Below are 144,179 nucleotides of genomic sequence, written 5' to 3'. Positions count from 1 at the left end.
ACACATACAAGTCATACCCTATTACACATTCAGTGGTGCGGCTTAATTTATGATAAGCACTTTTTTATACAATTTTGAGCTTTTAGAGAAAAGATTCAATACAATGGGTCGGACATAAATGGTTGCTATGAACTATTGCATGTCCCCAGTAATTCTTTGACAAAGAATAACTGGGCGAGTTGGTACGTTGGTAGTCTTTTAACATTTTTTTCATGCTTTTGCTTTTTCTAACTGTTCTGCCTTTTGTAGCGGCTTTCGCCGCCACTAAAAAACGTGACATCCAAACTCACTTTATTCACAACACACAATCGCAAACTTGGAAAGCGTGCCGCTTGGGCATGCGCAAAGAGATCGTCCGTCTCTATGGCACAGGCATCAGCACGGGCAAGAAATCATGCTGCTCGCTCTTGTAACGTTTTTTTCGCTCCCGCTTTATGAAACAAATCGTTGGCGAGAGACTGTTCGGACCACACGTCAGAACTAGCATGACCTGTGATTGCTTGAACTGCCGTCAGACTGTACTTGAACGCTCCGCAAAAGCGTCGTCGGGCGACCATCGTGGGGACGGCGCCCAGGACAGGCCCTCGGCTGGCCCTCGGTTCCGCCGCACGCGAATCATTCTCACTCTGCGGAGAGAGCCATAAATTTTGAAAATACGCTCTTCTCAAATAATGAAATACAACCGGGTAGAGCATAGTGAGAGTCAAGCATAGCTTAGCAAGCACACGGTACACGACAAAGTTTGAAACAGCGGTGCACTTCGCAGAAACAAAAGAAACTTCCTCACCTTCGCTTGCACCAGTCGGCCGTGACTGTCCGCCACTTGCGACGCTGCGTGTCACAGCTCTCTGTAATCACTTGCTAATATTGAACACGATATTCGTAAGTAAGCTATCTAAAATATCCGCTAAAACGGCTACAACGTAAAAAGGAAGCGATGCTCGAACCCCCCCGGAACTCCAACAGCGGCCGAACGGAAGCTGATTGCAATAGCGATGGTCTTGCGCAGTTTTCAAAAAGTCTTTTCTTTTTTTTTAAAGACAAAACTAAGCAAATCAATATATTAATAATAATAATGTCACTTTATTATATTCATAAAAAATTAACAAACCGTTTAGTCCATCTTAGGTTTTATCTAAACTTTCGGTTTCCTTTTTCAGTGTAAAACCGAAACTATCTCAAGCAATTTCTCCCTTGTCGCCAAGGCTATTTTTATTCATCAGCGCATGCTGACACTGCTGGTATTTCGGCTTTTCTGGAAGGATCGGCTCTCGCGGCAGGTAAATAATGAGGGCAACCTCGTGTTTTGAAACAATGAGCGTGCCCGTCTTTTTTGACGAGGGAAAGACACGTTAAATTCACGTAGATTTTTTACAGTGTGGAACTCTGGATTGACGGTGTTCTTCGTTGTTGCAATTCTCAATCTCTTTTCACGTGAATTGAGATGTCTTAGAGTTTTGCAACATGGACTTACACCATGAAACACTTTCGGTGAAAGCTTGAGGTCGCTACATGAAGGCGCCGATTTCTCCAGCCAATTTCAGAGCGAGCTTCCGTTCATGACACCACTTGGCATACGCGGTTCAGAAGTTGATTTGCGCTGCATGCGAGTATGCAAGGTGGAGCATCTTATGTCCCCATTATTAGCCGTGGTTTCTTTTGCCTCCCGTTATTGACAATTATTGACAAGTTAGATAACGCTACTTTCCGTGGCGTACAATGTAGCTAATTTTTCTATTTGTGCTTTTTTTTAGGCGTAAGTCCATGTTGCATTTGCGACGTAAGTATGCTATGACAGTGCCCGTCGTTTCCCCGGGGAACTTTTGGACCACGTGGTCTGCAGTGAAATGAGAAATGAAGCATCTCTTTGTCACATTATGTCAGCTATACCCGGTGATAATTTTTAATCAACTGGTTTCAGGAAAATTGGGGGCTCACTGTCATGTTGATGCACTCTCCATGTGTGTCGTGCGACTCGGCGGACATTACATGGTGAATAACCGTGGCAAAATTTTTTTTAAGAAATTAAAATCCGTAAATTTACTTTTTTTATTATTGCTGTCCTAGAGGCAGTCGTTATTAGAGCCTAACACAATCAAAACTATTCACGAAACAGCCAAGGGGCTTTCAGATATTTATTTATCAAATTTCGCACTTTTTTCCCTCGATTCAAGAACCACACACGGCAGGGGCGGGCAAAGTGGAGAGTGACTTAGCGGTTTTGACATGACATATCGGTGATGGCATGTTTGTTTGTGTTAGCGAGAACTTCTCATACTGGAGTTCTATGCATTATTTAATTTTCTAGTGAAGTTATAACCCTCATAAAGTGCTGTCGCATTCAGCATGAACGAAGTTGCACACTTTTGACAGCGTGCCTTTGGCGGATGCACCAACATCATACTTCCAACGGTTCGACTGAAGGGAATACGTAAGAATAGCATCCTGCGCTCTGTCCGGCGCGCTGTTTTTAATCAGGCGACGAAAGGCAGAGTTTTAGCTAAGAATAACCCAAAACTCGTCAGCTTTTCGCAAATTGTTCCAATTGGGCTAGTGTTTATTCATAGCCCCTTTAATATTGAAGATTCAACATGGTCAATTTCACTGTCAATTGAAAAAGCTAATTAGACAACGTATACTGTAACGTTTTCTTACTCATCTAATGTCCGCCGAGCCCCATAAATATTCTGTGAAAACGGCATCGGCCTATCTATCGCGTTTTTAGTGTGTGGATGTTAAAAATCGCAATATATATATATATATATAGATAGATAGATAGATAGATAGATACCCGTTATTATAATTTGAGTGCACCGACTGCAAACACTGAAAGTAGACCTTTAGTATATTTAAGTGCACTTTCTGCATACTGATTTTGAACTACTTTTTACCGCGGGCACTACGATTCTACTACATGTACTAGTTTTGTACGGACGAGTATACTTTCAGTTCACCGCCATTTTTACTGGAAGTATACTTTAAGTACACTTAAAGTATACAACCAGTACAAAGACTGCACTGGAAGTATACTTTTAGTATACTTCAGTACACTTCGAGTGTACTGATTTTGAACGACTTTTCGCTAAGGGTAGGGACAAACTGGGATTTTGAACGCTACTAACAAACGTCATGACGCATTAAAGGGGAAACAGAAGTGGTTCTGTATTTAAGTAAAAACATTTAAATCATCTTCATTTGGCCTCCAGGATCACAAATATCGAGATTATTTTTCTACAGAAAATCATAAAATTACCACTGAAACCCCTCAGTCACGGTGCGTGCCGTCATATCCAGAGTTTTCGAAATCTCCAATCTCCTGCATCTTCAGCGCCTTTCAAAGCTATGCACGTGTACTCTTGCTATATTCAAAACGGTCAGAAGAAGACGTCACGAGTGGTGTAAGTGCGAGGGAATGTGCCTCGTAAGCTCGCAATTGCACGTGCTGCCCACACGAGCGACACGCGCTTGGCGGCCGAAGGATCCTAGTATGACCTAACCACTGGTCGGAGGTTTTTCGTGCATTCTCGCGTTTAGTTACATCTTCGGCAAAAATGTACGTGATATTTATATGCACGGCATAAAGAGACACCAGAATTCACCTCTAACTCGTTTTCTTTTATCAAGAACCTTTTCAGCTTTCCTTCAAAGGGATGCTGCCACCGAAATCTGGATTCCCCAAAACACGCCGCAAAAGTGTGCAGCGGGATGCTACAAACACCAAAACATCACTCATACAGCAATATATCGAACGGATGACCGTATTTTTCTAAAAAAGAGGTGCATTTGGCAGGAATGTTGACGTCATGTTTTTCCGAGAAAAAGAGGGAACGGCCTCGCGTCTTCTCCGCCTCGCGGCCTTGAGGGAGCGAAGCGAAGAGAGGAGGAAACTAGGTATCTTGACGGTCACGCGTCTCGTCGGCCTGGTTCAATCTCGACTCCTTTTACAAAAATACGGCCGTCCATTTGAGATATCGCCTTACTAGTGGTGTTGTAGGGATTGTAGCGTCCCACCTACATCTCCAGCACTGTTTTTTTTTTTTTTAATTCCAAATTTTGGTTCATCATTCCTTTAAGACATAGTCCGAAGAAAACATAGCCCAAAGTCGGTATGCCGTCTGCCCCTCCTCTAGCCTTTAATAGTATGCGATGAAGGAACAAAAACTAGAAAAGCGAGAATATGGAACAAAATACGACAGTAGCAAAGCGTTCTACCTGAGCTGCGGACGAAATGCCAATCATTATAGATTAGGCATAGATAAACGTCTCCCAATACCCACCATGTAAATCGTTTTAACAAGTAAACGAAGTTTTCGGTTGAGTACAATGAAAGGTCTTGCGGCAATCAATGATTTTCACCAATACAATTTTCTCCCTCGTGTTGCGTCTGAAAAAAAAACTGGAATCTTCAATAGTTTCACACTTTAAGATATCTATATTTCATCATTAAAACACCTCCGCCACGCATTGTCGCATAACTTCAATGTCAATTAGATTGAGGCAAGTGGATAATATAATAAAAATAAAATTCATCTAGAATTACCACTGTCGAAGCTGCGTGGCGTTTTTTTTCTGGTGTAAGGCGACGGAATATTCTGAATTCGCTCGGAAATTCATACTTCAAGCCAAGACAAAGCAAAATAGAACAATTGACACAGACACAAACGCACACACACACGCGCGCGCACACACACACACACACACACACACACACACACACACACATACACACACTGTCTTAGGCTTAGCAGATAATTTGTTTCACAAAATTGTCAAAGGAACAACAAAGGAACACATCTAAAGTTTTTCGTGTCCCCCTCCGCTCAATAAAATCCACAAAAACGCCACACAAACATCATCAGAGCCAGAGCAAAATGTAATTAAATTATCTTGCAAATTATCGTAGACAAAAGATACATTACATTACAATTACTTTTTTAAAAGTAATAAAATTACTTCAAAATTACTTTTGAATTCGTTCAGGCAGTATTTACTGCCCGTGACGACGGAAGTGTTAAAGGTACGTAATGTAGAATATGACAAAAACAGACAGCTCACCGGTTTCGCGGATCATGCAACGGTGAAATTTAACTGTTAATGTATTATGCGATTGCGTCCTCCTGATTTTGGAGAAGGCCTCCTCTTCGGTTGGTTGCGCCATAGCAGCTCGTTTTTACATGAAGTCGTAACGACTGTTGTGACATGGTGTAAACTTATGAGGCCCCTGCAAAACGGGATCCATCGTTCCCGAATCCAAATTCAACAAGGTTGAGGAAATGCCTAAAACTTCTTTCTTCTGACTCGGACATAGTCGCATTGTTTTCTCTCAAGACCACTCGTCGACACATTCTCGGACATTCTTCTTGAGGAGTATTCTTCCCTAACAACGGGAGAGCGCGAATTATCACGCGTTGTCCCGCAGGGTGGACGGGTGTTTCCTGGGAAGAAACGCCGCCAGAGAAGGAAATGGGCGGCGGGCACCTTCCTTCCCCAACGAACCAACGGTTATATCTGCGCATTTGCTTTTCTTTGACTTAGAGGTGCCCTAATGAGGTTTCTGAGATCGCCTAAATATGCAGATAACTCACTATGGGGTCATTCCATGTCAAACGTCCCAGACGTTGCGCTCGACCCCTTCCGATTTTTAAAAAAAGAATTCATGGCCTTTTGCCTCAATGTCCATAGCCATGCCCTGAAATATTTTTGCCGAAAAACTTTTTTTGATGATGTGAGCGCGGTTATAACTTTGAAAAACGGCGTGAAACAAGGCATCACTCAATAATTGATGAAATATATGCGTTTTAGTAAAACACCGAACAATATTTTTTTCTTAATTTTGCACGGCTTTCGACTTACAATGTGGTTGGCTTGTAGAGTTTTGTTATAGTTAATTTTTTTTAAACTAAAAAACTGAAAATTTTAACATGTTTGTTATTTTATTAAAAAAGAGCTAATTGCTCCCGGGACTTAACAGAACTTTTTACCGGCTGCCCCTGCAGGTATATAATCTATAAAAATGTTTAAACCCGCTCGATGAAATATCTCGCAGTAAGTAAAAATCGTGAATTTGTGCAAAATTGCGTTTTAACGCATAAACAGTTGTTTATTTCACCCTGAGCTGGTTCAAGTAAAATTACAAAATATGGTGGGTTTGGAAGAACAATCGATAATATTTTGATTCTGAAAGTTTAATCAAAGTAATTTTTATTTAAAGCGTGAAAACAATTTTTGAAGTTGAACTCTCGCACCACAACCCGGCGTCGTTTCTTAACGCCTCTTCGAAGCACGGCACGCCATGTGCGACGATAACTGACACGATTAGGTCCAAAGTTTCTTCCCTTGCAGCCGTCTTTCCGGCTGCAAGGGAACAAACGACGGGTATCGTGTAATAATCAGAGGTGCCGCCAGCGCGTAGCAATAGCAGGCCCGTTGTGCCCTTTGTACCCAAGGGCGGCTCGAAACGCGATGCCTAATACGGGCGGCATCAGCTGACGTGGACTTCTCCTAAAAGGGAAACGCGATAATATCGCCGCGAAATCTAGCTGTCACGTATGCTGCGGTGAAAAGGGGAACTATCCAGCGACGCAAAAATTTACCGTTTCAAAGCCGATTTAAACACAAACGAGGCGTGAGCCTCCAACTGCGCGCATTCGTTAAAGGGACACTGACACCCCCCAAAATTTTTTTTTCATTTTTTGCCAGGCGCTTCATTATGGTGTCGAAGGACTACCCGATTAATATTTTGCAACGGAGTAGCGTATTTAAAGTTTCACAGGGGATCGAACCCGGTCCTACCGCGTGTGAAGTGAACGTCTCTCCAACTGAGCTACTGGGGCATCTCTTTACTCGTGGATCTCTTTCCTTAGTAATATTGCAGCCGGTAAACTAAGTTGGAAAGTTTGCCGCCGATTTCCCTCTAGCAAAAGCACTCCCGGGTCGAAGTCGGGAAGCACCACGCATTGGCGACATTCGCACCTATTAAAGAAATCGTACGCGTGCATATTGAACTCGAAGTAGACACGTCGAGCTTGACGTTTGCGCGAGCGATGTCTTCAGCCACGAGAAGGGAGCGACGGCTCGGCGACGTCTTCGTGCAAATCGGCTTGGTGGTCGGGCGTGTCGCACGGGATGAATACCAATTCTTTTGATCAGTCCCAAATTTCTCTTTTAAAGGTAGACAGAATTCACCGGTACCGCGAACGACAGTTCTGATATAGAGGTCCCACGCCCGTCGTCCGCTGCCATCACCGTCCCCGCGAGTCCCACGATACGCGAAACGACGAACGCACAGAATGCTTCCGGTTGTCTGTGGAACTTTTTTTTTTTTTCAATCAACGTATTTGCAGCTTTTTAGAAGCCACAAAAAATGGGTTTTATGTTTTTTTTTTATTTTTAATATTGAGTGTGTGCCTTCAGTGACCCACGACTTTGATTAAATTTGGTGGTCGCATCGATACCTTAGAAAACGGCCCGTGACCGCGGAAAAGAGAGTGAGCGAGACTCGAACCGGCCGGTTCTTGATCGGCGGTTTTCGGGCGGAAAGAAACCGAATTTCGAGCCTCAAATTGTGTTCTGGGTAGTTGAGCTCTCATATGTCACGTGCAACTAAAACCCTCGGCGAGCGTAAATACCCTGTCAGTGTCCCTTTAACACCACGTCGATTCGTCGTTTGAGACTGCCCGTTCACGCGGCTTTTGTGTTGCTGTCTACATCTGCCCTGACGTCAAGAAAAGAGGGTGATTGCGATGTGTACGTAAGAAACAGCTAGCTTACTAGTGGATGCTCTTACCTGGCAGCGCTAAGCATTTGCTGATACCAAGACAGTGGAAGACCACAGGAGGACACAACCGCGCAAAACGATCGAAATAGGAAAAGCCATAAATCAACAACAGTAGAAAAAAGCCTCTTCCCACCCAGATGTACCCGACAACTCGAGGTCCTGCTGTCTACTTGCGTTCGCACACCGTGACACCGTCGCACGCTTTGCCGGGCTCGACGGTGGCGTGCTGTGCAGAGAAGAAGCTCAAGGAACGACGCCAGGTTGCAGCGCGAAAGCTCAACTTCAAAATGTTTTTTTCCTCGTTAGAACAAAATTTTTTTGATTAAACTTTCAAGACTAAAAGGAAGTAAACTCTTTTGTAGAAGTCACCATGTTACGCATTTTTCTTTGGGCCACCTCAAAGTAGAATTGACGGCTCATTAAAGGGCAAAACGCAATTTTTCACAAATTTAGTTGTTCTTTCTGCAAGATATTTAGTTGTACGGCCTGAAACCTTTTGTTTTTGTGCACAGTGTACCTACAGGGCTGTCAATAAGAGTATTTACAGTCGCATGCAGCAATGCCATAGTTTGTAACAAAACTAAAAATATGCTAAAATGCTTCTATATTCCTTATTTTTTAAAACTGCTTCAAGCATATCAAATTCCAGGACCATGATCCTTATTACATAACAATCCAGATGCCGTATGGCTTTTAGGCAAAAATATTCCGGTGTTCCGTAAAAAAAATCTTACTCTTCATCAATTATTAAATGACTCCTAGTTTCACTCCCTTCTTACGAGTTCAAACCGCCATCACCCCATGAAATTTGTTTTTCGTCAAAATATATGTTAGAGAGGCACCACAAACGTTACGGTGAAGAGCCATCAATTTTATTTAGGAATCGGAGGTGGCCGTGGGACCTTTGGCATGGCATGGAGAAGTCCTGGTCACGTGATGCCGCCCGTCTTTTAGGCATCGCGTTTTGAGCCGCCCTCGGGTACAAAGGGTACAACGGGCCTGCTATTGCTACGCGCTGGCGGCACCTCCGATTAGTACACGATACCCGCCGTTTCTTCCTTGCAGCCGGAAAGACGGACAAGGGGAAGCGGCAGAAAACTCCGTTCTTTCTTTTGACCTGATCGTGTCAGCTACCGTCGCAGGTGGCGTGCTGTGCGGCGAAGAGGCGTTAAGAAGCGACGCCGGGTTGTGGTGCGAGAGTTCAACTTCAAAAATTGTTTTCTCGCTTTAAGCGAAAATTACTTTGATTAAGCTTTCAGAATAAAAAAATTATCGATTGCTCTTCCGAACCCACCACATTTTGTATTTTTACTTGGACCACCTCAGGGTGAAATGAACGGCTGGTTATGCGTCAAAACGGACTTCTGTGCAACTTCAGGATTTTTTGTTTACCGCGAGATATTTCATTGAGCGGTTTTAAACAATTTTTATAATGTATATACCTGCAGGGCAGCCGGTAAAAAGTTCTCTTAAAGGGATACTACAACGAAATTTCGGCGCTCATTTTTTGGTCTATATGTGTTCAAAAAAGCGCCATCAAATCGAACATACCAATATCTTGTTAAAAAAGTCGCGAAAAGGAATTTTAAAACGAATTAAACGATTAGCAAAGAGCACCTAGTGGATGTCGCTAACGCCTCGGTTGTAATGCCCGTCTAGCAACCTTGGCAGCTAGTGACGGCGGTTGTCTCGCCTCCGGCCAAAACGAAAGAAGAGGGGCAGGAGGAACTCTCCTCTTCCCGAGAATGCCTTTTGTGTGTCACAGAAGTCGCTATTGTCCCCCTACAAGATTAGAGGAGATTAACCCGTCACTCAAAATTTGTACAAAAGCAGCCGCTTCGGTGGCTGGACCGACTAGGCCATCCTGTCGACGTCAGCCTCGCCGTAGCTTTGCTCGTCTTGAGACAACCTACGTCACGAATGCGTTGGATGTCACGTGGTCTCCGCAGGGGCCTTCTCCGAGCGCTTGCCAGAGTGGGCCGTTTATAACAAAAAATACAGCCACTAGGCTCAAAATACAAACGTGCGATTGTCATTTACAGATATTGTGGGTCATATTCAACCTATTTTTGAGCACGACGGGAATTTTTCAAACTTCGTTGAAGTATCCCTTTAAGTCCCGGGAGCAATTAAATATTTTTTTTTTTATAAAATAACAAAAATGTTAAACTTTTTAAAAAGTTTCGGTTTTTTTTTAATGTTTATATTAAACAAAACTTCACAAGCCCAGCCACATTGCAAGTCGAAAGCCGTGGAAAATTAATAAAAAAATATTGTTGGGTGCTTCACTAGAAAGCTGATTTTTCATCAATTATTGAATGATGCCTAGTTTCACGCTCTTTATAAAAGTTAAAACTGCGCTCACGTCATCAAAAAACTTTTTTCGCCAAACATATTTCAGGGCATGGCTACGGACATTGAGGCAAAAGGCCCTGAATTGTCTTAGAAATCAGAAGGGGTCCAGCGCAACGTCTGGGACGTTTGACATGGAATGACCCTATGCTGGTTCTAAGCATCCTAGAAAATCCTAACTCATGACGATCCGCGGCCGAGCTCCGTATTAAAGAAACAACCCAAGGTCGCAACACACCGATTTTGTCTCTGGCGATGGAAGGAGCATGTTGGGCATGTTCCGAAACCAGGACTACTGTCAGGATAAAGCAAGCGAAGGGTTCTCACGCCTCCGACCGGTGGAACCGCGGAGTGATATCTCGAACGCGCGCGGCTCGTTGCCCATACACCCCGGACTACGATTCAACTACAGTGGCCTTGAATGGAGGAGCAGGCACACCGCGCCTGCTTGCTGAGGCGGTGCATGTCTAAATTGAGAGATGGCGCTCCTGTCGACTCCTGCTGAAGCTTGCCCGCGCGATTCTACGATCGCATGCGTATCAGGTAGTGATGCAAAAACAAATTGACTATCGTTAATATCGATAGTTTTTCCAAAACTATCGATAGTGCCGCAGAACTATCGAGAGTCGACAATCGATAGAACTATCAGTAGTTTTTCGATAGTCGACTATCGATAGTACTATCGATAGTTTTCCGATAGTCAACTATCCATAGTTTTTTTTTACTATCGATAGTCAAATTTCTGACCAATATCGATACTATCGATGGCACTACCGATAGTTTGGCACCAGTATGGTAAGTTCTTAAGCTAGTTGGTGTCCTATTTGGAAAAATCAAGCGAGAAAAAGAAGAGGGATCGACGCAAACTACTAGTGTCGCAAAAATATCGATAGTAAACCGTCGACGGTACTATCGAAAAGTTTACGATAGTTGACTATCGATCGTACTATTGATAGTTTTTTCGATAGTGGACTATTGAGTACTATCGATAGTTTTTTTAATATTGATAGTCAAATTTCTGGCGACTATCGATAGTACTATCGATAGTTTTGCACCACTAGTATCAGCGCGTGTGCGCGTCGGTGTTTTCTTCGTCAGATATCTGGCAAGGTTCGGAAGAATCGTAGCAACTGCCTCGGCCGAAAGCATTGGTTTGCCACGCTGAACCTGTACCTCTTCGGCGTTGATGACGTGCACGTAATTTCCAATTACGCACAGTGGTTCAAAGTGTTATTCGCACACAACGGAAGTCTCATCCAACGTCGTGTCCGTTCGATGCAAGTTCTTATCCCACAGTTTTCGCCGCTCCTCGTGTCCTTCACGCGAGCGTATCCTGTTCTACAGCTAGGTGCAAAACAATGGTTTCGCCGAAAATTGGCCATTTGTGCATTTGAGCCGAAGAACAAAACTGCAAGACAGCAGTGACCACAGTGACTTCACAGCAAATGCACGGAGAAGAGCACACGCGAACTGCTGTAACTCACTAAACGCCAACACCGAAGCCGAACGCAAACACACGCGGCCGGGAGTAGCCGGGATGCAGGACGCTTCAGGATGGGTGGATGTATGCATGGGTTCGTGGCAGCTATTCGCTTTGAATTGTCCGGTGACTGTAGGAGTCGATAGCAGCGACCCCGTCGGCCTCCAAAGCATCCGACATAAACCGCCTCACTTAGAAGCATGAGCGAGAGTGTGCGGTGGAGCTCAATAACCCATTCAAGGTTATTGTAATTCATTCAACCCAGCGACAGAGCGCTCGAGCGCTCGAGAGCTGATGACCGGACACATCACTCTCCCGGAAGACAAAAAAAAAAATAGTTTTCTCTTTTTGAAACGAATATTGCAGTATTATGCCCCCCTCCCCCAAAAATTACCATTTTTCGACTACTCTTACTTTCTTCCATCGCCTGAAAAAGCATGTACACTTTGTAATTACAGCGTTTGCAATCTCAACGAAATGTTGAGTTTTCATTAGTCGCATGCCGTCCTGGCTGCGGGCACAATGCTCTTCTCATCGCTGGAGATAAATTCTATCTTTGATTGCGTTTTTAATAGAGAAATCGCCCTCGCATCGTTATTATATCTGGATTTCTAGGATGCTTAGAGCCTGCAGAGTTCTTATCGCCATGTTTAGTCGATCTCAGGAATTTTTTCAGGGCACCTTTAAGCTCCCAAGGTAAGCCTGCTTTGCTCGCTTTTTGTCGTTTCCGACTGTATTTCGTTCACCTTTAAGCTGATAGTGCGGTAGTAGCAACCTTCTCTTTGAACCTGAAAACCGTCTTCATTTCATCACTTGACTTCGCTCCCTGCGCGTGGGAATTGGCGAGAGTTTGATAAAATGGCGAAAGATCGACGCACGACTGCTTCAAAGAACACGTAGCCTCCACCGCACTGTCAGTTTAGGGTTGAATGAAGCATTCAAAAATCATCTTTACCCACAGAGGACAAGGCAACGCACGAGAACTTCTGGATCCTTGGCAAGAAATTTAAGATTAACTCCTGATTCCTAGTCTCAGGTTGGTCTGTTGGTCCTCTAATGAGCTGCCCTCCACACTGTAGCCTGGAACGGTTCCCGATTACTTTTCGCCGTGAATCCGTCTTGGCTAGAGTTTCTTGAACTATGACCTTCCAGCTATGCCTTCATTTGAAAACTTTGATTCATCTACTTTGCTTTTTATTCTGTCTTTGTGTGCTTGTCTCTCTCTCGACTCCCACGTCACAACTTTTCTTTCCAGATGGACCTTGAAAAAAAGTAATTACGAAAGGAATGAGTAATTTCCTTAAAATTACTGCCTGACAATATTTCATTGCAATGCTAAATTACCAGCGTGTAAACGTACATCATTACATTACTCATTATAGCAAAAAGTAATTTAATTAAACTAAATTCTTTAGAGTAATGTCAGAACACAAACTAACCTCGACTACTAACTCCACCAGACCCCATTCTTGAAAAGCAGAAGCTTTCACGCTTCTTCACTCACGAAAAAAGAGGGTTGAGTGACACGTTTCAGAGTCTGCAATACACATTCTTTCTCTCAGCAGTCTTCTGTAAGGATATGTTGCTTTACCTGAGACCTCCATTTTCTAAGTTGTGGCATTCGTAAAAGCGTTAATATTTTTTTTCGAATTAGGTACTTTGCACAACACAGACATCTTATGCCTCTTAGGTATTATCATTAAAAACCATACATTCCTACCAGTCAAGGCTACGAGCGAAAGCCAAAGGAATATCATGCACAACACTATATTTAAGTGTATATAATTTCGTTCATCACTAAATTACATTTTTATATCTGTAAATATTTATATGCTTGAACGTTTTGATTTTTTTTTTTTTCACTCTGTTGCTGTTGTGCTTTTGAACTCTGCTGGAAGATTAATGCCGCCTAGCCAGGCGGCATTAATCGCCCACTTCCCCATCATCCTAGACATTTGTCTGGGTAAAACAATATTTGAAAACTTTTAGCACTGCTGACTGCTGCATAGTTTATATGCTTTTTGGACGTTGCAAATATATTTTCAAAAAGGATGTTCATTTCTCGAGCTTGTTCCACAACTTAAACAAGAGAGGTATATAAAACTTGGTTGAGGATGCATTCATTTTTTTGCAACCCTTGTTTATAAAGGTCCCCTATTATAATAATTATCCTGCTTTGTAGTTAACATCAGCACACCGCAGCGCTAAGTTGAACCATTTCGGAACACGGAGAGGGCCAAACACAAAACAATAAGCAAGCCACTAGCGAAATCCGCATTCTCAATGCCAACAAATAAACAGAAGAAAATGTGTAGAGGACACTAAAAGGAAGCCCGTTTCCTTTGTTGCTTGTGTTGTTGTTTTGCTCTTTTTTTTTTTTTTGTTTGGCTTTGCTACGGGAAAAATGTCAGTTCTTTTCGTCAGACTTTCACGTATGTCTCTCTGTAAGACTTTCATTAGATTAAAGGTTACCACGCGAGAAACCTTTACAAGATCAAAAATTTTTAGATGAAAAACGATCTACGGGCATTGTGAGCTCTCAAAATGCCAACAAAATGTCATCCCGAAGTTTTACGCCTTTCTGAACGCGCAGACCTTAGTATACAGAAGAAAAGAAAATTCGCAACCCAAAGGAAGAGAGCGATGTTTTTTAGCGTTTCTGATGCACTTTCTTTTTAAGTTGTCACCTTGGATACTGTGTTTAGAAACATCTCTGGAAAGCGACTTGAGGAACGCGCGACAAGTGCCATTCTTACTACGCGTGAGTCATCTATGTTATTCACTAATTATGTTGCATGCCTCAAATTTTCTTAACATGAATTCCATAAAAAGCGACCACAGCACTTACTGGAACGATGCGTCAAGGTGCGCACTATGAAAAAATAACGCGATGTAATTTTCAGCAATGTGACTATAGGTAGAGTGGTCCCTCTTTGATATATTTTTCCTAAAATATCCTGTCACATGCACCAGTGTTACGATGTTCCTTGTACTGGAACTCTATAGAATATCACTGCGAGTGTTTTTTATGTAATTGTTTGCATGCAATTCATGTAATCTGGAAATATTTTCGAAAGTAATCAAATTTATTTTTTATTTATTTTCCATTTTACTCAAGACAGATAGTAGTGAAAGCAACTTGAGTAGAGCTCTAAATACTTTATAAAGCGGGTGGTTAGAAACGTATCTTCAGTATCCTAGTCGAGTATCTTCTTCAGTACTGCTACTGACCAGTTGTGGAACTAACACGTTACAATTAACGACGCTACTGGTAACGCGTTAGTTTCTTGACTAACATGCTAACGCACTTGTTAGAATCCCAAATGACTAAGGAGGTGAAACAGAAAGTAACGGCAACCTAACGTAAAAGTAACGTCCGTTAGTCATGGCAAGTAACGACACCGATATTTCGTTACATTTGCAAAATAGAAACGGAGCTCTGTAACGCGTTAGCTTTTTTCCAAGCTAAGGAGTAACGCTATTTTGTTACTTATTTTCGGTAACGGGCGCAACACTGCCATTGACTAGCCTAGCTTTCCACCGACGAAGAAGAAAAGTAAACAGAATATAAACATATTTCATAATTTTCTTAGTCTACAATCTTTGAAACTCTCCCCGTGACCTTGGTAAGTATCCTCTTAGAATCTTAGGCCATGTTCTACTCCCTATCAATAACTCGACTATACTTCACATCTCGCCTCAAATTAAATACCGCTTACGGTAACACACTCTTAAGAATTTATCCATAAAATGAGGCAGTATCGTAACCAAAAATAATTGTCAAAATGGGTAAAAAATAAAAACAAACGGGGACTTTCCGAAACAACAGTAAAAGGGGGGCAGCCGAAAAAATGACGCCACATTTAAAATTACCACATATAATTATTCGCTGATGTGTTGTCTTTTTAATTATTTATTTGAGACGCATGTTAAGAGTGCATATCGCGTGTCCATATTGTACGTCTATTCATGTGTAGTTTGTTCATTATAACACGCCTTCATAGTAAAAATATTCAGAAGAATTTATCGCACTGGTGAAATGGGAGTGAAGATTGTGATTCTGCCGAAAATTATTAGCGATTGGAGCCGGATCCAAGTTTTGTTTTTGGTGGCTCAATTACCTTGATTTTCTTGTAGATCACTATGAATATTCTTTCACCAGCATATTTTTACTATGTACACTATAGAAACTACGATTAAATTAAGAACTTCGTGTTTATATATTAAAATGATCTAGTGTTGTGCGAATATTCGATTTTTCGAATAGTAGTTTCGAATATTTCATGATTTGATATTCGCTTCGAGAGCACTCGTAATATTCGTGCTTTTCGAAGTGTTGGCAAACTCACGGTTACGAGTTTTTTTACTGTCTGAAATCAGTAATTAACAACTTCTAGATTCAAAACTATACTCACACGTTCGAGAAAATGGTATAAATATTATGGTGGGACCTTTCAGATATATTTATCGTAGTCATTTTAACAACTTTGTTTAATTACGGGCGAATGAAACCGGGCAACGAGCTCCAGACACATCGGCGCCATCTTTGTCAATCTTGGCGCCCTGGTTGCCAGCACTCTTTTCTTACCACCGCCGTGTCCAGACAAAAAGTTAGAAAACAAGTTTAGGATAAAAATAAATACCTTTAAAATATCTCACAACCTGCATAATTGCTCAGAAACTTTTGTTTGCGAGAAAACTCATAAACAGCGTTTTAAAACATTTAAGCTATAATATTCCGAAAGAATATTATATTATTACAGCGACAAGACGAGTGAATGACATCGACATTGTCGAAATTGCGGAAGCTCGGTCGGTCCGCAAGATGGACTCGAAGAGCGTGAAAAATCCAGTTTGGAAGTATTTCTCTAAACTTTCCTCTAAAAACAAAGCCCGGTGTGAACAATGCAATAAGTTACTGAAAACGCCAACCGGAACAACAACCCTTTCAAACCATCTGAAAAAGCATCCGATCTTGTATGAGGCCTACGAAGAAGAACGCGCTGCACGTGAAAAACAAAAGAACTCTGCCGGGCAGTCTACGCCGCAGCCGTCAGTGTCATCACATTTTCGGCCGACAATGAAATCGACTGCACCGAAGGCGAGACAGGTGACTCAGAAGATTGCAGCTTTCATCGCGGGCGGCTTGCACTCCTACAGTGTCGTCGAGGAAAATGGCTTTATCGAAATACTGAGGTGCGTTATTCCCGAGTATAGCGTGCCTTCAAGGACCACGTTCTCGAGGTCGGTGATTCCCGATTTGTACGCCGCGAAGATGGCTGAAGTGATAAAAGCCCTCCGATCAATCTTGGATGCTGGAGTCGAGTGCTATTGTTTGACCACTGACAGCTGAACCTCGCGCGCTTGTCAGAGCTACGTGAGTGTGACGTGCCACACAATGGACAAGAAGTTCGTGCAGCACATACACTCTCACATGTGGCCAAGCGACCGAAGACTGCACTGCAGAGAACATTCGCCGGTTTCTGCAGAACGTGATAAAGGATTGGGAACTTCCAGAAGATTTGCAAACCTATATTGTCACTGTCAATGGGAGGAACTTCGTCGCTGCTGTGGAGCATTCACGGTGGCACAGGGTTCAGTGTTTTGCCCACACCCTACAACTTTGCATCACTGATGCAAATAAGCATGCACATTAATTCTTTCAACTGTGTGCAAAGGCACGTCCAATAGTTGGCCACTACGAAAGAAGCACCGGAGCACGTGCCCGACTCCAAGACATGCAAAGAAATATGCAGATAGAACCTCTCGAAGTCATGCAAGATGTGCCAACGAGGTGGAACAGCAAACATGCCATGATATCCAGGCTCCCTGAGCTTCGCACTGCCATCTCTACAGAACTTTCTGCGTCGGACAGTGTGGAAAACCTGTCATCCGCGGAGTGGAAGTTAATGGCTGGGCTGGTCAGTGTACTTCAGCCCATTCAACAACCAACAGCAGAACTCTCTGCGACCAAATACCCAACACTCTCGCAGGTGATTCCTCTGCTGGAGTGCACTGAGATTACCCTGAAAGAGTGCATTTGGAAGCCAATGAAGTAGCCTCCTTTGCAATCAGCCTGCTGCGAAGTCTCAAGACCAGGTTCGTGGATGTGAAGATGTCTCCGCTATTGGTACTGGCAACACTGGTCGATCCTCGTTACAAGGCAGTCTTTCACTCCGCAGAGTCCACACCAAGCCAAGAGTTCTGGGCGAGTAGCCTGCTTCTTTTGGAAGTTGAGAAAGTGCACTCAACTGGAACAGCGGAAACCAGAGAGCATGGAAGTGCTGCAAGCACCACAGAAGAAGCATACTCTGTCTGGACTGCATTCTTTAAAGTCAAAATGGCTTCGGAAGAAACACGGCAGTCGGCTGGCATATCTCAATGCCAGAAGCAAGTGAATGAGTACGTGAAAACACCATTGCTTGGCCGATCAGAGGATTCCCTCCTGTGGTGGTGGACCCTGGGCATCCAGCTTTACCCCGCTGTGGCTACAGTGGCGCAGAGGTATCTGTCCATTCCATCTACCCAGGCGGCCAGTGAAAGGGTGTTCTCAACCGCAGGCAATATTCTGACGACCAGGAGGGAGCACCTGCTTCCGGAGCATGTCGAGCAACCTCTTTTTTTCACGAGAACTGATCGAACTCGGCTCTCATTGGAAACTGCAACATGTTAGAATACTAGAGTGTGCAATATATACTGAACAGACATAGTTTTAGTTCATCTCTTCTTTCCACAATTTTTTCCTCTGTAAACCCATTGAGGTTTTTTTAATGTTTGTCTTCCAATAAATAAGTCATACTTGAACAAATTGTTATCTCATTCTCACAAGTCAGTCTACTTAATAATTGCACGTATGCAATAATTATCTTGCACGCCACTTTGCGGCCAAGTTTTTTTAATGGTAAGTATTCGTTATTCGATTCGAACATATTCGGTCAAAATCCCTATTCGCTTCGAATTCGTTTCGATCTCAAAATCCACTATTCGCACAACCCTATTAAAATCTCCTTTTTTCGGAGTCTTTGTTTTCAATTTGTTTTTAGGTTGGCCAACTGCTTCTGCTGCTTCTCTCGTGTCGCAGTAGCAATTTGTGATGCCCTTTGTTCGAGGTTTGTTTGCTCTCATCTACACAGTGTAATTGGTAATACATGTTATTTTATTTTGCACTTGACAGTGGTTGCCAGGCTCTAACACCTGCTTCGTTTTCGCTCATAGAGAGGGAGAGAGAGAGACAAAAAGAGAGAGAGAGAGAGAGACGTCGACAAGACGTGAAAGCTAAGATTCGAAGTTCATTTCTCCTGAACTTTAAACGGGTACGGAAACCAAATTCCAGCTCTCATTTTTTAGCGTTACTATGTTTTATGTTGCAGCATAACCTCAAAAATACCAGCCTTTCGTTGAAAGGCACAAGCAAGATAATTTTAAAGCTAATTAAACGACGTTTCAATCTGCAGCTGGTGGATGCATGTGGAGCCTATTTGGGAGGTGATCTAGCAACGTTGGAGAACTTGCTACGTAGTCACGACACAGCAAGTTCCATCGGAGCAGCGCCGCTCCTTGGAATTTCAATATTTTCCCTAGTAAAGTATTTGATTTTCCTTCTTAGCTTTCCTCCTTAACTTACAAATCACGCATTGTACCAAACAGTCCAAGAAGACGGAAAGGAGGGACTCCCCTCTTTCGCGGATTCTTGTTCGTGCAACCAGACACAGCCATTCTCCCCTTAGAAGATTAGCCCGTCGCTCAAAACTCGGACGAAATTTGCTTTCTCCACCCCGTTCAGCCCCAAGATGACAGTGTTGTGCAAGCTACGTGCTCCTTGGGCCAGCCACACCCTCGTCACCCCACGGGTACTTCGAACGGCTCGGTTGTAACGCGCTGAGGCTATTGACACCACCACAACGCTGACTACGCCACCAAGGGCAAAGCTCATAACCACGCCAGCCTTGCTACGTCACAAATGCGGGGAATCTTTTCTTTCTGTTTTTGTTTGCACCGGATATTCCATGACGCATCGCGCTCTCCGTTCGCTTCTCTTCGAGCGCTTGCTCGGGTGCACCGTTTGGAACGAAAAATATAGCCAGTCGTTCAAAATAAAAACGTGCGATTATCATTGACGGTTATTATCCGTCATGCTTGACTCATTTCCGAACGAAATTTGAATATTTCACTTCTTGTTTCTGTACCCCTTCAAGAATAAAATGATGTGGCCGCTTTTGCAATCATGGAACACATGTTATTCGACATTTCTTTAGCAAGAGCATAAATCTTTACCAACCAACAAGAACGAAAATAGCTCCATACAGAATTGGTGGAACATCAGCTGCTAAGAAAGTCTGTCTACAAGTAAGCGCAGCGTTTTCCCTATATTGCACAGTGAACAAACATATTGCGCCAGTATGCATGCTAAAAAGCGTAATTGATTCTACAAAATACGACCGCTCAATATGGTCATGATGGCGCTAGCGACACGTGTTGACAATTTAAAAAAAAAATACGGGACTCAGTGTAATAAATTAACTGTTTACAACGCAGTCCCTGGACTATCGTTTGCATTTGTGTTTAAATGAATGTGAAATAATTTTATTGTGTGGTATATCTATTCTTGTTAAAAAGGTTTTTTTCTGTGCAATGTGAAAAATGGCTTCGTACGCTTTTTTTTTTTTTTTGATATATTGCTTCTTGTTAACCGCATTTCTCTTTTAGAAAATGTTATATATTGTAGATATTATGAACAGAAGCTGTGCGTATATTTTTCTGGTTTGTGCGCTTGTGTGCGACCTTAGTATTTTTGGTAAATATTGGTATTTTGATTTTGGTATTTTGTATAAAAATATTTTAGCGTGTTTTATTTATTTTTTTTTTGAAAGTTAGTCCTGCTGCCAATCTCCAAACGGGCCCCAGACCCCGTCAAGCTGCCTTTGGCCGCTTTTTGTATGGGGCACCATTGGCTGAAAGGCCAAAAATAAAGATTGATTGATTGATTGATTGATTGATTGATTGATTGAGTGATTGATTGATTTAATCTCCCAACCGACTGGAACATTGGACCCCCCCCCCAAAAAAAAAAAAAATAACACAAAGAAAAGAGATCGATAATGCCTGCAGTGTGGGATATGATTGCGCTAAAGTAGAACATTTTCCGCTCTTCAGTTGTTTGAGAGCTTTGCTGTATTAAAAGGGTACTCCCCTATTGGAAAAACGTACAAGAAACAAACCTGCTGCTTGTACAGTTCTGGTATGACACCACCATAATTTCTTGTTATTATGTATGCAGCTAGTTTGGTTTGGCGTTCTGCATAACTGGAGATACCGGCACCGCTATGGCTCCGGGTCTGTCTATACTGGCAGTCAGTTTGCTTGCCGATATGATTCGGTGTGGCTGGTAGGATTTTGCGTCCGATGACGTAGCGACCGCCATCTTTCCAACAAAAACGCTTATACCACAAGACCACCGGTATCACCAAATCATACATGCAGAAAGACGACCGCCATATTCCAACAAAAAACGTCCATCGTTCACCACCGGTATCGTTACATACACAATGAATGTCGAAAAAGAACATAAGCCGCGTTTACATGAATGCAACTTAGTCGCATTGAATCCAGTTGCCGCATACAATATGCGGTCATGCAAACGGCATAATGCGCAAAGCGCATCGCATTTTGGAACGGGGAGGATAATCGCAAGGCGCTCGCTGCGGGAGCGAGTGAATAGCTGAGAACATGGCGGCGGCCAACCTCGTAGGCGGCGCAGAGAGCAGTCCCGCAATTTTTTTCCCGAGAACAAACGCAAGCTTTTATTGCGATCATAAGTAAGCGGAATATAGCAGAGCTGCTCGGTGAGGGCGGCTCCGTCCAAACCATTGCGAAGTACGACTTGCGCGTCCGAAGGGGTCACAAAGGCTTCGGTGCAAGCACGAACGACACCGAGAGCTCCGAGCACTGTAGAGCACTGCATGGTAGCGCAGAACGAGCAGCTCCTACCTCGGTGCCGTTCCTGGCTGCGCAAGAGCCTCTCGGACTCGGGGTCCGGTTGGTCCGGTCGCGATCGGCGACGTCTGGCGCGGCGAAACGCGGAGGCTTCCTCAAAGCGTGCGCACACACGTCGCCTCTCGTTCAGAGTGAACCGGCGGCCCAGCCTGGAGTCCTAAACGCCTTGGTCTTGATGCTTATTCCGTCTCGCAACTTCTTCCACAGCACCGAAGACAGCGGGCACGATCTTTACTTTCGCCGAATGCGTCGAAAGGCCTCCACGTGCGATGCACCGGAAAACGCGGTGCGGCTGGTGCCGGAACGGAACTGCACAACTTCGAGCTTTGAGTCAGCGTGCACGGCAACAAACCGATCGTGACACCAAGCCGCGGATACCGCATCGCCGGTCGACAGCAGCAAACGGCCCGTTGCTCGTATCGTGGGCCGAGACTCGTTCTCGGCCAACTTGGCGTCTTTTCGTGGTCCCTCGCGTCGTCGCAACCAGCCACAAACCCGACAAACCCACCAGCCCGAAACCGTAGCAAACGTAGCCTGCGTTGGAGAAAAGCGAAACCGAAACGTAAAGCTTCCGCCCGGTGGCTTCCGCTGCCGCGCCTTTTCTAATTTCTCGGCTTCCACTTCCGGTCGTCGCGGATATGACGAACAATGGCGAAGATAGAGTGGTGTGTGGGGTCGTTGGCTCGTTTACGGTTACGGGACAGATGTTTTGCGGTCCGTTTCTACTGCGTCTCTGGTTCTAAACTTGACGGCGCCTCTCATAGTTCAACCAGGTGTGGTCGGCCTGGGTCAGCAAGGCCGGCTCGCCTCGTCCGATTGCCGGACCGCCGGCGACTTCCGAAATCTTTAGGCCTAGGATCCGAAGGTCTCCGTGAAACGGTAAGCGAATCTCGTCCCGTTTTCGTTCTACTTTTAAATTACGTTAGGTGTGTTCGTGACAATTTTGAACTAGAATAATTGTTCTTCATTGTGGTTTGTCATTTACCGAAAATGTAAATCGAGCAATGAACGAGGAGCCATGCGTGAAAACGATGTCTGTACGATGTTAACTTCTACCTGGGCGGCTAAAAAAAAAAAAAAGTCAAGACTGGTTACGGTTGGATGCGAGGCTGCTCCCAATGCAATGGTAAGCACTTAATGCGCCTTTCTGGACGGCATGTAAGCTATATAGCGATCAACGAGACGAGTGACGGCGAGAAGCTACGAGTGCCGGCGACGAGCGACGAAGATTTCTCACTGTCGCTGCTTGCGTCCCTCGGTTTTTGGGTTTCGAGAAAACGTCGCTCATCGCCTTGGTCGCTTGCACCAATCGCTTTCATAATGTGTGTCTCGTCGCGCGGCTGACTACCGAATTTATTCACATATAAGTCGACCTTTTTTTTTTTTTTTTTTGAAATTGTGATTAAAGAATTTCGACCTCCATTGGCGACCAAATTTTGCGACGCTACCGGAGGCATGAAGCTATCGAGTCACCGAGCCGGCTTGCCGTAGAGCCGCGCCGCTTCTTGTTTCAAAAAGCTTTTGGTAAACAACAGAAATTGCCCGCCCGCGGTGGCTGGTGCCGCTATCGCGCGCACCGCTCCTACGTCGGATTTCACCATCGCGCCTCTAGTGTTCCCCTTGCTGGGCAATGGGGAAGGAGAGGAACGCGATGCGCAATGCACTTTGCCCTCCATCCTCGCTAAAAAAAAAAAAAAAAAAAAAAAAGATGTTTTTGTTAGTTGCTTGAGGCGGCTCGGCTCGCGTGTTGCTCATGGCGACACGGCGGCTTTGCTTGCGTCTTTGTAGCTTCTTTCCTCGCTTCGCACCTTTTTTCGTTTCTTGTCGTTTTACAACGGTGTCAGTGAAGTATTGTTGCGAATTTGCGAGGATATCTACGAAGCTGACGAAGCTTCGGACGACGATGACATGCCCAGAAGTTCTGACGGTGATTAAGTTTTTGGCATCGCCCCGTTATTTAGCTGAGAGTTATGTAAATAAAGGTTTGTTTCTTTCTTTTGCCCAAAATGTCCCCTGTGTTAAAAATACAAAAAAAAAGGTCGACCTATATTTGAATTTTTTTTTTTAATTTATTCTCGGTGGGTCCAATAAATATGGTTCGACCTATTTTCGAGTAAATACAGTAACTTTAATTCTTATTTTGGGTTACGTCGGACGCAACTCGAATGGTTGACAGTTAGTTACGTTGGGCGTAACTCTAATTTTTATTTCGGGTTCCGTCGGACGTAACGTTAGACACTGCGTTACACTTAAGCAAAATAGGGGCTGCTGGTTCATCATATAAACCAACCATTGGTGTTTAATTAAAACGCATCACTGGCCTAAAAAAATACTGCTATCCTAGAGTTTATGCTATAGGAATGTAGCGCTTCAGATAAATTTGTTAATTTTTACTTTTAGTCCCTGCCCCACCAGATACAACATCTGGCCTAAAGCAATGTTCCGGATCTCCTTCCAAGACCACAGGCGGGTCGTCATTCAATCCAGGAGTCGGCGGCGTCTCATGGGCGTGTTGCTGGTGCTTCTTACTGGATGGTGCTACCGAGGGAAAAGTGGTCGTGCTTGGGAAAGGCAAGTATGGCCGCCGTAAGTATACATATTGTTTTTACCTTTGCTCGAACCTACTTTAAAGAAATGCACAGTTTGCATGTGTGCATCTCTCAATGCTTCTACAGTCGGCTGTTATTATTTGGAGTGCTCCAACTCTGTCAGCGCTAGTTTCTCTAGATCATGCAAATGGGATGCAACACTAAACCACATATGCTCTCGCAACAAACAGTGCTGTGCCGAAGCGCTGTGGAATTTACTCTAGCTTTACAATGCAGCACAAAATAAATGACGCCAAGTATAGCTACTTTTGTGACTCCGTTTTACCAAAAGCTCTGCCGAAACAAACTTGCCGCCTTATAGGTAGTGCAAAAGAACCTCGCGTGCCTAACCTGGAGAAGGGCATTTTTTTTCATAGGTCAATTTTTTTCTTAAACGAATACCTTCAGCCTCCTTGAAATGTTAACATCATGTGACACACGGAAGTACAGTAAACCCCTTAATGTTGGCGAACCTTTAATTTTCGCGGCCTTTAATTTTGTGGAATTCAGTGGCTTCGATTATGTCCTCTGTGACCGATTCGAGAAGAAATAGGGGCCACGAAGATAAGGGGGTTTTACTGTACGTCGGAGGAAAGAGGAAGTCACTTTTGTTTGTATGCAAGAGTAAAACCAACAACAACAATTATGGTGTTGACACTTTGTGAGCCTATCTGTGTCTATTGGATGATATCAATTTTGTTTTAGTTCGTTAAACCTTGTTGCCTGTACATTGTGGGATGTCGTCTTCAACACGAGCAGTGGTTTTCCTCTGAAGCAGGCAGCATGGACGCGTGCCACAGCACAACATAGTTCATTTGCAGGTGGTACCGCAGGTTGAAGGATGGTTGGCACAATATGGCGGAATCACAATTCAATGTTCTACCTCGAGCGTAGACAAGATTTGCTTATTCTAAATCATTTTGTCTAAAAATCTGGGATTTGCGATGAATGTACCCGCATGGTTGGAAGGGCCAGACAAGCCTTGTGAGCGCTTTGTTTTCTAGCCTCTCAGTCCTGAACCCACTCACGCACCACATGTGTAAATGTTCCGATAGGTGGGATCACTTATTTGGAAAATGGTGAATGGCAACTGTTATCTTTATCAGAATTCTGTATTATGGTCAAAGTTGGACTGCATATTTGCAATACTTTTTCTCACTTAAAAATATGTCATACTAAAAATATGTAGAATAGCCGATGACAAAAAGAGAATGGCTGGGCGTCCTCCAGTACGTTCGTGTGCTTTTCACCCCACTTTGGACAGATGTGTTGGCTCCAGGCTCATGAGGCGCTGAAACGTCATCGAAGGTAGCAGACGGGCTGGTGGTGGAACAACGGAGACTTCTCCCTGCCTTTCTCATGCTGTCAGTCAGCGTGTACCTCTATACTCTAACTTAGCTTAACCTGCACAGAGCTGAGGAGAATAGGCTTTGCGAGTGCCCTTAATGCATATGCATTTGTACAGCTGAGGCACTTTCTGAATCAAGAACAATGTGTATCTTACCTTTAAAAACACATCATTTTGGGGGTGCAAAAGGAATTATTTTTGTTTGTATTGTCTTATTACGCATCGCAGGCACGTAGCCAGGGGGAGGCCCATGGGGCCCGCCCCGCCCCCCCCCCCCCCCCCGAAATCTTGCATTTTGCATGAGTCGTCCTCTTCCCCCTCCCCCTCATACAGCATTTTGTCATGAATGGGCCCCCCCTGAAACAAAATCCTGGCTACGTGCCTGACGCATCGACTCCTTCAACTTAATGCGGAGTCGACCTACGCTGTTGAAAAATTTAATGCCTGCCAGGTAATTGTTTTGCATTTAGTTAATATATCAGTATTCAGTTAGGTATCCCAAGTCATTAGTCGCTGAGATGCACTCTCTCTGTAAGTCAGTCATGTTTAACATTGATACAACTGCTTGTCAAATAATGGCACTGTCGAGGACATGTACTCGGCTCGAGCAATCGCTGTGCACAAGCTGGTCGTGTGGATACAGGCAGCAAACATCCCGGTTGAAACGTCCTTCCTCGCAATGTAGCTCAAGACTAGGTCAGGGTCCCACTCACAAACGTCTATACTTTGCATCTCTTTAAGCTGGACCACTTTTGACACTACAGGCCATTGCAGCAAAAACAGTGTGACACATGATTATAAGCTCGACGTACCATGGCATCTAACTAGAAGGTCACATGGCTTGCAGATTCTGCCGTGGTTAACTTTAAACTGAGATAGTTTGGAATAATGCTCTCGGTTTTTAGTGTTGCCCGGCACGGTTAACAATTTGGTGATATAGTGCTGCAATGAAAATTCTGCATTCGTGACTGTATCACCTTCTGAATGCATACTAGCTATTAAACTCTCCATTCTGCAGAGAAATGAAATGCACTTTGCTTCCAATTGCAGCTACTTCTGGAACTTCATGGTATGAAGCACCTTATGGCTGCAAGCTCTGACCGATATTGTTCTCTGGTCTGCGCAGGCCCATTGCAGGGAGTCACTCCGAGAGCCTCACCAGTGTTCCTGCCCGTGGTCGTTCTAAATTTTTTTGTTGTGGGTATGCATCCTTTCTGTCTTTCCCTTAATTGTACTCGGGCGTTTTCTTTTCATTATCGCAGATTTGCCTCAAAATTGGTTCAGCACACAAATGGATGCTGTACAACTGTATCCCACATATGTTGTTCAAGATAACTTTTCTTTGCGAAAGTTAGATTTTTTTTATGAAGGTTAGTCTTTTTTTGTTTTTATTTAGAAATTTATGCGAGTTTCCATGGGCAACACTAAAACGTTATGCCAGGAGCAAGGGCAAGTTTACTGCTCTGATTTGTTCTCAACTGATTGCAAGAAATTTTGTTACTGTTCTGAAACCTCCTTTCAGCGCTTGCTTTGCAGCATAAAAAAAAATTATACATAGGACATACTTTGTTTTTTAAACTGCTTTCTTATTCTGCAGGTCTGCCTGCCATAGATGTCGCACTACTGGAGAGTAGGCGAATTCGATTGTTGGTTTTGCCATTGCTTTCTTTTTTTTTAGCCGTTGTCTTAATAGTTCTTGTAAATTTAGAGATTTTCCTAAAAAGCAAGCTGGGAAGAATATTTAGTTTGATTAGGTAGCTGAAAATAATGACTTAGTACCCCTTTGTCAGTAAAATAGATACTGTGTGCCGCTGTTAGTGTCAAGCCTAGATCCTCGCTTTTTTGGCATTTTGCTCAGAGCAGTACCCATTTTTATTCATTAGCCTCTTGGTGCACCAACTAAACTCTTTCTATCCAGGAGCAAGTGAGTGTACCAGACACCTGCCCTCTGCTGGTACACTCTACCCTCACGTTCAGCGAGTGTATGGACTGGAGTTGTATCCCCAGTCGACACTCGCTGAGCACGAGGGCAGGAAAATCTTTCCATTGCAGCAGAGCCATTATGGCGAGAGTCTGGCAGTCTATGATTTCGCTGCCGTAACGTCTCCCTTCCGAGGGAGCTAATCAGCCCGCGGCACAGAGAAAGAGGTGTGAGCGCGTGCGCATGAACTCTAGGCTGCTCCCAGCTGAGCGGGGAGGGCCGCCATTTTCATTCATTCGCCTGGCATGGGATCGATATTTAAATTTCGGATCTTTCCTTTTATTTGGCAGGCTCCGGCAATAAAATGATATAGTGTTATTCCTCGGTGGCTTAAAAACCTAAAAAAAGAAGTTCCTTCATGTTTGAACGCAAACTTTTATTCAGGAAAAAAAAAAAAAAGAAATAAGCCCGTAGCAGACGACGCATAGCCTCAACAGTGCTCCGTGCCGACAGCTTTGTGTCAAAATGGCGGTCGTCTCGTCTTTGCCTCTTTGCTGCCTTCTCTCTCCCTCCTTCGGCGCTCTTCTCCCTTTCCTCCTCTCCGGCGCCTTCGTCACCACACCCACTGGCTAAACTCTCCCACTATACGGCTCTGCATTGCAGTAGTAGTTTTATTTATAGTCTTTACAGTTGAATGTGAATATTTGACAGAAATCTCACAGGTTGGGGGAAAGAGGGTTAAATGAATGCATTTGATCATTCGCCTTAATTCGGTACCCATCATTTTAACGCCTACGTGGCCTTGTCCTGGGGGTGACTATGACTAAAATAAAAGGATCTATGTGCTGATCACGAAAGAATATGCTAGCCATTCTAATGTAGCTCTGCCAAGTACTTGATTGTGATTTGTTTTTATTTTCAGCTATTGGGTGCCTCAAGATCTGGAGATCCTAGTGGCCACAAGCTTGGACTCAATCTTCTTCTGTGGTCTGGCCAGGACCATGGGGGAGGTAGTCCGAGCAACAAGAGCATCGCAGTATCTCCCTGCCTGTGACTTTCGATCAGCGTCACGACGGGGGAGTCCTCTTGCCACCAGGTGTTAGGTATGCCACTTGAAATAAGCATTCTTCTTACCTATTAATAGAACAGCAAAAGCACTACGAAGCCTAAAATGCAAAAAAACATATTTAAATCTTGGGTTGGATGGAGTTCCAATTACAAAAAGGAGTCTGCAGACATGATTAACATGTGAACTTAAAGCCCGCGGATGTAGGTTCGACGGTGTCACAGAAATAACTTCCCGCAGATGGCTTCGCTAATGCTATACCCTAACAAGTTCTTAAAATAATCATTGTGTTACATTGGTGTCATCAATCTTATGTACCTACCCCACCCAGCAGTCGGGAGATGTGAAATATAAAAAAAATGTGAACTTGCACATTGTCAGCTCTGCAAAGATAATATATTGAACCGAGCATAGCGCGTTCAACTTAAGAAAGCAATTCAGTGCAGGCCTAGTTTTGAGGTTCACATATGTGTTATCGCCCTTCATAATGAAGTAAAAACTGTTTAAGTTGTAGCCCACTACAGGCTTTCTATTAGTGTTAAAAAGTGTTATGGCGTTTTAAACAGCTCGCTCTAAATATTTTCTTGAAATACATAGGTTTATGGAAATTATTATGTGGACGTTTGCAGACAGTCATGGTGAGACCAATCTTTAGTGCCAAGTGTTCCACTTATTCAGAGTTGGTTGAGTCTGTAAATATTGTAGGTCGCAAATTATAATTTTATGGTATGCGATGGGCACAATCATCCGTAATGACTAGCTCTACCTAGGGGAACTTTATACGTTTCCTACGGCAAGATGGTTTCGCAAAACTAAGTATTTAGTTTATTCAACTCTTGCACTAACCTTATCTCTAGAAACTTTTTATATTCTTTACGATGCTGAGATAGGATTCTGGAAGTAGTTTTTCTAGAACTACGCTAGACATTTCCAATTCATCATTTTTCTCGCAAAGCATTCGAGAGAGCCAAACCCTGTAATATACGGATGGAACTCGCAGAATGATGCGACTGGCAGTTTGAAACATTCGGCACTGTAACAGTAATAATGACATGTCACTTGCCTATGTAATGCTCATTGTCGCAGATCAAACTGCTTTTTCCGTCTACACTAATTTTCAGTGGACTCATTCAGCGAACTCGCACCCGAGACTGCAGCGCTGGGTTCTGCGAAGTAATTTGCATGAATATAGATGCAACAGGTTTCTTTGAGTGTGCGGCTAACACGTATTCTTCATATTGAATCTGCTAACTGTATTCATGACCATGTCCATAATTGTATCCACATTCCAGCTTATTTTTATTTTGACATTTGAGTTTTCTTCAGTACTTTTCTCAACATCTGTGCTTGTTGAGCCGTACTCAAGTCCATACATCTTGTCTTTCGCTATTACATTAATATATAAAACTGTTGATGCCGAGTGAGAATTCAAGGTACCAAATCTGTCTTGAGAGTTAAATAAGAACCAATAAAAAGCTTTACAAAGAAAATTTTGATAAAGGATGCTGTATGGTCATTAGAATAGCACATGCCATGCTAAAAAAATACAAATTCTTGTTAGTTATGCAAGGATGACAGTGCTGTGCTGTTTCTGATGTGTCACAAAAAAATCAGTGCCATACAGTGTTCCTTATGGAAGTACAAACTGTTGAATTCGAAGCCCAGAAGTTTCATTCAAGAATGTTCCTCAATACAAATGTATTTAGAGATCTGAGCCACTGACTTATACATGACTATGTGGCGAACATTCATTTTCATGTGCATTATAGTTTACAAGGTCTAGTCTGCATTGATTTATTGCATTCATGCTGAAACTGGGAGGGGTTCTCTGGGTATGAATAAAGAGATATAAATTTCTTGAAATCAAAACATTTGAGAACGGACAAAAGGAAGGATCTGAGAACGGTATCTTAGGTTTTCTTTTCTTTTTCTTACAGTATGCTCACTTTATTTCACCTGATGCATTTAGTTTTTAGCGCAGCTCTTAGCACCCGTTTCCACGTTTCGCTGCGTCGCTGTCGGCCTAACCGCCCAACTGAACTTGGTAGGAAATTGAATTAATGTTGCGGTCATGTGACGTTAATATTTCCGCTAAGTCTAGCTGAGAAACTGAATTTTTTTATGGATGACGTGACACGGTCATGCGACGTCATTTTCCCTGCTACTTTTAGCGGGAAAACTGCATTTGTGTTGAGGTCATGTGACGTCAATTTCCGCGCTAAATTTAGTGGGAAACGTAACCCGCTAAATTTAGTGGGGAAATTTTCCCGCTAAATTCAGGGAAATTTCCCGCTAAATGGGAGGGAGCAGAAGAGGAGGAGGGGAGGGGGAGGAGGGGCATACCCTCCCATCCTCCTCTTCAAGGTCTGTGCTCATATTTCATCTCACGTCTCATATTTCATCTCATGTTTATTCAACTTTTATATTGCAGGTGCACTTGCAGCACAAATCTGGGTTGTGCTGATCCTCTACGCACAAGTTAGGAACTCCTGAGTGGCAAGAGTGGGAGTTCGGTCTGACAGCTCAAGGGACACCATTGTTCAGTATTGAATTTTTAATTATCTTTTGAGCAAAGTTAAGCTTTGCTGCTTGCAGTTCTTCTAAAAATAAATACCTGCAACCAAATTTACCAGGTCACAACATTTTGCCTCTGCTCTTAGTGCTCCTGGTGAGCCTCGGATAAGAGCTTACTGGTGTGCAAACATCATGCTTGTTTGAAACCACTCACTGATGTAGACTAGCTGACATCCAGCATTCCAATGAAACGCTGGATGTCCACAAGTCTTTCTTGAACAATGCAAGCGGGAAAGGAACCATACAATCGTATCGTATTGGGGGATATTCTACACAGTGTTTTTTGTATGTTTTACAGACTTTTTTTAAAAAAGCCATAAAAGCTACATTTACGCGGTCTGTGCACGTGAGTTGCATGGCCAGGGCGGCATAGTATAAAAGGCTAATTTGTAATGATCAGTCGGCTTATTACAGAGATGTGCCAGACTTCTTTCAGAAAACTGGATGGAGGTTCATTGTAGCGTAGTTTTATCCCGCAAGCCTAAATATCCCGTTCGTTTTCCACAAAGATATAACTAAACGTGAGAAAACACAAAAAAAAAAACCTCCTACCAATAGTGACATCGTAAGAAGACCTTTCGGCCGCCAAGCGTTTGTCGCTTAAGGGCCGCACGTCCAGTCGCAAGTTTTCTAGGTATATTCTCCCGCATTGGCACCAGTCGTGACACATTGTACTGCCCTTTTAAAAAATGACATGTGCGTGCATAGCTTCGATAGGCGCTGAAGATGCGTGAGCAAAGGTTTAGAAAGCTGCTTTTGTGATGTCGCTCTCTAGGGAAGGGCTTTCACAGCGCTTTAAAAATGACTCCATGCAGCCTCGATTCATCAAATTACCAAATAATTTTGATATTTGAGATTCTGGAGGTCAAATGAAGTTTTAAAAGTGTTTTCTCAAATACAAAACCGCTTCAGCCTCTCTTGAAGTACAAGAATTTTTAATCAGTGAAAATAGACCCATGGTTCCAATTAGAAACTTGCTAACCGTCATCAAAACACACTAAATCAACTTTCTTTGTGAAGATATAAGACAAGAGAAGCATTTTATGGCATTCTAAAAAAATGGTCAATTTGGACGCGTTTCCAGACTTCGGTTTCTTACCAGAGCGCATCTTTGCACCTGCGGTCCTGCTGCCCGGTGGCCGCAGTGCGAAGCCACCCCCTCGCCTCCCTCGTAGGATGGAGGGAAGCAAGGCGCACGTGTGTTTCGCGTCTAAGCCCCTGGGGAACAGGACTGTGGGCGTAGAGATGAGCTCTGATAAGAAACTGAAACCTAGAAACTCGTCCAAATAAAGCGTTTTTACAGAATGCGTAAAATGCTACCCCTGCATTATATCATTCTAGAAAGTTGATTTTGTGGTTTTCAATGACTCGGCAAGTTTCTAATTAAAACCATATTTTCATTTTCAATAATTAAAAAGTTATTTAACAAATTGTATTTAATTATCTTACTGATTGTTATGATTAGGCCCCTATACTATGTACGCCTGGCCATATAACTCGCCTGCACAAACCACATTAATTTAGCTTTCACGACCTTTCTAAACATATATGTAAAGCTTAAAACTAAATCGCCCTGTACAACAGTGACAAGGCGAAACCAGCACGTTGGAGCCATATGGCTCCACCATGCTGGCATTGCCTTTTCGCTGGTATAGGATGTCCCATATTACGTCATGCATGTATGGTTCTATCCACCTACATGGTTCCGCCGTAATCCACTACGCAGGTATAGGATGTCCCATAATACGCCACGCTTGTATGGTTCCGCATACCTGTATCGTTCCGACGTAATCCACTATACTGGAGCCGCGGTTTCGCTTGTATAGGATGTCCCATATTACGGTTATGCTTGTATGAGCCTTTTCCATCATCTTTCCAACATCGAAATTTTCCAACAGGGTCCGGCGATTTCTTCATGGTCACCGATTTGTCTGAAAATATTCTGAACACACCAACAAACATCGCTGAAATAGTTTCTCAAATACTAGGTCAAAATATTTGTTTCGGAAGTTATTGAATTCACAGTTTTGGTCCTCACCGTGTTTTTCAAGCTGAAAGCCTCCACTGACAACAGAGGAAAGGTGACGCTAACGGAAGGCGGGGGTTCACTCTTCGGGCACTAGAATTTGTTCCCCACTGATTCCAAGCGGTTTCATGGTGTCAAATGAATGCTTTAAAAGAAGCTTCAGTACTCGCTCACCAGCACAAAACAAATGCTGACATAGTCTATATTTAGACTGCTTGCTCAACTGGCGAGCCTGCCTGCCACTGACGTCAGGGCACTGAAAATTTCGGGTATATTTGAATCCTGGTTTTTGCATCATTTTCATTTGACGATTTCACAATAACTAATATGAATTTCGCGATACTAAATAGCATAACAAAATGGGTAAAGGCCGGGGATAAAAAAAAATGTAGTCAGTTGGGTTAGCTAAAAAAATCGCCGGAGTACCCCTCGTACCACTCATTCATTCATTGCAATACAGAAATCAATGAAGGGAAACTGATTGGATATATATTTATTTCTGGGAGCGTTGTAGGTACCTCGGCCAAGGAAAACAAGATAACTTCTGAATTATTTTCAAGACGTGTGGCATTTATTATTCGTAATAAGAACTTTTTTGAAGCGCTACAAACATTGAAAGTTGAAATGGGCGTCGTCCTTCTAATAGAGCAGTTACCAGATACCTTTTCAATTACACATTTTATACGTACGTGCCTATTCCACTAATAGTTCGTGGTCATTAACCGTAGTAGTCGCTAAACGAAAACTATCTGATTTAAATGGTACTTACACGTGACTTTTATAATATTTCTCAGTCACAGAAATGCTCTCGAGGGCAAAACGTCTTACGTCTTACGTTTGCGAGTTTCTTTTCTTGTTTATAATAAACGTATTTCCACAGCATGAAAGAACTATACTCGTTAGTCAGGATTTCACGAAAGGAGACAGCTGGCACATAACCCACTTCGAAAGTCATGAGGGACCTGGAACATGAATAAAAATAAAATATATTCGGTCGGGAAATCCCCAAGAGCTGGATCTGTATTAACATGGCGCAGGCTTCTCGCGCGTGGTTTATGAGAGGTTCAATAGTGTCCTACTAGGCCCGCTTCCGACGTGCAGCGTTTCCCAGCAAGCTCGAGATTACTGAAGAATTGTTCCCTATAGATCCCCGCGCTGCAACACAAATTTCTGGGGTCGGGTCCGGATCGAAAAGAGCAAACAACTCAAGCAACTCGAAGACATTTGAAGCAGCTGAAGCCACGCAGTATTTTCACTTGACCCACCCGTAGTGTTTATGATAACTGAAGAAGGGGTTTAACATTGTTCTGGTTTGCAGTGGATTGTTAATGTGGCCAAATGGTTTCAGAGGGATCAGTTAGTATTTTCAACGTCATTAAAGACGCAAAAACACGCAATTAACCCGTAACTATACGTCTGCATAAAGGGCAAGAGAATTTAAATTTTTAATGGTAACGATGACAAAACCTAGCATTTTGAGTTCCAGCGGTTGCTGCGTGTGAAAGCTGGGGGACCGTCTTACCGCTGTAGCGACATCAAGGCGCTGGGAAAAAGTTTCCCCGAAGCGGGCCTTAGGGAAGCCTAGGAAACAGCGCTCATGTTTCGCCCTATTAAAACTGATTTTACAGACCCACATAAGATAGGCATTTTGAATTATTCGGTTTTAGTTAACACTGACCTTGAAACCAGTAGGCGAGAAACAATAAATGAGTCTTCTGCAGGAAGCAAAAGTATGGATACGAGCTGATTAGAAAATATCATAATCTAAACCCTGAGACTCGAAAAAATAAAGTAACAAACATACGTTATTTTAAAATATTTTTGCTTCATGATAAATTGTGTCATCGCGAAGGTTAAAGAGGCATCGACCGTGGTAAATTTTCGTCACGTATGAAATATCAAACACTTGGTCTAAGATGGTCATGGTCACGAAAGTTTATCCGCGTTCATGCATCCTTAACATTTCTGAGTTTCAAAAGGTCAGAACAATATTAGAGCAGGGCTCAGTCTAATAAAAGCCGCGTTAATATTCGGCAAGCGCAAAATGTCTTCACGACGTCTGACTATTCGCCAACGCATAGATATCTCCAATCGTGGAAGACTGGCTCTCTTTGATATAAAAACATGCAACTAAACTTTAAAAAATCCCAGATCGTATTTTGTTCCACAAGGTATTTGAAACTTCAATCATCGGTCTAGTTTTAATCAGTAAAATCAATACAAAAGGCGGTCAGTATCATGCGCCAATGTTCATCCGGGTGGTTTTGGTAAGTAAATGGAAAGTAAAATGTGTTGTTTTTTTGCCCTTTGAGCTTCTGTCTATGCTTAAAGGGGTACTCCACCGTTTTTTTCATTGTCTCCGATTTGCTTGAAATTTTGCTAAACTAACCAGCAAACATTGCTAAAATAGTATCCAAAATACTAGGTCAAGATATATTTTTTTCGCGAAGTTATTGAATTTACAGTTTTGGTCTTCACCATGTTTTTTTCAAACTGAAAGTCTCTACTGGCAACAACAACAAAGTGACGTCTGTGGAAGGCAGGGGTTAACTTTTTGGACTACACAAGTTGTTCCCAACGGATTTGAAGCAGTTTCTTGGTGTCAAATGAGTGCTTTGGAAGCTCGCTCCCGTATCCGCGCTCCAGCACGGAACAAATGATTGGCATATTCTATTTTTAGACTACTTGCTCGACTGGCAAGCCTGCCTGCCACTGACGTCACGGCACTGAAAAGTGCGCGAATATTTGAATATTGGTTTTTGCACCATTTTCATTTGCCGATTTCACAATACCTATTATGAATTTCGCGATGCTAAATAGCATACCGGAAAGGTTAAAAACCGGGGAGTCAGAAAATGTAGTTAGTTGAGGTAGCTCAAAAATCGGTGGAGTACCCCTTTAATGTGGATAAACAAATCATGTCCAAAGGGCGACTCAGCAAACGAAACCAAACTCTAGATTTACAATTTTTCACGCACAAATTCACGTGCCTCATTATAACTACTATTGCGGTGGAATGTGTGGTGAATCATTGTCAGTTGTGAGAGAAAAACACGAAAGACACTCGGTCGCTTGTGTGTGTTAACTGTCATGCTCATTTCTAAATAAACGCCACAGGTCAGTTTCAGATGCTCTTATCCCTTTTCTTGTTCATTTCTTGTTGCGTGTGTTTTATCTAAGTCCTCTTACACCACTCTTAGGTATATATACATATTGGTAAGTGAGTACAGTAGTTTGTGTAGATTTGGACATGCTTGTTTATGTTTATGCAAATATAGCTAGTGTAATCTGAGTGACACTAAACCTCTATTCTAATATGACGTTAGGGTCTACCTAAACAAAAATCTTAGCACAAAGTGGTTTCATGCCAGTAACCATTAAATGTGTGCGTGTGCGTGTGTGTGTGTGTTTTCGTGTAATGCCGACATTAAAAGGCATTTCAGAAATACAAGTTATAAAGCTTGCAGATTAATCCAAAGTAATTTACACTTTACTTGCTAAGCTTATTAGGGAACACGAACGCAAATATCAAATATAGAGTTTGTCGTATTTAGGTTTAGACAGCGAGTTGTTAGACTGCCTCAAAATTGGGTCTGGCGTTTTCGCCGTGTTAGGGCCCATTTGGTCAACCTACTAGGAGCCTAATGTACGTAAGAAAGTATCTCTATTACTGCATCATTAAGTGTTACAGCTGCATAAAAATAGGCGTATATGCGATCTTTACATGTCTTCACTCAACAATACTCCTTTCCGCCTTAAAGTGGACAGTAGTGGATGCTGGGCCATACTAGCCAATCCAGCACTGTGGACGCAGCACGTGACTAAGCGCCCCGCGCCTGGCCTGCGCCTCTCTCAACTGTCACGTGACACTCGCACGGCATTAGATTGGCTCCGATTGCTCCTCCGCTCCGGACCACCGTAGGCTGAAACGGAGTATTCCAGCAGTACCCTTTATTCATATATGTATTCTCTTACAACATATTTCAGGTCTTAGCGTTAAAATTTAACTATACAGATTTTTAAAAAATGGTGCCTTCTTGTTGTTGTTTTTTAATCATTCCTGGAATACTGCATTGAAGAATTTTAAAAATATGGGGAACGCCACTTTACAAAATGTTTTATATTCTTTCTAGAAACGCTTCCTTGGATACCAGCTGAAGGAAGCATGTCAAACTAACCGGCTTACCTCCGGGCTGTCACAACTTTCTAGAGACGTTCATGGCCAACATAGCGAGGTTTTCCGAGCGCGCGACAGATTGCGTCGTAAAAAGACGTACAATTTAGAGTTAGCAATTTTCCCGCTAACTTTAGCGGGAAAATTTCCCGGTAAATTTAGCGCAGAAATTTACCTGCTAGATCTAGCGAGAAATTTTCACCGCTAAATTTCCTGCTGGGCAATTGTGTTACACTTGAACCCTTCCGGTATCGCTGCGGAACGGTTAACAGCAGTTCCTGGAATGAAGATACTGGCGCTAGTTGGGTTTTAAAGCCTGGCAGTTCGCACAACCTCCCATACTCTCTGGAATCGGCCAAACAGCGTTGATCACGTGACTTTTCTACCGGCCAATCTGCTGCCCCCCCCCCCCCCTAAGACGAGCCAAAGAACGTTTCAAGTTAAAAGAAAGAAGAGGCCTTGATATCTGGAGCCTTTTTTACTTCAACGTATATTCCGCAGATTTTGTGGCCTTTTCACAATTGTATAACATTTCCCATTTTGTAGAGTCGTCTAAATCAAAACAGATGCCATCTAAGGCCCGCTTCAGACGGGGCAACTTTTCCAGCAATTTTGAGGTTTCTGGCGGGTTGTTCCCTAGCTTTCCCTAGATCGACGCGAACTGCTGGGATCGGGTCCGGCTCGAACAAGCGAGCTACTCGGAGCAATTCGAAGGCGGTTGAATCGGCTGCAGCCAATCAGAGACGCGATATTTTCACGTGACAGCCCTGTGGTGGTTATGATGACAGCTAGAGGCTTAGTTCTGGTTTGGAATGGATCATTTTCGGAAATAAACAGTTTTAGAAAAATGAGTTAGTATTCTCAACGCCGTTCAAAGATATAAGACGCCCAGCTACGCGTTTTTAGCGCGTAGCTGGGCGTCTAAATAGTAAAAGAAGAATCAAATTTAATGATGATGATGGCAAGTCGGAGCAATTCGGTTGCTGCGTGTGAACGCGGGCGGCCGGTGTTGAAGGTGTTGCGACGTCAAGTTGCTGGGTGAAATTGCTCCGTCTGAAGCGGGCCTAAGACTGTTCAAGGTCTCTATGTGCTGTGTGCCATGAAAGTTTAAGATGGAGGCTTTCCTTTCATATCGTTTCATTTATTTTCCCTTAAATGCCCTGAAGGGCATTACATAAGGCGGGCGAAAGAGCGTAACGCTGAGCGTGACGATATATATTTGCTGGTATTGCTGCGTTGCACTATTTTGGTCGCAAAGGGCCGCATGCGTACAGTGTGCTCAACTGTTAAATATAACACAGGAGCGATGGCCGAAACTGATATCAGCGCTGTCTTGCGATTAAATCAATGACACGGCAAAGAATAAGGCGGCTCTTCTTGCGATTGTCGCCCCTCCCCGATGCAATTATCGCATGACATTCTCGTTCCTTTCTTTATCACCCACCCACGCTTTAAATTTTACTTGCTTGTTTTGTTGTTTTGGCCACCCTCTTTATTAACACCTAGGCATTTATCATGCGGGGCTACCATATCTCGCTGAACTTTCATGCAGTTTCTCTGATAAAGGCCACTTTCTTTAAATAACATAAAACAAAATCGAAGAGACACATGTTTTGTTTTTATAGCCAAGTCACGCATTGGTGATTGTTTCGGTGCTGGGAGTGTAACTACAGAAAAAAACAGCGGCATAAGCTGCCAGTGAGGCGGTAGATGACGCATGCAGTCTCTCCTGCCACCGCTTTCGCGTTATATTTAACAGTTGAGCAGACTGTACATTTCATAGATTAGACTAACTAAAAGTTCCATCCTTCTGTTGCAGATTATTGTTTCTTTGAGGCCCTCTAAGTGAACTTGTGACAAAAAAATAGAGAGGAACTTATACGTCATCAGATAAGAATTGGCTTGACTCTCTGAGAAAAAAAATGCAGCTCAAGTGGATATTTATCCTAACAATGATCCTTCTTTTGAATGCAAACATCGTTTTCTCAGACCCTGGCTTCAAACTACTACATTCTCGCAGTGGTACTGATACTAAGCAGAAACCCGAACCAGACCTTTTTATGGTATGTTGCGTGAGGTAATCTTCCCACACTCCAAACGTCTGACATGACAATTTGTATGTTTCATTCGTGGATCTGTACCAATATCACATTCAAAAGGTTTATAAAATATGTCCTCCTATTGTGTGTTTTATATTTCTAATGACCCGTTTTCGGGATCCTCCTTAATACTTGTGCAGCCCCAGCCCCTCTACGTTTATGGATTAGTATGATAATATCCTGCGCAAGTATGTCTCACCTCAGATTTTACTCTGCTAAAGCATTTTTCACCCTACGTTGCTCAATCGTATCAACTAGAATTGTACGCAATTGGGTAAATGTGAACCTCATACATGGCTTCTAGAGATGTACGTTTATTGTCATGCAAATCTTATTATGTTTGAATAACACGTGCATTTCAACTGATATAGGTCTTTAAATGTGAAACTACAGCATGTAAATTAATGAAGTTAATGCAAGGAACCAGGCGAGCTGACTGACGATGTTTTAACCCTGGAGAGTGGAACATGTAAACTAATGCTTTTAATGTACTTTAGACGGCGGGCAAAACTCGATTTCTCAGCATATCCTACTGCGAGTTACTGCAGAGGTTCAAGCTGATGGTGGAAGTTTACAGTGAAAAAATCAAGAAGTAAAAGTGCCTTGCTCAAAAAAAAAAAAAAAACAGAAACCTGTTATGGGCAATTTACGCCGCCACTTTTCAGGCGACGCACGCGTAGTCAGAAGTGCCGCCAGCAGATGGCGAGATGGCGGACGTGGCGTCGAGGGAGCACGGGCAAACTCAGGTTCTTTTGCGGAATCGTCTGCTATCCCCCGAATCGGTCGGCGCCCCCTCGACGCGGCGAACGCCATCTTTTAGCAGTACTTCTCTCTACGCGTGCATCGTCTGGGAAGTTGCGGCGTTGATTGGCCATATATGTTTTTTTTTTTTTTTTTTTTTTTTTTTTTTTATTGAGGTAAGTTTATTCCTTGATTTGTTCACTGTAAACTTACAGCACCTGCTCGCATTTCTGTAGTAAATTGCAGCGCGGCACGTTGAGAAACCCGTTTTTGCGGGCCGTCTAAAGTGCCTTAAAACCGTTAGCTTACATCATTTACAATTAAACTCAGTCCGATTCATAGGGTTATTGAACACTAACTTATTTTAAAGTGCACACACTTATAAGCAGCTTTATCGTTTAATAGATACTGTAATTGAGATTTTGGGTAGCAAAATAAAATATTGATCTTTGGTAGTAGGTGCGATCTTAGTTTGATACGACTTATAATAAGTTCCCTAAAATCTAGGCATGTGTAAAAGGCCAGATCGTATTGCTTTAAAAGTATTGTAGTCTTCTGCTAAACTCATTATAGCCTTAAATCCGTATCTCCTTCCATATTATTTTAAACCACTCCATCGATTGACTCATCGATTGACTCATCGATTGACACATCGATTGACTTACACCCCAGCCAAAGTCGTGTACTTAAGCGCTTAGAAGTACCTCATTCGTTGCCTGAACATAAATAACAACCTGAAAGTGTTTCTAGCATATGAAGTTCTCGAAGAATATAAGCTGCATAATGAATATTTATTTAACCACTAGATGTTGGCATCTCTCTATGAGAAAAAAATGTTTCTGGAAAAACGAACATCCAACACGCCACCTCCGCTAATTGGGTTTCACACTTCGTGCATGGAAATGGAGATCATTAGCGTTGAAGAAGATTCAAAAAGCGCATTGTTGCTCTTGTATTACAAGGACAGTTATAATGTAAGGTAAGCCCCACTGCATTATTGTGAGGACGCAAATTTGGTGACTGTGTGTCATACTTTGATGCTTCTTTAGAAGCAAAACCCCCGACGCGCTTTGTGTTTTTTTTTTTTCTTTTTGGGGGGGGGGGTGGTATTGCAGTGTTGTCACGGCCGACAGTCTCTACGGAATATTGTGAAGCAGAATGTTTGTTTTTAGAAAATAATCAATTCCTCTAGCCAAGCGGACTATGGGCTGCAAATAACTAATTAATATATGCCATCTAAAACAAAGCCAAATATTAATGAGAAAATTCAAATTACTGTATTACTGTGCCAATCCCGAGTATAGTCTGCATAAGCAAATTTTAAATTAGAAAAATAAAGCTCTTTTATGTAGCTTGCGCACCTAGTGCAAAATGTGCACACGAGGCATAATTTGCATTTCGTGCCTAGTCGGCACATATAAACATCCTCATATACAGCACATCTTGTCAAAAGCCCTCCCTTTTAGCTCACAAAGATGTTTGTCTCATACATTAATCATCATTAACATACACTGATATTCACAGAATCCATCACGTCAGTGTTTCAACTAACGACCTAGAAAAAAATACTTCTTCTATAAGCCGCATCTGTAGATAGTCCACACTGCGTAAAATTTCAAATTTTAAATATGTATACTCCGTGAGCTATAGTCCGGAATATAGGATAGCTAATTCATTAATTTTGACCTTACACTCACTTCCGGATGTCGATCATGAATAATGACGTTATTAATAAATCAAAATATGTATAGCAGGTATGTGTTCATTTAATCATTAAAAATACCCGTTCCAAAGTGTATAGCATTGGAGTGCAGATCACTTGACTGCAAAGAATGTACGATACTGTTACGTTATGCTCACTGCATATCTTCACAGAAAGAAATTGTGCGATTAATGTGTGTGAACCTTTCCAGCCAGAGCGAGCTACTGAACGTCACGGCAAAGAGATCTAAAAAGAACCTCCCTGTTCTGGAATTTCGTTTTGAGGAGCCATTCAACCCAAGTAAGAGTTGTAGGGTTGCCTTGCTGCATGCCCCTCCGGGAGGAACAACACGAAGCCGGGGTTTCCAAAACAAGAAACTACATTTATTAAAGTAACAGCAAAAGGTTGTTAGTAGCGAAGTATAACAATGCCAGGCATTCGAACTACGCGTCTCCGTGCCTTCGATACGTCTCCCCCTTCTGTGGGAGTGTCCCCTCTTTTATATCCTCTCGCGCCTGTCCTTCGTGCGCTGTTGCGCGGCCCGGACGTTGTCCACCCTGGGTGGTCAGCAACGGCCTCTGGTCGTGGTGGCCGACCCTCGGTCCCACATCCCCCCCCCCCCCCCCCCCCCCCTAAGCGTCAGGCATATCAATGACAGTGTCGTCGTGGTCGTCGCTGCGAGGGGGTCGTCGCAGAAGGTCTGGCCGGCGGCACTGTTTCAGCGCTATGGCACACTCCAGGTAGCGGTCGTCGAGATGGGCATGCAGCGAGGCAACCCTACCACATGGCCCCACGTTGGGCGCCATGTGGTAGGGTTGCCTTGCTGCATGCCCATCCGCATTACGCGTATTGCACGTCTGTACGCCTGTCCGCTACGGCACACTGGTATCTCTCGTCAATCATTCCGCTACGTTTGCTTTGCACGACACGATGCCCGTGACGATAACTGTACAATCAGAAGCAAGAAAGAAGCAGTAGTGACAGTGGTTCCAAGTAGTTCCGTTTATGTAAGTGCGTCACGTGAGGCTGAAAAAAATACTATGCTTTATTTTGTTTTATAATAAGCCGCAGCACACGCTGCGGTTGATCGTAATCCAAAACCAATCTATGGCCATGCGAGTGCCAGGCGATCTTCAGGAGGCAAGCAGTGACACGCGGGGCGCGTAAGCACGTGAAAGATTCACGAAGCTGGCTTAGCTGCCGTGACCCGTAGCGTCCGCTGCGGTCCATCTTGAGGTGAAACCGAGTGCAGGGGTGTACGAACATCGCTTCAAAATAATTTTAAAATCCAATCGAATACTACAGAGTCCCAAACCTTGTGTACAATACATGAATAATTAGATGTGTTGATATTACAAATTACTCAATTTAAAATGTAATGTGTTACCATTAATAATTTTTCCTTACAAATGTAGCTGATTACTTTACTGGCGACGTTACAACTTAAGTTACTGAGTAAGTTGCAGCTTACAAGTTACTCTGGTTTCACGTTACTTTGCCCGGGTACTTCTTCATCCATAAACTTCAGAAAACACTCCGAGGACATCTAAGCACCTCTTATGAGTTGTGATTGCGAAAGCATTCTCGTCGCCGAGAGGAGCAGAAGCGGCCGCAGCGCCGGCAGGGCTCAACCTCCCAAACCTGAAGAAAGCTATCGGTCGTCCTGCAAATCAGTACTCATCCGTTTTCTTTTCTGCAAAGACTCACTAAGATGGAATTCCGTTGAGAAGTATCACCTCCGAAAGGGGCTGTTGCCAAAAAACAGTTGGCCTCTATTTGCAGAAGCACCTTTCTGAAGTTCGCCTTCAGCAACCGTTCAGGGGTTCCAGGTCCATGGCATTGATTTCACGCATCAGTCCTTTACATTCCTCTTCCACGCCAACTGCCATGTTTTCGCTTGACATAGAAGACATGTACTATATATTAGACCTAAAAGTACTCCTAGACTACGTTTCTCATGTTATTTACGAGCTTGGGATTTCTGATTTCCAGAACTCATCCGGTGTGTCAGTGGCACGTTTCGTAGAATTAATAGCCATTTACCTTCAATCCACCCTGGTAGAATATGAGAGGAAGACCTTCACACAAAAGAAAGGAGTCTGCATAGGGTGCAGTTTAGCCCCAATCCTCAGTGAAGTTTACCCTTCGTTTGTGGACAAGCCCATAAAACAGCGACTGGCCATAAAGCCGCGTCCATAAAACAGCGAAACTTAGCGGAACAATTTCCCCGTTAAATCTAGCGGAAACATTTCTCCACTAAATTTAGCGAAAATTTTCCCCGTTAAATCTAGCGGAAATATTTTCCCGCTAAATCCAGCGGAAAAATTTCCACGCTAAATCTAGCGGGAAAATTTCTCCGTTAAATTTAGCCGAAAAATTTCCCCGCTAGATTTAGAGGAAGAATTTACCCGCTAAATCTAGCGGACAATTTTCCCCGCTAAATCTAGCGAAAAATTTCCCCGCTAAATCTAGTGGAAAAATTTCCCCGCTAAATCTAGCGGAAAAATTTTCTCGCTAAATCTAGCGGAAAAGTTTCCCCGCTAAATCTAGCGGAAAAAATTCCCCGCTAAATCTAGCGGAAAATTTCGATCTAGCGGAAAAGTTTCTCTGGGGGGGTCAGGTGACCTGGGTGTCACGTGACCCCCCTCGAGGTCACGTGGCGCCCCAAGGTCACGTGACCCCCCAGGTCACGTGACCCCCCACGTGACCTCGGGGAGGGGGTGACGTAACTTGGGGGGTCACGTGTCCTGCACCCCCCCCCCCCCCGAGAACATGTGACCCTCAGTACCCTTTTCTCTTCCTCCTCAAGAGCTGCGCTCTAATTCGGCATTACAGGGAGTTGTAAACGGCTTTAACTTTTTTAAATTGCAATTAGTGATTAGTTTTGTTCATTTTCGTGATACCAACTCTTTATTGCTCGTGACAAAAAGCGCGTTCTGAGGTGTGCCACATGACCTAGAGATGTCACTTGGTTTCATCTTTCAGATCTAACAGGGAGAGCAGTTGAATATTTGGTCATTAACACAGATTATACTTCTTGTTATATCCTAAAGACGTCAACTAGGAAAGGTACGAACATCTGTCTGTATGCATTTATTGGCGTAAAGTTCTGCCTCTTTTTTTTTGCGCCTGAAATTAATATTTTAATATTTTCTCAAGCCTTTCTTCTGCGTATTACATGTGATTTCGTTCCTTTCATTCCTAGATAATAGAAAAACTGTCGTTAAACAAACTGCAATGTCAGAAACATAATGCTCTTGTTTCATGCCTACTACAACTGTTGTCATTTAGTCATGCTTCGTTAGGGCCTCCAAAACGGCGTTAAGAGAGCTGCTTACAACTTTTCATATCACTGGAAACCAAACTGAAACGACGCATATTAAACAAATATAGTGTCACTCGTAGACATAGTAGTAATAAATATCCTCTACTGTAAACTCAACAATATGAGAACCATGCATATTTAGGGGGAGAGTGAGGAGGAATTGGACAGTTTTTACACAATAAGTTTTGTGTAGTCTTTAGCAGTCACATAAAAACAAGTTTAATGGTCCTAAATGCAAGGTAAAAGATCCTTCACATCGGTTGAAAAGCACTTTGTCATAACACTTTCCTAATTCATAAATGTAAAAAAATGCAAGAGCGAAAATGTGTTTTATTCCACCCTTCCCCCAAGGAGAAATGGGGCACATGCAAGGTTGCGCTAAAAATTTCACTAGTGAATGTTATAAGCAAACGGGGCTTCATCAGGCATGAAGCCCGGTCGCAGTCGTTTTTTTTTTTTTTTCCTCCGATTGTCTGTGGTTTTGAACCGGGGATTAAGAATGCGGTAACGTTTTAAAGAAACCAAATAATTGGAGCTCAAATTTAATATGAAGTAAAATTAGAAGAACCAGCATTATTACGAGTTCACCAGTCAGATCACCAATCTTTATAAAAAGAGAACTGAGACACTGTCCCTTCCCTTTCACTATCTCAGTGTCCCATTCCTCCCAAACTGCCTTACACACGGTAAGTTGCCAATTGTGGCAACAAGTGAGACCTTAAGCTTAAATAGCGGTGGTTAAAAGCAACCTACTAACACATATTTTCAAGGTTAGCTTACTACTACCGTTGGTCAAACCATTTTGATTCAGAAATCAAGAAAAAAGAATATGTGCTACTTACATTTGAGTGCCGAAGTGGCAACAACTTACTCAGATCGTGTACACCACGCTAAGCAGGACGCCATTACAGTTGAAAATACCACAACCACGGCGTCATGAATATAGGAGTTAACCTTTTTGCAACTATTCACTGGAGAAATATATTGACTGTCCCATTTTACCACACTCTACCCTACCAAATTTAGATTCGAATTCTGTTTGTTCGTCCTCTAGCAGATGATAACTAGCAATCCAGAAATTATGGAAACGCATTGTTTTAAGATTCATATTGCCGCGTCCACGACCGAGAAGGGACGTTTCTTCGTACTTCCAGAAGATCCAAATTTACTCTTATCCCGAGTGTGAAAGATAAAGAAACCAATATGACCTTGCCGAGTCAGTCTCGCCCTAGCTCACTCCCGAGCTTTCAAAATCAAATATTCGAGATACCGAGTGTAGTACATAGGGAGCCGACCATGGCCTTGCCGATTCAGTCAGTCTCGCAGCCTCGCTCAAGCCAACTGTCGCGCCGACGCTGCGACGCTCGCTGCAGCTGTTTGGACGCTCATTCTTTCTTTTGTTTCTGACACAAATTCGCTGATTAAACATTCATTTTCAATTTACGCTCATCGAGCCGTTTCCATCCACGACAATGTGCTCACCACTTGCTTTTGAGTGCATATGGTACAATACCTACAATAGCTTCCGTCAGACAAGTACGCCATATTTCGAATGTGTTAGCCCTATTCGTGAATTTGCTTGCCTGTGGAGCTCTAAGCGCATTTAAAAAATATGAAAAAACGATTAGCATTTGTTTAACATTGTCGCTTTTTTTTCTTCTTCAGAGTGCACATTCTGGATTCTACATACAGAAGGTGACGGAGAAGCCCCAAAAAAATGCAAACCGCCGGAGCGTCCTCCCTGTGTCCAGGAAGTCTACGGTCTTCGTGAAACTACCCAGTGCAGTCATTCAAATACGGTACGAGGGACGAGGTCGGATGTTCAATGAATACAACACTATAATTAACGAGCAAGAAAAGCACTCAATATCGATGTAAATTATGTGAACTAAAACAAAGCAAAAATCTGTAACAACATCAAATGGTACAAAACTATAAAACAGCACATGCGGAAGTGGAACACAAAATTATAGAATATCTCTAAGTCCCTTCTTAATTAATTCAGCTACCTGATTTTTCTACACTATGTAGAAATTACTTGGACTTTATAATATATTAACAAACAAGTACTAGAAAACAATTAGTAAAGGAAGACGATATTGTTGAACTGGGGACTGTGCTTTGTGTGCCCTTGTTCTCGTGAACTGAGACATCCGCAAAATTTGGTATCAGCGGTGGGGTAACCAAATGACAAACCGATCGGAGCCAAGTGATATCTTATCCACTTCTGTTTCGACTCAAACCACGGAACGGTTATGCAATCTCCCCGCTGAATGCAACACCATCGAGCCCCCTAACCTGCTTGGAACCGTCACCAATTTAGTCCAAAGCCGTCTGTCTCTGCTAAAAACTCTGGTCGAATGTCAGCTTTCCGATGTCTGGTAACGCGTGAATCGCAGTCTTTTGTTTATAGAATCTAGGGTACGACACGCTGAGAAACACCTCCATGTTGAGCAACGAGAAGATCCTTCAAGTCACCAACGGCACGTTATTTTCAAGAAACCCTATGGTTGGTCCGGGAAAGTTTACTTTTACTCCAAAAATTGCGACTCAGCTGTAATTCGACCTGCAGTCGTGTTGGCAAGCATTCTTCATCTAATTTCAAAAAGTTTCTTACTTTTATGGGCTGGACACAGCACGGAAAACTCGTGTTATGTTTACCCAACTGCGCTGCAACGCTGCGTTTGTTTGCAGAACATGTCTGCTCCGAGCCTTTTTCTTATATCGGCTCCAAGTAGAAGCTTTAAATGCCCGCATTGGTAATGAACTTCTGAAGCAATTTTGCCTAACTGCTTTGAAGCACCATCGTCAAAGACCAAAAACGCTCCAAGAGCTACCTTACGCAGTCCAACGAATGGAGGCTAGAATCAATCGTCCGATGTAAAGATCATCATGGAGGAGATTGCAATGATGCTTGAATCGACACAATCAAGGACAGCGAAATTTAGCCTTTTTATTTCGGCTTTCCTTTTTCAGCACGACTTGCACAGTACTGTGTCGTGCACCCAGTGTTAAAATAGCCAACAAAAATGCGACATGGTATATAAATTTCGCATCCTGTATCCAGATATGTCTCTACAAAATTCCGCGGTTCATCCCAGTGAACGTGGTTGCTTTACGTGCCAAAACTTTGATCACTTTCCTCGATCATGAACAAAACGCTTGGCCCCATAAAGTCCCAACCTGTACCATCGCCCAAAGTGCCCAGTGAAAGAGAAAGTGCCAGAGTTTAATCTTATGCAGTGCATCCTATCCCGCCTCTGCGCACGTCTCTGCGCACCCCAATAGCACGTTGCCTTTTCGCTCATCTTCGGGAATTCGGGCAACATGTGATTGCTATCGTATAATCAAGAGCAGCAATAAGTCACATTGCTTTTGCATTTCTACAATCATCGAAGTGTGCTCGCCCAACACACTTCTGGTACATTGTGAAAAAGACGAACTACTTGTTGTTTTTTTTTTAAATCAAAGGGCAAAAACCTAACCTTCCCGTCATAATTTTGCGCAAGTTGCAATGACTTGTAAGATTTGTCCGCGACTGCCGTTCGAAATTTCAAATTTCGGTCTCGTTTTGAAGAGGTGAACATTATTTGACAGCCCTGCTGACGTTGAATATTGCCAATCTGTCTGGTAGGCCTGCAACAGATTTGCTTCAGGAACATGGCGAGGAAAATAAACACGCAATTTCGTCGAAGTTTGGGGGCATGATGGCTAAATGTGGCTTAGCGTGGTCAAGCCTGAAAAACCTGATCGTGAAAGATCCGGCCCAAAATTACTTGAACATCAAAACTGCCACCCTATTTTGCTCCCCTCTACTGGTACAAATGGTCAATCGCAAACCATGGCTATCTTGCATTTTCGCACCATCAAACACTATTGTACCTAGGCTCCTCGCAGTTTGGGCTTCAGCAAAAATTTCAATTTCGACAGCGCCAAAAACACATCATATTTTATTAACTGCTACAATATCGTCCCGTTATGGAATTCGCTGTACCATGTTGCCTTGTTTTCTGCGAAAAAGGCTGTCTAATACTTCCAGTTTCAAACCTGGCGAGTGGTGACCTGGTCATGATATAGCGAAGACTTTGAACCAGAGACTTTAGCCCTCCCGAATGCGACAGCCGCCATTATTTTCTGAACCCCCAACGTTGTCTTTTTCGGGAAATTACCTTCGACAAGGTCTCAATCTTCAGGGGTCATAATTTAAGTTTAGACACACCCTAAGGAAAGAACAAAAACCACAACTACAAAGTCTGCTCATGGAGTTTTGACAGAACAGCACACGACATAACAGCACGCGACAAAACAGCACGGTCAAAACAGCACGCGTCAAAACAGCACATCGTCAAAACAGCACGGCGACAAAACAGCACGCGTCAAAATAGCACGCGAAAAAACAGCACAGCGTCAAAACGGCACAGCGACAGAAGAGCACGTGCCAAAACAGCACGGCGTCAAAACAGCACGACGTCAAAACAGCACAGCAACAAAAAGTATAGGGTTCGGCGTTTTCGGTTTGTATTATTTGAAATTCCGCGCACTTTTTTTCGCTTTTTATTACAAACAAAATTTTTTGGTTTATTACGGTGAATATTTGTAGACTCAAACACTTTTCAGTTATATTAGGTTTACTGACTAAAACCAGTATACTAACGAAAATGCAGTAATTAAAAGCGTTTGTGTAAAATGTATATTGAGTGCCAGGTACTGAACTTATTTGTTGCCGTCTTTGGCAGCTGACGCGACCTCTTCTGTAAGACGTACTGGGGTCTTATCGTAATTTGATAGTATCGTCGTGTGCTCGTATTTGTACACAGGACGAGCATGAGCTTCAGTACCACTTCGGTCGGAGAAGCAAATATCAAGATGGAGAAATTAGCAAGCATTGTGCTCGGTGCATTTTTTTCCCATTTTCACGACTGCCAGAGGTGATAAATTCGCGCCGACGGCAGAAATGACAATAAAACACTCGTATTTATGCCCTCCTCTAGTAGACGGAAGCTAGGGGTGTTACACAATGCGCGGCATTTACGGACGCTCTTGATTTCCGTTGTTTGATTTCACAATTAAACTCTCTTCTTTTAACAAAGAATTCGGCACAAATCTCTATCAGTTGAAAAACCCAGATTTCGTCCTGAAGACGCCAGCGCCCCCGGAGCTTATGTTGAAAACTTAACCGATCTCGCAGACAAGCTGAAAACTGCGAAAGGAAGTAGTCATATGGTCAGTAATGAGTGGGGTTCCGTGTTTTCGGAGTTTTTTCGTCAAGTGCGGAGGGTGTTTTTCTGAGTTCATTTTTCGCCGAAAATGCGAAGTTTATCGGAGTTTATTTTTGTTTGAGTCCGAATTCTCCGAAATTTGGAGCTTGAATTCGCAGTGTTTCTTATTAATAATAAACAAATAATATCAAAATGTAAACATACTCTGGGCAAAAAGAAAACGCGATTGTATCAATTGATATTTTCATCAGTTGGATTTGGCGTTGGTGCCATTACTACTGACAATACTAATTTGTCCTAGAACAAAAGTGGCACACAAGTGTTATTTCGATAAACGTGAATACCTTAAAATGAATAACCGACTGGAGGTAGTCGCTGGGAAGCCTGTATTCATTCCATGCTATTCCATCAACCTACCGCGCGGCTGCAAAAGATAGAGTGGAAAAGGATGTAATAAAGAAGTTTCAAGTGTCCTTTTTTCCACTTTATGTAATATCTATGGTCCATAGCTTTCGCGGTTACAAAAACACAACCTCTCCTTCCCCTCAGGCACAAATAGTATGGCCGAAACCGGAAACATAAACAGTGACTTTTGTCTTGACCCGATAATACAGTGACCTGTTGTCTAGACCAAAATTCGACAGATATGTGTGGTGGCATTTTCTCGGGATATTTACTCTACGCGCTGATTAAATTATTAATTATAAAATATATTTGTGGGTGTGTTTGTGGGCGGGGAGGGGGGGGGGGCGGAGATTGGCACATCGAAATTCAGAGTTTATCAGATAAATCGGAATAGACGAAACTTTTACCGGCGGGTGTTTTCCGAATTTATCCGAAAACTCGAAACCGTAGTTCCGAGTCACAACTCCCCCCCCCCCCCCCCCCCCCCGGCCATACACACACACCACTCCAAACGCCCTCGAAAATACTGAACTTTTTCCGTTAAGACCAATTGTGGAAAAATGAATTCGGCGTACTTTTACCGGTTATATTCGGTTTAACCCGAAAACGCTGAACCCTAAATATAGCGTTTAAAGTTAAAAAAAAAAAAAATACATTTTTTTAAATAAGGCATTGTAAAGGAATTGAGGTTCTAGGCCAATTCGTCGAAAGCCAACCCGTCGACGGCCAATTTTTCGAATCTGTTCTTTTGGAAGCAAGTTCGGAGTGGGGAGTATACTCGATGCGCGCATGACAATTCCCTGGGAAGTACCGAAGCCCCCGCTGGTCCGTATTCTGGCTTTTTGTGGCGTACACAGGCCGAGGTTCAGCAGTTTCGCGTGGTTCGCATAATGAGCCGTGCTCCGTGCTGCGCATGCGCGAGGAGCAGTGACGTCACACGGCGCACAGCTGGCGCGCCGGAGCCGCCGCCGCCGCGCCCGCCTCGTGGGTCTGCGCATTCCAGAGGAGTGACGTCATAGCCGCGGCAGACACACTGGCGCCACCGCGTGCCCGGCTGTGCGCCACCGTTGCTCAGTAGCCAAGTCTGACGCTGCACCGGAGCCGCTTGATAGCGCCTCTCATTTTGTACGCATAAGCTCACGCTACGTATATCCTGTCATAGCCGAGCTAAGCCACCGCAAATTTTTGAGCAGTTTTGCTCATTTTGGCGCGCAAGTTTGCTGGTGATATCGTCTACAATAAATAATTCAATCGCACTGCAATGTGCTTTCGTTAGTTGTTAAAAAAAAAAACAGAAGGCGTGTGCGGCAACGCTGCGTTCAGCCCATGCTGCAGTGTAAGGCCACAGCATTGAGGCTACGGCATGTTACTGCTTCACCGGTTTCTACTCGATCAAGGCCTTCGTCGGCAATAATCTGTGAATTTAACTCAAAACGTACAACTTCTCGCCTTCTAGCCGCGTGTTTCCAGGAGATTTTATCCAGGGCGAATGAACCCCGCAGAATCGGTGCCCATGGTACACCTTGAATACGCTCCACATTAAAGTCACCTTATCTTACCGGTTCTATCAATGCATCTGTAATCGGCGCATCTGCCGATTTTTTTTCTTTTTTTTTTTTTTTTGGGGGGGGGGGGGGAGGAGACATTTTACGCTTAGGTGGTATTTACAAAACAGCGAGTACTACGGAACCTCACCGGACCGCCACAAACCAGGCAGTTCATAACTTGAACTTATAGATATATTTTTCCGAATAACTTTTCCTCTTTCTCTGATACTTAGTGAAAGAACCAGACAACGCAGCCAACACTAACTACCCAGTCTATGCAGAGTTTAGCGTAGTTAAGTAGTGCTAACTTTATTTGTCTTTAGTAATCACACAGCAGCAGCACTCGGGACACTGACTTGAGTGCGATCCCGTCGCCGCCAGCGTACATTTTTTTATTGTTTCTCCACTAGCTGTTAAATAATGCCACGCAACGTCTAACCCGTTTTCTTTACGCTCTGTTTTGTTTTCATAAAACACTACCTACAACAGCCTTTTTACATGCGTGCTGTTTCGTCGCTGTGCTATTTTGACGCCGTGCTGTTTTGGCACGTGCTCTTCTGTCGCTGTGCCGTTTTGACGCCGTGCTGTTTTGTCGCGTGCTATTTTGAAGCGTGCTGTTTTGTCGCCGTGCTGTTTTGACGCTGTGCTCTTTTGACGCGTGCTGTTTTGACCGTGCTGTTTTGTCGCGTGCTGTTTTGTCGTGTGCTGTTCTGTCACGTTCCCAATTATTATGACACCAGAATAACAAGGGTGCACACCACGTGTGAGCCACGTCATCAATACTGCTGATCGTGCTCTGGTGCATTAGAATCCACGACGAGTTTTAATGACAGAGCATAAGGAGATAAACAACAAGGTAAACGACATGTTTCGAGGGGAGACTTTTGCAAGCTTCCATAGTATTTGGTTAGCACTAGAGTCACCGTCATCACCAGTGGTTTTTGTAAACAAGACCCGGCTCTAGATGATTTTCTATAGATTACCATAAACAAAAGGACATGACAAATTTAGAAATATGTATCTTGCCTTGACATGACTAACCTTTTGATCGCCTTCAAAGAGCCAGTTACATTGCTATACTGGAATCTGGGTCTGAAGACTGGATAATGACAAGTAGACTGAACCGGAAAGATTAAAAAAAAAACTACCTTTCTCAAGACTGACGAATTACTTCAGTTTTAACGCCTTTCTTTATTACCGTACGATGTGTCTTCAGCTCCCAATGCCTCATGGACAGAGTGCTCCAATATTTCATGTGGATGATGTCGTTGGGTTATTTTAACGAAATCATCGTGTGCGCATACATTTCTTTGAGAACACCGCGGCACCACCTGCTTTCGGGGCTGAGTGCCCTAACCAATGCTCAGATGAACTGAATTCATCAAAATGCTTCTTCAGCTGCGGCAAAGTAATTTGCATGGGGCCTCTGTTAGCAAGAAAGTATTCGCTCGAATCCAATAAAGTTTAGAGCATTAGCCAATATTCCAGAGGCCACTCCACGAAGCAGCTAAAAAAGCATCTTAAGCTTTGCTTTTTCCTTACGTTTATTCCCGGAAACCTTGTTAGAGCCGCTCCACTGAGCTTCCTAAAAACGACATTACGTGGGGGTGTTTCGCAAAGAAACAAAGTTCCTTTGCAGGCATCAAAAAAGCAGAGCTTGAGCCACGAACTCTGAAAAATTTTTCAGAGGAAGCTCTGATATTCATTCACACTGACGTCAACGGTACAAAAAATAGGCGCTGTGTTTTATTTTCACAAGAAAGGGGAAAGAATATAACACGTGGTCACGTGCGCGAACCCCAAACTTAGCAAGCCAGAACGTCGACGTAACTCCTTAGAACATGTGGGTCTTGCTGTTGTTCCGACAGTAAAAACGTTCCGTCCATACATCTAGGGAACGTAATTTGGAGTAATTTATTTAGATAACTCAGCCCTGCGTTTGTCCAGTCAAAGGCCAATCTTGCGTTAAAATTTACGAAGTAGACAATAACACTATAAAAGATCTACTTTTTTATGGTTCACAGATGTGGAAAGAAGCACTAAGGTGCAAATGTTGTTCTCACGGAACCCATTGAAGTCACCACAGTTTCCCCGGTACTCGCGCTTTGTGATCTTTGGTTGGTTGAAGCGGGTGAACGTGGAATGTTTGACATAATCCATTTGCTCATTTCCAAAGTAAATAGCAGGATGAGACTTCACAAACGTCGCTTGGGTCACTTGCGAGCGCCCTACCAGCTTCGGGATGGTCTGCTGTGCCATCGAACACATCCTTCTGAACAGCGACTCCTCGTTGTCTCTTTTAAAATTAGGTACAATATTCTTGTGGTGTATATTAATCTTCAGACTACGAGCCATCTTGTGAAACATCGGACACAAAGCCGCAATGAGATTGTGATGAACCCAACTCAGAATGAACGTTTGACCGTACATTGCGCCAGGCACGACATGCCATCTGCGGAAAGCACTACCGCACCCAGGCCAGATCCAACTCCAGCAGATACCTACCTCCCTTAGGCATTCCGTTTAAGATTGTTGGAATTCATCCCTCATGGCTGTTCCTAAGGTCTGACGCTGGTAGCAAGTACGCAAGTGTCGCAACCGACTACCTAACGAAGTGGGTCGAAGTGGAGGCAGTCCCAGATACTTAACCGTGTGGGCGTCAGACAACGGTGACGCGGCAAGTTCGGCCGCAGTACCTCCGCCCACTTCCGCACATGCGCTCAAACTAAGACTCAAGCATCGGGAACCTTATATGCCACAAATAAAAGCGGTTTCTGATACGTCAGCCCTCTCTTCTGGCCCGATGCTCTTATAGCTCCCTTCGCGCATACTTGTGCACCGCTATGACAGTAATTATTCCGTTCTAAATAAATCGCCGGGCGGATTATTTGCGGCGGACGGCGGAAGTTGAACACGACTAACTGTACATCCTAATCGATCTTTCTAAACAAACACTCTGTAGGAAGCATTCTACACAGCGTTTAACAATTATTTTGACAGAGTAACGCCATTTATGTCCTGTACTTTTAGATCTTCTCTACGAAAATGCGGGATTGAGCATGCGGCTACTTTTCTCAACCATCCTCAGACGAATGGCCTGGTAGAGAGTTTCAACAGGAGTATTCAGGCTATAGGCAACCTGCAATGTTGTTTTGTATGGCGCAATCTAGCGACTGAAGCAAGAAACATTGGGTATGCCAGGGAGAGGCGGCTGCATTGCTCAAACGTGAGCCTAGTGTCTGAAGCAAGAAATGCTGGGTAGGCCAGGAAGCCGCGATCGCATAACAAGCCTGTAAGTCGGACGTTAAAGAAATGGTGAACTGAAATTTGGATTTTAAAAAGAAACAATGTAGGAGATGTAGGTGGAACGCTACAATTCCTACAACACTACTCGTAAGGCGATATCTCGAATGGACGGCCGTATTTTTCGAAAAAGAGGTCGAAATTGTAAGGCCGACGACTCTCTTAAAAAGCATTTTTATGCACAAAATGTGATACTCATTCTCTTGAAGGCCGATGTTCCCACAAGGATACCTGAAAATCCTATCACTCCTAGTGGTTCTACACCTCCCAGCAGTCCAACGACTCCCAGCAGTCCAACGACTCCCAGCAGTCCAACGACTCCCAGTCGCGCTAGCACTCCCAGTCAAGCGAATGACGTGAGTCTTTCTACCATGTGACACGGGTGACTAAGAAGTATGACATATGTGAAAACGTTTGTTTTCCAGTCGGGTAAATAGGTAAATGGCTTCCATGCTTCTTAAATGTAAATTACTAATTTATTTTTCTTTCAGGGGCATACAAGACATTTAGTTGTATACTCATACGCTTCGCCACAACAGCTGTAAGGTTATCAGATATAACGTAAATTACATTTCTTGTAACATCTCGATGAGTTACCCGAGACTACTGCGAGAAACTTAGACCTTTTAAGTCATTAGATGCTTGCTAATTGTCGCCTCAGTTTTTCATATATATATATAGAGCTATCTTGGATGGCAAATATTTAACGTTAAACGCTAAGCAGAGCATTATTTATGATTTACGATCACAATGAGCTCATATGTTTTAATTATGTTAATCCTAACTCAAACGAAATAAAAAGGACATAAATGTGTTGAATACAAAAAGGCGTAACTTAGGTACTCATAAATATAATCAAATAAGTGTACATTAAATACTTCCAATTTCTTTTTTTTTTTTTGCGTTTCCAATATTAGCTGTTCTCTGAATCTAAAAACAATGACATCTATCTCAGATACAAATCTTCCACGTCCGATCTTTATTTACTCGGGTTTCCCGCAACATGCGCAAAAATGGAGTTCCTCGAAGCAAAATATGACACAAAAAGCGCACTATTGACAATGGACTACAAAGATCCAAATAAAGCATGGTAATCAATTGTGTTCACTCAAACAAGAGCTATAGTAGACTCATATGACCATTTGTGTCTAAAAGCGCCATTCGTGTTTTTCAGGCATACACTCATAATACCATCGGAAAAAGCTACATAAAATATTGTGTTGATTTTTTTTTTCTTTTTTAAGGTGAAGATTGCACAGGTCAATTTTATGTTTTGCTATGGTTCTCTAGATTGCTTTCCTTGTGAGATAACATAAATGGCATTGTTTCCCTGCACTTGTTTTTAATAAGTTCTTCCAGTTAGCGATATGTAATTTGGTAGGCGTGGTGCACATGGGGGAGCGTACTTTGTGTGTGCTAGGTCCATAACATGAGTATGAGGTAAGGGAGGCCTTCCTGAACCACTTGAAATTATAAAATTCTGCGGATAAAACGACTCGTGGTGTATTCGGCTGGTCAAGTTCCAGCCTCTTAGAGCGCTGACAAGCCGATGCCCATTCAAATGGTCGAAGTCGGGCGCTCTAAGTCTATTCGGGAGGATCTTTCAGAGTGCTCTCAGGTGCTCGGATCGCGCCGTCCTCTGGCTCGTAGCGCAGTGGGGCTCTTTGACTTCGAAGTGGGAGCGGTCGGATCGCGCGCCAGAGGACCGGTCACGAGACTCCAGCCACTTTCGCTGTTGAGTGGAGAGAGAAAGAAGCAGATAAAACAGGGCTTAGCGTCGGACGCCGCCGCGTTTGGCTACCGAACCGATCCCGCTGTGCTGTGCAGTACGTACAGGAAACGCTCGCCGGTGGACGGGAGAGCACAGCAAAGCCCAGCGTCCGCATAAAAGACTGCAACTTATCGTTCGGGCATGCGGACATGCGAGGCGGCGCTGGATGAATAAATGGCATTGGCTAAACTCTTGGAAGTTTGCGCCCTGGCAATGGAGCGGTTGCGAAAGGTGCCCTTGGTATCTGTTTCCGTGTCGGCACTTGGGCCTCTTTTAAAAGTTGCCGAGCATTCGGTTGCCGCGCCAGTTTTCTGGCTCGCTTTTGGAGACGCTCCTGGATCTCCCAGATCTGATTCAGAAGATGGGAGCGCTTGAAAAAGACCAGCAAAATATCCAGTTAATTAATCGTTTTTGTTTTTCTATGCACCCTTCGGGTTGTATAATAGGATAAGCTATGGGTCGTATGGGTGCGTTTGTTTGTTTGTTTGTTTTTCAATAGGGCGGGCATATGAATATTTTCAATTCAAATATCACTAACCTATGCCGTTAATAAATGCTAAAAACACATTAGAATTGAAACCAGGCACTTCGGATGGAAATGCCAGGGCGGATCCGCACGGTAGCAAATCGACACTCCTTTCGTTGCCTGAACATAAATAACAGCCTGAAAGTGTTTCCAACATATGAAGTTCTCGAAGAATATAAGCTGCATAATGAATATTTATTTAACCACTAGATTTTGGCATCTCTCTATGAGAAAATATTGTTTCTGGAAAAGCGAACATCCGACACGCCACCTCCGCTAATTGGGTTTCACACTTCGTGCATGGAAATGGAGATCATTAGCGTTGAAGAAGACTCAAAAAGCGCATTGATGCTCTTGTATTACAAGGACAGTGATAATGTAAGGTAAGCCCCACTGCATTATTCTGAGGACACAAATTTGGTCACTGTGTGTCATATTTTGATGCTTCTTTAGAGGCAAAACTCCCTGCTTGCTCTTTTTTTTGTGGGGAGGGGGGGGGGGAGAGGGGGGGTTGGTATTGCACTGTTTTCACGGCCGAGTGTCTCTACGGAATATTATGAAGGAGAATGTTTGTTTTTAGAAAATAAACAATTCCTCTAGCCAAGTGGACTATAGGCTGCAAGTTAATATATGCCATCTAAAACAAAGCCAAATATTAATGAGAGAATTCAAATCCCTGTATTATTGTGCGAATCCGAGTATAGTCTGCATAAGCAACTTTTAATTTAGAAAATAAAGCTTTTTTATGTAGCTTGCGCATCTAGTGCACAATGTGCACACGGGGCATAATTTGCATTTCGTGCCTAGTCGGCACATATAAACATCCTCATACACAGCACATCTTGTCGAAAGCCCTACCTTTTAGCTCACAAATATGTTTGTCTCATACATTAATCATTATTAAAATACACTGTCATTCACAGAATCCATCACGTCGTTACAACTAACGACCTAGAAAAAAACACTTCTTGTATAAGCCGCATCTGTAGATAGTCCACACTGCGTAAAATTTAAAAAGTCCGGAATATAGGATAGCTAATTCGTTAATTACGACCTTACACTCGCTTCCGGACGTCGATCATGAGTAATGACGTTATTAAGAAATCAAAATATTTATGGCGGGTATGTGTTCATTTAATCATTAAAAATACCCATTCCAAAGTGTATAACATCGGAGTAAAGATCAGTTGACAGCAAAGAATCTATGATACTGTTACGTTATGCTCACTGCATGTCTTCGCAGAAAGAAATTGTGCGATCAATATGTGTGAACCTTTCCAGCCAGAGCGAGCTACTGAACGTCACGTCAAAGAGATCTAAAACGAACCTCCCTGTTCTGGAATTTCGCTTTGAGGAGCCATTCAACCCAAGTAAGAGTTGTAGGGTTGCCTTGCTGCATGCCCCTCCGGGAGGAACAACACGAAGCCGGGGTTTCCAAAACAAGAAACTACATTTATTAGCATAACAGCAAAAAGGTTGTTAGTAGCGAAGTATAACAATGCCGGGCATTCAAACTACGCGTCTCCGTGCCTTCGATCCGTCTCCCCCTTCTGTGGGTGTGTCCCCTCTTTTATATCCTCTCGCGCCTGTCCTTCGTGCGCTGTTGCGCAGCCTGGACGTTGTCCACTCTGGGTGGTCAGCAGCGGCCTCTGGTGGTGGTGGCCGACCCTCGCTCTCACACTCCCCCCCCCCCCCCTTCCAAGCGTCAGGCATTTCAATGACAGTGTCGTCGTGGTCGTCGCTGCGAGGGGGTCGTCGCAGAAGGTCTGGCCGGCGACACTGTATCAGCGCTATGGCACGCTCCAGGTCGCGGTCGTCGAGATGGGCATGCAGCGAGGAAACTCTACCACATGGCCCCACGTTGGGCGTCATGTGGTAGGGTTGCCTTGCTGCATGCCCATCCGCGTTACGCGTAATGCACATCTGTACGCCGTGTCCGCTACGGCAAACTGGTATCTCTCGCCAATCATTCCGCTGCGTCTGCTTTGTATTACACGATGCCCGTGACGATAAGTGTACAAACAGAAGCAAGAAAGAAGCAGAAGTGACAGTAGTTCCAAGTAGTTCCGTTTACGTGATTGCGTTACGTGAGGCTGAAAAAAATACTATGCTTTATCTTGCCTTATAATAAACCGCAGCAGACGCTGCAGTTGGTCGTAAGCCGAAACCAATCTATGGCCATGCGAGTGCCAGCCGATCTTCAGGAGGCAAGCAGTGACGCGCGGGGCGCGTAAGCACGTGATAGATTCACGGAGCTGGCTTAGCTGCCGTGACCCGTAGCGTCCGCTGCGGTCCATCGTAAGGTGAAACCGAGTGCAGGGGTGTACGAACATCGCTTCAAAATATTTCAAAATCCAATCAAATAGTACAGAGTCACCCACCTTGTGTACATTACATGAATAATTATATAGATTGATATTACAAATTACTCGATTTGAAATCTAATCTGTTAACATTACTAATTTTTCCTTACAAATGTAGCTGATTACTTTACTGGCGACGTTACAACTTAAGTTACTGAGTAAGTTGCAGCTTACAAGTTACTCTGGTTTCACGTTACTTTGCCCGGATACTTCGAGGACACCTAAGCATCTCTTATGAGTTGTGAGTGCGAAAGCATACTTGTAAATATATCAGCTTGAACTTTAGAAATAACTAGAACAGAAGACAGAAAGGACAAGATATGACCACAGCTGTGTGTCATATCCTGTCTTTTCTGTCTTGTGTTCTAGTTATTTCTAAAGTTCAAGCTGATATATTTACAAGTATGTACCAACAAGCTCAACTCTCAACCGTGGTGCGAAAGCATTCTCGTCGCCGAGAGGAGCAGAAGCGGCTACAGCGCCGGCAGGGCTCAACCTCCCAAACCTGAAGAAAGCTATCGGTCGTCCTGCAAATCAGTACTCATCCGTTTTCTTTTCTGCAAAGACTCACTAAGATGGAATTCCGTTTAGAAGCATCACCTCCGAAAGGGGCTGTTGCCAAAAAACAGTTGGCCTCTATTTGCACAAGCACCTTTCGGAAGTTCGCCTTCAGCAACCGTTCAGGGGTTCGAACTCTATGGAATTGATTTCACGCATCAGTCCTCTACATTCCTCTTCCACGCCAACTGCCATGTTTTTGCTTGACATAGAAGATATGTACTATATATTAGACCTCAAAGTACTCCTAGACTACGTTTCTCATGTTATTTACGAGCTTGGGATTTCTGATTTCCAGAACTCATCCGGTGTGTCAGCGGCACGTTTCGTACAATTAATAGCCATTTACCTTCAATCCACCCCGGTAGAATATAAGGGGAAGAACTTCAGACAAAAGAAAGGAGTCTGCATAGGGTGCTGTTTAGCCCCAATCCTCAGTGAAGTTTAGCCGTCGTTTAATTGTGGACGAGGCCGTAAAACAGCGACTGGCCATAAAGCCGCGTCCATAAAACAGCGAAATTTAGCGGAACAATTTCCCCGCTAAATCTAGCGGAAACATTTCTCCACTAAATTTAGCGGAAAATTTTCCCCGTTAAGTTTAGCGCAAATATTTTCCCGCTAAATCTAGCGGGAAAATTTCCCCGCTAAATCTAGCGGGAAAATTTCTCCGTTAAATCTAGCGGAAACATTTCCCCGCTAGATTTAGAGGAAGAATATCCCCGCTAAATCTAGCGGAAAAATTTCCCCGCTAAACCTAGCGGAAAAATTTTCTCGCTAAATCTAGCGGAAAAGTTTTCCCGCTAAATCTAGCGGAAAAAATTGTCCACTGGATTTAGCGGAAAAATTTCCCCGCTAAATCTAGCGGAAAAATTTCGATCTAGCGGAAACGTTTCTCTGGGGGGTCACGTGAGAGGTGTGCCACATGACCTAGAGATGTTACTTGGTTTCATCTTTCAGATCTAACAGGGAGAGCAGTTGAATATTTGCTCATTAACACTGATTATACTTCTTGTTATGTCCTAAAGACGTCAACTAGGAAAGGTACGAATATTTGCCTGTATGCATTTATGCGCGTAAAGTTCTGCCTCTTTTTTTTTGCGCATGAAATTAATATTTTAATCTTTTCTCATGCCTTTCTTGTGCGTATTACACATGATTTCGTCCCTTTCATTCCTAGTTTCTAAAAAAACTGTCGTTAAACAAACGGCAATGTCGCAAACATAATGCTCTTGTTTCATGCCTACTACAACTGTTGTCATTTAGTCATGCTTCGTTAAGGCCTCCAAAACAACGTTAGGAGAGCTGCTTACAACTTTTCATCTCACTGGAAACCAAACTGAAACGACAGATATTCAATAAATATAGGCGTCACTCGTAGACATAGTAGTAATAAATATCCTCTAATGTAAACTCAACAATGTGAAAACCATGCATATTTAGGGGGAGAGTGAGGAGGAATGGGACAGTTTTCACACTATAAATTTTGTGCAGTTTTTAGCCGTCACATAAAAACAAGTTTAATGGTCCTAACTGCAGGGTAAAAGACCCTTCACATCGGTTGAAAAGCACTTTGTCATAACACTTTCATAATTCATAAATGTAAAAAAATGCAAGAACGAAAGTGTGTTTTATTCCACCCTTCCCTCAAGGAGAAATGGGGCACATGCAAGGTTGCGCTAAAACTAGCGTTAGTGAGTATTATAAGCAAACGGGGCTTCATCAGGCATGAAGCCCGATCGCAGTCGTTTTTTTTTTCCTCCGATTGTCTGTGGTTTTGAACCGGGGATTAAGAATGCGGTAACGTTTTAAAGAAACCAAATAATTGTAGCTCAAATTTATATGAAGTAAAATTAGAAGAGCCAGCATTATTACGAGCCCACCAGTCAGATCAACAATCTTTATAAAAAGAGAACTGAGACACTGTCCCTTTCCTCTCACCATTTCAGCGTCCCATTCCTCCCAAACTGCCTTACACATGGTAAGTTGCCAATTGTGGCAACAAGTGAGACCTGAAGCTTAAATAGCTGTGGTTAAAAGCAACCTACTAACACATATTTTAAAGGTTAGTTTACTACTACCGTTGGTCAAACCATTTTGATTCACAAATCAAGAAAAACGAATGTGTGTTACTTACATTTGAGTGCCGAAGTGGCAACAACTTATTCAGATCGTGTACACCACGCTAAGCAGGACGCCATTACAGTTGAAAATACCACAACCACGGCGTCATGAATATAGGAGTTAACCTTTTTGCAACTATTTACTGGAGAAATATATTGACTGTCCCATTTTACCACACTCTACCCTACCAAATTTAGATTCGAATTCTGTTTGTTCGTCCTCTAGCAGATGATAACTAGCCATCCAGAAATTATGGGAACGCATTGTTTTAAGATTCATATTGCCGCGTCCACGACCGAGAAGGGACGTTTCTTCCTACGTCCAGAACATCCAAATTTACTCTTATCCCGAGTGTGAAAGATAAAAAAACCTATATGACCCTGCCGAGTCAGTCTCGCCCTAGCTCACTCCCGAACTTTCAAAATCAAATATTCGAGATACCGAGTGTAGTACATAAGGAGCCGACCATCGCCTTGCCGATTCAGTCAGTCTCGCAGCCTCGCTCAAGCCAACTGTCGCGCCGACGCTGCGACGCTCGCTGCAGCTGTTTCGACGCTCATTCTTTCTTTTGTTTCTGACACAAATTCGCTGATTAAACATTCATTTTCCATTTACGCTCATCGAGCCGTTTCCATCCACGATAATGTGCTCACCACTTGCTTTTGAGTGCTTATGGTACAATACCTACAATAGCTTCCGTCAGACAAGTACGCCATATTTCGAATGTGTTAGCCCTATTCGTGAATTTGCTTGCCTGTGGAGCTCTAAGCGCATTTAAAAAATATGAAAAAACGATTAGGATTTGTTTAACATTGTCCCTTTTTTTTCTTCTTCAGAGTGCACATTCTGGATTCTACATACAGAAGGTGATGGAGAAGCCCCAAAAGAATGCAAACCGCCGGGGCGTCCTCCCTGTGTCCAGGAAGTCTACGGTCTTCGCGAAACTACCCAGTGCATTCATTCAAATACGGTACGAGGGACGAGGTCGGATGTTCAATGAATACAACACTATAATTAACGAGCAAGAAAAGCACTCATTATCGATGTAAATTATGTAAACTAAAACAAAACAAAAATCTGTAACAACATCAAATGGTACAAAACTATAAAACAGCACATGCGGAAGTGGAGCACAAAATTATAGAATATCTCCAAGTCCCTTCTTAATTAATTCAGCTACCTGATTTTTCTACACTATGTAGAAATTAATTGGACTTTATAATATATTAACAAACAAGTGCTAGAAAACAATTAGTAAAGGAAGACGATATTGTTGAACTGGGGATTGTGCTCTGTGTGCCCTTGTTCTCGTGAGCTGAGACATCCGCAAAATTTGGTATCAGCGGTGGGGTAACCAAATGACAAACCGATCGGAGCCAAGTGATATCGTATCCACTTCTGTTTCGACTCAAACCACGGAACGGTTATGCAATCTCCCCGCTGAATGCAACACCATCGAGCCCCCGAACCTGCTTGGAACCGTCACCAATTTAGTCCAAAGCCGTCTGTCTCTGCTGGAAACTGCGGTCGAATGTCAGGTTTCCGATGTCTGGTAACGCGTGAATCGCTGTTTTTTGTTCATAGAATCTAGGGTTCGACAGGCTGAGAAACACCTCCATGTTGAGCAACGAGAAGGTTTTCCAAGTCACCAACGGCACGTTATTTTCAAGAAACCATATGGTTGGTCCGGGAAAGTTTACTTTTACTCCAAAAATTTCGACTCAGCTGGAATTCGATCTGCAGTCGTGTTCGCAAGCTTTCTTCATCTAATTTCAAACAGTTTCCTACTTTGATGGGCTGGACACAGCACGGAAAACTCGTGTTATGTTTACCCAACTGCGCTGCACCGCTGCGTTTGTTTGCAGAACATGTCTGCTCCGAGCCTTTTTCTTATATCAGCTCCAAGTAGAAGCTTTAAATGCCCGCATTGGTAATTAACATCTGAAGCAATTTTGCCTAACTGCTTTGAAGCACCATCGGCAAGGACCAACGCTCCAAGAGTTAACTTACGCAGTCTAGCGAATGGAGGCTAGAATTACTCGTCGGATGTAGAAAGACCATCTTGGAGGAGATTGCAATGATTCTTGAACCAACACAATCAAGGACAGCGACATTCAGCGTTTTTTTTTCGGCTTTCCTGCCTGACCACGACTTGCACAGCACTGTGCCGTGCACCCAGTGTTAAAATAGCCAACAAAAAAGCGACATGGTATAGAAATTTCGCATCCGGTCTCCAGATATGGCGCTACATTATTCCGCGGTTCATCCTAGTAAAGGTGGTTGCTTTACGTGTCTTAACTTTAGTCACTTTGCTCGATCATGCACAAAACGCTTGGTCCCGTAAGTCCTAACCTGTACCATCGCCGAAAGTGCCCAGTGAAAGAGAAAGTGGCAAAGTTTAATCTTATGCAGTGCATCCTATCCCGCTTGTGACAACGTCTCTGCGCACTTCAATAGCACGTTGCCTTTTCGTTCATCTTCGGGAGTCGGGGCAACATGTGATTGCTATTGTATAAACAAGAGCAGCTATAAGTCCCATTGTTCTTGCATTTCTGCAATCATCTAAGTGTGTTTGCCCAAAGCACTTCTGGTACATTTTGAAAAAGACGAACAACTTGTTTTTGAAAATCAAAGGGCAAAAACCTAACCTTCCCGGCATAATTTTGCGCAAGTTGCAATGACTTGTAAGATTTGTCCGCGACTTCCGTTCGAAATTTCAAATTTCTGTCTCGTTTTGAGGAGGTCATCATTATTTGACAGCCCTGCCGACGTTGAATATTGCCAATCTGTCTAGTAGGCCTGCAATAGATTTGCTTCCGGAACATAGCGAAGAAACTAAACAGGCCATTTCGTGGAAGTTTGGAGGCATGATGGCTAAATGTGGCTTAGCGTTGTCAAGCCTGAAAAACCTGACCGCGAAAGCTGTGGCTCAAAATTACTTGAACATCAAAACCGCCACTCTATTTTACTATCCACTGCTGGTACAAATGGTCAATCGCAAACCATGGCTATCTTGTATTTTCGCACCATAAAACACTGTTGTACCTAGGCTCCTCGCAGTTTGGGCTTCAGCAAAAATTTCAAGTTCGACAACGCAAAACACAGATCCTATTTTAATAACTGCTACAATATCGTCCCGTTATGGAATTCGCTGTACCATGTTGCCTTGTTTTCTGCGAAAAAGGCGGTCTAATACTTCCAGTTTCAAACCTGGCGAATGTTGACCTGGTCATAATATAGTAATAGGGTGACCAGACGTCCCGTTTTGGCCGGGACAATCCCGTTTTTTAGGTCCGCTTCTGCCGTCCCGTATTTTGTCTCAATGATGAATCATGTCCCGTTTTCGCCGGAGTGCATAGTTTTGAAATTGGCACCATGCGAGTTGAAGCAAACCGAAAATATGCCTACTCGTTACTAGTATATTTGACAAAAATAACCATAAATACTTTAAAATATTTACACAGAGAGTAGCATTTAGAACTGTTCTTGACCACAAACACTTTTTCTCTCGCAAAATATGCGTGTGTAATTTTTTTATTGGATATAGCATTTATGTCGAATCTTGGTTGGCGACACTACACTCTTTTTCGAAAATAACGTAGAAACGTACAGTCACGATCAGAAGCAATTGGAACACGGGAGCGGTGGCCCAACTGCATTGCAGCGCGATCTCGCCGCGCTCGTAGGAACTGATAGGAGACTCAGCGCATGCCTACCTGCCGGTGTCGACAGTCCCTTTTCACAGATCTATCTATTTCATTTACCGGCGGTGCAAATAATCCTTCGCTGCTTCTCAGATACAGCACTGCAACCGTGACGGCGTTGATAGCATCCGTCAGCGTTACGAGGACGCTCCCCGCGAGCGCGAACTGAGGAAACGGGGGCACTCTAAAGCGCTTCGGTGCTAGCTCAATGACGCGGCAAGCGCTGCGTGACGCATCGCTTCGTAAAAAAGGTCTTTAAATTGTTCTCGAGTAGATTGCAACGCCAGCTGCAGAAACTTACACCCAAAGTTGACAAAGACCCTTAATTCCAAGCAACGAACCGCGTTTTTATTTCATTTGTGTCAAGATAATATATTAAAGATATATTATAGACACTACAGAGCGCGGGAAGCGTGCCCGCTGTTTGCTATCAGCGCCATCGGCGACGTAGCGTTGCGTCCCAGAAGCGGTAAAGAACGATTCGAACCGCCGGTAAAAGGAATAGGTCGAGAGAAGCGGAGAGGCCATCGGCGCGGGCATGCCCGCATGCGCGTAGTCTCCTATCAGTTCCCACGAGTGTGGCTAGATCGCGCTGCAATGCAGTTGGGCCATTCCTCCCGTGTTCCAATTACTTCTGATCGTGACTGTACGTGTGCTTTAACCTTGGACCCTTGTCAATAAAAGAATTGAAAAGAAACTAGAATATTGGAACTCTTCAGGTATTACAATCTCTGAGAGATGGGTGCAACTCTTTAAAGAGATGAAAACAGAGAGTGTATGCTGCGCCGAGATTCCCGAGTCGTGGAACTGGCTCTGTGCTTCCCTGCAATCGCGGCTCCAGTGGAGCGCGTCTTTGAAATTATGAACTCCATGTGGACATGCCAGAAGTCTCGCCTTCTTGTTTCAACATTGCGAGCAATACTACTTGTGCGGTTGAACTTCCCATTTAAGTGCGCAGACATTTACAAGTGAGTCTTGCACGGTAAAGTCCTGCTTAGGAAACTTCAGTCGTTTGCAAAATACGCCCACACCAACGAAGGACCCAAAGCAGGGAATTCCGAATTAGTGCATGCAACTGAACACTGTGAGTGTGACTGTTTCCTAGGGCTTAATGCAATATGGTATCGTTTTGAAATAAGAGTCGTTATTTTATTAAATTTTTCTACCAACTTCAATCTTTATTACGCCTCCCCCCCCCTCCTTTTCCGTCGTCGACGCCGGGATGTCCCGTTTTCTACCTTGATGAATGTGGTCGCCCTATATAGTGAAGACTTTCAACCAGAGACTTTAGCCCTCCCGAATGCGACAGCCGCCATTATTTTCTCAACCCCCAACGTTGTCTTTTTCGGAAAATTACCTTGGACAAGGACTCAATCTTCAGGGGTCAGAATTTAAGCTTCGACACACCCTAACAAAAGAACAAAAACCACAACTACAAAATCTGCTCATGGAGTTTTGACAGAGCATTACTATAGCACCAGAAGAACTAGGGTGCGCACCACTTGTGAGCCACGTCATCAACACTGCTGATCATGCTCTGGTGCATTAGAATCCACGAAGAGTTTGAATGACAGAGCATAAGGAGATAAACAACACTTTTGCACGCTTTTATAGTATTTGGTTATCACTAGAGTCACCGTCATCCCCAGTGGTTTTTGTAAACAAGACCCGGCTCTAGATGATTTTCTGTAGTTTATTTACCATAAGCAAAACGACATAACAGGTTTAGAAATATGTGTCTTGCCTTGACATGACTTACCTTTTGATCACCTTCAAAGTGCCAGCTACATTGCTATACTGGAATCTGGGTCTGAAGACTGGATGATGACAAGTAGACTGAACCGGAAAGATTCGAAAAAAAACTACCTTTCTCAAGACTGACGAATTACTTCAGTTTTAACGCCTTTCTTTATTACTGTACGATGTGTCTTCAGCTCTCAATGCCTCGTGGATAGAGTGCTCCGATATTTCATGTCGATGATGTCGTTGGATTATTTTAAAGAAATCAACGTGTACGCATACATTTCTTTCAGAACAATACGGCACCACCTGCTTTTGGGGCTCAGTGCCCTAACCAATGCTCAGATGAACTGAATTCATCAAAATGCTTCTTCAGCTGCGGCAAAGTAATTTGCGTGGGGCCTCTGTTAGCAAGAAAGTATTCGCTCGAATCCAATAAAGTTTAGAGCATTAGCCAATATTTCAGAGGCCACTCCACGAAGCAGCTAAAAAGCATCTTCAGCTTTTCTTTTTCCTTACATTTATTCGCCGAAACCTTGTTAGAGCTGCTCGACTGAGCTTTCTAAAAACGACACTACGTGGGGGTGTTTCGCAAAGAAACAAACTTCCTTTGCAGGCATCAAAAAAGCACAGCTTGAGCCACGAACTCCGACAATTTTTTTCAGAGGAAGCTCTGATATTCATTCACACTGACGCCAACGGTAAAAAAAACTAGGCGCTGTGTTTTATTTTCACAAGAAAAAACGTGAAAGCCGTTTGCAACTCCCTGTAACACCGAATTAGCGCGCAGCTCTTGAGGAGGAGGAGGGAAGGGTACTGGGGGGTGAAGTCACCTGGGGGGTCACGTGACGATGCCGATGATGTCATCAGTGACGTCACTGATGACGTCATTAGTGACGATGACGATGCGGACTCCGATGACGTCATCAGCGATGATGACGATGGCGATGCGGATGTCAGTGACGTCATCAGTGACGTCACTGATGACGCCATCCGTGATGATGACAATGACGATGCGGATGCCGGTGACGCCATCAGTGACGTCACTGATGACGTCATCAGTGCTGATGACGATGACGATGCGGATGCCGGTGAGGTCATCAGTGGCGTCACTGATGACGTCATCAGTGATGACGATGCGGACGCCGGTGACGTCATCAGTTACGTGACCTCGGCGGGGGGTCACGTGACCTCGGGGGGTGTCACGTGACTTCCTAGGGTCACGTGACCTCGGGGGTCACGTGACTTTGGGTGTCACGTGACCCTGGGGGAGGGGTCACGTGACCTCTGGGGGTCACGTGACCTTGGGGTGACCTTGGGATGACCTTGGGGGGCCGCGTGACCTTGGGACGACCTTGGTTCCGCCGACGCCGACGCCGCTCAAGCCGGGAACGGGCCCCTAAGAGCTGCGCTCTAAAAAGAAATAATATAACACCTGGTCACGTACGCGAACTGAACCCTTTCGATTATTTGGCGGCTTGTGCCATCGATTGGCTCCATGGATGAACTCAGGCTGTGATCCCGCAGTTCGTTCTCGTTGTATATCAAAATTTAATTAAAAATATATTGAAATAATTCTCTGACATTATTTCACCCTATTTCCAGCCTAGCCTCTTTGCGCTTTCTCTTCAAGCAGACTGGCAATTTTGCGGTCGAAGCGACGCAAGCGAGAACGGACGGTCGGCACGTCGTTTGGCAAGATAACGGCTCATAGCTCGATCGAATCTGAGTTTTTTCCCGTTTGCCAGCATCTAGTAAGACGAGCGTTTCATCTAGAAAACTGCGTTGCGTGTAACAACGTAGTGCACATTTGAATACAAATTGCAGCACACGAGACGCAGAGGGGGAAGAACATAGGGCTTTTCTCCCAAAGGAGCTTCCCCCTTTTTGCTTCTATCCACCCACAATCCGAGCTTTCGCCGCTGTTCATGGAGAACGGGAGCATGCGCAAAACCCGTCTTGGTAAAAGCTCATTGGACCAGTTGGTATATGTTTAACATTATTAATATGCTACACCGCTCAAGAACAAAATTTAAAATAAGTAGCAGACACAAGATGAGAAGCGTTGATTCGCATCTGAAGTTTTAATACATAAAACAGAAAGAAACGTTAGGTAAAATAATAAACAAAACATACAAACATACTGACATGAAGCAATGGGAACTCTCAACACAAAGGTATGGGTTCTGATAACGCTGTAGCACCGGTAACACTCATTATACTTCAAAATCACAAATGCATTACCAGTAAGCGCATGTCGTGTATTGTGCGTTGCTGCATTTCTTGGTCACTGTTCTTGAGCGCTGTAGGATCGTCCCCCTGTTTAGCTGCAACCTTCGTTTCTTTTTTATTTTTATAGTTACGCCAAATATTTACGAGACCACAAAAAATTTAATTCATCCTGGATCTTCTACCACTCGTGCAAACTGCATGCGTCGGGTTCTCAGGAACGCTCAAAACCAAACAACTGGACTGTGTTTTTCAGCCTCGAATATTCTCACTAAAAATATTAACAACTCTCTTAAAAAGCATTTTTACGCACAAAATGTGATACTCAATCTCTTGAAGGCCGATGTTCCCACAAGGATACCTGAAACTCCTATCACTCCCAGTGATTCTACACCTCCCAGCAGTCCAACGACTCCCAGCAGTCCAACGACTCCCAGCAGTCCAACGACTCCCAGCAGTCCAACGACTCCCAGCAGTCCAACGACTCCCAGCAGTCTTACGACTCCCAGTCGCGCTAGCACTCCCAGTCAAGCGAATGACGTGAGTCTTTCTACCATGTGACACGGGTGACTAAGAAGTATGACATATGTGAAAACGTTTGTTTTCCAGTCGGGTAAATAGGTAAATGGCTTCCATGCTTCTTAAATGTAAATTACTAATTTATTTTTCTTTCAGGGGCATACAAGACATTTAGTTGTATGCTCATACGCTTCGCCACAACAGCTGTAAGGTTATCAGATGTAACGTAAATTACATTTCTTGTAACATCTCAATGAGTTACCCGAGACTACTGCGAGAAACTTAGACCTTTTAAGTCATTAGATGTTTGCTAATTTTCGCCTCAGTTTTTAATATATATATCGAGCTATCTTGGATTGAAAATATTTAACGTTAAAAGCTAAGCAGAGCATTATTCATGATTTACGATCACAATGAGCTCATGTGTTTTAATAATGTTTTGCCTAACTGAAACGAAATAAAAGTGATATAAATGTGCTGAATATAAAAAGCCGTAACTTAGGCACTCATAAATAAAATCAAATAAGTGTACATTAAATGCTTCCAATTTTTTTTGCGTTTTTAATATTAGCTGTTTTTTTAACTTAAAAACAAGGACAACTATCTCGGATTCAAATCTTCCACGTCCGATCTTTATCTACTGGGATTTCCAGCAACATGCGTAAAAATGGAGTTCCTCGAAGCAAAATATGACACAAAAAGCGCACTATTGACAATGGACTACAAAGATTCAAATAAAGCATGGTAATCAATTGCGTTCACTCAAACAAGAGCTATAGTAGACTCATATGACCATTGGTGTCTAAAAGCGCCATTCGTGTTTTTCAGGCATACACTCATAATACCATCGGAAAAAGCTACATAAAATATTGTGTTATTTTTATTGTTGTTGTTGTTGTTTTTTTTAGGGTGAAGATTGCGCAGGTCAATTTTATGTTTTGCTATGGTTCTCTAGATTACTTTCCTTGTGAGACAACATAAATGGCATTGTTTCCTTGCACTTACTTTCAAAAAGTTCTTCCAGTTAGCGATATGTTAATTTGGTAGGCGTGGTGCACATGGGGGAGCGCACTTTGTGTGTGCTAGGTGCATAACATGTGAATGAGGTAAGGGAGGCCTTCCTGAACCACTTGAAATTATAAAATTCTGCGGATAAAACGACTCGTGGCGTATTCGGCTGGTCAAGTTCCAGCCTCTTAGAGCGCTGACAAGCCGATGACCATTCAAATGGTCGAAGTCGGGCGCTCTAAGTCTATTCGGGAGGATCTTTCAGAGTGCTCTCAGGTGCTCGGACCGCGCCGTCCTCTGGCTCGTAGCGCAGTGGGGCTCTTTGACATCGAAGTGGGAGCGGTCGGATCGCGCGCCAGAGGACCGGTCACGAGACTCCAGCCACTTTCGCTGTTGAGTGGAGAGAGAAAGAAGCAGATAAAACAGGGCTTAGCGTCGGACGCCGCCGCGTTTGGCTACCGAACCCTCGCCGGTGGGCGGGAGAGCACAGCAAAGCCCAGCGTCCGCATAGAAGACTGCAACTTATCGTTCGGGCATGCGGACATCCGAGGCGGCGCTGGATGAATAAATGGCATTGGCTAAACTCTTCGTACCGGGCGGAAGTTTGCGCCCTGGCAATGGAGCGGTTGCGAAAGGTGCCGTTTCCGTGTCGGCGCTTGGGCCTCTCGGAAAAGTTGCCGAGCATTCGGTTGCCGCGCCAGTCTTCCGGCTCGCGCTTGAAGACGCTCCTGGATCTCCCAGATCTGATTCAGAAGATGGGAGCGCTAGAAAAAGACCAGCGGAATATCCAGTTAATTAATCAATTTTTTTTTTTCTATGCACCCTACGGGTAGTATAATAGGATAAGCTATGGGTCGTATGGGTGCGTTTGCTTGTTTGTTTGTTTTTCAATAGGGCGGGCATATGAATATTTTTAATTCAAATATCACTAACCTATGCCGTTAATAAATGCCAAAAACACATGGAATTGAAACCAGGCACTTCCGATAGAAATGCCAGGGAGGATCCGCACGGTAGCAAATCGACACTCCTGTCGTTGCCTGAACATAAATAACAACCTGAAAGTGTTTCTAGCATATGAAGTTCTCGAAGAATATAAGCTGCATAATGATTATTTATTTAACCACTAGATGTTGGCATCTCTCTATGAGACAAAATTGTTTCTGGAAAAGCGAACATCCGACACGCCACCTCCGCTAATTGGGTTTCACGCTTCGTGCATGGAAATGGAGATCATTAGCGTTGAAGAAGTCTCAAAAAGCGCATTGATGCTCTTGTATTACAAGGACAGTGATAATGTAAGGTAAGCCCCACTGCATTATTCTGAGGACACAAATTTGGTCACTGTGTGTCATATTTTGATGCTTCTTTACAGGCAAAACTCCCTGCCTGCTCTTTTTTTTTTTTTGGGGGGGGGGGGGGTGGGAGTGGGGGGGGGGGGGGTTGGTATTGCACTGTTTTCACCGCTGAGAGTCTCTACGGAATGTTGTGAAGCAGAATGTTTGTTTTCAGAAAATAAACGATTCCTCTAGCCAAGTGGACTATGGGCTGCAAATTAATATATGCCATCTAAAACAAAGCCAAATATTAATGACAAGATTCAAATCACTGTATTATTGTGCGAATCCCGAGTATAGTCTGCATAAGCAACTTTTAAATTAGAAAACAAAGCTTTTTTATGTAGCTTGCGCATCTAGTGCACAATGAGCACACGGGGCATAATTTGCATTTCGTGCCTAGTCAGCACATATAAGCATCCTCATACACAGCACATCTTGTCGAAAGCCCTCCCTTTTAGCTCACAAAGATGTTTGTCTCATACATTATTCATCATTAACATACACTCTCATTCACAGAATCCATCACGTCGTTACAACTAACGACCTAGAAAAAAATACTTCTTGTATAAGCCGCATCTGTAGATAGTCCACACTGCGTAAAATTTAAAATTTTAAATATGTATACTCCGTGGGCTATAGTCCGGAATATAGGATAGCTAATTCGTTAATTACGACCTTACACTCGCTTCCGGACGTCGATCATAAATAATGACGTTAATAAGAGATCAAAATATTTATGGCAGGTATGTGTTCATTTAATCATTAAAAATACCCGTTCCAAAGTGTATAACATCGGAGTAAAGATCAGTTGACTGAAAAGAATGTATGATACTGTTACGTTATGCTCACTGCATATCTTCACAGAAAGAAATTGTGCGATCAATATGTGTGAACCTTTCCAGCCAGAGCGAGCTACTGAACGTCACGTCAAAGAGATCTAAAAACAACCTCCCTGTTCTGGAATTTCGCTTTGAGGAGCCATTCAACCCAAGTAAGAGTTGTAGGGTTGCCTTGCTGCATGCCCCTTCGGGAGGAACAACACGAAGCCGGGGTTTCCAACACAAGAAACTGCATTTATTAAAGGAACAGCAAAAGGTTGTTAGTAGTGAAGTATAACAATGCCGGGCATTCGACCTACGCGTCTCCGTGCCTTTGATTCGTCTCTCCCTTCTGTGGGCGTGTCCCCTCTTTTATATCCTCTCGCGCCTGTCCTTCGTGCGCTGTTGCGCAGCTCGGACGTTGTCCACCCTGGGTGGTCAGCAGCGGCCTCTGGTCGCGGTGGCCAAGCCTCGCTCCCACACTCCCCCCCCCCCCCCCCCCCCCCCCCAAAGCGTCAGGCATATCAATGACAGTGTCGTCGTGGTCGTCGCTGCGAGGGGGTCGTCGCAGATGGTCTGGCCGGCGACACTGTATCAGCGCTATGGCACGCTCCTGGTCGCGGTAGTCGAGGTGGGCATGCAGCGAGGCAACCCGGCCCCACGTTGGGCGCCATGTGGTAGGGTAGCCTTGCTGCATGCCCATCCGGGTTACGCGTAATGCACATCTGTACGCCGTGTCCGCTACGTTAAACTGGTATCTCTTGCCAATCATTCCGCTACGTTTGCTTTGTATTACACGATGCCCGTGACGACCAGTGTACAAACAGAAGCAAGAAAGAAGCAGAAGTGACAGTAGTTCCATGTAGTTCCGTTTACGTGATTGCGTCACGTGAGGCTCAAAAAAATACTATGCTTTATTGTGTTTTATAATAAGCCGCAGCAGACGCTGCGGTTGATCGTAATCCGAAACCAATCTATGGCCATGCGAGTGACAGGATTTCTTCAGGAGGCAAGCAGTGACGCGCGGGGCGCATAAGCACGTGATAGATTCACGGAGCTAGCTTAGCTGCCGTGACCCGTAGCGTCCCCTGCGGTCAATCGTGAGGTGAAACCGAGTGCAGGGGTGTACGAACATCGCTTCAAAATAATTTTAAAATCCAATCGAATACTACAGAGTCACCCACCTTGAGTACATTACATGAATACATAGATGGATTGATATTACAAATTACTCAATTTAAAATGTAATGTGTTACCATTACTAATTTTTCCATACAAATGTAGCTAATTACTTTACTGGCGACGTTACAACTTAAGTTACTGAGTAAGTTGCAGCTTACAAGTTACTCTGGTTTCACGTTACTTTGCCCGGGTACTTCTTAATGCATAAATTTGTCAAAACATTCCGAGGACACCTAAGCACCTCTTATGAGTTGTGATTGCGAAAGCATTCTCGTCGCCGAGAGGAGCAGAAGCGACCGCAGCGCCGGCAGGGCTCAACCTCCAAAAGCTGAAGAAAGCTATCGGTCGTCCTGCAAATCAGTACTCATCCGTTTTCTTTTCTGCAAAGACTTACTAAGATGGAATTCCGTTGAGAAGCATCACCTCCGAAAGGGGCTGTTGCCAAAAAAGAGTTGGCCTCTATTTGCAGAAGCACCTTTCTGAAGTTCGCCTTCAGCAACCGTTCAGGGGTTCCAGGTCCATGGAATTGATTTCACGCATCAGTCCTTTACATTCCTCTTCCACGCCAACTGCCATGTTTTCGCTTGACATAGAAGACATGTACTAATTAGACCTAAATTTACTACCAGACTACGTTTCTCATGTTATTTACGAGCTTGGGATTTCTGATTTCCAGAACTCATCCGCTGTGTCAGTGGCACGTTTCGTAGAATTAATAGCCATTCACCTTCAACGCACCCTGGTAGAATATGAGGGGAAGATCTTCATACAAAAGAAAGGAGTCTGCACAGGGTGCTGTTTAGCCCCAATCCTCAGTGAAGTTTACCCGTCGTTTGTGGACAAGGCCATAAAACAGCGACTGGCGATAAAGCAGCGTCCATAAAACAGCGAAATTTAGCGGAACAAATTCCCCGCTAAATCTAGCGGAAACATTTCTCCGCTAAATTTAGCAGAAAATGTTTTCCGTTAAATTTAGCGGAAATATTTTCCCGCTAAATCTAGCGGAAAAATTTCCCCGCTAGATTTAGAGGAAGAATTTACCCGCTAAATCTAGCGGACAATTTTCCCCGCTAAATTTAGAGAGAAATATCCCCGCTAAATCTAGCGGAAAAATTTCCCCGCTAAATCTAGCGGAAAATTTTTCTCGCTAAATCTAGCGGAAAAGTTTCCCCGCTAAATCTAGCGGAAAATTTTCGATCTAGCGGAAAAGTTTCTCTGGGGAATCACGTGACCCCCCTCGAGGTCACGTGGCACCCCAAGGTCACGTGACCCCCCACGTGACCTCGGGGAGGGGTGGCGTAACTTGGGGGGTCACGTGACCTGCCCCCCCCCCCCCCCCGAGAACATGTGACCCTCAGTACCCTTTTAGAGCGCAGCTCTTAGGAGCCCATTCCCGGCTTGAGCGGCGTCGCCGTCGGCGTCGGCGTCGGCGTAACCGCAACCCTCGTAACCCTCGTGAGGGTTACGAGGGTTACTTACCCTCGTAACCTTCACGAGGGTTACGAGGGTTTTTACCCTCAGAAGGGTTACCTTCACAAGGGTTACCCTCACGAGGGTTACTTACCCTTGTAACCCTCACGAGGGTTACGAGGGTTAGTAACCCTCGTGAGGGTAACCCTCGTGAAGGTAACCCTTTTGAGGGTTACGAGGGTTAGTAACCCTCGTGAGGGTAACCTTCACAAGGGTTACTAACCCTCGTAACCCTCAAAAGGGTTACGAGGGTTAGGTTACCCTCGTGAGGGTAACTCTCATAACCCTCGTCACCCTCACGAGGGTTACCTACCCTCGTAACCCTCACGCGGGTTACGAGGGTTAGTAACCCTCGTGAGGGTAACCTTCACAAGGGTTACCCTCACGAGGGTCACGAGGGTTATGAGAGTTAACCTCACGAGGGTCACGAGAGTTACCCTCACGAGGGTCATGAGACTTACCCTCACGAGGGTCACGAGAGTTGCCCTCACAAGGGTTACTAGGGTTACCCTCACGAGGGTCACGATGGTTAGGTTATCCCCAGGTCAAGTGACCCCCCCTGGGGTCACGTGACCTGGGGATACCCCCCGAGGTCACGTGACCCCCCGTTGACGTCATAGCCACTGATGACGTCATCAGTGACGTCACTGATGACGTCACCGGCATCCGCATCGTCATCGTCACTGATGACGTCATCAGTGACGTCACTAATGACGTCACCGGCATCCGCATCGTCATCATCATCACTGATGGCGTCATCAGTGACGCTACTGATGACGTCATCGGCATCGTCACGTGACCCCCCGACGTCACGTGACGCCCCAAGGTCACGTGACCCCCAAGGTCACGTGACCCCCCCGCCCCCCAAGGTCACTTGACCCCCCCCCAGTACCCTTCCCTCCTCCTCCTCAAGAGCTGCGCTCTAATTCGGCGTTACAGGGAGTTGTAAACGGCTTTCATTTTTCTCTTCCTCCTCAAGAGCTGCGCTCTAATTCGGCGTTACAGGGAGTTGTAAACGGCTTTAACTTTTTTAAATTGCAATTAGTGATTAGTTTTTTTCATTTTAGTGATACCAACTCTTTATTGCTCGTGACAAAAAGCGCGGTCTGAGGTGTGCCACATGACCTAGAGATGTTACTTGGTTTCATCTTTCAGATCTAACAGGGAGAGCAGTTGAATATTTGCTCATTAACACTGATTATACTTCTTGTTATGTCCTAAAGACGTCAACTAGGAAAGGTACGAATATTTGCCTGTATGCATTTATGCGCGTAAAGTTCTGCCTCTTTTTTTTTTTGCGCATGAAATTAATATTTTAATATTTTCTTAAGCCTTTCTTGTGTGTATTACATGTGATTTCGTCCCTTTCATTCCTAGTTTGTGGAAAAATTGTCGTTAAACAAACTTCAATGTCAGAAACATAATGCTCATGTTTCATGCCTACTATAACTGTTGTCATTTAGTCATGCTTCGTTAGGGCCTCCAAAACAACGTTAGGAGAGCTGCTTACAACTTTTCATCTCACTGGAAACCAAACTGAAACGACACATATTCAACAAATATAGGCATCACTCGTAGACATAGTAGTAATAAATATCCTCTAATGTAAGCTCAACAATGTGAAAACCATGCATATTTAGGGGGAGAGTGAGGAGGAATGGGACAGTTTTCACACTATAAATTTTGTGTAGCTTTTTAGTAGTCACATAAAAACAAGTTTAATGGTCCTAAATGCAAGGTAAAAGATCCTTCACATCGGTTGAAAAGCACTTTGTCATAACACTTTCCTAATTCATAAATGTAAAAAAATTCAAGAACGAAAATGTGTTTTATTCCACCCTTCCCCCAAGGAGAAATGGGGCACATGCAAGGTTGCGCTAAAAATATCACTAGTGAATATTATAAGCAAACGGGGCTTCATCAGGCATGAAGCCCGATCGCAGTCGTTTTTTTTTTCCTCCCATTGTCTGTGATTTTGAACCGGGGATTAACAATGCGCTAACATTTTAAAACCAAATAATTGGAGCTCAATTTTAATATGAACTAAACTTAGATGAATCACCATTATTACGGGTCCACCATTCAGATCACCAATCTTTATAAAAAGAGAACTGAGACACTGTCCCTTTCCTCTCACCATCTCAGTGTCCCATTCCTCCCAAACTGTCTTACACAGGGTGAGTTGCCAATTGTGGCAACAAGTGAAACCTTAAGCTTAAAACAGCGGTAGTTAAAAGCACCCTATTAACACATATTTTCAAGGTTAGCTTACTACGACCGTTGGCCATACCGTTTTGGTCAGGAATCAAGAAAAACAAATGTTTGTTACTTACATTTGAGTGCCGAAGAGGCAACAACTTGCTGAGATCGTATACACCACGCTAAGCACGCCATTACAGTTGAAATTACTGCTACCACGGCGTCATGAATATAGAAGTTCATAAACTTTTTTAAACTATTCACTGCAGAAATATATTGACTGTCGCATTCTACCACACTCTTCCCTGCTAAATTTCGATTCGAATTCTGTTTGTTCGTCCTCTAGCAGATGATCACCAGCAATCCAGAAATTATGGAAAAGCGTTCTTTGAAGATTCATTACTCTTATCCGGGGTGTAAAAGATAAGGAAACCAATATGGCCTTGCCGAGTCAGTCTCGCCCTAGCTCACTCCCGAACATTCAAGGTCGAATATTAGAGATACTGAGAGTAGTACATAAGGAGCCGACCATCGCCTTGCCGATTCAGTCAGTCTCGCAGCCTCGCTCAAGCCAACTGTCGCGCCGACGCTGCGACGCTCGCTGCAGCTGTTTCGACGCTCATTCTTTCTTTTGTTTCTGACACAAATTCGCCAATTAAACCTTTATTTTCAATTTACGCTCATCGAGCAGTTTCCATCAGCGACAATATGCTCACCACTTGCTTTTGAGTGCTTATGGTACAACACCCACAATAGCGGATGCCTACGGGTAAGTTGGGAAGATGCTTACGTCAGACAAATACGCCATATTTCGAATGTGACAGCCCTATTCGTGAATTTGCTTGCCTGTGGAGTTCTAGGCGCATTGAAAAAATATAAAAAAAAATTATTAACATTTGTTTAAAATTGTCGTTTTTTTTTTCTTCTTCAGAGTGCACATTCTGGATTCTACATACAGAAGATTATGGAGAAGCCTCAAAAGAATGCGAACCGCCGGAGAGTCCTTCATGTGTCAAGGAAGTCTACGGTCTTCATGAAACCACCCAGTGCAGGGATTCAAATACGGTGCGAAGGACGAGGTCGGATGTCCAATAAATACAACACTATAATCAACGAGCAAAAAGACCAGTCAATATGAATGTAAATTATGTAAACTAAAAAAGAAATCTTTAACAACATCAAATGATACAAAACTATAAAACAGCATGTGCGGAAGAGGAGCACAAAATTATAGAATATCTCCAAGTTGCTTCTTAATTAATTCAGGTACCTGATTTTTCTGCACTCTGTAGAAATTAATTGGACTTCATAATATATTAACAACCAAGTACTAGAATTCAATTAGTAAAGGAAGACGATAGTGTTGAACTGGGGAGTGTGCTCTGTGTGCCCGTGTTCTCGTGAACTGAGACATCCGCAGAATTTGGTGTCAGCGGTGGGGTAACCAAATGACAAACCGATCGGAGCCAAGTGATGTCGTATCCACCTCTGTTTCGACTCAAACCGAGGTATGGTTATGCAGTACCCCCGCTGAATGGAACCCCATCGAGCCCCCGAACCTGCTTGGAACCGTCACTAATTTAGTCCCAAGCCGTCTGTCTCTTCTGGAAACTGCGGTCGAATGTCAGGTCTCCGATGTCTGGTAACGCGTGAATCGCAGTCTTTTGTTCATAGAATCTAGGGTACGACAGGCTGAGAAACATCTCCATGTTGAGCAACGAGAAGGTCCTCCAAGTCACCAACGGCACGTTATTTAAAAAAAAAAAAAAAAAAAAAACCTATGGTTGGTCCGGGAAAGCTTACTTTTACTGAAGGAATCGCACGTCAAAAATTGCGACCCAGACGACATTTCACCTGCAGTCGTATTGGCAAGCATTCTTCGTCTAATTTCAAATGGTTTCTTACTTTTATGGTCTGGACACAGCACGGAAAACTCGTGTTATGTTTACCCAACTGCGCTGATACGCTGCCATTTGTTTGCAAAGCATGTCTACTCCGAGCCTCTTTTTTTTTTTCATATCAGCTCCAAGTAGAAGCTTTATATGCCCGCTTTGGTAATGAACATCTGAAGCAATTTTGCCTAACTGCTTCGAAGCACCTTCGGCAAAGGCCAAAAACGCTCTAAGAGTTACTTTACGCAGTCCAGCGAATGGAGGCTAGAATCACTCGTCGTATGTAGAAAGATCACCTTGGAGGAGATTGCAATGGTGCTTTAATCGACAGAATCAAGGACAGCAATATTGAGCGTTTTGTTTTCGGCTTTCCTGCCTGACACGACTTGCAGAGTGCTGTCTCGTGCACGCATTGTTAAAATAGCCAACAAAAAAAGCAACATGGTGTAGAAATTCGCATCCTGTCTCCAGATATGGCTCTACAATATTCCGCGTTTCATCCCAGTGAACGTGGTTGCTTTACGTGTCATAACTTTAGTCACTTTCCTAGATCATTCACAAAACGCTTGGCCCGATAAAGTCCCAACCTGTACCATCGCCGAAAGTACCCAATGAAAGAGAAAGTGGCAAAGTTTAATCTTATGCAGTGCATCCTATCCCGCCTGTGACAACGTCTCTGCGCACTTCAATAGCACGTTGCCTTTTCGTTCATCTTCGGGAGTCGGAGCAACATGTGATTGCTATCGTATAAACAAGAGCAGCTATAAGTCACATTGCTCTTGCATTTCTGCAATCATCCAAGTGTGCTTGCCCAAAACACTGCTGGTATATTTTGAAAAAGACGAACTACTTGTTTGTGAAAATCAAAGGGCAAAAACTTAACCTTCCCGTCATAATTTTCCGCAAGTTGCAATAACTTGTAAGATTTGTCTGCGACTGCCGTTCGAAAATTTAAATTTTTGTCTCGTTTTGAGGAGGTGAACACTATTTGACAGGCCTGCCGACGTTGAATATTTCCAATCTGTCTAGTAGGCCTCCAACAGATTTGCTTCAGGAACAGGGCGAGGAAAATAAACAGGCAATTTCGTGGAAGCTGGGGGGCATTATGGCTAAATGTGGCTTAGCGTGGTCAAGCCTGAAAAACCTGACCGTGAAAGATCCGGCCCAAAATTACTGGAACATCAAAACCGCCACCCGATTTTGCTCTCCACTACTGGTACAAATGGTCTATCGCAAACCATGGCTATCTTGCATTTTCGCACCGTCAAACACTGTTGTACCTAGGCTCCTCGCAGTTTGGGCTTCAGCAAAAATTGCAAGTTCGACATCGCCAAACACACATCCTATTTTAATAACTGCTACAATTTCGTCCCGTTCTGGAATTCGCTGTACCATGTTGCCTTGTTTTCTGCGAAAAAAGCTGTCTAATACTTCCAGTTTCAAACCTGGCGAATGGTGACCTGGTCGTGATATGGTGAAGACTTGGAACCAGATACTTTAGCCCTCCCGAATGCGACAGCCGCCATTATTTTCTGGACCCCCAACGTTGTCGTTTTCGGGAAATTACCTTCGACAAGGCCTCAATCTTCAAAGGTCGGAATTTAAGTTTGGACACACCTTAACGAACGAACAAGAACCACAACTACAAAATCTGCTCATGGAGTTTTGACAGTGCATTTTTATAGCACCAGAAGAACTATGGTGCACACCACTTGTGAGCCACCTCATCAACACTGCTGATCATGCTCTGGTGCATTAGAATCCATGGCGAGTTTTAATGACAGAGCATAAGGAGATAAACAACAAGGTAAACGCAGTGATGTGATTGCTGCGCCAATTGCGCCAAACTGCGCCAAGGGGCTAACCCTGCTACATCCTGCTACATTTTGACAAAATATGGGTAATCTGCGCCAAGCCTGCGCCAAAGGACCAATTTTGGTCGCCTTTGAAAACCGAAACTAAACTGAGTACCGTAATTGAGCACGCGTAAGCTAGGTGGTGCAAGCAGCCGTCCGACACAAAGTACCCTGCATCAATCGTTCATCCGGTCTTGCATGGTTTTTTTCCCGCCGTCTCTCGTCTCGTGTCTTTAAAAAAAAAAAATTCAATAATAGACGGGGGCGTGTGTGGACACCCCGACGCTAGCGTGCTGGGTACCAGCCATGCCGTCATGCTGTGAAGCGAAACCATGTTTTTGCATGGTGGGAGTTACTTTGTGAGCTGAAACGCTCGCTCCTGAAAGCAACGGCCGTGGCCAAACTATATTTGGTCCCTACCTGCCAGTCACCATGGTCGCGCGACGTCGGATGTTGCCGTCCCACGACACTCCAGTTATGGCACTTTCTAACTGAAACGTAAGGACTGCCGCATGTTCATCAACAATCCTGTTCTCGTTTAATGCGCTACTACAAAAATTCCTCTTTAGCTCAAAGACTGCTGTGTCGAAGTATTGATTGCCTAGGTTTCTATCGGTAGGCTTTCTTTCGAAACGTACCCCGGTACTGGAAAAATCAGCCGCGAAAGATGTTGGTGAATAGAAGTGAGCTAAAGCAAAGTAGGCAATGTCCGCATGCTGAACCCGCACAGCGTGCTTATTTGTCTCGAGTTCAGTCCTTGCACAAAGCGCTCCAAGAATTTTGGGACCCTGGCTCGCGATGACTTGAAAAGTCTTGCATCGATAAGCTCAGGTTCTTTTTTTTTTTTTTTTCTGTGTATAGCTTGTGCCTCGCCTGCCGGCCTGGCAAGCACGTGCCGCTGGACTGTTTTATTTTTTTTTTGTCGTATGTTGGACAGTTACATTTTGCATACAATTTTGAAAATTAGTTGGAGGCGGAGCGGAATGGCATGGTTTCGATCGAACAGCCATCTCCGCTCGCGCGACAATTTCGCATTTCACGGCAGTAGTTACGTGTTTCACCAGTTGGAGACTGTTTCCATTTATTATAATACTAGTCAACCTAATGATGTGATATTTAGTACTAAGCCGGTCATTTTTAAATAAATTTAAATATCTGCAGTTTGGTCCGATACATTTATGTCATTTAACTGAAGCATTGCAAAATGTGGCATGTCATTAGCATTTCAGTTACATGTTAAAAGTCTTCCAGGTGGCCTATCTCGACAATAATTGGTTGATTGCGGCGAGCAATGTGTCCTTCGTTTGTCCACCACTTAAAATGAATATCTTTTTTTTTTTTCCCTGAGAATATCTGCTTTAAAAGCCACTTTTGCTGCTCCGAAACACTGTTTTGGCTGCTCCAGAAGGTGCTCCAAAACGGCTCAGGCCAATCACATCACTGTAAACGACATGTTCCGAGGGGACACTTTTGCAAGCTTCCATAGTATTTGGTTATCACTAGTCACCGTCATCACCAGTGGCTTTTGTAAACAAGACCCGGCTCTAGATGCTTTTCTGTAGATTACCATAAACAAAACGACATAACAGATTTAGAAATATGTGTCTTGCCTTGACATGATTAACCTTTTGATCACCTTCGAAGTGCCAGCTGCATTGCTATACTGGAATCTAGGTATAAAGACTGGATAATGACAAGTAGACTGAAACGGAAAGATTCGAAAAAAAAATACCTTTCTGAGGTCTGACGAATTACTTCAGTTTTAACGCCTGTCTTTATTACCGTACGATGTGTCTTCAGCTCTCAAAGCCTCGTGGATAGGGTGCTCCGATATTTCATGTGGATGATGTCGTTTGGTTATTTTATCCGAATCAACGTGTACGCATACATTTCTTTGAGAACACCACGGCACCACCTGCTTTTGGGGCTCAGTGCCCTAACCAATGAATTCATCAAAATGCTTCTTCAGCTGCGGCAAAGTAATTTGCGTGGGGCCTTTGTTAGCAAGAAAGTATTCGCTCGAATCCAATAAAGTTCCGAGCATTAGTCAATATTCCAGAGGCCACTCCACGAAGCAGCTAAAAAGCATCTTCAGCTTTGCTTTTTCCTTACGTTCATTCGCCGAAACCTTGTTAGAGCTCCTCCACTGAGCTTCCTAAAAACGACACTACGGGGGGGTGTTTCGAAAAGAAACAAACTTCCTTTGCAGGCATCAAAAAAGAACAGCTTGAGCCATGAACTCCGACAATTTTTTCAGACGGGAAGCTCTGATATTCATTCACACTGACGCCAACGGTAAAAACAACTAGGCGCTGTGTTTTATTGTCACAAGAAAAGGGAAAGAATACAACACCTGGTCACGTACGCGAACCCCAAACTTAGCAAGCCAGGACGTCGATGTAACTCCTTAGAACAAGCGGTCTTGCTGTTGTTTTGACAGTAAAAACGTTCCGTCCATACATCTAGGGAACGCATTTTGCAGTAATTTTTTTAGATAGCTCAGCCCTGCGTTTGCTCCGGTCAAAGGCCAATCTTACGTTAAAATTGACGGAGTAGACAATAGAAATATAAAAGTTCTACTTTTTGGTGGTTCACAGATGTAGAAAGGAGCACTAAGGTGTAAATGTTGTTCTCACGGAACCCATTGAAGTCACCACAGTTTCCTCGGTTCTCGCGCTTTGTGATCTTTGTTTGGTTGAAGCGGGTGAACGTGAAATGTTTGACATAATCCACTTGCTCACGTGCAAAGTAGATAGCAGGATGGGACTTCACAAACGTCGCTTGGGTCACTTGCGAGCGCCCTACCAGCTTCGGGATGGTCTGGTGTGCCATCAAATACATCCACCTAAACAGCGACTCCCCGTTCTTTCTTTTAAAATTAGGTAGAATATTTTTGTGGTGTATAATAATCTTCAGAGTATAAGTCATCTTGTAAAAGATCGGACGCTTGACAAAGCCGCAATGAGATTGTGGTGGCCCCAATTCAGAGTGAACGTTTGACCCTACATTGCGCCATGCACAACATGCCAACTGCGGAAAGCATTACCGCATCCAGGCCAGATAAACTGCAGCAGATACCTCCATTAGGCATTCCGTTTAAGATTGTTGGAATTGATCACTCCTGGCTGTCCCTAAGGTCTGACGCTGGTAGCAAGTACGTAAGTGTCGCAACCGACTACCTAACGAAGTGGGTCGAAGTGGAGGCAGTCCCAGATACCTGCGCCTGTGGGCGTCAGACAACGGTGGTGCGACAAGTTCGGCTGCAGTACCTCCGCCCACTTCCGCAGATGCGTTCAATCTAAGACTCAAGCAGCGGGAACCTTCTATGCCACAAATAAGAGCAGTTGCTGCTACGTCAGCCCTCTCTTCTGGCCCGGTGCTCTTATAGCTCCCTTCGCGCATAGTTGTGCACCGCTATGACAGTAATTATTCCGTTCTAATAAATCGCCGGGCCGATTATCTGCGGCGGACGGCGGAAGTTGAACACCACAAACTGTACATCTAGTCAGTCTTTCTAAACAAACACTCTGTACGAGGCATTCTACACAGCGTTTATCAATTCTTTTGACAAAGTAACACCAATTATGTCCCGTACTTTTAGATCTTCTCTACGAAAATGCAGAATTGAGCATGCGGCTACTTTTCCCAACCATCCTCAGAAGAATGGACTGGTAGAGCGTTTCAACAGGAGCATTCAGGCTACAGGCAACCTGCAATGTTGTTTTATATGGCGAAGTCTAGCGGCTGAAGCAAGAAACATTTGGTATGCCAGGGAGAGGCGGCTGCATCGCTCAAACATGAGCTATTACTTTGGTGGCGCCACTTCACCTAGTGTCTGAAGCAAGAAATCGTGGGTAGGCCAGGAAGCCGTGATCGCATAACACGCCTGTAAGGTGGACGTTAAACAAATGGTAAACCGAAATTTGGATTTAAAAAAAAAAACAATTTAGGAGATGTAGGCCGGGACGCTACAATTCCAACAACACTACTCGCAAGGCGATATCTCGAATGGACGGCCGTATTTTTGGAAAAAGACGTCGAGATTGAACCAGACCGACGAGGCTGACGAGGCGGAGAAGACGCGAGGCCATTCCCTCTCCTTCTCGGAAAACCATGACGAAAACACAATCTGCCAAATGCGCCTCCTTTTCTTGAAAAATACGGTCATCCGTTCGAAATATTGCTGTATGAGTGATGTTTTGGTGTTTTTAGCATCCCGTTGCACGCTTTTGCCGCGTGTTTTGTGGAATCCAGATTGCGGTTCAGCGTCCCTTTAAGGCCCCGGAGGGCGAATCGTAACAACGGAGTTAGGCACGTGACTATGTATCGCCGAAGCACGCCTTTACTGCGAAGAAGTGTCAGTCTTTTCGCTGCGTCATGCTTCATTATATGTGCATTGCGCTCGCATACGTATAGAGCATATCTAAACCGTGGGAACGCAACCTACGGCGTAGCGTTCACCCTCTGCCAAGTTACAACGAGACAGGGTATAACTATGGGCTCTCACTCTGCTGGCGCCGCCTGACCGTTGCCGGCTTGCCATATTGGCTATGTTTAATACGTCTTATAGTCACTGGGACACGCGCATTGGTGCAGCGACGTTCACGTTGAACATTTTACAGCTAGACGTGACCGCCAAGTCTTTATCTGAGATAGTCTACGGAGTACTTTTGATACTCTCACACGAATTAGCAGAAGACGCATGCGTGGACACGTCAGGTGCGAGAGCATGAACAGAAATTCGTTCAACGACTAACTGAAGAAAAAAACGTGACCGGCCGACTGATAATTTATTGTAGGCGATGGATGTAACCGTTCAAGAGGTGAATGCATACGACTGAACCCTTTCGATTATTTGGCGGCTTGTGCCATCGATTGGCTCCATGGGGACGAACTCACGCTGTGATCCGGCAGTTCGTTTTCGTTGTATTTTAAAGTTTAATTAAAAAATATATTGAAATAATTCTTTGACATTATTTCACCCTATTTCCAGCCTAGCCTCTTTACGCTTTCTCTTCAAGCAGACTGGCACTTTTGCGGTCGAAGCGACGCAAGCGAGAACGGAGGGTCGGCACGTCGTTCGGCAAGATAACGGCTCATAGCTCGATCGAATCTGAGTTTTTTTCCCGTTTGGCAGCATCTAGTAAGACGAGCGTTTCATCTAGAAAACTGCGTTGCGTGTAACAACGTAGTGCACATTTGAATACAAATTGCAGCACACGAGACGCAGAGGGGGAAGAACATACGGCTTTTCTCCCAAAGGAGCTTCCCCCTTTTCTCCATGCTCCCGTTCATGGAGAACGGGAGCATGCGCAAAACCCGTCTTGGTAAAAGCTCATCGGACCAGTTGGTATATGTTTAACATTATTAATATGCTACACCGCTCAAGAACAAAATTAAAAATAAGTAGCAGACACGAGATGAGACGCGTTGATTCGCATCTGAAGTTTTAACACATAAAACAGAAAGAAACGATAGGTAAAATAATAAAAACATACAAACATACTCACATGAAGTAATGGGAACTCTCAACACAAAGGTATGGGTTCTGATAACGCTGTAGCACCGGTAACACTCATTATACTTCAAAATCACAAATGCATTACCAGTAAGCGCATGTCGTGTATTGTGCGTTGCTGCATTTCTTGGTCACTGTTCTTGAGCGCTGTAGGATCGTCCCCCTGTTTAGCTGCAACCTTCGTTTCTTTTTTATTTTTATAGTTACGCCAAATATTTACGAGACCACAAAAAATTTAATTCATCCTGGATCTTCTACTACTCGTGTAAACTGCATCCGTCGGGTTCTCAGGAACGCTCAAAACCAAACAAACAACTGGACTGTGTTTTTCAGCCTCGAATATTCTCACTAAAAATATTAACAACTCTCTTAAAAAGCATTTTCATGCACAAAATGTGATACTCATTCTCTTGAAGGCCGATGTTCCCACAAGGATACCTGAAAATCCTATCACTCCCAGTGATTCTACACCTCCCAGCAGTCCAACGACTCCCAGCAGTCCAACGACTCCCAGCAGTCCAACGACTCCCAGCAGTCCAACGACTCCCAGCAGTCTTACGACTCCCAGTCGCGCTAGCACTCCCAGTCAAACGAATGACGTGAGTCTTTCTACTACGTGACACGGGTGACTTAGAAGTATGACATATGTGAAAACGTTTGTTTTCCAGTCGGGTAAATAGGTAAATGGCTTCCATGCTTCTTAAATATAAATTACTAATTTATTTTTCTTTCAGGGGCATGCAAGAAATTTAGTTGTATACTCATACCCTACGCCACAACAGCTGTAAGGTTATCAGATATAACGTAAATTACATTTCTTCTAACATCTCAATGAGTCACCCGAGACTACTGCGAGAAACTTAGACCTTTTAAGTCATTAGATGCTTGCTAATTGTCGCCTCAGTTTTTCATATGTATTTAGAGCTATCTTGGATGGTAAATATTTAACGTTAAACGCTAAGCCGAGCATTATTTGTGATTTACGATCACAATGAGCTCATATGTTTTAATTATGTTTTGCCTAACTAAAACGAAATAAAAATGACATAAATATGCTGAATATAAAAAGGCGTAACTTAGGTACTCATAAATATAATCAAATAAGTATACATTAAATACTTCCAATTTTTTTTTCTTTTTTTTTGCGTTTCCAATATTAGCTGCTCTCTGAATTTAAAAACAAGGACATCTATCTCAGATACAAATCTTCCACGTCCGATCTGTATCTACTGGGGTTTCCAGCAACATGCGTAAAAATGGAGTTCCTCGAAACAAAATATGACACAAAAAGCGCACTATTGACAATGGACTAGAAAGTTTCAAATAAAGCATGGTAATCAATTGTGTTCACTTAAACAAGAGCTATAGTAGACTCATATGACCATTTGTGTCTAAAAGCGCCATTCGTGTTTTTCAGGCATACACTCATAATACCGTCGGAAAAAGCTCCATAAAATATTGTGTTGATTTTAGAGCGCAGCTCTTAGGGGCCCGTTTCCGGCTTGAGCGGCGTCGGCGTCGCCGTCGGCGTAACCGCGCAGTGCATCACGGGAAATGTCCCATAATGCACCGCGCGAGCCCCCCCCCGGGGTCACGTGACCTCGTGGGGGGCACGTGACCCCCCCGAGGTCACGTGACCCCGGTGCATCATGAGAAATGTCCCATAATGCACCGCGCGAGCCCCCCACCGCGGTCACGTGACCTCATGGGGGGGCACGTGACCCCCCCCCGAGGTCACGTGACCCCACGAAGTCACGTGACTCCCCTGAGGTCACGTGACCCTCTCCTCGAGGTCACGTGACCCCCACCGATGTCGCGTGACCCCCGATGACGCCATCGTCACTAATGACGTCACCGGCATCCACATCGTCATCGTCATCATCACGGATGACGTCATCATCACTGATGACGTCACCGGCATCCACATCGTCATCGTCCTCATCACTGATGACGTCACCGGCATCCACATCGTCATCGTCAACATCACTGATGACGTCACCGGCATCCGCATCGTCATCGTCATCATCACTAATGACGTTACCGACATCCGAATCGTCATCATCACTGATGACGTCATCAGTGACATCACTGATGTCGTCACCGGCATCCACATCGTCATCGTCATCATCACTGATGACGTCACCGGCATCCGCATCGTCATCGTCATCATCACTGATGACGTCACCGGCATCCGCATCGTCATCGTCATCATCACTGATGACGTTACCGACATCCGCATCGTCATCGTCATCATCACTGATGACGTCATCAGCGAGGTCACTGATGATGTCACCGACATTCGCATCGTCATCGTCATCATCACTGGTGAAGTCATCAGTGACGTCAGTGATGACATCATCGGCATTGGGGGTCACGAGACCCCCAAGGTCACGTGACCCCCCAAGGTCACGTGACCCCCCCCTGGTTAGTTTAACCCCCCCCCCAGTGCCCTTCCCTCCTCCTCCTCAAGAGCTGCGCTCTAATTCGGCGTTACAGGGAGTTGTAAGCGGCTTTCACTTTTTTTTTCTTTTTTAAGGTGAAGATTGCACAGGTCAATTTTATGTTTTGCTATGGTTCTCTAGATTGCTTTCCTTGTGAGATAACATAAATGGCATTGTTTCCTTGCACTTGTTTTTAATAAGTTCTTCCAGTTAGCGATATGTAATTTGGTAGGCGTGGTGCACATGGGGGAGCGTACTTTGTGTGTGCTAGGTCCATAACATGTGAATGAGGTAAGGGAGGCCTTCCTGAACCACTTGAAATTATAAAATTCTGCGGATAAAACGACTCGTGGTGTATTCGGCTGCACAATTTCCAGCCTCTTAGTGCGCTGACATGCCGATGCCCATTCAAATGGTCGAAGTCGGGCGCTCTAATGGTGAATTCCACTCGTAGATCTGGAGCACTTTCCAAAATACGCGAGGGAGGCAAAATTCCGCTCCGTGGGACCTGCTCCGAATCGACGAAGGGAACATAAACTTGCATTTTTGGAGCGACCTCCCCCACATCCCTTCCCCCTCCGCCGTACAAAAGGGCCGCTACTCGAACTTGACCAGTAGCCGGCTAATCTTTCCGACGACCAGTGACGACTGTCACTGCTTTGCTGCAGAAGTAACACGCGACACAGACCGGGCGAAATTATACGTACCACGGCGCCCATGTCACAAATCACGAATACGTCCGCGTTCGGCACCGTCACATACCTTTCGGCCGCCTCGAAGCGGCGGGGCACGGACAGCGATTGCCAGCGGTGGAGTTCAGATTTGTAGTACGACTTTATTAAACACGGAGGTAACAAACCATCACTTGCGCGGTCGTTGCCTTACCACTTCTTGCTTTATTTCATGGGAAAACGCCGACGGAATGCAGTGCAAAAAGGTAAACAATCACTGGCTGCAGAATGAATAGGCCTAACCTTGCGTCTGCCTCCGGCTTTTCTGTCGTTCCTTTCTCGTTCTTCCTCTCGCGATCACAGAGTCAGCGCTTACGAATTGCCACGCTCCACATTCCCGGCTTTTTATCCCTGATCTACGCGAAGTAGAAGCGTTCGAGCCGTCACAATCCAGAGTAAACAACCGACGCTGCGACGCACCCGAACAGATCCAACTCCACGACCCGACAGGCCCGGCGATCTCTCCAACCTCGCCGCGCATGCGCACCGCCGATTTAGACGGAAATCACGTGGGCCGCTTTGTCAACTTCCGGAGAGATCTGTGAAACCCCGCAGAGCAAGTTCAACGGAGTTAGGGCGCTCCGTGCAGCGGGCGCTGCCGGAGATCTACGAGCGGAAGATGACCAACTTGAGCCAGGCCTGCGAGCGGAATATGCGCGCTCCAAATGGAGCGCTTTTGGAGCGCTCGAGATCTGCGAGCGGAATTCACCATAAGTCTATTCGGGTGGATCTTTCAGAGTGCTCTCAGGTGCTCGGATCGCGCCGTCCTCTGGCTCGTAGCGCAGTGGGGCTCTTTGACTTCGAAGTGGGAGCGGTCGGATCGCGCGCCAGAGGACCGGTCACGAGACTCCAGCCACTTTCGCTGTTGAGTGGAGAGAGAAAGAAGCAGATAAAACAGGGCTTAGCGTCGGACGCCGCCGCGTTTGGCTACCGAACCGATCCCGCTGTGCTGTGCAGTACGTACAGGAAACGCTCGCCGGCGGACAGGGGAGCACAGCAAAGCCCAGCGTCCGCATTGAAGACTGCAACTTATCGTGCGGGCATGCGGACATGCGAGGCGGCGCTGGGTGAATAAATGGCATTGGCTAAACTCTTCGTACCGGGCGGAAGTTTGCGCCCTGGCAATGGAGCGGTTGCGAAAGGTGCCCTTGGTATCTGTTTCCGTGTCGGCGCTTGGGCCTCTTTTAAAAGTTGCCGAGCATTCGGTTGATGCGCCAGTCTTCTGGCTCGCTCTTGGAGACGCTCCTGGATCTCCCAGTTCTGATTCAGAAGATGGGAGCGCTTGAAAAAGACCAGCAAAATATCCAGTTAATTAATCGATTTTTTTTTTCGATGCACCCTTAGGGTTGTATAATAGGATAAGCTATGGGTCGTATGGGTGCGTTTGTTTGTTTGTCTGTTTTTCAATAGGGCGGTAATATGAATATTTTCAATTCAAATATCACTAACCTATGCCGTTAATAGATGCTAAAAACACATTAGAATTGAAACCAGGCATTTCGGATGGAAATGCTAGGGCGGATCCGCACGGTAGCAAATCGACACTCCTTTCGTTGCCTGAACATAAATAACAACCTGAAAGTGTTTCTAGCATATGAAGTTCTCGAAGAATATAAGCTGCATAATGAATATTTATTTAACCACTAGATTTTGGCATCTCTCTATGAGAAAATATTGTTTCTGGAAAAGCGAACATCCGACACGCCACCTCCGCTAATTGGGTTTCACACTTCGTGCATGGAAATGGAGATCATTAGCGTTGAAGAAGACTCAAAAAGCGCATTGATGCTCTTGTATTACAAGGACAGTGATAATGTAAGGTAAGCCCCACTGCATTATTCTGAGGACACAAATTTGGTCACTGTGTGTCATATTTTGATGCTTCTTTAGAGGCAAAACTCCCTGCTTGCTCTTTTTTTGGGGGGGAGTGGGGGGGAGAGGGGGGGTTGGTATTGCACTGTTTTCACGGCCGAGTGTCTCTACGGAATATTGTGAAGGAGAATGTTTGTTTTTAGAAAATAAACAATTCCTCTAGCCAAGTGGACTATAGGCTGCAAGTTAATATATGCCATCTAAAACAAAGCCAAATATTAATGAGAGAATTCAAATCCCTGTATTATTGTGCGAATCCCAGTATAGTCTGCATAAGCAACTTTTAATTTAGAAAATAAAGCTTTTTTATGTAGCTTGCGCATCTAGTGCACAATGTGCACACGGGGCATAATTTGCATTTCGTGCCTAGTCGGCACATATAAACGTCCTCATACACAGCACATCTTGTCGAAAGCCCTACCTTTTAGCTCACAAATATGTTTGTCTGATACATTAATCATTATTAACATACACTGTCATTCACAGAATCCATCACGTCGTTACAACTAACGACCTAGAAAAGATCTTTAGATAGTCCACACTGCGTAAAATTTAAAATTTTAAATATGTATACACCTTTCCAAAAAACGCTCCTAGGCCGCTGCCATGTTGCTGATGCTGATGCGGCTGGTGCGACTCTCGCGCCCTCTATCAGCTAGAAATTTTCTGCCACTCTCTGGGACTGTGAAGACGCGCTCAGCGCGGTTCTCTACCTACGTTTTTGCGGTTTTGCATTCGACATTTTCTCGCCCCTCTTGAAAGTTTGCACTTAATCTTTTTTATGCGTGCTGCGTACCCTTTTTGTATTATCTTCCATTGTGAGAAATAAGGCTGGCAAGTGCCTGCCAATCAAGCTTTTCTGCTCGACATTCACGGGAAACCAAGGAGGTGAAGGACGTCGAACGACCCTCGACGCGATTTTGCGAACATTGTTCTCCCCCCTCCCAGAGATAATCCGCGTAGAATCCTCAGTCATCTCCAAAAATAGTTGTCCGGGTTGGGGTGAGAAACGGGTCAGTCGCCTTTGTTTCTTTGCCTTGGTGCGGTTGTGTAAAAAGGAAGCTCTCCCCGAAAAGTGCCCCAAAACGAAGTCATCTCGGCATCCGTCCGATCGTCAAGATGTGCCTGTCGTCGACTGTGACGGTGTTATTTGAGATCTTTCTCAAATAAATTATTTTCGGATAACGCTGCATCGTGCGGTACGTACGATATATTGTTCGAATGTTAACACTTCCTCAGTTGTATGTCCGTGTCCTGTCCATCGGTAAACACGTTATTTGTGAGCGTGAAAAATGCATGCCTTTCTGCCGTCTTCTGTTGCAATTTATTTTTTACAGCAAAGCGCTTTGTCGTTTCACATGCGTCGAGTCCCGCGGCGCCGTCAAAACTTATCGTAGGAAAAAAACAAATAACTAGAACTATACACGTTTGCAAGTCCGGCTTCAGGGCGCTGCCATCTTGCTTGGTTGGGTTGCGCTTGGAAGAGTCATAATCCGATTATGAAGCCTTGCTAATGCGTCGTAATCGGATTATGGCCGCGCACAAGAGCGCGCACCGCTGAGCAAGATGGCGGCGCCCTGAGACCGGACTTGCAAACGTGTATACATTCCAGTCGCATTCGTTCTGTCGCGCGCGTACCCAACAAAAATAATTTAGAGTTTTTTTGTTGTTGTTTTTTTTCAAAATGTGGCACAATGCTTTCCCCATGTCCTCGGGAAAATACATGTACCACGAAGCACAAAATATAGCGGGAAAAGACGAGAATTTAGCCGCCAGCAGCGTTTGAAACTGCGCCTACGCAGGCTGCGGGTATTGAAATCACAGTCCACTCGGTTAGGGTTAGGAGGGACGCCGGTGAGAGTCTAGCCTCAAACTCAGTGGCTGGGCTCGAAAACGATTTGTTGCCTCTGGGGTCGAGTGTTTTTTGGAAACGTGTATACTCCGTAGGCTGTAGTCCGGAATATAGGATAGCTAATTCGTTAATTACGACCTTACACTCGCTTCCGGACGTCGATCATGAGTAATGACGTTATTAAGAAATCAAAATATTTATGGCGGGTATGTGTTCATTTAATCATTAAAAATACCCATTCCAAAGTGTATAACATCGGAGTAAAGATCAGTTGACAGCAAAGAATCTATGATACTGTTACGTTATGCTCACTGCATGTCTTCGCAGAAAGAAATTGTGCGATCAATATGTGTGAACCTTTCCAGCCAGAGCGAGCTACTGAACGTCACGTCAAAGAGATCTAAAACGAACCTCCCTGTTCTGGAATTTCGCTTTGAGGAGCCATTCAACCCAAGTAAGAGTTGTAGGGTTGCCTTGCTGCATGCCCCTCCGGGAGGAACAACACGAAGCCGGGGTTTCCAAAAACAAGAAACTACATTTATTAGCATAACAGCAAAAAGGTTGTTAGTAGCGAAGTATAACAATGCCGGGCATTCAAACTACGCGTCTCCGTGCCTTCGATCCGTCTCCCCCTTCTGTGGGTGTGTCCCCTCTTTTATATCCTCTCGCGCCTGTCCTTCGTGCGCTGTTGCGCAGCCCGGACGGTGTCCACTCTGGGTGGTCAGCAGCGGCCTCTGGTGGTGGTGGCCGACCCTCGCTCTCACACTCCCCCCCCCCCCCCCCCCCTTCCAAGCGTCAGGCATTTCAATGACAGTGTCGTCGTGGTCGTCGCTGCGAGGGGGTCGTCGCAGAAGGTCTGGCCGGCGACACTGTATCAGCGCTATGGCACGCTCCAGGTCGCGGTCGTCGAGATGGGCATGCAGCGAGGAAACTCTACCACATGGCCCCACGTTGGGCGTCATGTGGTAGGGTTGCCTTGCTGCATGCCCATCCGCGTTACGCGTAATGCACATCTGTACGCCGTGTCCGCTACGGCAAACTGGTATATCTCGCCAATCATTCCGCTACGTCTGCTTTGTATTACACGATGCCCGTGACGATAAGTGTACAAACAGAAGCAAGAAAGAAGCAGAAGAGACAGTAGTTCCAAGTAGTTCCGTTTACGTGATTGCGTTACGTGAGGCTGAAAAAAATACTATGCTTTAGCTTGCCTTATAATAAACCGCAGCAGACGCTGCAGTTGGTCGTAAGCCGAAACCAATCTATGGCCATGCGAGTGCCAGGCGATCTTCAGGAGGCAAGCAGTGACGCGCGGGGCGCGTAAGCACGTGATAGATTCACGGAGCTGGCTTAGCTGCCGTGACCCGTAGCGTCCGCTGCGGTCCATCGTAAGGTGAAACCGAGTGCAGGGTTGTACAAACATCGCTTCAAAATATTTCAAAATCCAATCAAATAGTACAGAGTCACCCACCTTGTGTACATTACATGAATAATTATATAGATTGATATTACAAATTACTCGATTTGAAATGTAATCTATTAACATTACTAATTTTTCCTTACAAATGTAGCTGATTACTTTACTGGCGACGTTACAACTTAAGTTACTGAGTAAGTTGCAGCTTACAAGTTACTCTGGTTTCACGTTACTTTGCCCGGATACCTCGAGGACACCTAAGCATCTCTTATGAGTTGTGAGTGCGAAAGCATACTTGTAAATATATCAGATTGAACTTTAGAAATAACTAGAACAGAAGACAGAAAGGACAAGATATGACCACAGCTGTGTGTCATATCCTGTCTTTTCTGTCTTGTGTTCTAGTTATTTCTAAAGTTCAAGCTGATATATTTACAAGTATGTACCAACAAGCTCAACTCTTAACCGTGGTGCGAAAGCATTCTCGTCGCCGAGAGGAGCAGAAGCGGCTACAGCGCCGGCAGGGCTCAACCTCCCAAACCTGAAGAAAGCTATCGGTCGTCCTGCAAATCAGTACTCATCCGTTTTCTTTTCTGCAAAGACTCACTAAGATGGAATTCCGTTTAGAAGCATCACCTCCGAAAGGGGCTGTTGCCAAAAAACAGTTGGCCTCTATTTGCACAAGCACCTTTCGGAAGTTCGCCTTCAGCAACCGTTCAGGGGTTCGAACTCTATGGAATTGATTTCACGCATCAGTCCTCTACATTCCTCTTCCACGCCAACTGCCATGTTTTTGCTTGACGTAGAAGATATGTACTATATATTAGACCTCAAAGTACTCCTAGACTACGTTTCTCATGTTATTTACGAGCTTGGGATTTCTGATTTCCAGAACTCATCCGGTGTGTCAGCGGCACGTTTCGTACAATTAATAGCCATTTACCTTCAATCCACCCCGGTAGAATATAAGGGGAAGAACTTCAGACAAAAGAAAGGAGTCTGCATAGGGTGCTGTTTAGCCCCAATCCTCAGTGAAGTTTAGCCGTCGTTTAATTGTGGACGAGGCCGTAAAACAGCGACTGGCCATAAAGCCGCGTCCATAAAACAGCGAAATTTAGCGGAACAATTTCCCCGCTAAATCTAGCGGAAACATTTCTCCACTAAATTTAGCGCAAAATTTTCCCCGTTAAGTTTAGCGCAAATATTTTCCCGCTAAATCTAGCGGGAAACTTTCCCCGCTAAATCTAGCGGGAAAATTTCTCCGTTAAATCTAGCGGAAACATTTCCCCGCTAGATTTAGAGGAAGAATATCCCCGCTAAATCTAGCGGAAAAATTTCCCCGCTAAACCTAGCGGAAAAATTTTCTCGCTAAATCTAGCGGAAAAGTTTTCCCGCTAAATCTAGCGGAAAAAATTGTCCACTGGATTTAGCGGAAAAATTTCCCCGCTAAATCTAGCGGAAAAATTTCGATCTAGCGGAAACGTTTCTCTGGGGGGTCATGTGAGAGGTGTGCCACATGACCTAGAGATGTTACTTGGTTTCATCTTTCAGATCTAACAGGGAGAGCAGTTGAATATTTGCTCATTAACACTGATTATACTTCTTGTTATGTCCTAAAGACGTCAACTAGGAAAGGTACGAATATTTGCCTGTATGCATTTATGCGCGTAAAGTTCTGCCTCTTTTTTTTTTTGCGCATGAAATTAATATTTTAATCTTTTCTCATGCCTTTCTTGTGCGTATTACACATGATTTCGTCCCTTTCATTCCTAGTTTCTAAAAAAACTGTCGTTAAACAAACGGCAATGTCACAAACATAATGCTCTTGTTTCATGCCTACTACAACTGTTGTCATTTAGTCATGCTTCGTTAAGGCCTCCAAAACAACGTTAGGAGAGCTGCTTACAACTTTTCATCTCACTGGAAACCAAACTGAAACGACAGATATTCAATAAATATAGGCGTCACTCGTAGACATAGTAGTAATAAATATCCTCTAATGTAAACTCAACAATGTGAAAACCATGCATATTTAGGGGGAGAGTGAGGAGGAATGGGACAGTTTTCACACTATAAATTTTGTGCAGTTTTTAGCCGTCACATAAAAACAAGTTTAATGGTCCAAACTGCAGGGTAAAAGACCCTTCACATCGGTTGAAAAGCACTTTGTCATAACACTTTCATAATTCATAAATGTAAAAAATGCAAGAACGAAAGTGTGTTTTATTCCACCCTTCCCTCAAGGAGAAATGGGGCACATGCAGGTTGCGCTAAAACTAGCGTTAGTGAGTATTATAAGCAAACGGGGCTTCATCAGGCATGAAGCCCGATCGCAGTCGTTTTTTTTTCCTCCGATTGTCTGTGGTTTTGAACCGGGGATTAAGAATGCGGTAACGTTTTAAAGAAACCAAATAATTGCAGCTCAAATTTATATGAAGTAAAATTAGAAGAGCCAGCATTATTACGAGCCCACCAGTCAGATCAACAATCTTTATAAAAAGAGAACTGAGACACTGTCCCTTTCCTCTCACCATTTCAGCGTCCCATTCCTCCCAAACTGCCTTACACATGGTAAGTTGCCAATTGCGGCAACAAGTGAGACCTGAAGCTTAAATAGTTGTGGTTAAAAGCAACCTACTAACACATATTTTAAAGGTTAGTTTACTACTACCGTTGGTCAAACCATTTTGATTCACAAATCAAGAAAAACGAATGTGTGTTACTTACATTTGAGTCCCGAAGTGGCAACCACTTATTAAGATCGTGTACACCACGCTAAGCAGGACGCCATTACAGTTGAAAATACCACAACCACGGCGTCATGAATATAGGAGTTAACCTTTTTGCAACTATTCACTGGAGAAATATATTGACTGTCCCATTTTACCACACTCTACCCTACCAAATTTAGATTCGAATTCTGTTTGTTCGTCCTCTAGCAGATGATAACTAGCCATCCAGAAATTATGGGAACGCATTGTTTTAAGATTCATATTGCCGCGTCGACGACCGAGAAGGGAAGTTTCTTCCTACGTCCAGAACATCCAAATTTACTCTTATCCCGAGTGTGAAAGATAAAAAAACCTATATGACCCTGCCGAGTCAGTCTCGCCCTAGCTCACTCCCGAACTTTCAAAATCAAATATTCGAGATACCGAGTGTAGTACATAAGGAGCCGACCATCGCCTTGCCGATTCAGTCAGTCTCGCAGCCTCGCTCAAGCCAACTGTCGCGCCGACGCTGCGACGCTCGCTGCAGCTGTTTCGACGCTCATTCTTTCTTTTGTTTCTGACACAAATTCGCTGATTAAACATTCATTTTCAATTTACGCTCATCGAGCCGTTTCCATCCACGACAATGTGCTCACCACTTGCTTTTGAGTGCTTATGGTACAATACCTACAATAGCTTCCGTCAGACAAGTACGCCATATTTCGAATGTGTTAGCCCTATTCGTGAATTTGCTTGCCTGTGGAGCTCTAAGCGCATTTAAAAAATATGAAAAAACGATTAGGATTTGTTTAACATTGTCCCTTTTTTTTTCTTCTTCAGAGTGCACATTCTGGATTCTACATACAGAAGGTGATGGAGAAGCCCCAAAAGAATGCAAACCGCCGGAGCGTCCTCCCTGTGTCCAGGAAGTCTACGGTCTTCGCGAAACTACCCAGTGCATTCATTCAAATACGGTACGAGGGACGAGGTCGGATGTTCAATGAATACAACACTATAATTAACGAGCAAGAAAAGCACTCATTATCGATGTAAATTATGTAAACTAAAACAAAACAAAAATCTGTAACAACATCAAATGGTACAAAACTATAAAACAGCACATGCGGAAGTGGAGCACAAAATTATAGAATATCTCCAAGTCCCTTTTTAATTAATTCAGCTACCTGATTTTTCTACACTATGTAGAAATTAATTGGACTTTAGAATATATTAACAAACAAGTGCTAGAAAACAATTAGTAAAGGAAGACGATATTGTTGAACTTGGGATTGTGCTCTGTGTGCCCTTGTTCTCGTGAGCTGAGACATCCACAAAATTTGGTATCAGCGGTGGGGTAACCAAATGACAAACCGATCGGAGCCAAGTGATATCGTATCCACTTCTGTTTCGACTCAAACCACGGAACGGTTATGCAATCTCCCCGCTGAATGCAACACCATCGAGCCCCCGAACCTGCTTGGAACCGTCACCAATTTAGTCCAAAGCCGTCTGTCTCTGCTGGAAACTGCGGTCGAATGTCAGGTTTCCGATGTCTGGTAACGCGTGAATCGCTGTTTTTTGTTCATAGAATCTAGGGTACGACAGGCTGAGAAACACCTCCATGTTGAGCAACGAGAAGGTTTTCCAAGTCACCAACGGCACGTTATTTTCAAGAAACCATATGGCTGGTCCGGGAAAGTTTACTTTTACTCCAAAAATTTCGACTCAGCTGGAATTCGATCTGCAGTCGTGTTCGCAAGCTTTCTTCATCTAATTTCAAACAGTTTCCTACTTTGATGGGCTGGACACAGCACGGAAAACTCGTGTTATGTTTACCCAACTGCGCTGCACCGTTGCGTTTGTTTGCAGAACATGTCTGCTCCGAGCCTTTTTCTTATATCAGCTCCAAGTAGAAGCTTTAAATGCCCGCATTGGTAATTAACATCTGAAGCAATTTTGCCTAACTGCTTTGAAGCACCATCGGCAAGGACCAACGCTCCAAGAGTTAACTTACGCAGTCTAGCGAATGGAGGCTAGAATTACTCGTCGGATGTAGAAAGACCATCTTGGAGGAGATTGCAATGATTCTTGAACCAACACAATCAAGGACAGCGACATTCAGCGTTTTGTTTTTCGGCTTTCCTGCCTGACCACGACTTGCACAGCACTGTGTCGTGCACCCAGTGTTAAAATAGCCAACAAAAAAGCGACATGGTATAGAAATTTCGCATCCGGTCTCCAGATATGGCGCTACATTATTCCGCGGTTCATCCTAGTAAAGGTGGTTGCTTTACGTGTCTTAACTTTAGTCACTTTGCTCGATCATGCACAAAACGCTTGGTCCCGTAAGTCCTAACCTGTACCATCGCCGAAAGTGCCCAGTGAAAGAGAAAGTGGCAAAGTTTAATCTTATGCAGTGCATCCTATCCCGCTTGTGACAACGTCTCTGCGCACTTCAATAGCACGTTGCCTCTTCGTTCATCTTTAGGCCTGCAATAGATTTGCTTCCGGAACATAGCGAGGAAAATAAACAGGACATTTCGTGGAAGTTTGGAGGCATGATGGCTAAGTGTGGCTTAGCGTTGTCAAGCCTGAAAAACCTGACCGCGAAAGCTGCGGCTCAAAATTACTTGAACATCAAAACCGCCACCCTAATTTACTATCCACTGCTGGTACAAATGGTCAATCGTAAACCATGGCTATCTTGTATTTTCGCACCATAAAACACTGTTGTACCTAGGCTCCTCGCAGTTTGGGCTTCAGCAAAAATTTCAAGTTCGACAACGCCAAACACACATCCTATTTTAATAACTGCTACAATATCGTCCCGTTATGGAATTCGCTGTACCATGTTGCCTTGTTTTCTGCGAAAAAGGCGGTCTAATACTTCTAGTTTCAAACCTGGCGAATGGTGACGTGGTCATAATATAGTAATAGGGTGACCGGACGTCCCGTTTTGGCCGGGACAATCCCGTTTTTTAGGTCCGCTTCTGCCGTCCCGTATTTTGTCTCAATGATGAATCATGTCCCGTTTTCGCCGGAGTGCATAGTTTTGAAATTGGCACCATGCGAGTTGAAGCAAACCGAAAATATGCCTACTCGTTACTAGTATATTTGACAAAAATAACCATAAATACTTTAAAATATTTACACAGAGAGTAGCATTTAGAACTGTTCTTGACCACAAACACTTTTTCTCTCGCAAAATATGCGTGTGTAATTGTTTTATTGGATATAGCATTTATGTCGAATCTCGGTTGGCGACACTACACTCTTTTTCGAAAATAACGTAGAAACGTACAGTCACGATCAGAAGTAATTGGAACACGGGAGCGGTGGCCCAACTGCATTGCAGCGCGATCTAGCCGCGCTCGTAGGAACTGATAGGAGACTCAGCGCATGCCTACCTGCCGGTGTCGACAGTCCCTTTGCACAGATCTATCTATTTCATTTACTGGCGGTGCAAATAATCATTCGCTGCTTCTCAGATACAGCACTGCAACCGTGACGGCGTTGATAGCATCCGTCAGCGCTACGAAGACGCTCCCCGCGAGCGCGAACTGAGGAAACGGGTGCACTCTAAAGCGGTTCGGTGCTAGCTCAATGACGCGGCAAGCGCTGCGTGACGCATCGCTTCGTAAAAAAGGTCTTTAAATTGTTCTCGAGTAGATAGCAACGCCAGCTGCAGAAACTTACACCCAAAGTTGACAAAGACCCTTAATTCCAAGCAATGAACCGCGTTTTTATTTCATTTGTGTCAAGATAATATATTAAAGATATATTATAGACACTAAAGAGCGCGGTAAGCGCTATCAGCGCCATCGGCGACGTAGCGTTGCGTCCTAGAAGCGGTAAAGAACGATTCGAACCGCCGGTAAACGGAATAGGTCGAGAGAAGCGGAGAGGCCATCGGCGCGGGCATGCACGCATGCGCGTAGTCTCCTATCAGTTCCCACGAGTGTGGCTACATCGCTCTGCAATGCAGTTGGGCCACCGCTCCCGTGTTTAAATTACTTCTGATCGTGACCGTACGTGTGCTTTAACCTTCGACCCTTGTCAATAAAATAATTCAAAAGAAACTAGAATATTGGAACTCTTCAGGTATTACAATCTCTGAGAGATGGGTGCAACTCTTTAAAGAGATGAAAACAGAGAGTGTATGCTGCGCCGAGATTCCCGAGTCGTGGAACTGGCTCTGTGCTTCCCTGCAATCGCGGCTCCAGTGGAGCGCGTCTTTGAAATTATGAACTCCATGTGGACATGCCAGAAGTCTCGCCTTCTTGTTTCAACATTGCGAGCAATACTACTTGTGCGGTTGAACTTCCCATTTAAGTGCGCAGACATTTACAAGTGTGTCTTGCACAGTAAAGTCCTGCTTAGGAAACTTCAGTCGTTTGCAAAATACGCCCACACCAACGAAGTACCCAAAGCAGGGCCTTCCGAATTAGTGCATGCAACTGAACTGTGAGTGTGACTGTTTCCTAGGGCTTAGTGCAATATGGTATCGTTCTGAAATAAGACTCGTTATTTTAATAAATTTTTTTCCCAACTTCAATCTTTATTACGCCCCCCCCCCCCCCCCCCCCCCGTCCTTTTCCGTCGTCGACGCCGGGATGTCCCGTTTTCTACCTTGATGAATATGGTCGCCCTATATAGTGAAGACTTTCAACCAGAAACTTTAGCCCTCCCGAATGCGACAGCCGCCATTATTTCCTCAACCCCCAACGTTGTCTTTTTCGGAAAATTACCTTGGACAGAACTCAATCTTCAGGGGTCAGAATTTAAGCTTCGACACACCCTAACAAAAGAACAAAAACCACAACTACAAAATCTGTTCATGGAGTTTTGACAGCATTATTATAGCACCAGAAGAACTAGGGTGCGCACCACTTGTGAGCCACGTCATCAACACTGCTGATCATGCTCTGGTGCATTATAATCCACAAAGAGTTTGAATGACAGAACATAAGGAGATAAACAACAAGGTAAACGACATGTTCCGAGGGGACACTTTTGCACGCTTTTATAGTATTTGGTTATCACTAGAGTCACCGTCATCCCCAGTGGTTTTTGTAAACAAGACCCGGCTCTAGATGATTTTCTGTAGTTTACCATAAACAAAACGACATAACAGGTTTAGAAATATGTGTCTTGCCTTTACATGACTTACCTTTTGATCACCTTCAAAGTGCCAGCTACATTGCTATACTGGAATCTGGGTCTGAAGACTGGATAATGACAAGTAGACTGAACCGGAAAGATTCGAAAAAAAAACTACCTTTCTCAAGACTGACGAATTACTTCAGTTTTAACGCCTTTCTTTATTACCGTACGATGTGTCTTCAGCTCTCAATGCCTCGTGGATAGAGTGCTCCGATATTTCATGTGGATGATGTCGTTGGATTATTTTAACGAAATCAACGTGTACGCATACATTTCTTTCAGAACAATACGGCACCACCTGCTTTCGGGGCTGAGTGCCCTAACCAATGCTCAGATGAACTGAATTCATCAAAATGCTTCTTCAGCTGCGGCAAAGTAATTTGCGTGGAGCCTCTGTTAGCAAGAAAGTATTCGCTCGAATCCAATAAAGTTTAGAGCATTAGCCAATATTCCAGAGGCCACTCCACGAAGCAGCTAAAAAGCATCTTCAGCTTTTCTTTTTCCTTACGTTTATTCGCCGAAACCTTGTTAGAGCTGCTCGACTGAGCTTTCTAGAAACGACACTACGTGGGGGTGTTTCGCAAAGAAACAAACTTCCTTTGCAGGCATCAAAAAAGCACAGCTTGAGCCACGAACTCCGACAATTTTTTTCAGTGGAAGCTCAGATATTCATTCAGACTGACGCCAACGGTAAAAAAAACTAGACGCTGTGTTTTATTTTCACAAGAAAAAACGTGAAAGCCGTTTGCAACTCCCTGTAACACCGAATTAGAGTGCAGCTCTTGAGGAGGTGGAGGGAAGGGTACTGGGGGGGTGAAGTCACCTGGGAGGGCCACGTCACGATGCCGATGATGTCAACAGTGACGTCACTGATGACGTCATTAGTGACGATGACGATGCGGACTCCGATGACGTCATCAGCGATGATGACGATGACGATGCGGATGTCAGCGACGTCATCAGTGACGTCACTGATGACGTCATCCGTGATAATGACGATGCGCATGCCGGTGACGTCATCAGTGACGTCACTGATGATGTTATCAGTGATGATGACGATGACGATGCGGATGCCGGTGAGGTCATCAGTGGCGTCACTGATGACGTCATCAGTTATGACGATGCGGATGCCGGTGACGTCATCAGTGACGATGACGTCATTGGGGAGGTTACGTGACCTCGGCGGGGGGGGTCACGTGACCTCGGAGGGTGTCACGTGACTTCGGAGGGTCACGTGACCTTGGGGGTCACGTGACCCTGGGGAAGGGGTCACGTGACCTCTGGGGGTCACGTAACCTTGGGGTGACCATGGGATGACCTTGGGGGCCGCGTGACCTTGGGGCGACCTTGGTTACGCCGACGCCGATGGCGACGCCGACGCCGCTCAAGCCGGGAACGGGCCCCTAAGAGCTGCGCTCTAAAAAGAAATAATATACCACCTGGTCACGTACGCGAACCCCAAACTTAGCGAGCCAGAAAGTCGACGTAACTTTTTAGAACATGTGGGTCTTGCTGTTGTTTCGACAGTAAAAACGTTCCGTCCATACATCTAGGGAACGTATTTTGCAGTAATTTCTTTAGATAACGTAGCCCTGCGTTTGCTCCAGTCAAAGGTCAATCTTACGTTAAGATTGACGAAGTAGACAGTAAAACTAAAAAAGTTCTACTTTTTGGTGGTTCACAGATGTGGAAAGAAGCCCCAAGGTGCAAATGTTGTTCTCACGGAACCCATTGAAGTCACCACAGCTTCCCCAGTGCTCGCGCTTTGTGATCTTTGGTTGGTTGAAGCGGGTGAACGTGAAATGTTTGACATAATCCATTTGCTCATTTGCAAAGTAAATAGCAGGATGAGACTTCACAAACGTCGCTTGGGCCACTTGCGAGCGCCCTACCAGCTTCGGGTTGGTCTGCTGTGCCATCGAACACATCCTTCGGAACAGCGACTCCTCGTTGTTTCTTTTAAAATAAGGTACAATTTTCTTGTGGTGTATATTAATCTTCAGACTACATGCCATCTCTTGAAACATCGGACGCTTGACAAAGCCGCAATGAGATTGTGATGAACCCAACTCAGAATGAACGTTTGACCGTACATTGCGCCAGGCACGACATACCATCTGAGGAAAGAACTACCGCACTCAGGCCAGATCCAACTGCAGCAGATACCTACCTCCCTTAGGGATTCCGTTTAAGATTGTTGGAATTCATCCCTCATGGCTGTTCCTAAGGTCTGACGCTGGTAGCAAGTACGCAAGTGTCGCAACCGACTACCTAACGAAGTGGGTCGAAGTGGAGGCAGTCCCAGATACTTAAGCGTGTGGGCGTCAGACAACGGTGACGCGGCAAGTTCGGCCGCAGTACCTCCGCCCACTTCCGGACATCCGTTCAATCTAAGACTCAAGCATCGGGATCCTTCTATGCCACAAATAAGAGCGGTTGCTGCTACGTCAGCCCTCTCTTCTGGCCCGATGTTCTTATAGTTCCCTTCGCGTATAGTTGTGCACCGCCATGACAGTAATTATTCCGTTCTAAATAAATCGCCGGGCCGATTATCTGCGGCGGACGGCGGAAGTTTAAAACCACAAACTGTACATCTAGTCGATCTTTCTAAATAAACACTCTGTACGAGGCATTCTACACAGCGTTTAACATTTATTTTGACAAAGTAACACCAATCATGTCCCGTACTTTTAGATCTTCTCTACGAAAATGCCGGATTGAGCATGCGACTACTTTTCCCAACAATCCTCAGACGAATGGCCTGGTAGAGAGTTTCAACAGGAGTATTCAGGCTATGGGCCACCTGCAATGTTGTTTTATATGGCGCAATCTAGCGACTGTAGCAAGAAACATTGGGTACGCCAGGGAGAGGCGGCTGCATCGCTCAAACGTGAGCTATCACTTTGGTGGCGCCACTTCGCCTAGTGTCTGAAGCAAGAAATGCTGGGTAGGCCAGGAAGCCGTGATCGCATAACACGCCTGTAAGGAGGACATTAAGGAAATGCTGAACCAAAATTTGTATTTAAAAAAAAAAACAATTTAGGAGATGTAGGTGGGACGCTACAATTCTTACAACACTACTCGTAAGGCGATATCTCGAATGGACGGCCGTATTTTCGGAAAAAGAGGTCGAGATTGTACTAGGCCAACGAAGCCGACGAGGCGGAGAAGACGCGAGGCCGCTCCCTCTCCTTCTTGGAGAAAGATGACGCAAACATTTCTGCCAAATGCGCCTCCTTTTCTTGAAAAATACGGTCATCCGTTCGAGATATTGCTGTATGAGTGATGTTTTGGTGTTTTTAGCATCCCGTTGCACGCTTTTGCCGCGTGTTTTGTGGAATCCAGATTGCGGTTCAGCATCCCCTTAAGGCCCCGTAGGGCGAATCGTAACGACGGAGTTAGGCACGTTACTATGTATCGCCGGAGTACGCCTTTACTGCAAGAAGTGTCAGTCTTTTCGCTGCGTCATGCTTCATTATATGTGCATGGCGCTCGCATACGTATAGAGCATATCTATACCGTGGAAACGCAATCTAGGGCGTAGCGTTCACCCTCTGCCAAGTTACAACCAGACAGGGCATAACTGTGGGCTTTCACTCTGCTGGCGCCGCCTGACCGTTGCCGGCTTGCTATATTGGCTATGTTTAACACGTCTTATAGTAACTGGCACACGCGCATTGGTACAGCGACGTTCGCGTTGAACATTTTACAGCTAGAATTGACCGCCAAGTCTTTATCTGAGATAGTCTACGGAGTACTTTTGACACTCTCACACGAACTAGCAAAAGACCCATGCGTGGACACGTCAGGTGCGAGAGCATGAACAGAAATTCGTTCAACGACTAACTGAAGAAAAAAACGTGACCGGCCGACTGATAATTTATTGTAGGCGATGGATGTAACCGTTCAAGAGGTGAATGCATACGACTGAACCCTTTCGATTATTTGGCGGCTTGTGCCATCGATTGGCTCCATGGGGACGAACTCACGCTGTGATCCGGCAGTTCGTTTTCGTTGTATTTTAAAGTTTAATTAAAAAATATATTGAAATAATTCTTTGACATTATTTCACCCTATTTCCAGCCTAGCCTCTTTACGCTTTCTCTTCAAGCAGACTGGCACGTTTGCGGTCGAAGCGACGGAAGCGAGAACGGACGGTCGGCACGTCGTTTGGCAAGATAACGGCTCATAGCTCGATCGAATCTGAGTTTTTTTCCCGTTTGCCAGCATCTAGTAAGACGAGCGTTTCATCTAGAAAACTGCGTTGCGTGTAATAACGTAGTGCACATTTGAATACAAATTGCAGCACACGAGACGCAGAGGGGGAAGAACATACGGCTTTTCTCCCAAAGGAGCTTCCCCCTTTTTGCTTCTGTCCACCCACAATCCCAACTTTCGCCGCTGTTCATGGAGAACGGGAGCATGCGCAAAACCCGTCTTGGTAAAAGCTCATTGAACCAGTTGGTATATGTTTAACATTATTAATATGCTACACCGCTCAAGAACCAAAATTTAAAATTAGTAGCAGACACGAGATGAGACGCGTTGATTCGCGTCTGAAGTTTTAACGCATAAAACAGAAAGAAACGTTAGGTAAAATAATAAAAACATACAAACATACTCACATGAAGCAATGGGAACTCTCAACGCAAAGGTATGGGTTCTGATAACGCTGTAGCACCGGTAACACTCATTATACTTCAAACTCGCAAATGCATTACCAGTAAGCGCATGTCGTGTATTGTCCGTTGCTGCATTTCTTGGTCACTGTTCTTGAGCGCTGTAGGATCGTCCCCCTGTTTAGCTGCAACCTTCGTTTCTTTTTTATTTTTATAGTTACGCCCAATATTTACGATACCATAAAAAATTTAATTCATCCTGGATCTTCTACTACTCCTGCAAACTGCATGCGTCGGGTTCTCAGGAACGCTCAAAACCAGACAAACAACTGGACTGTGTTTTTCAGCCTCGAATATTCTCACTAAAAATATTAACAACTCTCTTAAAAAGCATTTTAATGCCCAAAATGTGATACTCATTCTCTTGAAGGCCGATGTTCCCACAAGGATACCTGAAAATCCTATCACTCCCAGTGATTCTACACCTCCCAGCAGTCCAACGACTCCCAGCAGTCCAACGACTCCCAGCAGTCTTACGACTCCCAGTCGCGCTAGCACTCCCAGTCAAGCGATTGACGTGAGTCTTTCTACTACGTGACACGGGTGAATTAGAAGTAAGACATATGTGAAAACGTTTGTTTTCCAGTCGGGTAAATAGGTAAATGGCTTCCATGCTTCTTAAATGTAAATTACTAATTTATTTTTCTTTCAGGGGCATACAAGACATTTAGTTGTATGCTCATACGCTTCGCCACAACAGCTGTAAGGTTATCAAATGTAACGTAAATTACATTTCTTCTAACACCTCAATGAGTTGAGACTACGGCGAGAAACTTAGACCTTTTAAGTCATTAGATGTTTGCTAATTGTCGCCTCAGTTTTTCATAATTTCATTTCATAGAGCTATCTTGGATTGAAAATATTTAACGTTAAACGCTAAGCAGAGCATTATTTATGATTTACGATCAAAATGAGCTCATATGTTTTAATTATGTTTTGCCTAACTAAAACGAAATAAAAATGACATAAATGTGCTGAATATAAAAAGGCGTAACTTAGGTACTCATAAATATAATCAAGTAAGTGTACATTAAATGCTTCCATTTTTTTTTTTTTTTGCGTTTTTAATATTAGTTGCTTTCTGAACTTAAAAACAAGGACATCTATCTCAGATACAAATCTTCCGCGTCCGATCTTTATCTACTGGGATTTCCAGCAACAGGCGTAAAAATGGAGTTCCTCGAAACAAAATATGACACAAAAAGCGCACTATTGACAATAGACTACAAAGATTCAAATAAAGCATGGTAATCAATTGCGTTCACTCAAACAAGAGCTATAGTAGACTCATATGACCATTTGTGTCTAAAAGCGCCATTCGTGTTTTTCAGGCATACACTCATAATACCATCGGAAAAAGCTACATAAAATATTGTGTTATTTCTATTGTTTTTTTGTTTTTTTTTTTAGGGTGAAGATTGCACAGGTCAATTTTATGTTTTGCTATGGTTCTCTAGATTGCTTTCCTTATGAGATAACATAAATGGCATTGTTTCCTTGCACTTACTTTCAAAAAGTTCTTCCAGTTAGCGATATGTTAATTTGGTAGGCGTGGTGCCCATGGGGAAGCGTACTTTGTGTGTGCTAGGTGCATAACATGTGAATGAGGTAAGGGAGGCATAACTAAACCACTTGAAATTATAAAATTCTGCGGATAAAACGACTCGTGGTGTTTTCGGCTGGTCAAGTTCCAGCCTCTCAGAGCGCTGACAAGCCGATGCCCATTCAAATGGTCGAAGTCGGGCGCTCTAAGTCTATTCGGGAGGATCTTTCAGAGTGCTCTCAGGTGCTCGGATCGCGCCGTCCTCTGGCTCGTAGCGCAGTGGGGCTCTTTGACTTCGAAGTGGGAGCGGTCGGATCGCGCGCCAGAGGACCGGTCACGAGACTCCAGCCACTTTCGCTGTTGAGTGGAGAAAGAAAGAAGCAGATAAAACAGGGCTTAGCGTCGGACGCCGCCGCGTTTGGCTACCGAACCCTCGCCGCTGGACGGGAGAGCACAGCAAAGCCCAGCGTCCGCATAGAAGACTGCAACTTATCGTTCGGGCATGCGGACATGCGAGGCGGCGCTGGATGAATAAATGGCATTGGCTAAACTCTTCATACCGGGCGGAAGTTTGCGCCCTGGCAATGGAGCGGTTGCGAAAGGTGCCCTGGGTATCCGTTTCCGTGTCGGCGCTTGGGCCTCTCGGAAAAGTTGCCGAGCATTCGGTTGCCGCGCCAGTCTTCCGGCTCGCGCTTGAAGACGCTCCTGGATCTCCCAGATCTGATTCAGAAGATGGGAGCGCTAGAAAAAGACCAGCGGAATATCCAGTTAATTAATCAATTTTTTTTTCTATGCACCCTACGGGTAGTATAATAGGATAAGCTATGGGTCGTATGGGTGCGTTTGTTTGTTTGTTTGTTTTTCAATAGGGCAGGCATATGAATATTTTCAATTCAAATATCACTAACCTATGCCGTTAATAAATGCCAAAAACATATGGAATTGAAACCAGGCACTTCGGATGGAAATGCCAGGGCGGATCCGCACGGTAGCAAATCGACACTCCTGTCGTTGCCTGAACATAAATAACAACCTGAAAGTGTTTCTAGCATATGAAGTTCTCGAAGAATATAAGCTGCATAATGAATATTTATTTAACCACCAGATGTTGGCATCTCTCTATGAGAAAAAATTGTTTCTGGAAAAGCGAACATCCGACACGCCACCTCCGCTAATTGGGTTTCACGCTTCGTGCATGGAAATGGAGATCATTAGCGTTGAAGAACACTCAAAAAGCGCATTGATGCTCTTGTATTACAAGGACAGTGATAATGTAAGGTAAGCCCCACTGCATTATTCTGAGGACACAAATTTGGTCACTGTCTGTCATAATTTGATGCTTCTTTAGAGACAAAACTTCCTGCCTGCTCTTTTTTTTTGGGGGGGGGGAGGGGGGGTGGGAGGGGGGGGGTTGGTATTGCACTGTGTTTACCGCTGACAGCCTCTACGGAATATTGTGAAGCAGAATGTTTGTTTTTAGAAAATAAACAATTCCTCTAGCCAAGCGGACTATGGGCTGCAAGTAACTAATTAATATATGCCATCTAAAACAAAGCCAAATATTAATGAGAAAATTGAAATCACTGTATTATTGTGCGAATCCCGAGTATAGTCTGCATAAGCAACTTTTAAATTAGAAAATAAAGCTTTTTTTATGTAGCTTGCGCATCTAGTGCACAATGTGCACACGGGGCATAATTTGCATTTCGTGCCTAGTCAGCACATATAAGCATCCTCATACACAGCACATCTTGTCGAAAGCCCTCCCGTTTAGCTCACAAAGATGTTTGTCTCATACATTATTCATCATTAACATACACACTCATTCACAGAATCCATCACGTCGTTACAACTAACGACCTAGAAAAAAAATACTTCTTGTATAAGCCGCATCTGTAGATAGTCCACACTGTGTAAAATTTAAAATTTCAAATATGTATACTCCGTGGCCTATAGTCCGGAATATAGGATAGCTAATTTGTTAATTACGACCTTACACTCGCTTCCGGACGTCGATCATAAATAATGACGTTATTAAGAGATCAAAATATTTATGGCAGGTATGTGTTCATTTAATCATTAAAAATACCCGTTCCAAAGTGTATAACATTGGAGTAAAGATCAGTTGACTGAAAAGAATGTATGATACTGTTACGTTATGCTCACTGCATATCTTCACAGAAAGAAATTGTGCGATCAATATGTGTGAACCTTTCCAGCCAGAGCGAGCTACTGAACGTCACGTCAAAGAGATCTAAAAAGAACCTCCCTGTTCTGGAATTTCGCTTTGAGGAGCCATTCAACCCAAGTAAGAGTTGTAGGGTTGCCTTGCTGCATGCCCCTTCGGGAGGAACAACACGAAGCCGGGGTTTCCAACACAAGAAACTGCATTTATTAAAGGAACAGCAAAAGGTTGTTAGTAGTGAAGTATAACAATGCCGGGCATTCGACCTACGCGTCTCCGTGCCTTTGATCCGTCTCCCCCTTCTGTGGGTGTGTCCCCTCTTTTATATCCTCTCGCGCCTGTCCTTCGTGCGCTGTTGCGCGGCCCGGACGTTGTCCACCCTGGGTGGTCAGCAGCGGCCTCTGGTCGCGGTGGCCGACCCTCGCTCCCACACTCCCCCCCCCCCCCCCAAAGTCAGGCATATCAATGACAGTGTCGTCGTGGTCGTCGCTGCGAGGGGGTCGTCGCAGAAGGTCTGGCCGGCGACACTGTATCAGCGCTATGGCACGCTCCTGGTCGCAGTCGTCGAGGTGGGCATGCAGCGAGGCAACCCTACCACATGGCCCCACGTTGGGCGCCATGTGGTAGGGTAGCCTTGCTGCATGCCCATCCGGGTTACGCGTAATGCACATCTGTACGCCGTGTCCGCTACGGCAAACTGGTATCTCTTGCCAATCATTCCGCTACGTTTGCTTTGTATTACACGATGCCCGTGACGATAAGTGTACAAACAGAAGCAAGAAAGAAGCAGAAGTGACAGTATTTCCATGTTGTTCCGTTTACGTGATTGCGTCACGTGAGGCTGAAAAAAATACTATGCTTTATTGTGTTTTATAATAAGCCGCAGCAGACGCTGCGGTTGATCGTAATCCGAAACCAATCTATGGCCATGCGAGTGACAGGATATCTTCAGGAGGCAAGCAGTGACGCGCGGGGCGCGTAAGCACGCGATAGATTAACGGAGCTAGCTTAGCTGCCGTGACCCGTAGCGTCCCCTGCGGTCCATCGTGAGGTGAAACCGAGTGCAGGGGTGTACGAACATCGCTTCAAAATAATTTTAAAATCCAATCGAATACTACAGAGTCACCCACCTTCAGTACATTACATGAATAATTAGATGGATTGATATTACAAATTACTCAATTTAAAATGTAATGTGTTACCATTACTAATTTTTCCATACAAATGTAGCTAATTACTTTACTGGCGACGTTACAACTTAAGTTACTGAGTAAGTTGCAGCTTACAAGTTACTCTGGTTTCACGTTACTTTGCCCGGACACTTCGAGACACCTAAGCATCTCTTATGAGTTGTGAGTGCGAAAGCATACTTGTAAATATATCAGCTTGAACTTTAGAAATAACTAGAACACAAGACAGAAAGGACAGGATATGACCACAGCTGTGTGTCATATCCTGTTTTTTCTGTCTTGTGTTCTAGTTATTTCTAAAGTTCAAGCTGATATATTTACAAGTATGTACCAACAAGCTCAACTCTTAACCGTGGTGCGAAAGCATTCTCGTCGCCGAGAGGAGCAGAAGCGGCCGCAGCGCCGGCAGGGCTCAACCTCCCAAACCTGAAGAAAGCTATCGGTCGTCCTGCAAATCAGTACTCATCCGTTTTCTTTTCTGCAAAGACTCACTAAGATGGAATTCCGTTGAGAAGCATCACCTCCGAAAGGGGCTGGTGCCAAAAAACAGTTGGCCTCTATTTGGAGAAGCACCTTTCTGAAGTTCGCCTTCAGCAACCGTTCAGGGGTTCCAACTCCATGGAATTGACTTCACGCATCAGTCTTCTACATTCCTCTTCCACACCAACTGCCATGTTTTCGCTTGACATAGAAGACATGTACTAATTAGACCTAAATTTACTCCTAGACTACGTTTCTCATGTTATTTACGAGCTTCGGATTTCTGATTTCCAGAACTCATCCGGTGTGTCAGTGGCACGTTTCGTAGAATTAATAGCCACTTACCTTCAATGCACCCTGGTAGAATATGAGGGGAAGATCTTCATACAAAAGAAAGGAGTCTGCATAGGGTGCTGTTTAGCCCCAATCCTCAGTGAAGTTTACCCGTCGTTTGTGGACAAGCCCATAAAACAGCGACTGGCCATAAGGCAGCGTCCATAAAACAGCGAAATTTAGCGGAACAATTTCCCCGCTAAATCTAGCGGAAACATTTCTCCGCTAAATTTAGCAGAAAATGTTTCCCGTTAAATTTAGCGGAAATATTTTCCCGCTAAATCTAGCGGAAAAATTTCCCCGCTAAATCTAGCGGGAAAATTTCTCCGTTAAATCTAGCGGAAAAATTTCCCCGCTAGATTTAGAGGAAGAATTTACCCGCTAAATCTAGCGGAAAATTTTCCCCGCTAAATTTAGAGAGAAATATCCCCGCTAAATCTAGCGGAAAAATTTCCCCGCTAAATCTAGCGGAACATTTTTCTCGCTAAATCTAGCGGAAACGTTTCCCCGCTAAATCTAGCATAAAAAATTGTCCGCTGGATTTAGCGGAAAAATTTCCCCGCTAAATCTAGCGGAAAAATTTCGATCTAGCGGAAAAGTTTCTCTGGGGGGTCACGTGACCCCCCTCGAGGTCACGTGGCACCCCAAGGTCACGTGACCCCCCCACGTGACCTCGGGGAGGGGTGGCGTAACTTGGGGGTCACGTGACCTGCCCCCCCCCCCCCCCCGAGAACATGTGACCCTCAGTACCCTCTCCTCTTCCTCCTCAAGAGCTGCGCTCTAATTCGGCGTTACAGGGAGTTGTAAACGGCTTTAACTTTTTTAAATTGCAATTAGTGATTAGTTTTGTTCATTTTCGTGATACCAACTCTTTATTGCTCGTCACAAAAAGCGCTGTCTGAGGTGTGCCACATGACCTACAGATGTTACTTGGTTTCATCTTTCAGATCTAACAGGGAGAGCAGTTGAATATTTGGTCATTAACACAGATTATACTTCTTGTTATGTCCTAAAGACGTCAACTAGGAAAGGTACGAATATCTGTCTGTATGCATTTATGCGCGTAAAGTTCTGCCTCTATTTTTTGCGCATGAAATTAATATTTTAATCTTTTCTCGAGCCTTTCTTGTGTGTATTACATGTGATTTCGTCCCTTTCATTCCTAGTTTCTAGAAAAATTGTCGTTAAACAAACTTCAATGTCAGAAACATAATGCTCATGTTTCATGCCTACTATAACTGTTGTCATTTAGTCATGCTTCGTTAGGGCCTCTAAAACAACGTTAAGAGAGCTGCTTACAACTTTTCATCTCACTGGATACCAAACTGAAACGACACATATTCAACAAATATAGGCGTCACTCGTAGACATAGTAGTAATAAATATCCTCTAATGTAAACTCAACAATGTGAAAACCATGCATATTTAGGGGGAGAGTGAGGAGGAATGGGACAGTTTTCACACTATAAATTTTGTGTAGCTTTTTAGTAGTCACATAAAAACAAGTTTAATGGTCCTAAATGCAAGGTAAAAGATCCTTCACATCGGTTGAAAAGCACTTTGTCATAACACTTCCCTAATTCATAAATGTAAAAAAATGCAAGAACGAAAATGTGTTTTATTCCACCCTTTTCCCAAGGAGAAACGGGGCACATGCAAGGTTGCGCTAAAAATTGCACTAGTGAATATTATAAGCAAACGGGGCTTCATCAGGCATGAAGCCCGATCACAGTCGTTTTTTGTTTTTTTTCCTCCGATTGTCTGTGATTTTGAACCGGGGATTAACAATGCGCTAACGTTTTAAAACCAAATAATTGGAGCTCAATTTTAATATGAACTAAACTTAGATGAATCACCATTATTACGGGTCCACCATTCAGATCACCAATCTTTATAAAAAGAGAACTGAGACACTGTCCCTTTCCTCTCACCATCTCAGTGTCCCATTCCTCCCATACTGCCTTACACAGGGTGAGTTGCCAATTGTGGCAACAAGTGAGACCTTAAGCTTAAAATAGCGGTAGTTAAAAGCACCCTATTAACACATATTTCCAAGGTTAGCTTACTACGACCGTTGGCCATACCGTTTTGGTCAGAAATCAAGAAAAACAAATGTTTGTTACTTACATTTGAGTGCCGAAGAGGCAACAACTTGCTGAGATCGTATACACCACGCTAAGCACAACGCCATTACAGTTGAAATTACTGCTACCACAGCGTCATGAATATAGAAGTTCATAAACTTTTTGAAACTATTCACTGGAGAAATATATTGACTGTCGCATTCTACCACACTCTTCCCTGCTAAATTTCGATTCGAATTCTGTTTGTTCGTCCTCTAGCAGATGATCACCAGCCATCCAGAAATTATGGAAAAGCATTGTTTTAAGATTCATTACTCTTATCCGGGGTGTAAAAGATAAAGAAACCAATATGGCCTTGCCGAGTCAGTCTCGCCCTAGCTCACTCCCGAACATTCAAGGTCGAATATTAGAGATACTGAGTGTAGTACATAAGGAGCCGACCATCGCCTTGCCGATTCAGTCAGTCTCGCAGCCTCGCTCAAGCCAACTGTCGCGCCGACGCTGCGACGCTCGCTGCAGCTGTTTCGACGCTCATTCTTTCTTTTGATTCTGACACAAATTCACCAATTAAACCTTTATTTTCAATTTACGCTCATCGAGCAGTTTCCATCAGCGACAATATGCTCACCACTTGCTTTTGAGTGCTTATGGTACAACACCCACAATAGCTGATGCCTACGGGTAAGTTGGGAAGATGCTTACGTCAGACAAGTACGCCATATTTCGAATGTGACAGCCCTATTCGTGAATTTGCTTGCCTGTGGAATTCTAGGCGCATTGAAAAAATATAAAAAAAATTATTAACATTTGTTTAAAATTGTCTTTTTTTTCTTCTTCAGAGTGCACATTCTGGATTCTACATACAGAAGATTATGGAGAAGCCTCAAAAGAATGCGAACCGCCGGAGCGTCCTTCATGTGTCAAGGAAGTCTACGGTCTTCATGAAACCACCCAGTGCAGCGATTCAAATACGGTGCGAAGGACGAGGTCGGATGTCCAATAAATACAACACTATAATCAACGAGCAAAAGGACCAGTCAATATGAATGTAAATTATGTAAACTAAAAAAAAAATCTTTAACAACATCAAATGATACAAAACTATAAAACAGCAGGTGCGGATGAGGAGCACAAAATTATAGAATATCTCCAAGTTGCTTCTTAATTAATTCAGGTACCTGATTTTTCTACACTGTGTAGAAATTAATTGAACTTCATAATATATTCACAACCAAGTACTAGAATTCAATTAGTAAAGGAAGACGATAGTGTTGAACTGGGGAGTGTGCTCTGTGTGCCCGTGTTCTCGTGAACTGAGACATCCGCAGAATTTGGTGTCAGCGGTGGGGTAACCAACTGACAAACCGATCGGAGCCAAGTGATGTCGTATCCACTTCTGTTTCGACTCAAACCGAGGTATGGTTATGCAGGACCCCCGCTGAATGGAACCCCATCGAGCCCCCGAACGTGCTTGGAACCGTCACTAATTTAGTTCCAAGCCGTCTGTCTCTTCTGGAAACTGCGGTCGAATGTCAGGTCTCCGATGTCTGGTAACGCGTGAATCGCAGTCTTTTGTTCATAGAATCTAGGGTACGACAGGCTGAGAAACACCTCCATGTTGAGCAACGAGAAGGTCCTCCAAGTCACCAACGGCACGTTATTTTTAAAAAAAAAACCCTATGGTTGGTCCGGGAAAGCTTACTTTTACTGAAGGAATCGCACATCAAAAATTGCGACCCAGACGACATTTCATCTGCAGTCGTATTGGCAAGCATTCTTCGTCTAATTTCAAATGGTTTCTTACTTTTATGATCTGGACACAGCACGGAAAACTCGTGTTATGTTTACCCAACTGCGCTGATACGCTGCGATTTGTTTGCAAATCGCAGCGTATCAGCTCCAAGTAGAAGCTTTATATGCCCGCTTTGGTAATGAACATCTGAAGGAATTTTGCCCAACTGCTTCGAAGCACCTTCGGCGAAGATCAAAAACGCTCTAGGAGTTACTTTACGCAGTCCAGCGAATGGAGGCTAGAATCACTCGTCGTATGTAGAAAGATCACCTTGGAGGAGATTGCAATGGTGCTTTAATCGACAGAATCAAGGACAGCAATATTCAGCGTTTTGTTTTCGGCTTTCCTGCCTGACACGACTTGCAGAGTGCTGTCTCGTGCACGCATTGTTAAAATAGTCAACAAAAAAAGCAACATGGTGTAGAAATTCGCATCCTGTCTCCAGATATGGCTCTACAATATTCCGCGTTTCATCCCAGTGAACGTGGTTGCTTTACGTGTCATAACTTTAGTCACTTTCCTAGATCATTCACAAAACGCTTGGCCCCATAAAGTCCCAACCTGTACCATCGCCGAAAGTACCCAATGAAAGAGAAAGTGGCAAAGTTTAATCTTATGCAGTGCATCCTATCCCGCCTGTGACAACGTCTCCTCGTACTTCAGTAGCACGTTGCCTTTTCGTTCATCTTCGGGAGTCGGAGCAACAAGTGATTGCTATCGTATAAACAAGAGCAGCTATAAGTCACATTGCTCTTGCATTTCTGCAATCATCTAAGTGTGATTGCTCAAAACACTGCTGGTATTTTTTGAAAAAGACGAACTACTTGTTTGTGAAAATCAAAGGGCAAAAACTTAACCTTCCCGTCATAATTTTCCGCAAGTTGCAATGACTTGTAAGATTTGTCTGCGACTGCCGTTCGAAAATTTAAATTTCTGTCTCGTTTTGAGGAAGTGAACACTATTTGACAGGCCTGCCGACGTTGAATATTTCCAATCTGTCTAGTAGGCCTCCAACAGATTTGCTTCAGGAACAGGGCGAGGAAAATAAACAGGCAATTTCGTGGAAGCTGGGGGGCATTATGGCTAAATGTGGCTTAGCGTGGTCAAGCCTGAAAAACCTGACCGTGAACGATCCGGCCCAAAATTACTTGAACATCAAAACCGCCACCCGATTTTGCTCTCCACTACTGGTACAAACGGTCTATCGCAAACCATGGCTATCTTGCATTTTCGCACCATCAAACACTGTTGTACCTAGGCTCCTCGCAGTTTAGGCTTCAGCAAAAATTGCAAGTTCGACATCGCCAAACACACATCCTATTTTAATAACTGCTACAATTTCGTCCCGTTCTGGAATTCGCTGTACCATGTTGCCTTGTTTTCTGCGAAAAAAGCTGTCTAATACTTCCAGTTTCAAACCTGGCGAATGGTGACCTGGTCATGATATGGTGAAGACTTGGAACCAGAGACTTTAGCCCTCCCGAATGCGACAGCCGCCATTATTTTTTGGACCCCCAACGTTGTCGTTTTCGGGAAATTACCTTTGACGAGGCCTCAATCTTCAAAGGTCAGAATCTAAGTTTGGACACACCTTAACGAACGAACAAGAACCACAACTAGAAAATCTGCTCATGGAGTTTTGACAGTGCATTATTATAGCACCAGAAGAACTATGGTGCACACCACTTGTGAGCCACCTCATCAACACTGCTGATCATGCTCTGGTGCATTAGAATCCATGGCGAGTTTTAATGACAGAGCATAAGGAGATAAACAACAAGGTAAACGACATGTTCCGAGGGGACACTTTTGCAAGCTTCCATAGTATTTGGTTATCACTAGTCACCGTCATCACCAGTGGCTTTTGTAAACAAGACCCGGCTCTAGATGCTTTTCTGTAGATTACCATAAACAAAACGACATAACAGATTTAGGAATATGTGTCTTGCCTAGACATGACTAACCTTTTGATCACCTTCGAAGTGCCAGCTACATTGCTATACTGGAATCTAGGTCTAAAGACTGGATAATGACAAGTAGACTGAACCGGAAAGATTCGAAAAAAACTACCTTTCTGAGGACTGACGAATTACTTCAGTTTTAACGCCTGTCTTTATTACCGTACGATGTGTCTTCAGCTCTCAAAGCCTCGTGGATAGAGTGCTCCGATATTTCATGTGCATGATGTCGTTAGATTATTTTAACAAAATCTACGTGTACGCATACATTTCTTTCAGAACACCACGGCACCACCTGCTTTTGGGGCTCAGTGCCCTAACCAATGCTCAGATGAACTGAATTCATCAAAATGCTTCTTCAGCTGCGGCAAATTAATTTGCGTGGGGCCTTTGTTAGCAAGAAAGAATTCGCACGAATCTAATAAAGTTCAGAGCATTAGTCAATATTCCAGAGGCCACTCCACGAAGCAGCTAAAAAGCATCTTCAGCTTTGCTTTTTCCTTACGTTCATTCGCCGAAACCTTGTTAGAGCTCCTCCACTGAGCTTCCTAAAAACGACACTACGGGGGGGGGGGTGTTTCGAAAAGAAACAAACTTCCTTTGCAGGCATCAAAAAAGAGCAGCTTGAGCCATGAACTCCGACAATTTTGTCAGACGGGAAGCTCTGATATTCATTCACACTGACGCCAACGGTAAAAAAAACTAGGCGCTGTGTTTTATTGTCACAAGAAAAGGGAAAGAATACAACACCTGGTCACGTATGCGAACCCCAAACTTAGCAAGCCAGGACGTCGATGTAACTCCTTAGAACAAGCGGGTCTTGCTGTTGTTTTGACAGTAAAAACGTTCCGTCCAAACATCTAGGGAACGCATTTTGCAGTAATTTCTTTAGATAGCTCAGCCCTGCGTTTGCTCCGGTCAGAGGCCAATCTTACGTTAAAATTGACGGAGTAGACAATAAAAATATAAAAGTTCTACTTTTTGGTGGTTCACTGATGTAGAAAGGATCACTAAGGTGTAAATGTTGTTCTCACAGAACCCATTGAGGTCACCACAGTTTCCTCGGTGCTCGCGCTTTGTGATCTTTGTTTGGTTGAGGCGGGTGAACGTGAAATGTTTGACATAATCCACTTGCTCATGTGCAAAGTAAATAGCAGGATGGGACTTCACAAACGTCGTTTGGGTCACTTGCGAGCGCCCTACCAGCTTCGGGATGGTCTGCTGTGCCATCAAATACATCCACCTAAACAGCGACTCCCCGTTGTTTCTTTTAAAATTAGGTACAATATTCTTGTGGTGCATAATAATTTTCAGACTATAAGTCATCTTGTAAAAGATCGGACGCTCGACAAAGCCGCAATGAGATTGTGGTGGCCCCAATTCAGAGTGAACGTTTGACCGTACGTTGCGCCATGCACAACATGCCAACTGCGGAAAGCACTACCGCATCCAGGCCAGATAAACTGCAGCAGATACCTCCATTAGGCATTCCGTTTAAGATTGTTGGAATTGATCACTCCTGGCTGTTCCTAAGGTCTGACGCTGGTAGCAAGTACGTAAGTGTCGCAACCGACTACCTAACGAAGTGAGTCGAAGTGGAGGCAGTCCCAGATACCTGCGCCTGTGGGCGTCAGACAACGGTGGTGCGACAAGTTCGGCTGCAGTACCTCCGCCCACTTCCGCACATGCGTTCAATCTAAGACTCAAGCAGCGGGAACCTTCTATGCCACAAATAAAAGCGGTTGCTGCTACGTCATTACTCTCTTCTGGCCCGGTGCTCTTATAGCTCCCTTCGCGCATAGTTGTGCACCGCTATGACAGTAATTATTCCGTTCTAAATAAATCGCCGGGCCGATTATCTGCGGCGGACGGCGGAAGTTGAACACCACAAACACTAGTCAGAAACACTGACATCTAGTCAGTCTTTCTAAACAAACACTCTGTACGAGGCATTCTACACAGCGTTTATCAATTATTTTGACAAAGTAACACCAATTATGTCCCGTACTTTTAGATCTTCTCTACGAAAATGCAGAATTGAGCATGCGGCTACTTTTCCCAACAATCCTCAGACGAATGGACTGGTAGAGCGTTTCAACAGGAGCATTCAGGCTACAGGCAACCTGCAATGTTGTTTTACATGGCGAAGTCTAGCGACTGAAGCAAGAAACATTGGGTATGCCAGGGAGAGGCGGCTGCATCGCTCAAACATGAGCTATTACTTTGGTGGCACCACTTCACCTAGTGTCTGAAGCAAGAAATTGTGGGTAGGCCAGGAAGCCGTGATCGCATAACACGCCTGTAAGGTGGACGTTACAAAAATGGTAAACCGAAATTTGGATTTAAAAAAAAAAAAACAATTTAGGAGATGTAGGCCGGGACGCTACAATCCCAACAACACTACTCGCAAGGCGATATCTCGAATGGGCGGCCGTATTTTTGGAAAAAGACGTCGAGATTGAACCAGACCGACGAGGCTGACGAGGCGGAGAAGACGCGAGGCCATTCCCTCTCCTTCTCGGAAAACCATGACGCAAACACAATCTGCCAAATGCGCCTCCTTTTCTTAAAAAATACGGTCATCCGTTCAAAATATTGCTGTATGAGTGATGTTTTGGTGTTTTTAGCATCCCGTTGAACGCTTTTGCCGCGTGTTTAATGGAATCCAGATTGCGGTTCAGCGTCCCTTTAAGGCCCCGGAGGGCGAATCGTAACAACGGAGTTAGGCACGTGACTATGTATCGCCGAAGCACGCCTTTACTGCGAAGAAGTGTCAGTCTTTTCGCTGCGTCATGCTTCAAAAAAAAAAAAAATTCTGGAGTTGCATAAATCCACCGAAAACAAGTTGTGATCTTAACTTTACGGATGCGGAGGGAAATAGATGCACTGACCTTGAAACTGCCAACAATTTTAATGAATGTTTTAGTGAAGTTTTTACCAACGAATCGTTTCCGTTACCTTCTTGTGAATTGACCTATGACCACGCTTTCTTGGAAAAGATCACTGTTTGTTCACGTGGTGTAAGTAAACTCATCGAAGACCTTCCTTATCGTTCCTCGCCAGGCATAGATGGCATTAACACTAAACTATTGAAACTAACGCAGCCGTTCTCTAGCGACATACTAGCTTTATTGTACCAGCAATCCCTCGAAGATGGGCATTTGCCGAGTGATTGGAAGCATGCAAAAATAATTCCGGTTCACAAGTCTGGTGACACGTCATGCTTAAATAACTACAGGCCTATATCGTTAACGAGCATCCCTTGTAAAATATTAGAGCATATCCTATATAGTCATATTATTAATTTTGTCATGGTGAACAACATTCTTTTTGAGGGACAACACGGCTTCAGAAAAGGCAAATCGTGTGAGACTCAACTTTTCGAGCTTGTAACCGATCTTTATGATAACGTTCATTCGCTCCAACAGACCGACTTGATATTTCTAGACTTTTCCCGGGCTTTTGATTGTGTACCGCATCAGCGGTTATTACAAAAACTTGAAACGTTGAATATAGGCCCCTCACTGATATTTTGAATTAGACAATTCCTTACGAACAGAACTCAATCCGTTGTAATTTCTGATCAGTTGTCATCGTCCACTGATGTTAAGTCTGGCGTGCCCCAGGGCTCTGTCCTGGGACCCCTTCTCTTCCTTATATATATAAACGATCTCCCTGTTGGCATTTCTTCATCGATTCGACTCTTCGCAGACGATTGTGTATTGTATAAAAAGATAGTACATATAGACGACACCTCGACACTTCAAACCGATCTGAGCTCTATTGCTTCGTGGTGCGACAAGTGGCAAATGCGTATTAACATAGATAAAACCAAATATATGACCGTGACAACAAATAAAACATCAATTAATTTCAGCTACTCTATCAACGATGTCCCTCTGGAAAAGGTAAATAAATATAAGTATCTGGGTGTTTTTATTTCCGATAGTCTTAATTGGCATGACCATATTAACTACTTAGTTGGGAAAGCAAATCGTTCTTTAGGATTCATCAGGCGGAAGTTGTATTTAGCTCCCCCTGAAACTCGTTTGCTAGCTTTTAAGTCCTTTGTCAGATCGCAGATCGAATACGCCAGCATCATATGATCTCCCCACCAAAACTACCTGATTGACCAAATTGAAAGAATTCAAAACAAAGCCGCGCGCTTCATATTTAGTGACTATTCACCTTACACGAGCGTTTCGGCACTGAAACAAAGGGCTAATTTACCTTTATTAAAAGTCAGGCGCAAAGTCTCCCGTCTTACCTTCATTCACAATATTTATTACTATAATGTTAGCCTTAAGGAACTCTTATTACCTCCCCCTCATCGCATCTTTCCCAGACATGATCACCCTCACAAAATTCGTTTATCAAATTGTCGCACTAACCAGTTTCGCAACTCGCCATTACAGCTTGCCATTGCAGAATGGAACTCTTTGCCCCACCACGTTGTAGATGTCATAGATAAAAATGAATTCAAATCATCATGTGAACGTTTGTTTCACTTTTCCATGGAATGAATCGCGGGATGGTGTCTTTCTTGTTTTTTATGTGCAAAGATGGTCTTTTCTCTCTCTTTTTGTAGCCTGGTTGGCACGTTGTTTCCTGTTTGTGTAAGAGTGTATTCCTTTCGAGTGGGTGTATTGCATTGTTTCTTGTTTATTAAGCAAATATGTACGATATGTATCGTTTCAATATTTTTGTCGAAAACCTTGTACTCCCCCCTCATACAATGCCCGAAAGGGCGCTTTGAGGTAATTTAAATAAATAAATAAATAAAATGTGCATTGCGCTCGCATACGTATAGAGCATATCTAAACCGTGGGAACGCAATCTAAGGCGTAGCGTTCACCCTCTGCCAAGTTACAACAAGACAGGGTATAACTATGGGCTCTCACTCTGCTGGCGCCGCCTGACCGTTGCCGGCTTGCCATATTGGCTATGTTTAATACGTCTTATAGTCACTGGGACACGCGAATTGGTGCAGCGACGTTCACGTTGAACATTTTACTGCTAGACGTGACCGCCAAGTCTTTATCTGAGATAGTCTACGGAGTACTTTTGATACTCTCACACGAATTAGCAGAAGACGCATGCGTGGACACGTCAGGTGCGAGAGCATGAACAGAAATTCGTTCAACGACTAACTGAAGAAAAAAACGTGACCGGCCGACTGATAATTTATTGTAGGCGACGGATGTAACCGTTCAAGAGGTGAATGCATACGACTGAACCCTTTCGATTATTTGGCGGCTTGTGCCATCGATTGGCTCCATGGGGACGAACTCACGCTGTGATCCGGCAGTTCGTTCTCGTTGTATTTTAAAGTTTAATTAAAAAATATATTGAAATAATTCTTTGACATTGTTTCACCCTATTTCCAGCCTAGCCTCTTTGCGCTTTCTCTTCCAGCAGACTGGCAATTTTGCGGTCGAAGCGACGGAAGCGAGAACGGACGGTCGGCACGTCGTTTGGCAAGATAACGGCTCATAGCTCGATCGAATCTGAGTTTTTTCCCGTTTGCCAGCATCTAGTAAGACGAGCGTTTCATCTAGAAAACTGCGTTGCGTGTAACAACGTAGTGCACATTTGAATACAAATTGCAGCACACGAGACGCAGAGAGGGAAGAACATACGGCTTTTCTCCCCAAGGAGCTTAACCCTTTTTGCTTCTATCCACACACAATCCAAACTTTCGCCGCTGTTCATGGAGAACGGGAGCATGCACAAAACCCGTCTTGGTAAAAGCTCATTGGACCAGTTGGTATATGTTTAACATTATTAATATGCTACACCGCTCAAGAACCAAAATTTAAAATAAATAGCAGACACGAGATGAGACGCGTTGATTCGCATCTGAAGTTTTAACGCATAAAACAGAAATAAACGTTAGGTAAAATAATAAAAACATACAAACATACTCACATGAAGCAATGGGAACTCTCAACACAAAGGTATGGGTTCTGATAACGCTGTAGCACCGGTAACATTCATTATACTTCAAAATTACAAATGCATTACCAATGTAAACATTTTCGACGGACATCCGTCTGGTTATTAATGATTAATAAACCTTCAACTTAGAAACTCTAACCAAGCTTTATTAAAAAGCCAAAATCCCGACGTTTCGGAACCAACTCGGTCCCTTGATCACGGGTGACTGTTTTTGTCCCGCGGAACGGCCTGCCCACGAACCCGAACACCCCCGGGTGTTTTCCGGATTATCCCTCTTAACCCCGAAACGTAGCTGCTGGGAAGGGTCCCCGTCGACCGGTTTACGTTGCCACGTGTGCATTGAATGTGCCACGACTCCAACAGGAGGCGCCTCCGCCAGTTTTTCTCCCTTCCGAGGATGGAGCTGTTGTCAAGGTCGATGGAGTGGTTCGTCTTCTCGACGTGTTCGGCCAGCGCGCTTCCCTCCACATTTTTCTTCGCGATGTCGTAGCGGTGGCGCCGCAGGCGCTCTGGATAGTTTTTCGTTTCCCCAACGTACGACGCGGGGCAGTCACCGCAGGGAATTTTATAAACCAGTCCCTGTGCCCTCTCCTTCGGGGGGCGATTCTTTGGCAGGGGGAGAAGGCCGCCGATGGTCGAGACTGGCTTGTGTGATACCGCTATGCCGTACTGTCGCAGTACTCGGGCGAGAACCTCGCTTGTGCCCTTGATGTAGGGTACACACACGCGGGTGGAGGGAGGGGGGGGGGGGCGTCTTGCGTTGAAGGGGTGCGTCGAATTTTTTTGATCGTGCTTTTTACAAATCCAGCTGGGTAGCCATTCTTCCGCAGGTCTTGTTTGATCGTTTCGATCTCTTTTCGAAGGGTCTCCTCTGATGTGCAGACCGTGATCGCCCGTCTGACGAGTGCCGAAGCCACGGAAGACTTATGTGTCCTAGGGTGGCTTGAGGAAAAGTCCAGGTATCGGCCTGTGTGTGCCGGCTTCCTATACACACGGAAGTCCAGGCGGCCGGACTTTCTCACTGCACAGACGTCTAGGAAAGGGAGACAGCCATCTGATTAGTGCTCAATCGTGAATTGAATCGCTGGCTCGATGGAGTTGAGATGTGTGTGGACCAACAAGAGGTTCGTGAAGAATCTGTCTTCGAGAGTGCTCTCTGAGACCGAGACGCGTGTTCTGGCAAAGGGAAAGAAGTTCAACCTAACCACAACAACGCCGCCTATTGCTTCGATGGCAGCTGCTGTCGAATATGGCCTGCGTGAGTTAGACCCCTGCATCCGTGAAGAAGCTCGCCTCAAGGCCATCGGCGTGCTGTCCAAGGCGCACCGACGGGAGCAGTTAAATTACACGCCGGAAGAGAAAGCAGCCATTCAGAACTTGAGAGAAGACAAGAGCATCGTCGTCCTCCCTGCCGACAAGGGGAACGCAACCGTGCTACTCGACCGCGCGGACTACGATGAGAAGGCGCTTCAGCTTCTCAACACCGACGCATACATGATTCTGCCAAAGGACCCGACTGCCAAGATTCAGGCAACTCTAAACAAAATGCTCTCTACGATTTTTGATGGGTATCCCGAGTCCCGAGGCCTTTACTTGGGTCTCATTTGCCGGAACGGTTCAGCGCCGGCCTTTCATGGCCTGCCGAAGGTGCACAAGCCAGATGTCCCCCTCCGACCCATAGTGGATTTCACCACGTCTCCGTTACGTGCGTTGTCCAACCATCTCCACCGACTGCTGTCGCCTTTAACCGGGAAGACCGACACGTACGTCAAAAATTCTGGACACTTCATCGAGCTCACATCGGGCCTCGAACTGCGGGACGACGAGAGCCTTGTCTCCTTCGACGTCGTGTCGCTTTTCACAAGTGTGCCTGTGCCTCTCGCAGTGTCTGTGACGCGGGAGGCCCTCTCGTCTGACACGAGACTCTCCGAAAGAACGTGCCTTGAGGTGGACGAGATTTGCCGTCTACTGGAATTCTGCCTATCCAGCGCTTATTTTTCTTTTGCTGGCCGCTTCTACAGACAAACCAGTGGTACGGCTATGGGTGCTGCGGTCTCCGTCACTGTGGCAAACCTCGTAATGGAGGCGATTGAGAGAAAAGCCCTGGACACTTTCTCCCCAGGACCCGTGTGTTTCCTCCGGTATGTCGATGACTGCTTTTGTGTTGTAAAGACCAGTGAGATCGACCGTCTCCACACACATCTCAACTCCATCGAGCCTGCGATTCAATTCACGATTGAGCACGAATCAGATGGCTGTCTCCCTTTCCTAGACGTCTGTGCAGTGAGAAAGTCCGGCCGCCTGGACTTCCGTGTGTATAGGAAGCCGACACACACAGGCCGATACCTGGACTTTTCCTCAAGCCACCCTAGGACACATAAGTCTTCCGTGGCTTCGGCACTCGTCAGACGGGCGATCACGGTCTGCACATCAGAGGAGACCCTTCGAAAAGAGATCGAAACGATCAAACAAGACCTGCGGAAGAATGGCTACCTAGCTGGATTTGTAAAAAGCACGATCAAAAAAATTCGACGCACCCCTTCAACGCAAGACGCCCCCCCTCCCTCCACCCGCGTGTGTGTACCCTACATCAAGGGCACAAGCGAGATTCTCGCCCGAGTACTGCGACAGTACGGCATAGCGGTATCACACAAGCCAGTCTCGACCATCGGTGGCCTTCTCCCCCTGCCAAAGGATCGCCCCCCGAGGGAGAGGGCACAGGGACTGGTTTATAAAATTCCCTGCGGTGACTGCCCCGCGTCGTACGTTGGGGAAACGAAAAACTATCCAGAGCGCCTGCGGCGCCACCGCTACGACATCGCGAAGAAAAATGTGGAGGGAAGCGCGCTGGCCGAACACGTCGAGAAGACGAACCACTCCATCGACCTTGACAACAGCTCCATCCTCGGAACGGAGAAAAACTGGCGGAGGCGCCTCCTGTTGGAGTCGTGGCACATTCAATGCACACGTGGCAACGTAAACCGGTCGACGGGGACCCTTCCCAGCAGCTACGTTTCGGGGTTAAGAGGGATAATCCGGAAAACACCCGGGGGTGTTCGGGTTCGTGGGCAGGCCGTTCCGCGGGACAAAAACAGTCACCCGTGATCAAGGGACCGAGTTGGTTTCGAAACGTCGGGATTTTGGCTTTTTAATAAAGCTTGGTTAGAGTTTCTAAGTTGAAGATTTATTAATGCATTACCAGTAAGCGCATGTCGTGTATTGCGCGTTGCTGCATTTCTTGGTGACTGTTCTTGAGCGCTGTAGGATCGCCCCCCTGTTTAACTGTAACCTTCGTTTCTTTTTTGTTTCTATAGTTACGCCAAATATTTACGAGACCATAAAAAATTTAATTCATCCTGGATCTTCTACCACTCGTGCAAACTGCATGCGTCGGGTTCTCAGGAACGCTCAAAACCAGACAAACAACTGGACTGTGTTTTTCAGCCTCGAATATTCTCACTAAAAATATTAACAACTCTCTTAAAAAGCATTGTCTTGCACAAAATGTGATACCCATTCTCTTGAAGGCCGATGTTCCCACAAGGATACCTGAAAATCCTATCACTCCCAGTGATTCTACACCTCCCAGCAGTCCAACGACTCCCAGCAGTCCTACGACTCCCAGTCGCGCTAGCACTCCCAGTCAAACGAATGACGTGAGTCTTTCTACCATGTGACACGGGTGACTTAGAAGTATGACATATGTGAAAACGTTTGTTTTCCAGTCGGGTAAATAGGTAAATGGCTTCCATGCTTCTTAAATGTAAATTACTTATTTATTTTTCTTTCAGGGGCATACAAGACATTTAGTTGTATGCTCATAAGCTTCGCCACAACCGCTGTAAGGTTATCAGATGTAACGTAAATTACATTTCTTCTAACATCTCAATGAGTTACTCGAGACTAGGGTGAGAAACTGAGACCTTTTAAGTCATTAGATGCTTGCTAATTGACGACTCAGTTTTTCATATATATATATATAGAGAGAGAGAGAGAGAGAGAGCTATCTTGGATTGCAAATATTTAACGTTAAACGATAAGCAAGTCATTATTCATGATTTACGATCACAATGAGCTCATGTGTTTTAATAATGTTTTGCCTAACTGAAACGAAATAAAACTGATATAAATGTGCTGAATATAAAAAAGCCATAACTTAGGCACTCATAAATATAATCAAATAAGTGTACATTAAATGCTTCCAACTTTTTTTAACGTTTCCAACATTAGCTGCTCTCTGAATTTAAAAACAAGGACATCTACCTCAGATACAAATCTTCCACGTCCGATCTTTATCTACTGGGATTTCCAGCAACATGCGTAAAGATGGAGTTCATCGAAACAAAATATGACACAAAAAGCGCAATATTGACAATGGACTACAAAGATTCAAATAAAGCATGGAAATCAATTGTGTTCACTCAAACAAGATCTATGGTAGACTCATATGAACATTTGTGTCTAAAATTGCCATTCCTGTTTTTCAGGCAAACGGAGTTGGGAAATGTCACACTAAAAAAGATACGTCAAAGTCACTCACTGGGAAGCCTAATTTTTTGGATAGAAGAATCAGAAACCGGCAAGTCCAACAGCCTTACGTGTATAACTTGTTATAAAAACTATTAGAGTAACAAATTATTAAATAAAGAACTAGCATTCGCCAGATTTTAGTTTATAAATAAGTTTTAAATGATTAACTCCAAGAACATAGGCTGGAAACACAAGTACACCATTGCAGAGAGATTTACTCTCAGCTGGGGGATGAGATTAAAACTTATCTGAGGTATGTACTGGCTTCTAACATTAATTCCATGTCACGCTTGGCTCGGCTGAGCGGACACTTTCACATACGTGGTACACTCCTTTATTCTTCTAGCGCCATCCTTCACTCCCCGCCGTCCCTCGCTCCTCCCCGCGACTCGCGGGAGCGGGGACAAGTGTTGTCCCTAGGAATCCCCCCTAGGGAAGGAGTGTCCCCGCACGGTCCCGGTTGTCGCCGGCGCCACACACTCCTCACATTCCTTACAGGTCTCCCCCCCTTCATTCGTGAAATTGCAGGAGTGGCATCTGGTCGATCTTCGTGGTAGGCTGTCAACTGGTCTGCGTGGGCCACTCCGCGGCGACGTCCGGTAGTTGGGTCCCTCAGTAGGAAGTCATTCTCGCCCAAGCACTGTGCCACCCGGAAGGGCCCAGAGCGCCGCGGTGCAAGCTTGGCCGTGATGCCCTTGGCCGCATTACTCAGGGTGTGGCTATCCAGTAGGACGAGGTCACCCTGTTTTATTGTTGTAGGCTTCCTGTGCCGGTCGTAGTTGGCCTTTTGGGTTTGCCTTGCTGCCTCCTGGTGCTCTCTTGCAAAGCTGAGAGCATCCTGAAGGCACCTGGTGACCTCAGCAGCAAAGGCATGGCAAGCCGTTGCAGGCGGTTCAGTGTCGTCTTTGCTTCCTGGCTGCTCCCACGGGGTGCGCAGTTCCCGACCGTAGCACAGGAACGCCGGCGTGTATCCCGTCACTACGCTCTCAGCCGTGCGCATGGCAAAGGCGATTTCGGGGATGTGACGGTCCCAGTCTTTGTGGTCGGAGCAGTAGGCTCGGAGGCACTCCTTCACTGTGCCGTTGTGGCGCTCCACCATTTGTCCTGCCGGTCGATAAGGCACCGTATGGCGGTCCTTGATGCCCCAGTGCTTAAGGAGACCTTGCCATACGGTGCTCACGAAGGGCTTTCCATTGTCACTGGATATTGTCGCAGGTGTGCCATGACGGCAGAACACCTGCACCATACACTCCACAATGTTGCTGCTTGTTGCCGCGCGCAGCGGGAAAAGTTCGATAAACTTGGTAAACCTGTCGATTACCACGAGCAGGTACTTGTGGCGTCGAGGCGTTGATGGCAGAGGTCCCACGATGTCTACACTGAGCTCCTCCATGGGCGAAGTGGCCCACTGACTGCTCATAAGCCCTTCGGGCCTCTGGCGGCGGGCCTTTGTCCGCTGGCATACCTGGCAGCACCGGACGTACTTGGATACATCGGCTCGCATGCCCAGCCACACGAAGCGTTCAGAAACACGTTTGAGGGTTTTGAAAAACCCTGCGTGAGCTCCAGTGGGGTGGTCGTGTGCCATCCTGAGCACTAACTGGCGAAGTTGGTCCGGGAGCCAGGGTACCTTTTTGTTACCTCTGTGCTGAACGAGCAACCCATTGGCCTCCAGCTCTGTCGTCTCAGCCAGGTCGTCCAGTAGGCGTTGGTCTGTACTGTCGTCTGGGAGCTTCGTTCCCTTCATCACCATTCTGAGCTTGGACAAAAGGGCGTCTTGATGCTGCTCGTGGACCAGGCTTCCCGGGTCACTCAGGACTGTGGCATCGTCCATCATGGACACTGTCGCAGCTGGTTCAAAACTGATTTGGCACTCAGTCTCCGGGGCAGCAATGGGGAAAAGCGTCTCTGGCAGGCTGTGTCCAGGGGTGTCCATACACTGAAGCGGAGCTCTGCTGAGGGCGTCGGCTGGGACATTTGCAAGCCCCCTCCGGTGCTTGATCTTGCAGTTGAAGCCCTGAAGCCGAAGAACCCATCGCTTGACTCTTGGTGAGGCTTGGTCTGTACTAAACATCCAGGCCAGTGAGGAGTGATCGCAGTGGATCTCAAACTCTGTGAACTCCAGGTAGGGTCGGAATTTGTCCACAGCCCAAACCACCGCGAGACACTCCCACTCCTGAACGGTGTAGTTCCGCTCCGACTCAGTCAGCACTCTACTGATAAACGACACTGGCTGTAGCTGGTCTGGGCCCCTCTGCAGCAGCACTGCCGCAATGCCAACTCCACTGGCATCAGTCTCGACGACGAAGGGCTGATTCAGGTCGGGAAGACTCACAACCACGTCGTGGGCCAGGGACTCCTTGAGTGCGGCAAACGCTTGCTCCTGACGATGAGTCCAGTGCCATTTATGGTCCTTCCTCAAGAGGTCTGTGAGTGGTCGGGCAACAATGGAAAATTGAGGAATAAAGCTCCGGTAGTAGCCGGATAACCCCAGGAAGGCTTGCAGTTGCTTGACTGTGCTGGGCCGAGGGTAGTCCAACACCGCAAGCACCTTCTCATCGTCGGGTCTGCATTCCCCTGGGGAGATCACGTGGCCCAGGAACTTCAGAGACCGACGGCAGACTTGGACCTTGTCTGGATTGATGGTGAGTCCCGCTGACCTGATGCGCTGCAACACCTCCCGCACATGCGTGACGTGGCTCTCCAGAGTATCCGAATACACGAGGACGTCGTCCATAAATGCCATGGTGAATTGGTGATTTATGCCGTCCAGAACCCTGTCCATCAAGGTTTGGAAGGTGGCCGGGCCCCCTGCCACTCCAAATGGCATCCGTGTGAACTCGAAGGTTCCCAGGTGGCAGATGAAGGCGGTCTTGGGAATGTCCTCTTTGCACACAGGAATTTGAAAAAAACCCTGAGACAGGTCGAAACTCGAAAACCACTCTGCCTGACCCAATTGTGCCAGCAGCCAGTCCGTCCTGGGCATGGGGTAGACTGGCACCCTGGTACATGCGTTGAGTGGCCGATAATCGATGGCAAGCCTGAAGCCACCTGACTTTTTTGCCACCAACACTGGTGCGCTTGTCCACTGGCTGTTGCTTCGGCGGATGAGTCCTTGTTCCAACAAGTCCTGCACACAGCCGTCAATGATCTTCTGCTTTTTGGCGTTGACAGGGCGCAGCTTGCAGCGCACGGGCGGACTCTTTCCCGTGTCTATCTGATGATGAGCGAGGGTGGTGCAGCCCGGAGTTGTGGTAAACATCGGCCGAAAGTCCACCAACACATTCTCCATGCAAGTGTCCACTTCCGGTGCATGACTCTGAGGCCGATCACCTCTGGAGGTGGTCTGGTCAGAGGCGCCGGCGCAGGCAGGTTCTTCCTCCGTGAAGATGCCCTGGAGGCAGTAGGAATCCTCCCCGGCCAGAGGCTCCTCAGTTGGCCTCTTTTCACCCTTAGCAAACGGAACAATGCACTGGGGTTCTGTGCCAATCGTCCACCCCCCAAGTGCCACGTGCACTGAAATGCCGGTGATCGTCAAAAAATCTCTCCCCAGGACAATGTCTCGGCAAAGGTCGGGCACAAACAGGAAGCGCTGCCTCCGAGAACCGGCCGCCCATTGGATTTTGCACCTGAGCGATGTGGAGGATTGAGACCAGCCTGTCGCGAGGCGCAGCGTGCGGACTTCCCTCTTGTGACTGGCTCCTGTAGCTTGGGCAGCTGTCATCGCCGGCAGTCCCAGCAGACTAACGCTGGAGCCCGTGTCGAGCAGTGCCTGGAAGGTCGTCGAACCAATCCGCACGTCCAAGAGGGGTTCTTTCCCACCGGCAGTTGTCGCCACCTGCAACGCGCTGTCGTAGATGCCCGCCGGGGCAGCATCTACCAGTTCCCGTTTCCCGGGCACTGCGCTTGGAAGTGGCCCGGCTGCTGGCATTGGAAGCAGAGAAGAGACGCAGCGGGTGTTGACGCAGCCCGCCGACCGGTGGCGCAGTGACGAGCGGCGTGGCCGATTCCTCCGCAGCGCTGGCAGTGAGCCTGTCTTCCGTTAGGCTGCTGCCACTGGGTTGCCGGCAGCGCGAAGGTGGCTGGGGGCAGCATCGGTAAAGCTGGGCCGTAAAGCTGGTCCCGGTGGTAGGATGGCTGGATCGCTGCCGGGTGAAGTGGCCAGGGGTACGTCGACTGCGTAACTGCGGCCGGGGAAGCGAACGTTGCAGCCGCCGTCGATGGCTGGACCGCTGCCGAGTGAAGTGGCCAGGGGTACGTCGACTGCGTAACTGCGGCCGGGGAAGCAAACGTTGCAGCTGCCGTCATCGCCGGTGGCGGTCTGGGAAGGCCCGGAGCACCAGCTGCAGGCCTGAAGGCGAGGTCTCTGGCCACTTGGTTGGTTTGGGGAGGCGGCGGCAAGTACTGCAGCCGTCGCCAAGCGCGCTGCATGAGGCCGTCGGCCGCCTTCGCCAGCTCCGCCAGGTTCGCGAACTGCGCCCCCTCTGCCAAGTCCTGCAGCTGCGGGTGCATTTGCCGGAGGACGCGGTCCACTTTCTCCGAGTCCGGCACCTCTTCTCCGATTCGGTCGTAGTATGCCGCAATCGTGTAAATAAACTCCTTCAAGTTCTCTTCCGGGTGCTGTGTACGGAGTCGCAGCTCATCCTTGAGGCGACGCTTCGCGTCGATGGAGGCGAACTCCGCACGGAACGCGGACGTGAAGTTATCCCAGCTGGCGAAGTCGCCCACAAAGCGCCACCACAATTTCGCACTGCCCTCCAGTGCGGCTGGCACGACCTGGCTCAGTCGTTTGTCGGCGGCGACTCCCGTCACCAAACAGAAGTTCTCGAGCCGCTCCAGAAATTCCTCGGGCGACTGAAGATCGCTGAAGCCCGAGAACTTCGGCAGCTGGGCCGCGATCCTGGGCACAGGGCCACCGGAGGGATGGACTGTGGCCACAGTCGCCACGGGCACTTCGGCGCCGGTCAGCATCGGAGCCGCCATTACGGCTTGCCGCAATTGTGCTGCAGCGTGCTCACGTTGCAGCGCTGATCCGTCGGTCTGTCGAAGGAGCTGCTGCACTAGCCCCTCTGGCACTGTGAAGGAGTCCATGGTGCGATCCCGGACGAGCCCCCACTTGTCACGCTTGGCTCGGCTGAGCGGACACTTTCACATACGTGGTACACTCCTTTATTCTTCTAGCGCCATCCTTCACTCCCCGCCGTCCCTCGCTCCTCCCCGCGACTCGCGGGAGCGGGGACAAGTGTTGTCCCTAGGAATCCCCCCTAGGGAAGGAGTGTCCCCGCACGGTCCCGGTTGTCGCCGGCGCCACACACTCCTCACATTCCTTACATCCAAAGAAATCTTACATGCGTGGATATTTCAACTAAGGGTTACTCAAAATATGAAACTATCAAAAATGTTATTTTGGTCAGTTTTCTAGATTTTTTGTATTTTCATCCAGCGTAAAATTCAGATAAAACAACTCACAATAAAAGAGTGTTGGAAATCGTGAAAATTATCTGCTTATTTACTTCAGAAAACAATAAACATATTCTACTATTTGAATCTTCACCGTAATTTATTGGCGTTTTGTTGTTCATACTCCCCATTTTATTTTTTTATTTCTTTGTTGTTGTTTTTTGTTTGTTTTCAAGTCCGAGAGAGTTTATAATAAAAATTGGATGAACTTCTGCCGTACGCAGCTGAACAAATCGTTATATGTAAACCTCCCCGAGGGCCTCATTCATCAATCACCCTATTGAAAGTGCCACTTCGGTGGATTTTGAGATCGCCTTCTTTGTGGCGCGAACCTACGCATCTTCCAAAACCCCAAAACTACGATCACAATCACGCATGACGTTGTTACGCCGTCAGCCTTTACTGGCGAGGTTTCGCAGCTCATCCCGGAGGGTTTTCGTTTGTGACAATCGTGGCATGGCGTCGCGCGACCGCGTCACGTGGCGTCGTAATGTCACGTGATGTCACGCGACACTGACATCACGTCACACCATGACTTAACATTGTGATGTCACGGAATGTCACGGCATGTCACGGCATGTCACGGCACACTTTACCGTCACATTAACAGTGTGTGTAGTCTCTGCAGCAGTGTGCAGTGCTTCCGTCGCCGCCGGAGTTTATCTGCTGAACACGGCAAAGAATCGGGACTAGCGGGAAATTTTCATTTTTCTTATGACCGAACATTGCGACATTTCTGAGATAAATCTAAAAACTATGGGGCCCGTCGTGACATTTGGTAGTGTTTTTATTTAAAAAAATGGGTCACGCATGATTGTAATTTTGGGATTTCTAGGATGCTTAGGACGCGGGTTGAGTATGCGCCTCCAAAAACACGATTTCAATATTCACTTTGGTGCCGTTTTAAGACACTCATGGTCTACAGAAGAGCAACACCCAAATCTTCAGCGCCCGCGACTTATGTGCCGAATTCATGTAGGTTTCAGATTCATTGCGTAACCTTCGCAATGCAAAATATAACAAAATATTTGCCTATTTTGTTATATTTTATTTTGTAAAATGTTTGCAGTTTTTGCTTCATTTCAGCCAACTCCGAAACGTGTTCGTCCTCTCCTGTGTCCTTCTGGATTTTCACTCATTTGTTTATTTACAAAACGCCATTCGTCGCCGTTAGGCATTGTTGATACATTCACGAATAACCCGTGTCTATATTGATGAGCGTGATGAAGTATTACAGGCGTGTTTTGCTCGATCAGCTAAAAATTCGTAAGATCTAACTTTTTATCATCTCACGTCGAGACGTTTATTTTGCAGTGACATCGGCCCGCAGGGCTACGTATCAAATTCTGAGTACGGACAGCACTACCTGCTTCACACTCAAGCTCGGGATGACTCAACCGGGTAAAGACCCTGGTAAGCTTCCGCAATCTATATTGTAACGCGAGGCAATACATTACAGTATAAATATAGTTTCTGGAATACTAGAAAATGTGTTGATCACTAGAAATGTGACAGCATTAGCAAAAACGTCTTCGCACAGGGTGACGTTCAGAATAATTTTAAAAAAAGTGCAGAAAAAGATGCCTGTAAATGACATCTTTATGAAACATACGTGTAATTTTAGTCCAGCCTATATGTTTAAATCGTCCTACAATTTTTTGTTTATTATGCCCAAACACTTTTCTCTTATCTTTCATATACTCTCCACAATAGAGGTTATGGCAACTATAAGAAAGGTCTCATTGAAATAACAACCAAATACAACTTCATTTCAGAGTGCGGAGTGTGGAGTGTGGACAAGATCAACACCACAAGTGTTCCACAAGTGGGTATGGAGGGATGTCCGAATGTACAGTTAGATATTATGTCACCGGACGGTTGCTACTACAATTAATGAGATACTGTATCTCACGTGTAGAAAAAAAAAAGAAAGAAAACACGCTAGTCTGTGTACCGCTTAAAAACAAAACGCCCAAATAAACTTCACCTGTTGGTGGTCGATTCTCACGTGTGTTCAACATTTTAGTTTCCAAATGTTAATTGACACTTTGTAAGCAAAGGCCAACGTAATTAAGTTACATCTTAATTTTTTCAATGTAATGTTTTCATGAATATTCGTGAAGTAGATATTATGTCCACCCCAGTGATGTTGTTGTTGTTCTGCCACAGGTGGTGATGGTTTTTCTGCTGATTCAATATTCTTGGCCACTTATCGGCCACAACCAAGTCACACGCTAACAGGAGAGTGTATTGAATTTCGGGGAATATAAAGCAGTTGCGAGAATTCATTTTAGAAAAACCTTCTTTTCTTTCAAGTGAAGTCAATATATGTTTTATTTTTACAAAAAATGTCAGTAAACGAGTTTATTTATTCAGGCAGCCGTGCCAAAACTGTTCAAGGTACCTCTTGTTGCTATAAGGATTATGAGGCAATCAACGTAGTTAGCTAAATAAAAAAAAACACGATACAGCGACAAGGCATTTAATTTACTTCTAATTGAGATTATAAAAATTATAGCATAATAAACGCACATAAAACTATGAATCATAGTGAAACATATGACGCAATAACAGTGCAATATAAGAATATGGAGAGCAGCAGGCTAATTGCATCTACCTGTATTAAATCTAGAATACATATGCAGTGAGAACCGTGCCACTAAACATACAAAAATACAAAGTAATAAAAACATCGAAAGGAGTGCAAAAATAAAATACGCAAGCTATATGTGTGTATGTAAACCCCTTGCGCAGGGATACGGGCAAAAACAGATTGATGAATCAAGCAAATTGTATATGTATACGTGTGCCGCTAACTTGTAGAAATAAAAACGTGGCATGGGAGTTAATTTTTATGGAAGGGAGTTTTATAGTGTTTTTGTAGAAATGTTTGCGATTGTGAGTGCGCCGTAGTTGTATGTGAGGTGCAAACTGTGGCGCTTGGGAGGGGAACTAAAGTATAAATTACGCCTTGTCGAGCGCGCTTATTCGATTCACTCAATGCTTCCCAAATCCTGCTACTCTGCTCTAGATAATTTCTTGATTTATGCTCAGTTCCTCAAAACGAGGGCGGGGTTTGGAATCTGCAACTCTCTGTTCCAGCTGGATCTTGAGCTACGACCCATACTTTTTTTTCGTCGACGCCACTCTAGAAAGCACAAGTTCGCATTTTTGTCACGATCCCCCTTAGGGTTGCAACCCCTAGTCTCCCAGACACTGGATTAACACATTACCTACCTTCTAGTTAAAAAATCTGAAAACAATATGTCATTTTTATATTCATGTCTACATTAATATATTGTTATTTTCGCGGTATTCATTTCCAACCCTTATGAGCCAGTAAAGAAACGATAAACCAATTTCCTGGCACTGGTAATCTAAAGTACTTCAAAGAAACTCGTCAAACATTGAACGTGCACTCCATGCCCGAGCCTGTCACAATCAACAACTTCCCGGCGTCTCGACACTCGAGTTGTCCAGCTGCTACTTCGACGCCAGCCTCCCAGGCATCCGCGACATCATCCACTACATTGTCCGGGAGGATATCAGGAAGCTACTTCCTGCCATCACTTGCCCGGCTTTTATTTTGATTGCCGAGATTGTTTCGGAACAAGTTTGACAGGAATTTCAACCGGAGACTTCTGCGAGCGAAGTGGCATCTGACGAACTGAGGGCAACTTACGCCACAATGGCTCGACGACCGGCTCCTGTTGCCCCTTAGTATTCAAAGCCAATTCGATGAGACACCCCAATACCGAAGCATTCCCGACATTGGTGCTGGTCTGCGCTGAAGAAAGTACACCGGGGAAAACGGAGGTGGTGCGAATGGCCGACCAAAAACCCCTCTGCTACCACCGCATGAGGCCGACCATGTCTACCAGAGCTGCCCGTACCAATAAATTGGCCTGCGAGGGTTCGTGCCGAACGACCCTCGACTACGTCTCGAGGAGCGACCGCGGAACATTGAGGATTATCTTCGGCGGCCTTTGTCCCTGATGCCAACATTACTCTGAAGCTCCTGATCCCCATCACCTTGGCGGGAGCTAAGCACGACAAAGCAGGTGAGTGGCAATGCAATGACAGTTGATTTGGTGTTGGTTGTCGTCCAAGGACAATACCTTATAATTTGCTGGCACCAATTATCTGTGTCCACTCCACGAAGCACACAATTTCCAACTTTGAGGGAGAACGCCGTTGAGTGACGTGAACAAATAGCATGGTTGGTTGTTCTCAAAAGTGGACTCCAAGCATCATCCGACAGTTCCGACTTCAGTTTTCCACACGAGACATACACGAGTTGCAGTAGTCGCGGGAGGCAGAAGAAATAGCTATTACGAAATGGAAGTGAATAGGCTTGGACAGCAAACAAACATTGTTCCCAGCCATCCAGTCAACGGTACAGCAAAAGACACAGCCACGTAAGCAATATTTGCCTGAGCTTGCTGCATTGACGCAGAAAACTACCAGGAAAATTTGCCGATTAGAAGCCAGCCCTCCAGCTTCAGTGCATCAGATGTCAGTGGCCGCACATGACGTATGATTACAAGACGGCATCACTCAGTCAAAGTTGCCACTCGACCAAACTGAACACCGACATGCCAGGAGCGTCATGCGACAACAAGGTCCGCAGGTACTACGACTGAACGCCTGACACGAGACTGTCGCAGAAAGAACTCGTTATGGAACCATTTGCTAAGAATCAACAACTATGTAATCAAGTGGAAATTAACATATTTGATACACTAATCAAATAAACAGTCTTGCCTTTACACCTTCAGAGTCTATACACCAAAAATTGTGTTCACTGCACGCGCTGGACCTTTTGAGGACACTCGCATCTCTGACCCTTCAATATTAATGGGACATACCAGACTGGCAGACTTGTTGCATGGGGCTGCACTCGTTCCACCTCTCCTGAACATGTGGTGCATCCGAAAACCAACTCCAGTGATGGGGAAATGTTATTTATTAATTTATTCCCTCCAAGGGCCCTTGTAGGCATTGCAGAGAGGATACTTAAAACTACACACCTGATAATAACATCAAAGTAGATTGACACTAATGAGCACAAAACGGGCCCAGCTACAGAAGGTAAGCACTACACTCGTAAAAAATATTTATTGCTGTAACTTGTTAATTGCAAAAACAAACACACCTCTGAGCAACTAGTTTAATAGTATGTGCTGATGCATTGTTATATAGCGGGACACTTCCTATGCGTACGACACAATAGATCCTTTGCAAAACTCCATCGAGCAACACAAATGTTACCATTTTCTTTTCGGCGTAAAGCACACGAATGGGCCCCAGTTCACGTCGAACGCTAATGCAGCATTCAAGTCCAATAGGCGCTAAGCCGAGTTCACAGTAGTGGCGGACATAACATTCTTGTCGAACAAATGCCCAAAGTATGAAGACCTTGGGTAATTAGAGTAGTAGCTACTGTAATTCGTTTTATCACAATTTGGCAAACGGCGAAGGCGACAGTCTCGTTGAGTCAATATGCACGTTGGAGAGAGGCACATGACAAGATATCATCAGAGTGCTCGTCTGCACAGATTTGTCACACAGCTCCACTTCGTCTCTCTGATTGGCTCGAAAGGGCTGTGGCGGTTGCCCATTTCCAAGTTATGGTGAAACAAAGTATAGGCAGCCCACAATTTTGAAAAAAGTTTATTAAAGAGACCGAAAGGAATGGTAGTCAACATTTCTCAACAAGACAGATTTTTGGGCAAGGGATCAACACAAATATGAATCATCTTGTCCAGGTAATTAGAACAAGTAAATAATTGACCGACTAATACAATGCACTCTTGATGAAAAAAAGTATTGCTGCAATAAATCCTACGAAAAAGAGAAATGTGCAGTTTCCCAAAACCCGAAACGATCGGTCAGGTTTCATTGAACCGTGGAAGTAACGTACCTTTCCATACTTTAATTTTGAATTCTGGTGTGTTTCAGAACTTCCACTTCCAGTATCAACGACCCTGGTCAAAGCGAGCACACTCCAAAGGAGCATGCATGCCGCGACGAATGCACCGTGTAATTCCATGACCTTTCGGATGGTGTTGCCGTGACGGCTTCTAACTGTTCTCTTAGATATACGCAGCTGTTCAGCAGATGGTCGGGTAAACAATCAAACTTCGTAGCATGGAATACCGAGAAGAATTTCTCTTTGAAGGTCAAAGCGACAGCCGATCGTTATTCGACCTGAAACAGATTTCAAGATTAAAGTGGTACGGAAACAAAATTTTATCACTTATTTATTTGCTTCAATATAACCTATCGAATGCAAAAACCTCAGAAACACCAGTTGTTGGTTCAAAAACGCGAGATAAGATACTTCAAATTATACGATTCACAAATACCACCCAGCGGATGCCCCTGAAGCTTCGTTGGACGGTCTTTATGTCATTGACCCCGTAAGAGCAGCGCGCTACGCCGCGGTAGTACGGTCTAGTGTATCCGAATCAGGCCTGTACACGAGCGCAACAGATTGGTAGAGAATGTCACCACTGAGTAGGTCACGCTTGGTTGCGTCGGCGAATATCCTGTGCGTTTACATCGAGACGCCGTGCTATTGTGAGGTAGAGGGCGTAGGCAGCAGCGCGGTGTATCCACCATTGTAAGACGCCGGGGCGCTGGTACACTCGTTTGCGAACGAGGAGGAACTACCGAAGCTGTCCGTATCGCTCGACCGTCATGTCCCAAGCTTGTACGGCAATCATTTTTGTAGTAAGAACTACGAAAAAAGCGCTAAGGCGCTAAGACCAAACAACCGCGTGGCTTGACCGAAAAACCGCATCGCTTCACTGTGATCTCCCTACAAGCGAGCCGGAGTAGTTGACTGGTATCGTCATCGAATAATCTCCACGTTGACGTGGTATCCTACACACACAACCACAGGCACCTTGCAGCGCGAGCACGCCGCGAACGCGTTGATGGCTGCGGAGATGGCGCGGTTATGCGGTCGTTCAGTCCTCGGATACCTCGAGAAAGCGAGGTTGTAAAGCGTTGACGCCACCAAGTGACAAAACTCATAACTACGGTGTGCTTCGCCCTGCCCACGGTGGAAGAAACATATTTAGGCGATGACTCTTGCCGCTCTTCCCGCGGGGAGCGAGCGACCAGATCGTGTTCGGAGCTAGCCTTGAACTAGGAGTAGTTAGTTCCGCACCGCCGCGGAGGGCGCTGAAGTAGGAGGTCCCTTCTCGGCGGCCACGGTGTCGGCGACGTAGCGTTGTCGCCTTTTTCGCAATGTTGTGGTGGTGTGCGGCCAGTGGCTGGCCTCGTGTTTTGACCTGGTGCTGTGTCGATCACAGGTGTCACCAGCGTGCATAAAAGTG

At 44.8% G+C, this 144,179-nt stretch overlaps 3 protein-coding genes and 2 pseudogenes across 3 annotated transcripts; all 5 read left to right on the top strand.

Annotated features, from left to right (window-relative positions):
- Nucleotides 1-39,221: 39,221 nt before the first annotated feature.
- On the top strand, nucleotides 39,222-56,734 carry LOC115328398. The gene is made up of 7 exons (XM_040216889.1): nucleotides 39,222-39,362; nucleotides 40,946-41,118; nucleotides 42,053-42,141; nucleotides 44,827-44,910; nucleotides 46,832-46,965; nucleotides 55,850-55,996; nucleotides 56,558-56,734. Exons 1-7 carry the CDS (start codon nucleotides 39,222-39,224, stop codon nucleotides 56,732-56,734), a joined length of 945 nt encoding a protein of 314 aa, XP_040072823.1.
- A 1,275-nt stretch (nucleotides 56,735-58,009) lies between these two features.
- On the top strand, nucleotides 58,010-71,919 carry LOC120836279 (annotated as a pseudogene).
- A 1,390-nt stretch (nucleotides 71,920-73,309) lies between these two features.
- LOC115314734 lies at nucleotides 73,310-89,908 on the top strand (annotated as a pseudogene).
- Nucleotides 89,909-93,135: 3,227 nt separating this feature from the next.
- Nucleotides 93,136-110,571, top strand: LOC120836088. Its single transcript, XM_040216888.1, has 7 exons — nucleotides 93,136-93,156; nucleotides 93,274-93,446; nucleotides 95,716-95,804; nucleotides 98,319-98,402; nucleotides 100,319-100,452; nucleotides 109,691-109,837; nucleotides 110,395-110,571. Exons 1-7 carry the CDS (start codon nucleotides 93,136-93,138, stop codon nucleotides 110,569-110,571), a joined length of 825 nt encoding a protein of 274 aa, XP_040072822.1.
- Nucleotides 110,572-111,968: 1,397 nt separating this feature from the next.
- LOC115314738 lies at nucleotides 111,969-138,727 on the top strand. The gene is made up of 9 exons (XM_040216887.1): nucleotides 111,969-112,141; nucleotides 113,083-113,171; nucleotides 115,999-116,082; nucleotides 117,975-118,108; nucleotides 130,371-130,499; nucleotides 131,074-131,258; nucleotides 131,331-131,422; nucleotides 138,148-138,246; nucleotides 138,609-138,727. The coding sequence occupies exons 1-9, from the start codon at nucleotides 111,969-111,971 to the stop codon at nucleotides 138,725-138,727; spliced, it is 1,104 nt and encodes a 367-aa protein (XP_040072821.1).
- The last annotated feature ends 5,452 nt before the right edge of the window (nucleotides 138,728-144,179 follow it).

The sequence above is a fragment of the Ixodes scapularis genome, unplaced genomic scaffold (assembly GCF_016920785.2).
Source record: "Ixodes scapularis isolate PalLabHiFi unplaced genomic scaffold, ASM1692078v2 PGA_scaffold5__190_contigs__length_132052651, whole genome shotgun sequence".
NCBI classification, from domain to species: domain Eukaryota; kingdom Metazoa; phylum Arthropoda; class Arachnida; order Ixodida; family Ixodidae; genus Ixodes; species Ixodes scapularis.
This window is presented reverse-complemented; position numbering and strand designations above follow the sequence as displayed.

Excerpts from the sequence above, each read along its gene's own strand:
- LOC120836088 (XM_040216888.1), top strand. The coding sequence starts at position 93,136 with ATGCTAGGGCGGATCCGCACG. Across the intron at positions 98,403-100,318 it reads AAAGACGTCAACTAGGAAAG|AGTGCACATTCTGGATTCTA; the intron begins GTACGAATATTT and ends TTTCTTCTTCAG. Across the intron at positions 109,838-110,394 it reads CTCCCAGTCAAGCGATTGAC|TTGCTTTCTGAACTTAAAAA; the intron begins GTGAGTCTTTCT and ends TTTTAATATTAG.
- LOC115314738 (XM_040216887.1), top strand. The coding sequence starts at position 111,969 with ATGTTGGCATCTCTCTATGAGAAAAAATTGTTTCTGGAAAAGCGAACA. Across the intron at positions 116,083-117,974 it reads AAAGACGTCAACTAGGAAAG|AGTGCACATTCTGGATTCTA; the intron begins GTACGAATATCT and ends TTTCTTCTTCAG. Across the intron at positions 131,259-131,330 it reads AAAGCATGGAAATCAATTGT|GCAAACGGAGTTGGGAAATG; the intron begins GTTCACTCAAAC and ends CCTGTTTTTCAG.
- LOC115328398 (XM_040216889.1), top strand. The coding sequence starts at position 39,222 with ATGCAGCTCAAGTGGATATTTATCCTAACAATGATCCTTCTTTTGAAT. Across the intron at positions 41,119-42,052 it reads AAGGACAGTTATAATGTAAG|CCAGAGCGAGCTACTGAACG; the intron begins GTAAGCCCCACT and ends GAACCTTTCCAG. Across the intron at positions 55,997-56,557 it reads CTCCCAGTCAAGCGAATGAC|CTGTTCTCTGAATCTAAAAA; the intron begins GTGAGTCTTTCT and ends TTCCAATATTAG.